Raw genomic sequence first — 144179 nt, 5'->3', positions numbered from 1 at the left:
AAAGGGACAGAGAGAGGCAGAGAGGGAAAGAGAAAGGCAGAAAGAGACATAGAGAGGCAGAGAGAGACAGAGAGAGCAACAGAGCGGGACAGAGGGGGACGGAGAAGGACAGATCGGGACAGATATAGACAGAGGGAGACAGATCAGGGCATCTTAGTGTGTGAACAACAATCCTTTCTAGGAATTTCTGCCTTTGAGTCTGACCTGAGCACCCATAGATTTACCCCTACTGGCCAGCTGGCTTCAGCATACAGTACTTTACAGGAATAATTTTCTTTAAGCTGTGAAGGTCTCCACATGGACTGAGTACAGACCCTCTCTGTCCTTTCCCTTTTATTAGTCACACTCCTTCTTTGTTCCCTACTGGACTGGATTTAATGGCATATTCATCATGATCAGATCAATCAGTTTTATCATGGTTTTCACAGTGCATGATTTCTTCTGGCCTACAGATGCATACATTTTTTTTAGGTTTTTAAGTTACTGAGATTTTATAATAAAAAGGCTGCAGACAATGACTCAACATTTTTCTATCCTCTCTCTGTCATGGAAATAGATTTGGATCGTGTGTGTGCAGGATGCTCCTCCCCATCTCCCCTCCTGCCCTTCTCTCTCTCCATCTCTCCATCTCTCTCTCTCTCTCTCTCTCTCTCTCTCTCTCTCTCTCTCTCTCTCTCTCTCTCTCTCTCTCTCTCTCTCTCTCTCTCTCTCTCTCTCTCTCTCTCCTCTCTCTCTCTCTCTCCATCTCTCTATCTCCCTGTCTCTCCTTCTGCCCCCCTTCTCTATCCATCTCTTCCTCTCTGTCTCTCCCTCTTCCCCCCTCTATCTATCTCTTCCTCTCTGTCTCTCCCTCTGCCCCCTCTCTATCCATTTCTTCCTCTCACACCTTCCCTCTCTCTCTCCCCCCTCTCTCTACCCCTCTCTCTCACTGTCTCTCCCCCTGCCCCCTCTCTATCTATCTCTTCCTCTCCCACCTTCCTTGTCTCTCTCTCTCTCTCTCTCTCTCTCTCTCTCTCTCTCTCTCTCTCTCTCTCTCTCTCTCTCTCTCTCTCTCTCTCTCTCTCTCTCTCTCTCTCTCTCTCTCTCTCTCTCTCTCTCTCTCTCTCTCTCTCTCTCAGAGATGGACATGTAAGGTTAAGTCAGAGTGAGTTACCATGACCTTCCAATTGGTCTCCGCTGATAGTGATGTCACAGGCACACTGATCAATACCACATTAATGCATTCCCCTTGTGCTCCCTCTTTTTCTTTCTCTCTCCCCAGCACCCCCCCCCCCCCCCCCCCCCCCCACACACACACACACACCTCCAAGGGTACTTGTGTTTTTCCATCTCTCTCCGTCCTGCTCAGCAAAATCATTGCATTTCTTTTGTCACTGCAGTCATAAACCATTAAACACTTGACTGGTTCTTTGCTTGATCTACTTTAAGAGAACTAAAAAGTAGGAACTTCCTCTAACACAGTTATTGAAAAGATATAATTAATAGTTAAAGGCATGACAACTTGAATGTCAAACAACTAACTCTAATAAAACAATGTTTTACATTAGGGGTATTCAACTCTTACCCTACGAAGTCCGGAGCCTACTGGTTTTCTGTTCTACCTGATAATTAATTGCACCCACTTGGTGTTTCAGGTCTAAATCAGTCTGGGATTTTGAGTCCCAGAGTTAAGTTTGAGGGTTCTACAGATCAACATGTGCCCTTTCCTCTAAAGATAGTGACTAAAATGTAGTCTGGAAAATCTACATTCTTTCATCAGATTTCTCCCCTGTTTGGCTCTGCTTTTGTTCCCATCTGGGATGGGTACAGCTATAACTCGCTCACTACATGTAGTTCATTATCATGGTAATAACTGAGCATTGCTCTGGCAGTGAGCTCCCCTGAAGGAGCAGAGCCTAATACAAAGACCAAATGCATTCTCATCTATTTTATAAATGGTGAACGAATATTTGGGTTTCCTGTCTGAAATAATACTGAAGAAAATACCTATTTTACTAGCGTTGTACTGTATTTGTACAATCATGTTAAATATGTTAGGCATTTTCCGTTTATTTTTGCTGTTCTCAATCTTCTGGTTTGAGAGAAGATACCTTTCTCCATTGTGTGATCTTCATTCCGCTCCCCATATCTTCAATCACAGACGTGATAAAGGGAACCATGATAAATGTCGTTTTTCCCCGCGTGAATACCCATTCCAGAGCGTCCTCCTCCCGTCTTCCCCTGATGAAACACATTTGTTTCTTCGGCTTTTTCTCGTCCTCACACATCCTCTCAAGGAAATGGTATTTTCTCAACCTGGCCTCCGCGTGTCAGGGTGGCAAAAATCTATTTTGTGTCCCAAATGGCACCATATTCCCTGTATAGTGTACTACTTTTGATCAGGGTCAAAAGTAGTACACTAAATAGGGAATTGGGTGCCATTTGGGACGCATATCCATTCTGCGAAATCTCATTATCACGATGGAGAGGATGGCAGAGAGAGACAGGCATCCACAGGGCCTGTATGGACATGACCACACTGTCTTACCCAGGCAGTCACCTAGGCAGATTTCCCTCTCTGAGTACAGAAAACAAATATAGATGTTATACTAAACCGCTGCAACATTAGGCTAGAACAGTGGTATTCAAAGTTGTGGGGTCACCAATAAAAAAAATAAGAGTAAATATTATTTTAGGGGACAATATACAAACGTTATTGAGAAAGATCATTTGAGAGAAATTGAATGAGTTATTTGTTTATTAGATTATCATTTTTTTTAACCGATGTCAAGTTTGTGTCATTAGATTTAGGGTGCAGTGGGATCACCCAAAATGGGGTCCTCAGAATTTCTGGCCCAAAAAACAGGGTCCCACTGATAAAGTTTGAATACCACTGGGCTAAAACACAGCACTCAACCTACAGTCCACGCGAGGAAATACTCTGTGCCCTTCTGTAAATAAACAGGGGCATTGGTTGCGCCTCTATGAGCCCTGGTCAAAAGTAAAGCACTACATAGGGAATAGGATGCCTTTTGGGACGAAGACATGGATTTCGGTTATTAATTGAGTGGCGTTGGAGGTAATGAGCGATGAAATGAGAACCCCCCTCCCCCGCCCCACAAGCCGTGATGAACTGTGAAATATGTAGTTAGGATAAAGATGGGACTCTCATTACTGTTTAATATCTATAGGATGAGGGAGGGAGAGAGAGTGGGAGAAAAGGCTAGAGGGAGAGAGGGAGAGAAGGCTAGAGGGAGAGATGGAGAGAGGGAGAGAAGGCTAGAGGGATAGATGGAGAGAAGGCTAGAGGGAGAGAAGGCTAGAGGGAGAGAGGGAGAGAGGATGTTATGTATCATGTGCATGCTGAGGATGTTTTCTCTCTATAACGCAAATCCAGTTTAATCTCTGTAATTGTAATGCCCGGGGTGTAGTGGAGGAAAGAGCCACACGCAGGAGACAGAGAGTTCAGAGTAGCGTTCTAATTTAATACCACAAACAGGTGAACACGACGCCACTCTAAAAATGAATGCTCCACCACATAAACGAGAACACGAAATACCATGAGACAACGTACACGAACCGTGACACACAAGCATGTACAACCTGTACAACAAACAATCCCGCACACCCAGCAGGCCGGGCTGCTGGGTAATAAAGCCCCACAAATCACCCTAACCACAAACAGGTGTCCCTAATCACCAAAAGGGAGGAGGAGGAAAAGTCAGTAGCAGCTAGTAGGCCGGTGACGACGACCGCCGAGCACCACCCGAACAGGAAGGGGAGCCACCTTCGGTGGGAGTCGTTACAGTACCCCCCCCCCTGACGCGCGGCTCCCGCAGCGCGCCGACACCGGCCTCGAGGACGACCCGGAGGGCGAGGCGCAGGGCGATCCGGATGGAGGCGATGGAAATCCCTCAACATCGATGGATCCAGAATGTCCCCCACCGGGACCCAGCACCGCTCCTCCGGACCGTACCCCTCCCAGTCCACGAGGTACTGCAGGCCCCTCACCCGGCGTCTTGAGTCCAGAATGGCTCGTATCCTATACGCCGGGGACCCCTCGATGTCGAGAGGGGGAGGAGGGACCTCTGGTACCTCACCGTCCTGCAGGGGACCAGCTACCACCGGCCTGAGGAGAGACACATGAAACGAGGGGTTAATACGATAATAGGAAGGGAGTTGTAATCGATAACACACCTCGTTTATTCTCCTCAGGACTTTGAAGGGCCCTACACACTGCGGACCCAGCTTCCGGCAGGGCAAGCGGAGGGGCAGGTTTCGGGTCGAGAGCCAGACCCTGTCCCCGGCACAAACACGGGGGCCTCACTGCGGTGGCGGTCAGCACTCCTCTTCTGCCGTCCACTAGCTTGTTGAAGTGATTCCTGGACGGCCCTCCATGTCTCCTTGGAGCGCTGCACCCATTCCTCCACTGCAGGAGCCTCGGTCTGGCTCGGATGCCATGGTGCCAGGACCGGCTGGTACCCCAATACACACTGAAAGGGGGACATGTTAGTAGAGGAGTGGCGTAGAGAGTTCTGGGCCATTTCGGCCCAAGGGATATATCTCGCCCACTCCCCTGGCCGGTCCTGGCAATACGACCGCAGAAACCTACCCACCTCCTGGTTCACTCTCTCCACCTGCCCATTACTCTCAGGGTGATAACCGGAGGTAAGGCTGACCGAGACCCCCAAACGCTCCATAAACGCCCTCCATACTCTGGACGTGAACTGGGGGCCCCGATCAGAAACGATGTCCTCCGGCACGCCGTAGTGCCGGAAGACGTGGGTGAATAATGCCTCCGCAGTCTGCAGGGCTGTAGGGATACCGGGCAACGGGAGGAGACGGCAGGACTTAGAAAACCGATCCACAATCACCAGCACCGTAGTATTCCCTTGAGACGGGGGAAGGTCGGTCAGGAAATCTACAGATAGATGTGACCAAGGCCGTTGTGGAACGGGAAGGGGTTGTAACTTCCCTCTAGGAAGGTGCCTAGGAGCCTTACTCTGAGCGCATACCGAACAGGAGGAGACATAAAACCCAACATCCTTAGCCAAAGTAGGCCACCAATACCTCCCCCGAAGGCTCCCCACTGTCCTCTTCACCCCAGGGTGACCCGAGGAGGGTAGGACGTGAGCCCACCGAATCAATTTGTCCCGAACACCAAGCGGCACGTACTTCCGCCCCGCCGGACACTGAGGAGGAGCGGGTTCCGCCCTTAATGCCCACTCGATGTCCGAGTCCACTTCCCACACCACTGGTGCTATAAGCCTTGAGGCGGGAAGGATGTGAGTATGTTCGGTGGGCCGATCCTCCGTGTCAAAACAACGGGATAGTGCATCCGCCTTTATGTTTTGGGAGCCCGGTCTGTATGACAGAGTAAACTGGAATCGGGTGAAGAACATGGCCCACCTTGCCTGACGTGGGTTCAGTCTCCTAGCTGCCCGAATATACTTCAGATTCTGGTGGTCGGTCCAGATGAGAAAAGGGTGCTTAGCCCCCTCAAGCCAGTGTCTCCACACCTTCAGAGCACTGACCACCGCTAACAACTCCCGGTCCCCCACATCATAGTTACGCTCCGCTGGGCTGAGCTTTTTAGAGAAAAAAGCGCAGGGGTGGAGTTTTGGTGGCGTACCCGAGAGCTGTGATAGCACGGCACCTACCCCAGCCTCGGACGCGTCCACCTCCACTATGAATGCTAGAGAGGGATCCGGATGCGCCAACACGGGCGCATCCGTGAACAGCGCCTTCAACCTGTTGAAAGCTCCGTTCGCTTTTGCTGACCACTGCAAACGCACCGGACCCCCCTTCAGCAGTGAGGTAATGGGAGCTGCTACCTGGCCAAAACCCCGGATAAACCTCCGGTAGTAGTTGGCAAAACCCAAAAACCGCTGCACCTCTTTTACCGTGGTCGGAGTCGGCCAATTACGCACGGCCTTAATGCGTTCATCCTCCATCACCACCCCCGAGGTGGAAATGCGATAACCCAGAAAGGAGACGGCTCGTTTGGAGAACACACACTTCTCAGCCTTGACATATAGGTCATGCTCCAGCAGTCTACCAAGCACTTTGCGTACTAGAGACACATGCGCGGCGTGAGTGGCTGAGTAGATCAGAATGTCATCGATATAAACAACCACTCCCTGCCCGTGCAGGTCCCTGAGAATATCATCTACAAAGGATTGGAAAACGGCGGGAGCATTCTTTAACCCATATGGCATGACGCAGTACTCATAATGGCCCGATGTGGTACTAAATGCGGTTTTCCACTCGTCTCCCTTCCGAATACGCACCAGACTGTACGAGCTCCTGAGATCCAGTTTTGTGAAAAACTGCGCTCTGTGAAATGATTCCATTGCCGTAGCAATTAGAGGTAGTGGGTAACTAAACCCCACTGTGACGGCATTTAGACCTCTATAATCAATACACGGACGCAAACCTCCCTCCTTTTTCTTCACAAAAAAGAAACTCGAGGAGACGGGTGAGATGGAGGACCGAATGTACCCCTGTCCCAGAGACTCAGTGACATATGTCTCCATAGCCACCGTTTCCTCTTGGGACAAAGGGTACACATGACTCTTGGGAAGCGCAGCGTCCACCTGGAGATCTATCGCACAATCCCTACCCGGTCGATAAGGTGGTAATTTAGTCGCTTTCTTTTTACTAAAAGCGATTGCCAAATCGGCATACTCGGGGGGAATGCGAACCGTGGACACCTGGTCTGAACTCTCCACCGACGTGGCACCGATGGAAACTCCCAGACACCTTCCAGAACACTCCTCTGACCACCCCTGGAGAACCCCCTGTTTCCACGAAATAGTAGGATTGTGACTAGCCAGCCAGGGAATCCCCAGTACCACTGGAAACGCAGGCGAATCGATAATGAAAAAACTTAGACGTTCCTTATGATCCCCCTGCGTCACCATGTCCAGTGGAACCGTGGCCTCCCGGACCAAACCTGACCCTAATGGCCGGCTATCTAGGGAGTGCACGGGAAAAGGAGAATCTATCGGCACAAGCGGAACACCTAGCTTGATGGCGAGTCCGCGATCCATAAAGTTCCCAGCTGCACCTGAATCGACTAGTGCCTTATGCTGGGAAGAGGGGAAAAACTTAAGGAAAAAAATTAAGACAAACATATGACAAACAGGGGGTTCTGGGTGAGTCTGGTGCTTACTCACCTGAGGTGACCGAGAAATGTTCCGCCTGCCATCTCGACCCCCAGATGGACCCCCCCAGCACCGATCGGCCGTGTGTCCTCTCCGACCACAGCTGGTGTAGGGGGAGCCTCCTCCTCCGGTACCCCTCGGCACGGCTCCTCCCAACTCCATGGGAATGGGTGCAGGGGTGCTGGGTGGTGGAACGCACAGGACCCTCTCCGAACGGCCGCGGGAAGCCAGCAGATTGTCCAGCCGGATGGACATATCAATAAGCTCATCCAGGGAGAGAGCTTCGTCACGGCACGCTAGCTCCCTGCGGACATCCTCCCGGAGACTACATCTGTAATGATCTATAAGGGCCCTGTCGTTCCACCCAGACCCCGCGGCCAAGGTCCGAAACTCCAACGCGTAATCCTGGGCGCTCCTCTTCTCCTGCCTGAGATGAACCAGTCGCTCTCCCGCCGCTCGGCCCTCAGGTGGATGGTCGAACACCGCACGAAAGCGGCGGGAAAATTCGGGGTAGTGCTCCTTTGCTGAATCTGGGCCATTCCAGACAGCGTTAGCCCACTCCAGAGCACGACCCGTTAGGCAGGAGATGAGGACACTCACTTTCTCCGCTCCCGAGGGAGTGGGTCTCACAGTTGCCAGGTACAGTTCTATTTGTAATAAGAACCCCTGACATCCCACTGCCGCTCCATCATACTCCCTCGGGAGCGCAAGACGGAGAGCGCTGGAGCCGGAGGATGGTGAGAGAGGAGAGGAGGAATCCTGAGCTGGAGAGACTGCAGGTGGAGAGAGGAGACCACTCCTCTCCCATCGGTCCATTCTCTCCATCATTTGATCCATGGCGGAACCGATGCGATGGAGGACGGTAGTGTGGTGGAGAACCCGTTCCTCCATAGATGGGAGGGGGTTGGCCGCTGCTCCTGCTGACTCCATACTTGAGATAGGTGCGGGATTCTGTAATGCCCGGGGTGTAGTGGAGGAAAGAGTCACACGCAGGAGACAGAGAGTTCAGAGTAGCGTTCTAATTTAATACCACAAACAGGTGAACACGACGCCACTCTAAAAATGAATGCTCCACCACATAAACGAGAACACGAAATACCATGAGACAACGTACACGAACCGTGACACACAAGCATGTACAACCTGTACAACAAACAATCCCGCACACCCAGCAGGCCAGGCTGCTGGGTAATAAAGCCCCACAAATCACCCTAACCACAAACAGGTGTCCCTAATCACCAAAAGGGAGGGGGAGGAAAAGTCAGTAGCAGCTAGTAGGCCGGTGACGACGACCGCCGAGCACCACCCGAACAGGAAGGGGAGCCACCTTCGGTGGGAGTCGTTACAGTAACGATGCCATATGAAGGGAATATTTTTTTGTAAAACATATTGGGGACAGTCGTGGCCAAAAGTTTTGAGAATGACACAAATATTAATTTCCACAAAGTTTGCTGCTTCAGTGTCTTTAGATATTTTTGTCAGATGTTACTATGGAATACTGAAGTATAATTACAAGCATTTCATAAGTGTCAAAGGCTTTTATTGACAATTACATGAAGTTGATGCAACGAGTCAATATTTGCAGTGTTGACCATTCTTTTTCAAGACCTCTGCAATCTGCCCTGGCATGCTGTCAATTAACTTCTGGGCCACATCTTGTCTAATGGCAGCCCATTATTGCGTAATCAATGCTTGGAGTTTGTCAGAATTTGTGGGTTTTTGTTTGTCCACCCGCCTCTTGAGGATTGACCACAAGTTCTCAATGGGATTAAGGTCTGGGGAGTTTCTTGGCCATGGACCCAAAATATTGATGTTTAGGTCCCCGAGCCACTTAGTTATCACTTTTGCCTTATGGAAAGGTGCTCCATCAGGCTGGAAAAGGCATTGTTCGTCACCAAACTGTTCCTGGATGGTTGGGAGAAGTTGCTCTCGGAGGATGTGTTGGTACCATTCTTTATTCATGGCTGTGTTCTTAGGCAAAATTGTGAGTGAGCCCAGTCCCTTGGCTGAGAAGCAACCCCACACATGAATGGTCTCAGGATGCTTTACTGTTGGCATGACACAGGACTGATGGTAGCGCTCACCTTGTCTTCTCCGGACAAGCTTTTTTCCGGATGCCCCAAACAATCGGAAAGAGGATTCAACAGAGAAAATGACTTTACCTCAGTCCTCAGCAGTCCAATCCCTGTACCTTTTGCAGAATATTAGTCTGTCCTTGATGTTTTTCCTGGAGAGAAGTGACTTCTTTGCTGCCCTTCTTGACACCAGGCCATCCTCCAAAAGTCTTCGCCACACTGTGCGTGCAGAAGCACTCACACCTGCCTGCTGCCATTCCTGAGCAAGCTCTGTACTGGTGGTGCCCCGATCCCGCAGCTGAATCAACTTTAGGAGATGGTCCTGGCGCTTGCTAGACTTTCTTGGGCGCCCTGAAGCCTTCTTCACAACAATTGAACCGCTTTCCTTGAAGTTCTTGATGATCCGATAAATGGTTGATTTAGGTGCAATCTTACTGGCAGCAATATCCTTGCCTGTGAAGCCCTTTTTGTGAAAAGCAATGGTGACGGCACGTGTTTCCTTGAAGGTAACCATGGTTGACAGAGGAAGAACAATGATTCCAAGCACCACCCTCCTTCTGAAGCTTCCAGTCTGTTATTCGAACTCAATCAGCATGACAGAGTGATCTCCAGCCCTGTCCTCGTCAACACTCACACCTGTGTTAATGAGAGAATCACTGACATGATGTCAGCTGGTCCTTTTTGTGGCAGGGCTGAAATGCATTGGAAATGTTTTTGGGGGATTCAGTTCATTTGCATGGCAAAGAGGGACTTTGCAATTAATTGCAATTCATCTGATCACTCTTCATAACATTCGGGAGTATATGCAAAGTGCCATCATACAAACTGAGGCAGCAGACTTTGTGAAAATTAATATTTGTGTCATTCTCAAAACTTTTGGCCATGACTGTATATATGACTGTTGTATGAACAGACTGTGGGTGTGTCTATGCAGAGTGTATGATGACTGTCTCATTCTCTGTGTGTGTGTGTGCGTGTGCGTGTGCGTGTGCGTTTGCGCGCGTGTGTGTGTGTGTGTGTGTGTATGTGTATGTGTGTGTGTGTGTGTGTGTGTGTGTGTGTGTGTGTGCGTGCGTGTGTGCGTGCTTTTGTCAGTGGGGATACCGGTAATAGAGTGTGCATTCCCAATGGCACCCTATTCATTGTATATTCATTGTGTATTCATTGTATAGTCAATTTTATATTCATTGTATATTCATTATATATTCATTGTATAGTCATTGTATATTCATTGTATAGTCATTGTATATTCATTGTATAGTCATTGTATCTTCATTGTATATTCATTGTATATTCATTAAATATTTGTGTATAGTCATTGTACATTCATTGTATAGTCATTGCATATTCATTGTATATTCATTGTATATTCGTTGTATAGTCATTGTATATTCATTGAATATTTGTGTATAGTCATTGTACATTCATTGTATATTCATTGTATATTTATTGTATATTCATTGTACCTGGGCTCTAGTCAAAAGAAGAGGACTATATAGCGAAGAAGGTATCATTTCAGACACAGAAAGAGTTTGTGTACCCGTCAGAGGTTGACGCAGAGCCTACTGTATACTCATAGATATTCTTCACATCAGTCGTTTTATAACCTATGATGACTCAGGACCTCTAGTTCCTGTATGAAATTTAATTAAAGACTATTCTCTCACTGTTTAAGTGGTGCTGGCAGTCAGAGCCTGTTTGCTGGTTTGTTCCACGTCCTGTTTTTTTGTTGGGTATAGAGTGTCATTAAAAATCCATTGGATTGGATAATGAGATGGTTACTGCTATCCGGGATCCTTGGGACACCCATACCCTAAACCCTAACCTTAACCTTAACCCCTACCCTAATCCCCAACGATAACTCAGTAACTTAAAAACCTAAAAACAATGTATGCATCTCCAACGATAACCTACACGAAACACAGCCCTTATTTTATGTGTTTATAAAATTCCGCTATGGAATAATGAATGAAGGAAAAAAGATTGGAACCATTTCCATGTTTGACCGCTAGGTTTTATGGATATTATGACTGTGGTGCTCTGGTTGCAGTCCAAACCCATAGCGAGTGAAGAACTTTCAACACTTGTGGCGTTGATATTACCCACAATTAAATACAAACTGTAGTCACGTGTCAAATACACAAGGCTGCATTTTCGGCATGTGAAACAAAATTATGACGCTAGCTTGCAAAAAAATATATACAGTACCAGTCAAAAGTTTGTACACACCTACTCTGTCAAGGATTTTTCTTTATTTTTTACTATTTTCTACTTTGTAGAATAATAATGAAGACATCAAAACTATGAAATAACACATATGGAATCATGTAGTAACCAAAAAAGTGTTAGACAAATAAAAGTAGCCACCCTTTGCCTTGATGACAGCTTTGCACACTGTTGGCATTCTCTCAACCCGCTTCATGAGGTAGTCACCTGGAATGCATTTCAATTACAGTACCCCTGTATATAGTCTCGCTATTGTTATTTTACTTGCGCTTTCAATTACTTGTAAAATGTATTTCTTATTTTTATCTGTATGTTTTTTAAACTGCATTGTTGGTTAGGGGCTCGTAAGTAAGCATTTCCCTGTAGGGTGTTGTATTTGACACATGTGACTAATACCATTTGATTTGATTTGATTTGAATGAACAGGTTTGCCTTGTTAAAAGTTATTTTGTGGAATTTCTTTCCTTCTTAATGCATTTGAGCCAATCAGTTGTGTTGTGACAAGGTAGGAGTGGTATCCAGAAGACAGCCCTATTTGGTAAAAGACCAAGTCCATATTATGGCAAGAACAGCTCAAAAAAGCAAAAAAAAAAAAAAAGAAAAAAGCAAAAGTCAGTCAATGCGGAAAATGTCAAGAACTTTGAAAGTTTCTTCAAGTGCAGTCGCAAAAACCATCAAGAGCTATGATGAAACTAGGTTTCATGAGGACTGCCACAGGAAAGGAAGACCCAGAGTTACCTCTGCTGCAGAGGATAAGTTCAGTAGAGTTAACTGCACCTCAGATTGCAGCCCAAAAAACGCTTCACTGAGTTCAAGTAACAGACACATCTCAACATCAACTGTTCTGAGGAGACTGCGTGAATCAGGCCTTTATGGTCAAATTGCTGCAAAGAAACCACTAATAAAGGACACCAATAAGAAGAAGAGACTTGCTTGGGCTAAGAAACACGAGCAATGGTCATTAGAACGGTGGAAATCTGTCCTTTGGTCTGATGAGTCCAAATTTGAGATTTGTGGTTCCAACAGCTGTCTTTGTGAGACACGGAGTAGGTGAATGGATGATCTCCGCACGTCCCAACATGAAGCATGGAGGAGGAGGTGTGATGGTGTGGGGGTGCTTTGCTGGTGACACTGTCAGTGATTTATTTAGAATTCAAGGCACACGTAACCACAAGTCCATCAGCATGTCTCAGCTCATGCTTTTCCCCAGCCTCTCTTTTTCTCACTCTCCTGGTTTTGACCTTTGCCTGTCCTGACTCTGAGCCCACCTGTCTGACCACTCAGTCTGCCCCTGACCCTGAGCCTGCCTTCCGTCCTGTGCCTTTGCCCCTACTCTGGATTGCCGACCTCTGCCTGACCCTGAGCCTTCCTGCCATTCTGTGCCTTTGCCACTACTCTGGATTATCGACCCCTGCCTGCCTTGACCTGTCATTTGCCTGCCCCTGTTGCTGTAATAAACATTGTTACTTCAACACAGTCTGCATTTGGGTCTTTATGGAAACATGATAGCAACAGCATTCTGCAGCGATATGTCATCCCATCTGGTTTGCACTTAGTGGGACTGTCATTTGTTTTTCAACAGGACAATGACCCAACACACCTCCAGACTGTGGGGCTATTTGACCAAGAAGAAGAGTGATGGTGCTGCATCAGATGACCTGGCCTCCACAATCACCCAACCTCAACCCAATTGAGATTGTTTGGGATGAGTCGGGCCACAGAGTGAAGGAAAATCAGCCAACAAGTGCTCAGCATATGTGGGAACTCCTTCAAGACTGTTGGAGAACCATTCTAGGTGAAGCTGGTTGAGAGACTGCCAAGAGTGTGCAAAGCTGTCATCAAGGCAAAGGGTGGCTACTTTGAAGAATCTAAAATATTAAATATATTTTTATTTGTTTAACACTTTTTTGGTTACTACATGATTCCATATGTGTTATTTCATAGTTTTGATGTCTTCACTATTATACTACAATGTAGAAAATAGTAAAAATCAACAAAAACCCTTGAATGAGTCGGTGTGTCCAAACCTTTGACTGGTACTGTACATTAATAGATTTAGGTTGGCTGTTTTTAAGCTGAACTTCAATATTTCCACCAAGGACGTCGCCTCTCCAATTTTCACTTTCTCTCGCTTGTGCAAGGGACATTTAAGGTACACTTGGATGTGACAATATAAAATGTCATTCAAGGGTTGAGGGTTTAGGGAAAAGGCCTGTCTACTTTGCGTTTGGACTGTAGCCTCTCTTGCAAGCGTGTTGTGAGTTTCACAGGCACAGGAAATCATTCCTTTGTCTGGATAGGTCAGAAAATGTGACTTGTCGCTCCCTATGCAAATAACCAATTTCCTGTGTTTGTGAAACTCACAGCTGTGCTTGCAATAGCGCATATGAATCGGGACAACCAGAACCTTTAGGAAATATAAGGAAGTTGATGTTGTGCCATTCACAGAGTGCGCTGTACACAGAAATATTGGTCGGAACTGTTCTAGAACCACTCAAAGTTCCTAAAAGCCACAACAGGGGTCAATTTAGATCCTTCTGAAATTCAGTGGTGTGTATTCATGGATGCCAAGGGAAGCCAGGCTTCCCCAAAAAATTGACAAAGAAAAAAAATATATCAAACAATGGATTTTTCATTTAATAATTGTCCTTCAATTTGCAAGAGGCTGAATGTATCTCACCGGAAAAAGCACTGAGTGAGCTCAACTGTGAATGGTCCTGTTTCACCAAAAAGTATTGTGAAGGGAAGCCAGTTTCGATTTGACTTCACACCAATCACATCACATCAAAGCCCAACGTTATTGATAGAAAAAACTTGAATTGTTGTGTTGCTGTCCTCTGGTGGCGAGCTAAATGTGTCCCTTTCCTAAATTAGCCATGGATGGAGATAGGGATTTGGACTTGTGGTTTTACTTAATTCTCCGTACTGGCCAATGATTATAATGCCGATTCTGATCCAACCATTAATTCAACATTGTGCCCCTGGCCTGAGAGGATGGAAGTTCATGTTGTACATGGAAGCTAGATGGAGTAGGCTAATGTTAACTTGATGGCTCATCATTGCCCATGAAAGGAAGTTAGGCTAGCGAGCAAGCATTTTAGCCAGGTAGCCTAGGGCAACAAAAACTAAAAGCATGTACTGGTTGACAGAGTCATAGACCGTTTCTTCAACATGAAAGAGGAGGATCGCATTGGCGTTTCTCTACAAGTAGTGTGAGTCAACATGTTTTTTGTACTTGCAAGCAAGCACACACACTATTAGAGAAATTACAAGATTATGTTATAATACTGTTATTAGATCAAATGGTTGTTTTGTGCAACATAATAGAGGGTTCTTATAACTCTATTGTGTCTGTGTGAACTGAAAGTGGGCCTCTGGGGGCTTAATGCTGACAGAAGATTTACAATGCTTTGGGTGAAAAACCAAACAAGACCGCATTCCATAGCATGAGTTAATGTTTCTGTTCTATACGGTACCATGGAGAGATGGCTCGGGCCAGACCCTGGTTTCTACACAACGAGAACAGATACTGTCTGATGTGAATAATTAGTATCTTTCATACAAACCCAAGACCTTTGTACCTTTATCTTGGGGCTCTCAACGAATCATCTGAGGGTGATTCGTCGACCAGCCATTATTATCGCAGAGCACTCAATCGTTTCACTTTGTATGTTTGTATTGTATTGACCTGCTCCCTTATTAACAAGTCAATAACGATTTAGTTTAAGTATAACTCTGACTTCTGTGATAAGTTTGTCTCTCCTCATTTGATAGTAAATAAATTAACCACCAAAGCACAATGCTCCTAGCTAGCTACTTTACACACACACACACACACACACACACACACACACACACACACACACACACACACACACACACACACACACACACACACACACACACACACACACACACACACACACACACACACACACACACACACACAGTACATTGTACATTTTACGGACACAGTATATTTTACATGAGTATTCTTATTTTATTTTTATTTTTCAGTCCCACCCTTCAGCTCCCCTCTACCCCTTCCACCTATCTCTGTACACCATACAGTTTTCTATTTGCCATACATTTTTCAACAGTCCTGACTTAACTATTCCTTAGATAATAATGTACTAGAAACAATTTGAATATCAAACTCACAAAAATTCTAATTAATAATTACACACATTTCTTTTCAAAATTGTAACAAATGTGCAAATTTTGACGGCAGCCATCTTTTAAGAACTAGTACGATTAAGTTGTCAATGTCACATCTCCACATACAGTCATGTGAAAAAGTAAGTACACCCTTTGGAGAGAGGTTTCTTTTTTTTTTTTTTTTTTTTTTTTTACAGATTTGGACACATGAATATTTGAGCTAAACTCCAACCACATTCATTGATAAACATCATCCAATTCAACAAATCATCCCAAAAAATGTTTTACTTTGAAAATGTTATGCATTTGAAATAAACAAACATGCAATTTCCTATTAAAAACATGCAATATCTATTGTTTACAGGAAACCCATTCAACAGTTTTAGTTTAAGTTTTGTGGAAAAAGAACTGGGGGGGCGAAATATATTTCTCCCATGGGCAAAGAAATTCAAAAGGGTTGATGGTTTTAATTAACAATAATTTTGATCCAAATGTGCAAATTGTCCAAACAGATCCTCAAGGTAGATCGATTATTTTAAATATGTTATTGGACAATAAACAGATATGGCTTATTAATCTATACGGTCCGAATAATGATGATCCAAGCTTCTTTGAAAATATATATAAGAATTTATCAACTCTACAAGCAACACTAGACTCTATTATTATGGTGGGAGATTTTAATACGGTCTTAAATACCTCTATGGACCGGAAAGGAAATCACACTACAAACTATCACCCTCAGGCACTTAATGAAATCATGAATGTCATGGATATATTGTAATTACTGGATATATGGAGACTTAAATACCCTGAACTAGTGAGATATACATGGCGGAGGCTTAATCAAGCTAGTCGTCTTGATTACTTTCTTATGCCATTCTCTCTGGCACCAAAAGTTTAAAAAGTGTTGATAGGGGACAGAATGCGGTCGGATCATCACATAATTGGCATATATATTACTCTTACAGAATTCCACGTGGGCGAGGATATTGGAAATTTAATCAAAGCCTACTAGTTGATAAATTGTTTAGAACTAGGACAGATGAATTTATAACTGACTTTTTCAGACCTAACATAGGTACAGCAGATCCCCGTATTGTATGGGACACTTTTAAGTGTGCCTTTAGAGGCCATGCAATTCAGTACTCATCTATAAAACAAAAGCAATTTAGATCAAAAGAGTCCATATTAACAAAGGTAATTGAAGAACTAACAGTACAGTTAGATAGCAATAAAAACGGTACCATAGATGCACAGAATAAGTTAGTGGAAAAACAAAAATAATTGATTGACGCATGATTCACCAAATTATATTTTGAAAGAGGAAGTAAAGTACTTTAAGAATATGTTTTCGTTTCAGGCTCCTCCATCTCCACTAACTGAAACTAATTGTATGGATTTTTTCCCTAATAATAATGTAAAATTAATATCTGTACAGAAAGACTCATGTGAAGGCCAAATTACAGAGGAGGAACTGCTTGATGCAATTGGGGCCTTTAACCCTGGGAAAACTCCAGGGCTGGATGGCATACCAGTGGAAGTATCCAAAACTTTTTTTGATATACTCAAAGGACCATTATTAGCATGTTTTAACCACTCCTTTATAAATGGTAGATTATCAGACACGCAACAAGAAGGTCTGATATCATTATTACTGAAACAGGACCCAAGTGGTATATATAAAGATCCAGTCCGTTAAAAAAATTGGAGACCTCTTACACTTCAGTGTTGTGATGCAAAAATCCTAGCAAAATGCTTGGCGCATAGAATTTTAAAAGTACTGTCAGATATTATTCATCCTAATCAGACAGGTTTTTTACATGGACGATACATTGGAGATAATATAAGACAAGTACTGGAAACAATATAATACTATGAAATATCGGGGACACCAGAACTGGTTTTCATAGCTGATTTTGAAAAGGCTTTTGATAAAGTATGACTGGAGTTTATATATAAATGCCTAGAATATTTCAATTTTGGGGAATCTCTTATAAAATGGGTTAAAGTTATGTATAGTAACCCTAGGTGTAAAATAGTAAATAATGGCTACATCTCAGAAAGTTTTAACTATCTAGAGGAGTAAAACAAGGTTGTCCACTATCGGCATATCTATTTATTATTGCCATCGAAATGTTAGCTGTTAAGATTAGATCAAACAATAATATTAAGGGATTAGAAATCCGTGGCTTAAAACCTAAGGTGCCATTGTACGCTGATGATTCATGTTTTCTTTTAAAACCACAATTAGAGTCTCTCCACAGCCTCATAGAGGATCTAGATACTTTTGCTATCCTCTCTGGATTAAAACCAAATGATGATAAGTGTACTATATTACGTATTGGATCACTAAAAAATGCCAATTTTACATTACCATGTAGTTTACCAATTAAATGGTCCGACGGAGATGTGGACGTACTCGGTATACAAATCTCAAAAGAAAGAAATGATCTCACTCCAATACATTTTTATAGAAAGTTAGCAAAAATAGATAAGATCTTGCTCCCATGGAATGGAAAATACCTGTCTATTTGTGGAAAAATCACCCTGATTAAATCTTTAGTTATATCACAGTTTAACTATTTGCTTATGGTTTAGCCTACAACTAGTGATCTGCTTTTTAAATTATATGAACAAAAAATATTCCATTTTATTTGGAACGGCAAGCCAGATGAAATTAAAAGGGCCTATTTATATAACGAATATGAATTCGGAGGGCAGAAATTATTAAATATTAAAGCATTAGACCTAAAGTTATCAGTCATACAAAAGTTATACTTAAATCCAAACTGGTTCTCTAGTAAATTGGTACGAATGTCTCGTACGAATGTCTCATCCTATGTTCAAGAAGTGCCTTTTTCCCTTTATTCAGATTACACCTGCTCACTTTCGGTTGTTTGAAAAGGAAATAATCTCCAAAATATCTTTATTTTTTAAACAAGCCTTTGTTGGTTGCAATTTCAGTTTAATCCACCTGAAAAGACAGAACAAATAATACAACAAATATTGTGGTTAAATTCAAATATACTAATTGATTAAAAAAACTGTATTTTTCGAAGAAATGTTTATAAAAGGTATAATTTTAGTGAATGATATCCTAAATAGGACTGGTGGAGTTATGTCACACATGCAGCTAACACAGACATATGGATACACAGACATATGGATATGTCTGCTCTACCCAAAATTACAACCAATTAATTGCAGCATTACCACAAAAATGGAAGAGGCAAGTAGAAGGGGAAAAAAGTAAGAAACTTGTATGTCGGCCCTGTATTAAAGAACATAAATGGTTAAAGAAAAGTGTGATAAATAAAAACATATACTGTCACGTTCCTGACCTGTTTTCTCTTGTTTTGTATGTGTTTATTGGTCAGGGCGTGAGTTTTGGGTGGGCAGTCTATGTTTTCTGTTTCTATGTTGGTTTTGGGTTGCCTGGTATGGCTCTCAATCAGAGGCAGGTGTTTGACGTTTCCTCTGATTGAGAGTCATATTAAGGTAGGTTGTTCTCACTGTTTGTTTGTGGGTGGTTGTCTCCTGTGTCTGTATGTATGTTCGTGCCACACGGGACTGTAGCGTTGGTTTGTAGTCTGTACCTGTTTCGTGCGTTCTTCGTGTATTTGTAGTTCTCATGTTTTAGGTCAGTCTACGTCGTTTTGTTGTTTTGTATTTACCAAGTGTTTTTTCGTGTTCGTCTTCGTCTTTAAATAAATCTATTATGTCATCATACCTCGCTGCACATTGGTCTTCCGATCCCTCTCTCCTCTCCTCGTCCGAGGAGGAGGAGGAATTAGAGTTCCGTTACAGAACCACCCACCAAATTACCAGGATCAAGCAGCGGGGAAAAGGGCAGCGACAGCAACCGCAGAGATCCCAGGATTCATGGACATGGGAGGAGATCCTGGACGGCAAAGGACCCTGGGCTCAGCCAGGGGAATATCGCCGTCCCAAGGCGGAGCTGGAGGCAGCGAAGGCAGAGAGGCGCTGGTATGAGGAGGCAGCGCGGCGACGCGGTTGGGAGCCCGAGAGTCAGACCCAAAAATTTCTTGGGGGGGGGGCACACGGGGAGTGTGGCAAAGCCGGGTAGGATACCTGAGCCAACTCCCCGTGCTTACCGTGGAGTGAGAGGGCGTCGTACTGGTCAGACACCGTGTTATGCGGTAAAGCGCACGGTGTCCCCAGTACGCGTGCTTAGCCCAGTGCGGGCTATTCCACCTTGCCGCACTGGGAGGGCAAGGTTGGGCATCGAGCCGGATGTCATGAAGCCGGCCCAACGTATCTGGCCTCCAGTACGTCTCCTCGGGCCGGCGTACATGGCACCAGCCTTACAGGTGGTGTCCCCGGTTCGCCTGCATAGCCCAGTGCGGATTATTCCACCTCGCCGCACTGGCAGGGCTACGGGGACCATTCAACCTGGTAAGGTTGGGGAGGCTCGGTGCTCAAGAGCACGTGTCCTCCTTCACGGTCCGGTATACCCGGTACCACCTCCAAGTACCAGTCCACCGGTGGCAGCCCCCCGCACCAGGCTGTCTCTCCGGGTTCTCTCTCCAGCTGCTCCCACCTGTCCAGCGCTGTCAGAGCTTTCCTCCTCTCCAGCGCAGCCAGTGCCTATACCACGCACCAGGCTGTCTCTCCGTCTCCTCCCTACAGAACTGCCCGTCTGTCCCGAGCTGTCAGAGCTGGCCGTCTGCCCAGCGGCGCCTGAACTGCCCGTCTGCCCAACGCCGCATGAACTGCTCGTCTGGACTGAGCCGTCGTCCAGCCAGGACCAGCCAGAGCCGTCCAGCCAGGACCAGCCAGAGCCGTCCAGCCAGGACCAGCCAGAGCCGTCCAGCCAGGACCAGCCAGAGCCGTCCAGCCAGGACCAGCCAGAGCCGTCCAGCCAGGACCAGCCAGAGCCGTCCAGCCAGGACCTGCCAGAGCCGTCCAGCCAGGACCTGCCAGAGCCGTCCAGCCAGGACCTGCCAGAGCCGTCCAGCCAGGACCTGCCAGAGTCCCTCAGCCCGGAGCTGCCGTCCCTCAGCCCGGAGCTGCCGTCCCTCAGCCCGGAGCTGCCGTCCCTCAGCCCGGAGCTGCCGTCCCTCAGCCCGGTGCTGCCCCTTATCCCAGTGCTGCCCCTTATCCCGATGCTGCCCCTTCATTTAGGTGGGTTTAGTTGGAGGGTGGTCATTGGGAGGGGGATACAGAAGCGGGGAGTGACTATGGTGGTGTGGGGACAGCGTCCGGAGCCTGAGCCACCACCGTGGTCAGATGCCCACCCAGACCCTCCCCTAGACTTTGTGCTGGTGCGCCCGGAGTTCGCACCTTAAGGGGGGGGTTATGTCACGTTCCTGACCTGTTTTCTCTTGTTTTGTATGTGTTTATTGGTCAGGGCGTGAGTTTTGGGTGGGCAGTCTATGTTTTCTGTTTCTATGTTGGTTTTGGGTTGCCTGGTATGGCTCTCAATCAGAGGCAGGTGTTTGACGTTTCCTCTGATTGAGAGTCATATTAAGGTAGGTTGTTCTCACTGTTTGTTTGTGGGTGGTTGTCTCCTGTGTCTGTATGTATGTTCGTGCCACACGGGACTGTAGCGTTGGTTTGTAGTCTGTACCTGTTTCGTGCGTTCTTCGTGTATTTGTAGTTCTCATGTTTTAGGTCAGTCTACGTCGTTTTGTATTTACCAAGTGTTTTTTCGTGTTCGTCTTCGTCTTTAAATAAATCTATTATGTCATCATACCTCGCTGCACATTGGTCTTCCGATCCCTCTCTCCTCTCCTCGTCCGAGGAGGAGGAGGAATTAGAGTTCCGTTACATATACCAATTTCATTTAAGGACCAAAAAACTGACAGCTGTGCCATATAAATGGCAAAATAGTTGGGAAGAGATTTTCGATGTACCCATTCCATGGCACATGGTTTATGAATTGATATGCAAAGCAACGGCGGATTCAAAACTTCGAATTTTTCAATTTAGATTACTATACAAAATTCTTGCAACTAATAGAATGTTATATATATGGGGGATACAATCTTCCCAGCTCTGCAGATTCTGCTGTGAGGAGGCAGAGTCATTAGATCATTTATTTTGGTATCGTCCATATGTAGCTAATTTTTGGTCACAGGTCCAGGAATGGCTGAAGAATTGCAACATTTGCCTAGAACTAACGCTACAGATAGCAATACTGGGTGGTTTGAAAAGCCATAGTCAATCAATCAATAATATAATAATTATTTTAGCAAAAATGTTTATTTTTTAATTTACAATCTGTAGAAGCTATGAGAATAGAAAGGTTAAATTCTTTTGTGAAGTATCACAGCACAGTTGAAAAATATATGGCAAATAGAAATCCGAAATGGATGATGTTGAGAGATAGATGGGAGGAGTTAAATGGAGCTGAAGGGTGGGACTAATAACAAGATAAACAATGTAAAACATACGGGATCTGTAAAATGTATATAGGTTCGGAACTTTTGTGAAATAGCACAGTTACAAATAGAAATCAAACTGGATGGACATCAGAAATAGAGGAAGGACTAAGACTTAACAAGAGAGAACTATTGTAAAGTAGACTGTGTCTGTAAAATGTGTATAAGATGTACAGTGGGGCAAAAAAGTATTTAGTCAGCCACCAATTGTGCAAGTTCTCCCACTTAAAGATGAGAGAGGCCTGTAATTTTCATCATAGGTACACTTCAACTATGACAGACAAAATGAGAAAAAAAAAATCCAGAAAATTACATTGTAGGATTTTTAATGAATTTATTTGCAAATTATGGTGGAAAATAAGTATTTGGCCACCTACAAACAAGCAAGATTTCTGGCTCTCACAGACCTGTAACTTCTTCTTTAAGAGGCTCCTCTGTCCTCCACTCGTTACCTGTATTAATGGCACCTGTTTGAACTTGTTATCAGTATAAAAGACACCTGTCCACAACCTCAAACAGTCACACTCCAAACTCCACTATGGCCAAGAACAAAATTGTAGACCTGCACCAGGCTGGGAAGACTGAATCTGCAATAGGTAAGCAGCTTGGTTTGAAGAAATCAACTGTGGGAGCAATTATTAGGAAATGGAAGTCATACAAGACCACTGATAATCTCCCTCGATCTGGGGCTCCACGCAAGATCTCACCCGTGGGGTCAAAATGATCACAAGAGCGGTGAGCAAAAATCCCAGAACCACACGGGGGGACCTAGTGAATGACCTCCAGAGAGCTGGGACCAAAGTAACAAAGCCTACCATCAGTAACACACTACGGCGCCAGGGACTCAAATCCTGCAGTGCCAGACGTGTCCCCCTGCTTAAGCCAGTACATGTCCAGGCCCGTCTGAAGTTTGCTAGAGAGCATTTGGATGATCCAGAAGAAGATTGGGAGAATGTCATATGGTCAGATGAAACCAAAATAGAACTTTTTGGTAAAAACTCAACTCGTCGTGTTTGGAGGACAAAGAATGCTGAGTTGCATCCAAAGAACACCATACCTACTGTGAAGCATTGGGGTGGAAACATCATGCTTTGGGGCGGTTTTTCTGCAGAGGGACCAGGAAAGAATGAATGGGGCCATGTATCGTGAGATTTTGAGTGAAAACCTCCTTCCATCAGCAAGGGCATTGAAGATGAAACGTGGCTGGGTCTTTCAGCATGACAATGATCCCAAACACACCGCCCGGGCAACGAAGGAGTGGCTTCGTAAGAAGCATTTCAAGGTCCTGGAGTGGCCTAGCCAGTCTCCAGATCTCAACCCCATAGAAAATCTTTGGAGGGAGTTGAAAGTCCGTGTTGCCCAGCAACAGCCCCAAAACATCACTGCTCTAGAGGAGATCTGCATGGAGGAATGGGCCAAAATACCAGCAACAGTGTGTGAAAACCTTGTGAAGACTTACAGAAAACGTTTGACCTCTGTCATTGCCAACAAAGGGTATATAACAAAGTATTGAGATAAACTTTTGTTATTGACCAAATACTTATTTTCCACCATAATTTGCAAATAAATTCATTAAAAATCCTACAATGTGATTTTCTGGATTTTTTTCCTCATTTTATCTGTCATAGTTGAAGTGTACCTATGATGAAAATTACAGGCCTCTCTCATCTTTTTAAGTGGGAGAACTTGCACAATTGGTGGCTGACTAAATACTTTTTTGCCCCACTGTATAATTTGAAGGTAAAAGCCGAAGTGTTTATTAGTTTACTCCAATTGGGGGATCGGTGGTAGGGTTTGTGGGGAATAGTAATAAAGGTATATTCTTTAAAAAAGTATGTAGGTCTATATAGGTATGTGTATGTATATATGTGTATATGTATGCATGCGTGTATGGATATATATATTTACAAAAAAAATATATGGGGGATTGGAAATGATGCAGACAATTACATTGATGGAAGCAACATTCTTTCCGCAATATTAAGCTGATCCACCCCTTAAAAAACAAACAAACAACAACAAAAAAACCATGCAATTTCCTTATGCAGAATTTTTTTTAAAACCTCTACCTTTACCATCACCTAAGCAGGCTAAAATTAGGATCTGGTTCACTAAAACAGGTACAAATGATTAGGAAATCATTAGAGAGTACCTTGGAAGGGTCCAGCCTTCCATAAAGATTAGAAACTTGGTCTGGTTTGGTCCTAACCATATGGGTGTGTGGTAACACATCATGCCAAGATCAAAAGACCTATCCGAGAAAGATTATTGATGCCTGTGAGTCTGGGAGGGGTTACAAATCCATTTCCAAGAAATTAGAAGTACATCGTTCCACTGTCCGACGGATCATCTACAAATGGAGAAAATTCCAGACCACTGGCAATCTACATCGGACATGTCGTCCCACCAAATTTAGCCCAAATTCAGCTCAAGACCTTCATAGAAGTCTCTAAGATCCCCAGGGTAACATCAAGGGATCTACAGGCCTCTCTTGCCACAATCAATATTGAAGTGCATGAGTAAACTGTCAGAAAGAGACTGCACAAATTTGGCGTACATGGGAGGTCAGGAAGGAAGAAGCCTCTGCTCTTAAGAAATTATATCAAGACAAGGCTGACGTTTGCCAGATAACACCTAGGTAAAGACTAAAACTACTGGAACAATGTGCTCTGGACCGATGAGTCAAAGGTGGAGTTGTTTGGCCACAATGCCAGGCGCCAAAGAAAACAAAACACTGCCTTTGAACAGAAGAACCTCATACCAACCGTAAAGCATGGAGGCGATGGCGTTATGGTTTGGGGTTGGCCAACTTACCATCATTTAGTCAACCATGAATTCCATATCGTACCAGAGAATTCTTGAGGAGAATGTGAGGCCATCTGTCAAAAAGCTGAAGCTGAACCAAACATGGATCTTGCAACAGGACAATGATCCAAAACACACAAGCGAAGCTACAACAGAATGGCTCAAAAATAAGAAATTGAGGGTTATGGAATGGCCGAGTCAAAGCCAAAATCTCAATCCTGTCGAAATGCTGTGAGGGGACTTGAAGCGGGCCGTACATGCAAGAAATCCCTCGAACATGACACAGTTGAAGAAGTACTGTAAAGAAGAAATCTTCCCAGTCGATATAAGAGACTGATAGACAGTTACAAGAAACGGCGGCATGAAGTTATTTCAGACAAAGGGGGCAATATCAGCTATTGAAGTTCGGGGTGTACTTATTTTTTCACCACTATGGAATTGCATTTCTGTAGATTTTTGATGAATAAATGATTGCAAAGTATAATCTTCCAGATTCATTTGTTAAATTAGGTTACCTTTATTTGTCAGTGTTGAAGTGAGGATTACATATCCATCTGTCCAAATATTTACAAAAATGTTAACTTTCCAGGGGCGTGTACTTACTTTTTCACGACCGTATGTGACAAAATCGAAAGCCCAGAATGTACTCTCAAAGGAACAACATGACTTAATATGGTGGCTTGTATGGCCTCAGAGATACGGACCAAGAACTGATGTCCACTGGAGAAAAGAAAAATGAATTGCTGGGTGAAAGGAGGATAAGGGGCATATCTCCTGGGTTATTTATGAGTATGTAAAGAAAATACTGTACACACCTCTACCACTCACCACCCACCCACCGCACGCACACACACACCCCTTGGCACTTTGAGCAGTACACTCGGAGTCAAGACAGGACAGGACAGGGCACTCAATTATCCCAAACTTAGGAGGACCCTACCAAGCCTGAGTCTGGATTTATGACTTTCAATTTCCATACTAAATGAGGTGGCGGGCCCACCACAGGTACAATCATTTCCCCAGATTAGTTCTTATTCAATATTTCCTGTTTAACCTTCTCTACTCCCTGTGTTTGCATCAAGTCAGAGGTAATCTGATTGGGGTATACACCACATACACACACAATTGTAGGTGGGGTATTGTGCGTGGGTGTGTGTGTGCGAGTGCGTGTGCATGTGCAAGTGTGTGTGCAAGGGGAAGGCATTAATGTGGTATTGATCAGTGTGACTGTGACATCACTATTAGCTGAGACCAACTCAATGTGTGTGTCCAGGGACAGAGCATGGACAGATAGAAGGGAGAATGATGGAGTATGATGGAGGGCCTCATGGAGAATAGTGGTGATCAGTTTGATCGAGTGCCTCATGGAGGATAGTGAAGTGATCAGTTTGATGGAGGGCCTCATGGAGAATAGAGAAGTGTATCAGACCAATTCCATTTAATTGGAGAAAAAAATCAATACGGCTGAAGCGTCTTATTTACTTCCTCCAAAATACCTGGGGTACTGTATTTCCCAAATGGCACCCTATTTATTTGTGTTTATTTTATTCAGATCCCCTTTAGCTATTGTTGGAGCAGCAGATACTCTTCATTGTCCCGTAGGGCTCTGGTCAAAAATAGTGCACTATACAGGGAGTAGGTTGCCATTTCGGCCACAGACAGATATCTCCTGTCTTGGTGCTCTAGTCTAAACATTGTCTAGAGTGGCCAAGGTGTCTAGAGGGTAAACTGTCTAGAGATAGAGATAGCAGTGTAATGTGATTCACATTTCACAGCTTAGAAAAATACTTTTAACTTAACATACTCCAAAGTAACATTTCTCAGATGTTTTCAAACTGTTAAAAAATCCTCTTTCGAGATGTCCATGTGTTAAGCATGTGTAGCGGAGGCGAAGTCAGGTGCAGGAGAGCAGAGTGTAGCAAACAGGTGCACCTTAATTCCGTTCCAAATTGACAGCACAATAAAACATACAAGTGCCAAAACCACGGAAATAACAAAAGTAATGCGCCTGACAAACAACATAACAATAAACAATTACAGACAAAGACATGATGGGAAACAGAGGGCTAAATACATGTAGATTGATTGGGGAATGAAAATCAGGTGTGTATGGGACAAGACAAAACAAATGGACATATGAAAAATGGAGGGGCAATGACTAGAAAGCTGGTGACGTCGATCGCCGAACACCGCCCGAACAAGGAGAGGAGCCGACTTCGGCGGAAGTCATGACACCATGTCCCATGCCATTGGTTTTGTACATCCAGCTCACAGGAGGCTGCTGAGGGGAGGACGGCTCATAATAATGATTAGAATGGATAAAAAATGGAATGGCATCAAACAGCGATAATGTTGTATAAAACATTTGAAAGGCCTATAATACCGAAGACAATTAAATACTTTCAATTACTCACTTATAGGCATGACCAATTTAGACATATTTTTTAACAATGTGATATTCTGCTTGAAATAACATGAAATAATTGATTTAAAAAAAAAAAAAAATTAGGCTAGTGGTTATAAGTATTTAGGCATACAGTGTATCATGTGAATTAGGCCTCGTGAAATCATTGTCAAAAGTGCAACAGATACTGTTGCATGTAGGTCTAGATTATTTATGGTTGATTATATAGAAATATTCTTTCAACTCCAAAGCAATTGCCTTTCTGTGGTGCAGGAACCACTGACTCACTGCCTTGTTCTATTATCAAGACACCTGCTGGTAACTCTTAACTGGTTAGGACAGCTTCTGAGGTGTCCTAAATATCTGTCCACTAGGTGTGACTCTGATGACTAAAGAGGCTTCACGCATAGATTTTATTTTTACCCAGGAGTAAAATGGCTCTGTGCTCAGCACTAAAGACCAATTGTCTGCTCTGAGACCGTTTGTGGATATGGGAAAACCTTTATAGAGCATGGGTGGAAAAGGCCTTGTGGTGCTCATGTGACTTTCCTTTCTTTTCAGCTACAGACCAATGCCTATTCTCACTTAAAACTTCGTTTTTTGTTTTTAATTATTTAGCTATGAAGGTGTCTGAAGTCCTGACCTGACCTTCATCCAGCACCATACTAGTGGTTGTGCCACACACCTACTCAACAGGATAACTAGCAACACTAGTATTAGTGTTGTTTTGACATACCGTACTTGCTGTTTAAAAACTGATACAGTATTTCTCATACTTTGCTGTTGTTCAAAGAAAAGTATTTATCATCACTTCCTCACAAAGTTCTGTGATGAATGTCTATAGGAGCTTCCAATTGGCTAATTCATCCCCCTTCCTCTCCCCTGTAGCTATTCCCCAGGTTGTTGCTGAAAATGAGAATGTGTTCTTAGTCAACTTACCTGGTAAAATAAGGGTTAAATAAATAAAATTTAAAAAATGAGGAGATTCCCTGCGCTCCTTTCTGACTGGTCAGGAATTTACCTGTCACATAACCTTGGTGAGGATGAACAGCCAATGAAATGTGTCAGAGCCACACAACACAGTGTCCATAAATCCACATAGAGAACCAGAGGGGATGATAATTTATGATAATGGTCTTCATAGATAGTGTGTGTGTGCTTGCAAAAGGCGAGCGTGCTCGCGGGTGTGTGAAATATGTGTGATAAAAGCACATGACTGAACAAAAACAGCAGACGGCAGCTTGTTATCAGGTGGGCTGGAGCTGCATTATGATTCAGCCAGATTACCAGGCACTTTTCATTTGGGTTTTAATCCATCCCATAGTTAGTTTGGGGTTTTACAGGTTAGTCTGGTGTGCATCCCAAATGCCACCCTATTCCCTACATAGTGCACTGGGCCCTGGTCAAAAGTATTGCACTATATAGGGAATAGGGTGCTATTTGTGATGCAACCCTTTTCCTAGCCTGGTATGTCAGGTGATCTGTCAGGTGATCTATGGGTGATCTGATTGGAACAGAGGAGGAAGCATCATTAGTGTCATGCGTTCTAATTGGTCTGTAGTGATCATGGGCTCAGATAGCTTTAGGATTAATTGACCTGGTTTAGACATAGAGGATGGAGACAGCTGGGATTTCATTCACTCTCATCTTAATGTAACTGGTCAAAAACAAGAACCACAGTGAATGTAGGAATATACTGTACCTCCTGATTGTGTTGCCTTGCTGTGGGGACAGAAAGGCAGACAGTTGACTAACAATGCTACTGATTTTAATTAAAAGGTGGCGATGATTCCCTGATTCTGTAGAAAGTCTAAATCTGCACTGTTTATGACAGATGAAGAAAATACTTTTTGAGTGTTTGTTTCATCTAGATGGAAATCAGGGATGTCTAGACGCAAATCATTAAATTACTGTGTTTCAAATGATAACATATACACAATTGTAACAGACTGAATTGCACTGAAACAGTAGGCCTGACTCCAACATCCTTTCTATTTTCTGGGTCAGCCTTGAACAAGGCAGCGAGGGTATTTCTTGATAAAGATCTGCGATGGCTGCTATTGAAAGTGAATCCACTCTCAGGGCCTGAGGACTACAGAGGATTACAATCAGACACAAGAGAGAGACTGCTTCCTCAGTGGTCATAGCCACAGAAAATGACTTTCTCTCCCTTCAGCCTAGTGTATGAAACAAGAGAATGAGGGATGGGTGACACGATGGAGAGCTTAATTCAGAGAGGAGGGGAGAGGAGAGGAGAGAAGGAAGAGAATTGAATGAGGGACAGAGGGAAACAAGTGGATGAGTAGAGAGGTGGAATCAAGTGTTTGTCTGGCTGCATGGTCATATCTGATTAAAGTACATGAGGATAGAGGATGGAAGGCTTATTTTAATCTGGAAAGCCACACACAAACACAAACACAGAACAGGAGGCTGCTGAGGGAAAACGGCTCATAATAATGTCTTGAATGGAGTGAATTGAATGGTATCAAACACATGAATTCGATACCATTTAATTCATTCCGTTCCAGACAATACTATGAGCCCGTCCTCCCCAAATAAGGTGCCACCAGCCTCCTGCTCTTTCTGCTGCCTTCTGAATCCAAGCTGAATAGCTGTGATGGTGCTCTCCCTCCCTCCCTCCCTCCCTCCCTCCCTCCCTCCCTCCCTCCCTCCCTCCCTCCCTCCCTCTTTGTCTGTCTTTCTCCCCCCTTCTTTCTCTCCCTCTTTCTCTTTCTCTCCCTCTCTCTCCTCTCTCTCTTTCTCACATACTTTGTCACTGTTGTTTTTGAAAACCATGATTAAATGCATAGTTCACTTACACTGAATCTAAAAGTCCTATCCTGGGAAATATGGGGATGGCATTCTTTAATATATCAGATCAAATGTGCCTCAGTGCATCATGACATGTTGCTGTAAACATGACAAGAATATCAGTTTTCTACTGGTGCACTTGTCACTTACTCTCACCATCAAATCCAACCATAGTACCTCTGATCCAGTAGCTCTGTTGTGTTAGTTCAAGGTGTGTTATCTTATCTCAGTCATGCACCTGAGCACAGCGCTCTCTGAGGAGAGCAAAGCCTGGGGGACAAATTAGCTGCACACTTTTTAGAGGATTTATATTTAATTTTTGCATAAACCCTCTCCATCTCCCCATCTCTCTTTCTTGCATATTTCCCGCATATTAGCATCCCAAAATAACTCCCCTTGGCGGAAATATCTTTTAAGTAATTGTTGCTTTGATAAGAAAGTGAGAAGCTTTAATCTGACCCTGTAATAGTCACATACACTGTGACTGTATGACTGTATGATTAAGCTGGCTGCAGCACTGTGACTGTATGACTGTATGATTAAGCTGGCTGCAGCACTGTGACTGTATGACTGTATGATTAAGCTAGCTGCAGCACTGTGACTGTATGACTGTATGATTAGGCTAGCTGCAGCACTGTGACTGTATGACTGTATGATTAGGCTAGCTGCAGCACTGTGACTGTATGACTGTATGATTAGGCTAGCTGCAGCACTGTGACTGTATGCCTGTATGATTAGGCTAGCTGCAGCACTGTGACTGTATGACTGTATGATTAGGCTAGCTGCAGCACTGTGACTGTATGACTGTATGATTAAGCTAGCTGCAGCACTGTGACTGTATGACTGTATGATTAGGCTAGCTGCAGCACTGTGACTGTATGACTGTATGATTAGGCTAGCTGCAGCACTGTGACTGTATGACTGTATGATTAGGCTAGCTGCAGCACTGTGACTGTATGACTGTATGATTAGGCTGGCTGCAGCAACTGTATGACTGGGTTCAGATAGTATTTGGTTCGTATGACTGATGATGCTGGTGGTAGGGTTTGGGTTTTACGCATAGCTAGAGATATACAGTACAGGAATAATCCTGTTTCGTGTTTATTTTGTAAATATCTCTGCCCCATCTGTCATATCTGGGATGCCTTATTTGGTCAAATATCGGTGTGAAAGTTTTGTATCTTCTCGGCTTTACCAAGTACTGTCTTAACAAACAAAACAAATCAGAATTCAAAATGAGACTGAAATAGGAATGGAATAAGGGGTCTATCAAAGACCACCTTTCTCTTTAAGTCTCTAGAACAGATAACCCATCAAATACAAGTCATTCATCTTTCATTTGAAGAGGATCACCACAGGAGTGCTTGTCTGTCTCTGTGGTAACACTAAGGTCAACATATGTATTTTTGCCTCTAAAAGAGGTCCTCCAGTGTGCAGAATAACTGGAACATACAGTAGATCAGGATGTCACTCTATCCAAAACACATTTAGGATATTGCAGCTTGCGTTTGTATAATATGCATATGTCATCCAGAATCTCCTTCCTTCCTTCTCTCTATCTTGTGCACGCCCCTCTCTCTCTCTCTCTCTCTCTCTCTCTCTCTCTCTCTCTCTCTCTCTCTCTCTCTCTCTCTCTCTCTCTCTCTCTCTCTCTCTCTCTCTCTCTCTCTCTCTCTCTCTCTCTCTCTCTCTCTCTCTCTCTCTCTCTCTCTCTCTCTCTCTCTCTCTCTCTCTCTCTCTCTCTCTCTCTCTCTCTCTCTCTCTCTCTCTCTCTCTCTCTCTCTCTCTCTCTCTCTCTCTCTCTCTCTCTCTCTCTCTCTCCAAACCTCTTTGGAACAGTTGGCTGTAACTCTATTCAATAATGTGATGACACAGAGAATGACTCAATCTGCCCTATTCTGTTCCATGATGTGTTTAGGGATCAGCGACTCCAATGGGTTCTCCTGGAGTGACAGGAGCCACTCTTTGAAAGCACTGATGTGATCTTAATTGAGTCTAGTTCATCTTCCCTAGGGGTGAGTGTGTGTGTGTGTGTGTGTGTGTGTGCTTGCATGTGTGTGCTTATGTGTGTGTGTGTGTGTGTGTGGCGGAATAGAGGATCCAGGGTCATCCCAGTCACAGAGGTACGCCTAAACTAAATATCACCAAAGATAATTGACAAGCCAGAGATGGTCAATGGCTCAATGACCTGTGGGGATAAAAGGAAATTAAAAAGATGGGACTATGAGCTACAACGTCTGAGGTCATAAACATGGTCAGGGTTTGTGTGTGTGTGTGCATGCGTGATTATCTATCTATCTATCTATCTATCTATCTATCTATCTATCTATCTATCTATCTATCTATCTATCTATCTATCTATCTATCTATCTATCTATCTATCTATCTATCTATCTATCTATCTATCTATCTATCTATCTATCTATCTATCTATCTATCTATCTATCTATCTATCTATCTATCTATCATGTCTCTCTTTCTCTCACTGTGTGTGTGTGTGTGTGTGTGTGTGTGTGTGTGTGTGTGTGTGTGTGTGTGTGTGTGTGTGTGTGTGTGTGTGTGTGTGTGTGTGCATGCGTGATTATCTATCTATCTATCTATCTATCTATCTATCTATCTATCTATCTATCTATCTATCTATCTATCTATCTATCTATCTATCTATCTATCTATCTATCTATCTATCTATCTATCTATCTATCTATCTATCTATCTATCATGTCTCTCTTTCTCTCACTGTGTGTGTGTGTGTGTGTGTGTGTGTGTGTGTGTGTGTGTGTGTGTGTGTGTGTGTGTGTGTGTGCGTGTGCATGTGTGTGTGTAGGGAAGCTGAGATAAACAGTAGAAAGGTAATTTTCAGCCCAAGCCTCCATTTTGTGACAGGCATTTAACTGCTGTTCTTCCCTGGTAGGGAGGAACAAAGGCTGATGTGTTTGCTCCATTGTTTTCCAACACAGTGCGTCATTCAATCAGTAATTAAACTTATTAAAAATATATAAAATAAACTTGGTTCTCTCACTCTCAGTCATCCGATCAAGGCTATTCACTGATCTTAACATACTTTATATGCTGTTGGTCTGGAGCTAAGGCGCAATAAAATATATTCCTAACATCATTAGTTTATTTTATCTGTTGGGCAAGATCAATAGTAGAGAAATGTATGGTTAGGAGTTGTTTTCAGAGCTCATCCATATTGGGCTGAACCATATAATCATCTCAGCGTTTTAGTTTTTTTCTAATGAGAAACCTAAATAAGTGTGTGTGTGTGTGTGTGTGTGTGTGTGTGTGTGTGTGTGTGTGTGTGTGTGTGTGTATGTGTGTGTGTACCCTGTCCCCTCTCACCTTATCTACTAGCCAGAGGCTATTTCATCTCAGTACTTGATCAGAGCACACCGCCCGTGCGAGAGAGAAAGTGTTGCTTCATCATTGTGTTTGCTCGGTAGTTGGTTACGCATTTAGGACAGAATGAGCAGGACAGAGCGACGGTCACTAATCACTCACTGAGATGTCACACGCATAATGTTTTAGGGAATATTGAACAGATTGCTCGATGGCATTTCCACATTTCCACCATCACCCTTCATATGCTACAACTCTGCCCTTCAAAATACCCACACAGGCTCTGTGTAAAGGCCTATTAAAAAGTGATTAACCCCCCAAAAAGTAGAGGCAACATGACCAAATCAACATATTATCATATTGGTAATTCCACGCCTTTTGAGAAGTGTAACTTGGTCAAAACCAACTTTTGGCTTCATCTAATTTTAACATTCTGTCATAAGGATCTCAACTCCATAAAAACATATTTTACCACCTCAAAAGGTTCCCCAAAAATATATACTATAGTAAGTGCCTATGAGTGCCAAATGAAGTAAGTGTTGACTATAACAGGGTTGACGATTTCATCTTAAGTCAGCCATAAATACCCTTGTGACAGGGGGAATAGAACCTTGTTGTGTGCAACAGGGAGTGACAATTGAATGCAAGCTTCACCCAAAAATATTATATCCTCAAACATTTCTAGTCTGTCTATTTATGGGTAACAGGGTTGACGTCTTATACTCGACCCACTCAGTTTTCACCACAAAACACCAGAAAATGGCCAAAAAGAGTAGAACCAGCTCACCTGCTTTTACACTATGATTTGACTATTAGATGTTCAATGTTTCTTTTGAAAAATGGGGTTTAATTATCATTATTATTCACCATATTAAAATGAGAGTTCAGACGTAAATGAATCACTAATCAGATGAAATAAATAATAATCTTCAGAAATGACTTTGTCAAAGCAACTAAATAAATAGGGCAGTGCAATGATGGTGAAAACTTGGAGATTTTTTTGGGTTAAGTGGGTTAAAATCTTCCTAGAAGTCACAGAGGGTGAATGGAGGGACATGTCAAAATGCTGAATTTCTGTGCTTTAGCAGGTCTATTAATATAAAAAATATGATTTATTGAATTATCCATGTGGTCTATATCAAAGGGAACTTCATTTACTATAACATACTTTTGAAAATCGATATTTGTGCACAATTTCTTCTTAAAATATCAAAGGCACACTTTTCGTTGAACGACCCACCCCTTTGTACAGCTGTGGGTGCGTTGTGTTAGGACATGGAGTCATGAACACATCGAGAGAGAGCAAACCAGAAGATTCTGCAACATTGCTCTCTCACTTCTGCACTTCAGCGCTGGACAGCGCTCAGCCGCGTCTCTCCAGATGGAAACGGGATATGAAGTCATGGCAGGCAATAATGCAACCCTGCCAGCCTAACACCACGGCATGACTTACCTTGTCATGTACCGGTGACTGACCACCTTGGTGGAAGAGCAGGAGGTACGAGGCTATCGCATACATGTCACCGTGACTTTTTCCAGATCGAATATTTTTCAGTGTTCAAAACATGACCGTAGTTTGACGCGCGAAACGGAGATTCCGCACTGCAGTCACACAGTAGCTATATCACGTACTTTCAGTCGCTCTTGCATACACATTTTATTTCATGCGTGTTTGGTTGATGTCGTGAGGAAAATTCAAAAAAAGGTTTCTCTGCATGGAAATGAAAGTAATATACCTGATGATGACACCGCATCTTTCCTAACAGTCAGTCAGTCAAGGGAGTTATTATGGAATTAACTGCAAACGACCGAAAACATTTGACATATGTAAGGAAATAAAATTAATAATTTACCACATTTTTGTAATTCGCCTTTTCACCAATGCGTGCTAAATTAATACGTTTATAATGCATCTGAAAAAACTGGATCTGAAAACTTTAACAATCGCTTTTATGGGCTAGATGTAGAATATAAGGCTATTTTATTGTATATCGGTTCTCTTTAATAATTCCAGTCGACTCCTCTGACTGTGACAGTCGTGACCAATGTTGGACCCTCGAGCTCAACGTGCCTCTCGTGACTGACACATCAGAAGGAAATCTATTGGATTTATTACAAAACAACCACATCTATCTTTACTAAAGATAGCAAGAAGTTTGGTCAGTTGAGTGGATTTTATTTCGTGAATGACACTTTTTTATTTTTACGCATTAGATTTTTGTGTCTTGGTGACCTGGCTGTCATTACGCGGTATTGATGGACACACACACAGGTTGTTGTTGCTGCCGGACCTCGCGCAGTGATATTTAGTAGACATCATGTTTCTATGCAACACAAGTGCAATCAAAGACTGGAGCTATTTCCTCTCTCAGATCCTGCCTCTGATCAACAAGACGTCTGGCTTGGTCAATCAGGGCATCATCGACGAAGCGGAGGTGGCGACCACCACCATGGTGACTGCTCTAGAGCCGGACCTAAGCGGGATAAGCGCCAGTCACCCCCCACTGAACTCGAATCACACCTCCGGGATGGAACATGTCTTTCAGTACTCGGAGAGTGACCTTCTGTATACGGACAACAGGACACCAGCCCGGGACTCCATCCCGCTGCCCAAGGCCGTGCTCTACCTTGTTTGCGCGGCGCTAGTGGTGGTCGCGGTGGTATATGCTATAGTGGGACACCTGGTCAAGGATCTGGTTACTGAGTTTGTAGGTATGTGTCAACAGTTAGTGCTCTGACAAGATGTGTGTGTGTGTGTGTGTGTGTGTGTGTGTTTGTGTGTGTGTGTGTGTGTGTGTGTGTGTGTGTGTGTGTGTGTGTGTGTGTGTGTGTGTGTGTGTGTGTGTGTGTGTGTGTGTGTGTGTGTGTGTGTGTGTGTGTGTGTGTGAGTGAGTGAGTCAGCATATAAGGTGTGACTATCATTAGTTTGCAACTTTTGGACCTCAGCTTCAGAGCTTTGAGAATGAAAAAGTTGGAACTGAAACACACATTAGTTCAAATTGTGATAGTGTTAGTTTATGATGCAGTATTGCACTGTTTGTAAAGGTAATTCTCTTTTCAATTGGTCAATGCGCAGATATACAGTACATGCCCTTTTTAGTCTGCAAATTCCACATCATTAAATAAGATAATAATGCTTTCTCTACCAGGGATAGACTGTTGTTTATTATAATGAATAGGCCAACAGTATACAGCACAGCCTTTACCGACTCAGCCTTACTTTAGATACTGTGGATTTTGACCTTGGTGAAAAACTGAGTTTACCCTCAGATTAATTGTTCAATTCAGAAAAGGATTTTGAAGAGGAAAACAACATAATGTTTGACCTTTATGGGAGAAATATAGACAGACCAATGGACAGATGGACTGACATCTTATCCTTACTGTCCCTTGTGTCAACAATATGTGTGTTTTCCTTTGGGGGGGGGGGGGGGGGGGCTGTTTGAAAGCACATTGACATCATGGTGATTAGTTCTTGTGATCAACCAGTTTACCTTTCACTCATTAAAACATAGACCTTGCCACCCAATCCCCCCCAGACCCCCGAACCCAAATAACAGAACCCAAATAACATATCATGCCATCATTTATTGCAAGATTTATTTAAAATATATTTTGAAGGTCTTTTTCTGACTTTATGGAACCGATAGATAGAGGATGACAGTGGGGGAAAGACAGAGGTTGTGTTGAAGGGCAGTAGGCCGGATACGAACCTGAAGCTGCCTTATTACTGCTAGGCCAGCTAGGCCACTATACACACACACACACGTTCTCCGTAAGCAGTGAACCAGGTAGAAATGGCGACGTGGAACAGTGAGTGTCTTACTGAAGCACTTACTATGCCCCAGAGCTTAACCTCTCTCTCTCTCTCTCTCTCTCTCTCTCTCTCTCTCTCTCTCTCTCTCTCTCTCTCTCTCTCTCTCTCTCTCTCTCTCTCTCTCTCTCTCTCTCTCTCTCTCTCTCTCTCTCTCTCACCCATCTACCCCCTTCCTTTATCCTTCCCTTTCCTCTGCTTCCTCTTGGTGTGTTTGGGTTATGTTCCTAAGGTGTACGTGTGAAAATTGTGCAGTGGTGAGGCTGTTGTGATAGCTGTTTCTAACATCCCTGGAGCAGCATGAACAGGTTCTTTGTCCCTGGGATCTGGAATGCTATGAGGATATTCCAAAGCAATGCCTCACATATTGGGCAAGAAGACATAAGGCTTTCAGTCTTTCAAACATACAGATCTAGATAAAATTGTCAACATATTATTTGATTTGGACAATAATCTTTCAACTTAAATATGGAATAGCAATAGGACAATAGGAGAGTAGGTTTATTGTCTTTTCAGGATATCCCTGTTTCTATGGTCATTTCCATCCTAGTCCTTTATTGCCAGACACCAGACCTAAGGCTCACGAGGTACAGTATATGTAGGTGAGATAAACACATACGGTAGCTAACCACAAGTATTTGCAAAATAGACTGTTGATGATATTGTTTGACTAATGACAATTAGCTAGATCATTCAATATAGAAGGCAAACTCAGCAGCAACTTATAGTCTGCTGTGATTACTTATAAAACACCACACAGCCCTAAACAATATCTCAACAGAACTTACCAATGAGTTGAGCTTTGTCTTTTATTTTGTAATAAAATATCCCCTCCCATGAAAACCAAAATTGGTTCTGTCAAAGTTCCCAGAACGTCCATTAGGTCAAGCAAATGTTCTCATAACACAAAAACTGTCCAAATCAAATCAAAGTTTATTTGTCACGTGCGCCGAATTCAACAGGTGTAGATCTTTCAGTGAAATGCTTACTTACAGGCTCTAACCAATAGTGCAAAAAAGGTATTAGGTGAACAATAGGTAAGTAAAGAAATAAAACAACAGTAAAAAGACAGTTGAAAATAAAAGTAGCAAGGCTACATACAGACACCGGTTAGTCAGGCTGATTGAGGTAGTATGTGCATGTAGATATTGTTAAAGTGACTATGCATATATGATGAACAGAGAGTAGCGTAAAAGAGGGGTTGGAAGGTGGTGGGTGGCGGGACACAATGCAGATAGCCCGGTTAGCCAATGTGCGGGAGCACTGGTTGGTCGGCCCAATTGAGGTAGTATGTACATGAATGTATAGTTAAAGTGACTATGCATATATGATAAACAGAGAGTAGCAGCAGCGTAAAAGAGGGGTTGGGGGGGGGGTCACACAATGCAATCGGGTAGCCATTTGATGACCTGTTCAGGAGTCTTATGGCTTGGGGGTAAAAACTGTTGGGAAGCCTTTTTGTCCTAGACTTTGCACTCCGGTACCGCTTGCCATGTGGTAGTAGAGAGAACAGTCTATGGCTGGGGTGGCTGGGGTCTTGGACAATTTCTAGGGCCTTCCTCTGACACCGCCTGGTGTAGAGGTCCTGGATGGCAGGCAGCTTAGCCCCAGTGATGTACTGGGCCGTACGCACTACCCTCTGTAGTGCCTTGCGGTCGGAGTCCGAGCAATTGCCGTACCAGGCAGTGATGCAACCGGTCAGGATGCTCTCGATGTTGCAGCTGTAGAACCTTTTGAGGATCTCAGGACCCATGCCAAATCTTTTTAGTTTCCTGAGGGGGAATAGGTTTTGTCGTGCCCTCTTTACAACTGTCTTAGTGTGTTTGGACCATTCTAGTTTGTTGTTGATGAGGACACCAAGGAACTTGAAGCTCTCAACCTGTTCCACTACAGCCCCGTCGATGAGAATGGGGTGTGCTCGGTCCTCCTTTACCTGTAGTCCACAATCGTCTCCTTAGTCTTGGTTACGTTGAGGGATAGGTCGTTATTCTGGAACCACCCGGCCAGGTCTCTGACCTCCCTATAGGCTGTCTCGTCGTTGTCGGTGATCAGTCGTGCTGATGACGATAGAATGTTTGTTTAAAACATTTGCCTGATTTTGCAATAACGTTCATAGAACACATTTAATCTGTTCCCCAAATGGTTCCCCAAATGTTTCATTAGGTTGTGGAAAAACAGAAGGCTGGTTGGAACATTATGGGGACATCACAAAAGATATGTTCTCAATACACAAAACCTGTTCAATTGTGCAGAATATTCTACAATGTTTATTTTAGGGTGCAAAACACATTAACCTGATGTTACAAGAAAGTTCCTAGAAAACATTTTGCTTTTTCTTTAAAGGTTCCCATAATGTTTCTTTAGGTTGTGGGAACATTGTGGGGTATCCCAAAACACAGTGCTGATTTTCAGATAATGTTTGTATCAGGGTACACAAAACAATCCTTTTGTCACGCCCTGACCTTAGAGTTCCTTTTTATGTCTCTATTTTGGTTTGGTCAGGGCGTGAGTTGGGGTGTTTATTCTATGTTCTATGTTTTGTAGTTTTATGTTTTGGCCGGGTAGGGTTCTCAATCAGGGACAGCTGTCTATCGTTGTCTCTGATTGAGAACCATACTTAGGCTGCCCTTTTTCCCACCTGTGTTTGTGGGAAGTTGACTTTGTTTATGGCACATAGCCTTTAGCTTCACGGTTTGTTTTGTAGTGTTTATTGTTTTGTCGGCGTATTCACCTAAATAAAAGACAATGTACGCCCACCACGCTGCACCTTGGTCCAGTTCTTTCAACGGCCGTGACAGAACTTCCCACCAACAACGGACCAAGCAGTGTGGTAAGGAGGAGCAGCGTGTCCAGGATTCATGGACTTGGGAGGAGATCCTGGACGGTAAGGGACCCTGGAGGCAGGCTGGGGAGTATCGCCGTCCACGGGAGGATCTGGAGGCAGCAAGAGCAGAGCGGCAGCGTTACGAAGGGACACGGCTAGCAAGGAAGCCCGAGAGGCAGCTCCAAAAAAAATGGGGGTGGCACACGGCGAGTGTGGCTGAGTCAGGTTGGAGACCTGAGCCAACTGCCCGTGCTTACCGTGGCGAGCGTCGTACTGGTCAGGCACCGTGTTATGCGGTGGAGCGCACGGTGTCTCCAGTGCGCGTGCACAGCCCGGTGCGCTACCTTCCAGCTCCCCGAATCGGCAGGGCTAGAGTGGGCATCCAGCCAGGTCGGAGGGTGCCGGCTCAGCGCATCTGGCCGCCAGTACGTCTCTACGGCCCAGGATATCCTGCGCCGGCTCTGTGCACTGTGTCTCCGGTGTGTCTGCACAGCCCAGTGCATCCTGTGCCAGCGCCTCGCATCTGCAGGGAGAAAATAACCATCCAGCCAGGACGGGTTGTGCAGGCTCTACGCTCAAGACCTCCAGTGCGCCTCCACGGCCCAGTGTATCCTGTGCCTGTTCCCAGAAGGACAGGGCCTCCTATATGTCTCTCCAGCCTGGTGAGTCCTGTGCCTGCGCCTAGAACTAATCCTCCTGTATGTCTTCCCGGCCTGGTGAGCCCTGTGGCAGCTCAACGTACCAGACTGCCCATACGTCCCCTCTGTCACGCCCTGACCTTAGAGATCCTTTTCATGTCTCTATTTTAGTTTGGTCAGGGCGTGAGTTGTGGTGGGTGTTCTATGTTTTGTAGTGTTTAAACCGGGTAGGGTTCTCAATCAGGGACAGCTGTCTATCGTTGTCTCTGATTGAGAACCATACTTAGGCTGCCCTTTTTCCCACCTGTGTTTGTGGGAAGTTGACTTTGTTTATGGCACATAGCCTTTAGCTTCACGGTTTGTTTTGTAGTGTTTATTGTTTCGTCGGCGTATTCACCTAAATTAAAGAAAATGTACGCTGACAACGCTGCACCTTGGTCCAGTTCTTTCAACGGCCGTGACACCTTTGATGTTGCAAGAATGTTGACAGAACAGCCTTTCTGAGTTCTTTAAAGGTTCGGATTACATGTAATTAGGTTGAGGGAACAGTGTGGGTACAGTACAAGAGATTGGTTCCCAAAACACAAAATACGCTCAGTTGTAATGACATTGATGCAATGTTTAAGTTAGGTTGCACAGGACATTCCTATAATGTTGTAAGAATGTTGATAGAACACCTGGTCTAAGTTATTTAAAGGTTCCCAGAACATTTAATTAAGTTATGGGAGTTGTCTGGGATGTTGCGAACATTCTTATGATATTCACATAGGTTGCACAGAACATTCCCACGTTGCACAATTTTCCAAAATTTCCAAATAAGTCAGTTTTTATGACGTTCATAGCATATTTGTTTTAGATGTAACATAATATTCCATTGATGTTCGCGGAATATACACTGCTCAAAAAAATAAAGGGAACACTTAAACAACACAATGTAACTCCAAGTCAATCACACTTCTGTGAAATCAAACTGTCCACTTAGGAAGCAACACTGATTGACAATAAATTTAACATGCTGTTGTGCAAATGGAATAGACAAAAGGTGGAAATTATAGGCAATTAGTAAGACACCCCCAAAAAAGGAATGGTTCTGCAGGTGGTGACCACAGACCACTTCTCAGTTCCTATGCTTCCTGGCTGATGTTTTGGTCACTTTTGAATGCTGGCGGTGCTTTCACTCTAGTGGTAGCATGAGACGGAGTCTACAACCCACACAAGTGGCTCAGGTAGTGCAGTTCATCCAGGATGGCACATCAATGCGAGCTGTGGCAAAAAGGTTTGCTGTGTCTGTCAGCGTAGTGTCCAGAGCATGGAGGCGCTACCAGGACACAGGCCAGTACATCAGGAGACGTGGAGGAGGCCGTAGGAGGTCAACAACCCAGCAGCAGGACCGCTACCTCTGCCTTTGTGCAAGGAGGTGCACTGCCAGAGCCCTGCAAAATGACCTCCAGCAGGCCACAAATGTGCATGTGTCTGCTCAAACGGTCAGAAACAGACTCCATGAGGGTGGTATGAGGGCCCGACGTCCACAGGTGGGGGTTGTGCTTACAGCCCAACACCGTGCAGGACGTTTGGCATTTGCCAGAGAACACCAAGATTGGCAAATTCGCCACTGGCGCCCTGTGCTCTTCACAGATGAAAGCAGGTTCACACTGAGCACATGAGCACATGTGACAGACGTGACAGAGTCTGGAGACGCCGTGGAGAACGTTCTGCTGCCTGCAACATCCTTCAGCATGACCGGTTTGGCGGTGGGTCAGTCATGGTGTGGGGTGGCATTTCTTTGTGGGGCCGCACAGCCCTCCATGTGCTCGCCAGAGGTAGCCTGACTGCCATTAGGTACCGAGATGAGATCCTCAGACCCCTTGTGAGACCATATGCTGACACATGCACATTTGTGGCCTGCTGGAGGTCATTTTGCATGGCTCTGGCAGTGCACCTCCTTGCACAAAGGCGGAGGTAGCGGTCCTGCTGCTGGGTTGTTGACCTCCTACGGCCTCCTCCACGTCTCCTGATGTACTGGCCTGTCTCCTGGTAGCGCCTCCATGCTCTGGACACTACGCTGACAGACACAGCAAACCTTTTTGCCACAGCTCGCATTGATGTGCCATCCTGGATGAACTGCACTACCTGAGCCACTTGTGTGGGTTGTAGACTCCGTCTCATGCTACCACTAGAGTGAAAGCACCGCCAGCATTCAAAAGTGACCAAAACATCAGCCAGGAAGCATAGGAACTGAGAAGTGGTCTGTGGTCACCACCTGCAGAACCATTCCTTTTTTGGGGGTGTCTTACTAATTGCCTATAATTTCCACCTTTTGTCTATTCCATTTGCACAACAGCATGTTAAATTTATTGTCAATCAGTGTTGCTTCCTAAGTGGACAGTTTGATTTCACAGAAGTGTGATTGACTTGGAGTTACATTGTGTTGTTTAAGTGTTCCCTTTATTTTTTTGAGCAGTGTACATTTTTACCTCGTCTTGGAGGTCCTCAGAACATTAAAAAAAGTAATACTTAAGTTTTACCTAACATTACGACAACATTCTCAGCATGCAAATTCATAGCTTCTTAAAGCAGATTGGAATACATTCCTCTTATGTTTCTCTCCAGATTTAATGGTAATTTTCATTAGAGGACTGTATTGTAGATGATATCAAGACACTGGGCATTTTTATTTAGTTCATAGCATTTAATCACACAAACCAATATGTTTTACACTGCATATGTTGACAAACTGAACATTAATTAATAGGACATTTGAACAGCATTTAATCAAAGAAAGAGAACCATATCTTTAACACTTTATGTTGTCAATTTGCACATGTGGGATTTAATCCTGCAATGCTTAGTCCCCAAGCCAGGTCTTTATCCTCTGCACCACCAGAGAAGCACTCTTGTATCTTTTTCTGTCAGTATATAGCCATCACAGTATAGTCAATAAGGTTGCATTTTTAGCTTTCTTAAACATACAGTAACTAACCCAGGGAAATGGTAACTGGGTTATTCACCCTCACTTCACCCATCCTCTTTATATGCTGCGTACATCTGGGCCCATATTTACAAGATATCCAAGAATATGTGTGTTGATCTAGGATCACTTTTGTTTTTCAGATCATGAAAAATACGACAGGTGCGTTCTTGAAAGTTGAACAATCCATTTTTACACAATGTTGTATTTTTTACAGTAAGTCTGAATTCTGCATTTCAGACTTGATTTATAAATCTGGACGAAATAAAGACATCCTTTATTTTAGTAAATTATATCTGAGCCTCAATTTCACAGTTGTTTTCAAAAGAAACATGGATTGAACCTGCACTCTTCAGCTTTGCAGCCCCACCATTAACCCACTGCACCACTATGGGATAACTACAGCAGTGTAGGGTGTTCTTCCGTCTAATTATGGTCAGTCAGGACACAGAACACAATTTCAGAGTTATTAAAATGTTCCCAACCTCTTCATATGCTGTGTACTTGTAACACAGTATTTTATAATTTTCTTTCTTCATCACATGTTGAAAGTCTTATGAAAAGTTATTTAGTTGGATAGAGCTTCCTTTAAAAGATAACTCTCAACCCTAATTTCAGCCTTTCCCCAACCCCAACAAAAAAATGCATTTAGGTAAGAAGTTGTTGGTGGGCGGAATTGCTCATAAATATTAATCTTGGGGGTGGGTAAATGTAGTTGTACCTGATCCCAACACTTTCTCACTAAAACGTACTTACCAGAAGGCCACTGACACGCTCTGATAATAAAATGATGTGCATCATGAGCAAAAACGGTTCTGGACAGTTAGCTCACAGTGGTAAGGTGAAGAGCTCCTTACATCTATTGACACTTGCGGTGTATGTTTAATCACCTGTGGGGCGCAAATTCTTTGTTGTTGAAATGTGGACTTACATTTATTGCGGTATTGTGTTGGGAAGAAAAGTGCAATCATCACCTTGAAAATGAAGATTAGGGGCTCAATTCAATCCAACCTGCACTGCAGTAATTATTGAAGTAGCTATTTTTCAAACTCATTTTTAACTCACAGATTGGTCTTGGGTACTGTATAAAAACCTACAACTACTACCAGTGTGACCCTTCTCACAGGTAGGCTTTCACTTTTCACAATTACAAGTGTGTGGGCATAGGATGAATATTGTAAATAAAGGATTTGGAAGTAAAAAAAGATATGTCACAAATATTGAACTATAAGCCAACTGTCCTAGCGGACTGTGCCACCAGTCCGCTAGGACAGTTGGCTTATAGTTCAGTTGGGAAAAAATACAACGAGTTGACATCACCACAATTGCAATCTATTTTTTGCTACGATGGATGTCGCTACGAATATAAACATATAATCCTAATAGCCTACATGCTTTTTTTCCTTCGTAAAAGCCCATAGATGTGTATGAAACGGGAAGCAAAAATGTACAATTTGGCCATATGCAGAAATGTGCCTTACTGCCTTTTGAATTTTGTGTAACGTCAGTAGTCTGAAATAAAAGATCCCAGAAAATGCACAAATTTGTTTACATCCCTGTTAGTCAGCATTTCTCCATTTCCAAGATAATCCCTCCACCTGACAGGCGTGGCATATCAATAAGCTGATTAAAAAGCATGATAATTTCACAGGTGCACATTGTGCTGGGAACACTAAAAGGCCACTCAAAAATGTGCAGTTTCGTCAGACAACACAATGCCACAGATGTCTCAAGTTTTTAGGGAGCATGCAACTGGCATGGTGACTGCAGGAATGTCCACACACACACACGCACGCACGCACGCACGCACGCACGCACGCACGCACGCACGCACGCACGCACGCACGCATGCACGCACACACACACAGAAATCAGTACCATAGACAGTCACATGATTTTTAGCTTACGTTGATTGGACTAAATTGTTTTTGGAATCTTTTAGTTATCACTGTATTAGACTAAGCACAAGTGATTTGATTATGTTGAAATGTTGAAGTTGAAATGGTTCTGGAATAGTGGAGGCAGCTCCTGTTTTCTTTGTGACTTGCAGTAACTCTCCTGTGTTTATTTGGTAGTCTGAAATTGTCCGAAACATTAACTTGATCGACCATCCTGTAGGTCATGTAACATGTAATATGCTTGGTCGACTCCACCGGACAGATGTTGGTCTCCGGTTTTGTGATAAAACAAAGGTGTGGTTGAATTTGTCTTGGCCTTAGGCCTATATATCACGGTGGGAAGGCATATGAACTAACATGTTATAGAGCAAACAATGCAATTATCACAACACATAGGTTGTAATATGGCTTTTTTTCCTGGCTTGCCTTCCCCAGGGATTTTACCCATGTATCGCTACTGATTAGATTTACTCTACTTGTCCTAAATATTTTTGTAGTCTTATATTATTACTTGGAATGAAATGAAAGCTAAAACGCTCTTTGTCCCAGAATGACATGCTAGCTAGTGATAAATCTATCTGCACCTGTTAGCTAGCAATTGTTGCACTTGTTGTAACCAACTAGCTAACTAGCAAGCTAGCTACATTACTAAGGTTGCTGTGTTCTAAGTTGGGATTCATTTTACAGTTTGCATTGATGGCATCACGTTTCTATAACTAAATAGTTATATTCAAAATAAATGTAAAATAATTTACCAGATAGTAATTTGCCAAATGGAGATCTTGCTCAAGATGATATCAGCTGTCTGTCTACTACTGTATCTTAGATACGGATAAATGGATTGGCAGACGTGATCAGCAGAGATAGTACCATGGATAGTACACACGTTTTGATTGGTTTAGAGTTTAGTACTCAGCAGTGTTTGCCTGTCCAGCTAGCAAACATAAGTATTACATTTCTTTGAGCAAGAATTGACATTGCCAACAAACAGAAATGTGTTCAAAATAAATAAATAAACACAATATGTAAAAACCTGCTCCTCCCTTGGCAGAGATCAATAGTCTCAAAAACTAAAGCAGATAGCTTGCTATGGCCCACCACCTACTTCCTCTGGGGACCGCTTTGGAAAAAAATGATTGACAATTGCTTTTTCTTTATAAAATATTTTACTTTACACTAAGTTAATAAAGTATGTATTCATATTCACTTAGCTGCCATCGCGGTTTGTCTGTATATCTGTCTGTCTGTCTGTCTGTCTGTCTGTCTGTCTGTCTGTCTGTCTGTCTGTCTGTCTGTCTGTCTGTCTGTGTTGTACTCATGGGCAGTGTCTCTCTCTGTGCTTTCTACATGGGCTGTCTTCAGGGTCTGTCTTTGTTTGTCTGTTGTACTCATGGGCTGTCTGTCTGTATGTGCTGTCTTCATGAGCAGTGTCTCTGTGCTTTCTTCATGGGCTGTCTGTTGGTCTGTCTGTATGGACTGTCTTCGGGGGCTTTCTGTTTGTAAATGACAGAACAGGTCAAACCTTGGAGATAAGGAGAAGGACACTGTCAAGGTGTTTTCAACAGACAGTCTGCTGCGATATTTAGATTTTGTTGCATCAAGAGAGGAGAAGCTGGTCTCACATAAGTAGGTAGAATGAAAGGAGATTGACGCCTTCATTGCCATCTCGCTGAGTCGCGGGTATTCTCCGCTGCTGAACAGACAGAATGTGGAAAGACACATCTCATTAAAACGAGCGTGCAGGCCTTGGTCACAGGACAGCTCCAGTAGTTTATCCTCAAGCTGTGATAAACTGTGTCTCTTCAGTGCTGGTGAATGGATTACGCATCTACTGCCTTCCCTGGCGTGGATCAGATTGTGAGAAGAAGTAAGCCTTATGAGAGACACAGCTTGTCTGTGAAATTATTGTGCAGCATTTTTGTTTGGTTGGTCATGTCATCTCGTTTAAACAAAGTCTGGTTAATCCTTGAGATGTGGATGCTTTGTTTCTAAATGTTTACGCAATTTTGATGGCTTCATAGCGTCGTTGCGGTTGTCACTAGTTACCACAGCCACAAAGTAAGAAGGCCCGCCTACTCAACCAATCAGATGAGGAAGTGTGATAAAGCGTATGCCGGCTCAGAAGGCATCCAGATTTTTTTTGAAACAAAGTTATTTTTGTCCTCTGAAGAGGGATGTGGATGGGCCAATAACATGAATGTAAATATAAAGTATGTAAATTGGGTTTGGGTGGTGAGTTTTCCTATACACTGGGTTGGCAGGTAGCCTAGTGGTTAGAGTGTTGGGCCAGTAACCAAAATGGTTGCTAGATCAAATCCCTGAGCTGACACGGTAAAAATCTGTTGTTCTACCCCTGAACAAGGCAGTTAACCCACTGTTCCTAGGTTGTTATTGTAAATAAGAATTTGTTCTTAACTGACTTGCATGGTTAAATAAAATACCCGACTAAGAGCTTTCGGTATCTAGAACTGTGCCAAGTCCATTCAGTTATTATTAAATGTTTTGCCATCTTCCATAGCTTGAAGACCATGCCTTTGTACAGAGACAGAAACTGGTACAACATACCAAAAAGGTGCCTTCCGAAAGTATTCACACCCCTTGTCATTTTCAACATTTTGCTGTGTTACAGCAATGGATAAAATTGTGATTATTTTTGTCGTACAATACACCTTAATGTCAAAGTGGAATTATGTTTTTCATATTTTTGGACAAATTAGTTGAAAATGAAAAGCTGAAATGTCTTGAGTCAATAAGTTTTCAACCCCTTTGTTATGGCAATCATAAATAAGTTCAGGAGTAAACATTTGCTGAACAAGTTACATAATAAGTTGCATGGACTCACTGTAATAACAGTGTTTAACATGTTTTTTGAATGACTACCTCATCTCTGTACCCCACACATACAATTATCTGTAAGGTCCCTCAGTTGAGCAGTACATTTCAAACACCGATTCAACCATAAAGACCAGCGATGTTTTCCAACAGTGGTGGTAGGTCCCGTTTAAGACGAGGAAGGACCATTTTTTTTGAATGAGCATGGCCTTATTTCTATTACAGCATATTGGATGACTGTCATTCATATTCAATTCACCCAGTTCATTGTAACATCGATAGGGTTAGGCTACTACATGATACTTGAATGTCCCCTATACCCATCATGAGGTTGCTTCAACCTAGCCTATGAATGAAAGTTTACAACATAGGTGCACAGGTCTAGAGAAACATCCAAGTAGGTGATGGACAGTGAGTCATTCAATACCAACTTGCACATTCTTGCCTGCATCTAGCTGATCTAGGGTCTAGGGTGCATTTTTCAACAGAATTGGCAGAATAAATACACCCCTAATCACACACAAACACAGTTAACTTTCATAACAGCCACATACTAATTATTTCTCGCATCTACGCGCTGTCCTCCTCTCACCCTTTCCCTTTACTTGTGGACTCCAGTGCACAACACATCAGCTGTCTGTGACCAGGCCCAAAAAAACGTATCAAAACCTCTGCTACACACAGCCTACTTTGTTGTCACCATAGTAGCTAACGTCATAGTCAACATAGCTACTAGAACGAATGCATTAGTAAACCCGCTACAATCATTCAGTACAGTGTACAGTCAGCAAGCAGTTTAGCAGTTACACTGGCGCGCCCCAGTGGCAATAAAGTAATAAAACCTTAAGATTACCCTGACTTGGAAGTGTTCCAGTGTTGGATAGCCATAGCGAGCTAGCTAAGATAGAATCCCTCTCTGTTTGAGCCAGGTGTTTGAGTAGGCTAAACTAGCTAGCTGCATTTGCTAGCTAAGTGAAAGTGAAAAAGATACAATGAAACATGGTCTCTCTCTCTCTCTCTTGCCTCTCCTTCACTTTTAAGGACATTCATTGGTTGAAAACTGTTAAACTATTCTGTTTCTCTCTCTTTGAGTGAACTACTCACCCCATTGTATGCACTACAGTGCTGGTTAGCTGTAGCTTATACTTTCAGTACCAGTGGAGGCTGGTGGGATGAGCTATAGGAGGACGGGCTCATTGTAATGGCTGGAATGGAATAAATGGAATGATGTCATACATGTGGTTTCCATATGTTTGATGTGTTTGATACAGTTTCATTTATTCCATTCAAGCCATTACAATGAGCTCATCCTCCTATAGCTCCTCCCACCAGCCTCAACTGTTCAGCACTGGATTCATTCTCTGATCATTTGATTGGGTGGACAACATGTCAGTTCATGCTGCAAGAGCTCTGATAGGTTGGAGGACGTCCTCCGGAAGTTGTCATAATTCATGTGTAAGTCTATGATAGGGGGTAAGAACCATGAGAACCATTAGGGTTCAAATTTAAGTCAATGTACTCAGAGGAGGACGGAAATGTAGCTGTCCTCTGGCTACACCATGGTGCTACCCTACAGAGTGCTGTTTAGGCTACTGTAAACCTTTATTGCAAAACAGTGTGTTTTTATCAATTATTTAGTGATGTGAATATATTTGGTAAAGTTTTATCTCAAAACATTTAAATAAAATCAACTTTATTTATATAGCCCTTCTTACATCAGTTGATGTCACAAAGTGCTGTACAGAAACCCAGCCTAAAACCCCAAACAGCAAGCAATGCAGGTGTAGAAGCACAGTGGCTAGGAAAAACTCCCTAGCAGTGGCCAGTCCTCTTCTGGATGTGCCGGGTGGAGATTATAACAGAACATGGCCAAGATGTTCAAATGTTCATAAATGACCAACATTGTCAAATAATAATAATCACAGTAGTTGTCGAGGGTGCAACAGGTCAGCACCTCAGGAGTAAATGTCAGTTGGCTTTTCATAGCTGATCATTGAGAGTATCTCTACCGCTCCTGCTGTCTCTAGAGAGTTGAAAACAGCAGGTCTGGGACAGGTAGCACATCCGGTGAACAGGTCAGGGTTCCATAGCCACAGGCAGAACAGTTGAAACTGGAGCAGCAGCACGGCCAGGTGGACTGGGGACAGCAAGGAGTCATCATGCCAGGTAGTCTTGAGGCATGGTCAAAGGGCTCAGGTCCTCTGAGAGAGAGAAAGAAAGAGAGAGAGAATTAGAGAGAGCATACTTAAATTCACACAGGACACCGGATAAGACAGGAGAAATACTCCAGATATAACTAAATGTTTCACTATTTTATTTTTATGAAATTCACTGAGGAGGATGGTCCTCCCCTTCCTCCTCTGAGGAGCCTTCACTGTTTTCAAAGGCCACGCAAAGAAGGGCACCTATTGGTAGAGGGGTAAAAAAACTAAAAAGCAGAAAATCCATTTGAGCATGCTGTTATTAATGACACTTTTGGATGGTGTATCAATACACCCAGTCACTTCAAAAATACAGGTGTCTTTCCTAATGCAGTTGCCAGAGAGGAAGGAAACCTCTCAGGGATTTCACCATGAGGCCAATGGTAACTTTAAAACAGTTACAGAGTTTAATGGCTGTGATACGAGAAGAGGGAGCAACAATATTTTAGTTACTCCACAATACTAACCCAAATGACAAAGTGAAAAGAAGGAAGCCTGTACAGAATACAAATATTCCAAAACATGTATCCTGTTTGCAACAAGGCAATAAAGTAATACTGCAACAAACGTTAGCAAAGCAATTACCTTTTTGTCCTGAATACAAAATGTTATGTTTGGGACCAATCCAATACAACACATTACTGAGTACCACTCTCATATTTTCAAGCATAGTGGTGGCTGCATCATGTTATGGGTATTCATGTAATCCTTAAGGACTGGGGAGTTTTTCAAGATAAAAAATTAATGGAATGAAGCTGAGCACAGGCAAGATCCTAGAGGAAAACCTGGTTCAGTCTGTTTTCCACAAGACACTGGGAGATGAATGCACATTTCATCAGGACAAAAACCTAAAACACAAGGCCAAATCTACACTAGAGTTGCTAACCAAGAAGACAGTGAATGTTCCTGAGTGGCCGAGTTACAGTTTTGACTTAAATCTACTAGAAAATCTAGGACAAGATCTGAAAATAATTGTGTAGCAATGATCAACAACCAATTTGACAGAGCTTGAAGAATTTTGAAGAGAGTAATGAGCAAATGTTGCACAATCCCAGTGTGGAAATCTTAGCTGTAATCGCTGCCAAACGTGCTTTTACAAAGTATTGACTTAGGAGTGTGAATACTTATGTAAATGAAATATTTCTGTATTTCATTTTTAATAAATTTGCAAAAATTTCTAAAAACATGTTTTCCACTTTGTGATTATGGGGTATGGTGTGTAAATCGGTGAGAAAAACATATTTAATCAATTTTGAATTCAGGCTGTGACAACAAAATGTGGAATAAGTATGATTAATTTCTGATGGCACTGTATGTTAAGTTAAACAAATACATGACTATAGTAAGTGCCTAGGCGTCAAATAATGTATTTATTTTAACTAGGCAAGTCAGTTAAGAACAAATTCTTATTTACAATGACGGCCTACCCCAGCCGAACCCTCCCCTAACCCAGATGACGCTGGGCCACTCAGGATCCTAAATGTAAAATAATATTAATAAAGTAACAGGGGTGAAGTTTTCATCTTAAATCAGCCAAAAATCAGCAAATTTTTGTGAAACTGTGTACGTTTTACTTGTGGATTACTTGAGGATTTTGTCAATTAAAAAATAAACTCAAGATGTGTCAATTTGTTTGTGTACATGCCATTTTAAAAACAATGCAGATATTGGAGTAAAACTATTTTGGGTTAAGAGAAGTAAGAATCAGTAATAATCATAATAATCTTGCAAGCTGAGTTTGAATAACACTTTGCATTTATAACGGTTGGTTTTGCTATATCTAATAAATAACCAAGTCATTGATGGAGCACTAGATAAAATAAATACATGTCTCTTCTCTGCCCCTGGAAGCCAGTTGGCATACGGGTCATCCCACTCCCTCATCTGATTGGTCGAGTAGGCAGCCTTTTGACTTTGTGGCGTTGTTATCTAGTGATGACCAATCGTTGCTGAGGCAAGTCTGAAATATCACACAGACACATTTTGGAGGGCAGCTGTTATTTGAAACAAATCCAAACTTGATGCAGCATGGATTGTACTTACAAGTGAATGGACAATACTGTTTTGTTTTAACTAGGCAAGTCAGTTAAGAACAAATTCTTATTTACAATGACGACCTACCCCGGCCAAACCTTAACCCGGAAAACACTAGGCCAATTGTGCGCCAACCTATGGGACTCCCAATCACGGCCGGATGTGATACAGCCTGGAATCAAACCAGGGTCTGTAGTGACACCTCTAGCACTAAGATGCAGTGCCTTAGTCCGCTGTGCCTCTCGGGAGCCCTAGGCTTGTTTGTTAATTTTACCTCAGATGAATTTGTTTGGTCCACTTCTTTCACATTAAAATACGAATCTAGTCGCTTGTGTTTAGCTATCATACTCCAATTCCACTGATTTCAAAACTTGATCCCCAGAAAGTGGAGAGCAACACTTATGCAGTTCCACTACACAATTAAAAAAAAAGATGACAGGATTACCAACACAGACTGACGAGCTCAAATAAACAGAAGCCTTATATATGGCAGACCAATCCGGAACTTCTCTCTCGGCATGTCCAGCCCACTCATTATCTCTCTTTTTCTGTGGCTTAACCAACAAGGCTCGTAATTTAACATTTTTATTTGTATTTACAGATGTCATACAAGTTTGTTATTAAGGCACATGAAAGTTCACATGTTCGAGAAGGCATTTCTCGCAAAAAAACGCATTTTGGTTAAAAATATATTTTTACGTTCAAATGGCTCTCCTGTAAAGTTGTGACTTGCGACATACGACTAGTTTCTTGAATCAGGTCACAATTTTGGTTTGCTGGGAAAACATTACTGGTACATTGTGATATTACATTACCTGGAAACTTAATGAGAACTTTTGGGGAATGTTCTGTAGTGTTTGTTACAAATGTTGTGCACATTTTTTTGAATGTTAGGAGAACATTCAAAGGATATTTCTTTTAAAATCTTAAAAAAAAATGTTTTTGCGATGTTATCATCCCAATGTTAGATAAAACCCTATCTAGAACTTAATGGGAATCGTAACTAATGTTCTGGGAATGTTCCCGGTTTGCTGGGTCTGCTAAAGCAAGGGCAAATACCCTACAGCACATCCTAACAGTATGTCAGACGTGTGTGTGTGTGTGTGTGTGTGTGTGTGTGTGTGTGTGTGTGTGTGTGTGTGTGTGTGTGTGTGTGTGTGTGTGTGTGTGTGTGTGTGTGTGTGTGTGTGTGTGTGTGTGTGTGTGTGTGTGTGTGGTGTGTGTGTGTGTGTGGTGCGTGTGCATGTGTACATGCATGTTCGAGTGTGTGGGACCGAGTTGAAGAACACAATTTCACAATACACTCATCCTTCTGTCTGCTCTTTCCATTGTCTGTCTGCCTTAATTCCAGCTCCCTATCTGACACCCCAATGATTGATGTCTTCCAATCAAGATCTCTCCCCCACATGATGGGGGTGGTGTGTGGTGTGTGCGAATGGCAGGCAGGCAGGCGGGTGAGGCATTTCCCCAGAAACAATTTTTAAAAAATTGTCCCAAATGGCACCCTATTCCCTACATATTTGGGTCATACACAATTTGATGGTGTTTTGCCTCTAATGGAATTACGAATAGTAAAGCAATCATAACTCTGCGTCAAATGAAGTTTGCCTTGTTCTTTTGAATGTCATGAATTTAAGGCTTTCTCACATTCACATTCAGCTGCAGGCATTTCCTATTGTCCTGTCCTCCTCATGTAGTCCACAGCAGCACATCATCTATGAACGATATGTGTGGAGTTTGTGTGTGTTTGTGTGTGTTTGTTTGCTGTGTGTGGTAGTGGTAGCCATTAGCATGCAGTGTGAGCAGTACAGTGACTATCATAACTATTCACCCCCTCAGATCTCTTCTCATTTTGTTGTGTTACAAAGTGGGATTACAAGGGTTTTAATTGTCATTTTTTGTCAATGATCTACACAAAATACTATCTAATGTTGGAATGTTTCTTCAAAGTGGAAGAATATTCCAACATTCTTTAAAAATGAATGAAAAATTAAACACTATTATGTCTTGATTAGATAAGAATTCACCCACCTGAGTCAATACATGTTATGAAACTCCATTGGCAGCAATTACAGCTGTGCGTCCTTTCGGGTATGTCTCTAAGAACTTTGCACACCTGGATTGTGCAATATTTGCCCTTTAAAATTGGGGAGAAAAAAGCGGGTAAAATACAAAAATAAAATACAAATAATATGGAGAGTGATACTCAGTGATGAATAGTGTGACATTTGCCCAAAACATAACACTTTGTATTCAGGACAATTTTTTGTTGTTGCAGTATTAGTCAGTTTGGAAGGACACCTGTATCTTTGTAGGGACTGTGTGTATTGATACACCATCCAAAGCTTACTTAATAACTTCACCATGCTCAAAGGGATTTTTTTTTTACCCATCTACCAACAGGTGACCTTCTTTGGAAAAGCTCCCTGGTCTTTGTGCTTGAATTTGTGCTTGAAAATCACTGCTAGTCTGCAGGACCTTACAGATAATTGTGTGTGGGGGAGAGACAGGGTAGTCATTCAGAAATCATGTTAACCTCTATTATTGCACACAGAGTGAATCTATGCAAGATATTATGTGATTTATTAAGCAATTTTTTACTCCTGAACTAATTAGCATTTTCCATAACAGTTATTTATTGTGTATGAATCTGTGAACATTTATAGAATTTTCTTTTCACTTTGACATTATTGAGTATTTTGTGTAAATCAGTGACAAAAATATCTCTAATTAATTAATTTAAATCCTACAAAAAAATCCATGGTGGATACTTATACATGAATAAACGCATATTATTTTGAAATAATATCTTTCAAATAATTGACATAAAGGAAGGGACCAGGAAATCTGGTCACAATGCAGACACAGTGGATGGATGAGACACTTTTTAATACCATGTGTAGACACGTCGGAAAATGTGGGAACAATCAGAATGTGGATAAGATCAGGACAAAGGATGCATGTTAGTCCCATGTATAAACGAGGCTTGAGAAATGTTCTCTCTCTCTCTGTCTCCTCTAGACTGCAGGTTGTTTGGTGGCTGCAGAGTGACCAACAGGAGTAAGAGTGACATAAACTGTATCACCAACAGCGTGAACGAGATGAGTGAGATGAGCGAAAGGCCACGGTTGGTAGAGATGAACTACATTACTTGTAACCACAGTAACTGCCTGGGGGCGACTGCCCAACCAGAAGAACTCATAGTGACCATAGACGAGACGTTACAGCTGCCCCGGGATACACACACTGGGACCTAAACCTTGGACACAACAGTCATCTGATATCGGATAAGAGGGAAAGGAAACAGCCAGTTTGCTTGGGTTTCCTTCATAAATGGAGCAACCTAGTCTATCACAAACCGATATCCACTGTCCATTACAGTACAGCAGTGAAATCGTCTGATGTTTGTCATGAGGTTGTTAAAATGAGGACAAAAAGTATTGAAAAGTCTTAAAACAAAGGAGATAGACAATTTTACAGCACTGGATGCAAAAGTTTGACATTGAACTGGATTCATCATCACCGTGAGGATGATCTGAAACAGTTAGTTTTTCTCAGAGGAATAACTAACAGTTGGAGTGGACATTCTTTTTCTGAATTTCACCATCCTGTCACCCATCAATGTGGCTTGTTCTTGGTAAGCCTTTACCTGTACACATTGCACTCTCTAAATGTGATCCAAGTATCTGACTGTGACTAATCTCTCGTTCACACACACACACACACACACACACACACACACACACACACACACACACACACACACACACACACACACACACACACACACACACACACACACACACACACACACACACACACACACACACACACACACACACACACACACACACACACACACAGTCTTAAATGTACAGTGTAGTGGTTGAAGTGCAGTGACGATCAATTCAATTTAGCTCCTATCTTCTTCATTGTCCACATACAGTTCTACGTGCTATGAGCAAGATGTGATCTCAACAAAATCATAACGTTCCAGGTACAATATGAGACAATATTTGTTTTTTTTCTCTTGACGTTGTAACATGACTGGTGAAACCAAGGTCATTTCGTTCTATGGAAACGGCAATTTATATTACACAAAAAAACACATGATGAAGATGTGCATGTGCATGCGTATTTCACACCCATTTTTTTATTTTTTTTATTTCACGTGTTACATATTTCTGATTAATAACTTCTATGTGTACCGTGTCTTTCCAAATGCTCCCTGTGACTTCAATCTTCAATCTCAGCAAGAGCTTACAGTTCTGATATATTTTATAATATTATGTATAGCAATGGGAACGTCCCAAATGCACCCAATGATATTTGAAGCCTTTCATTCTTTATTACCTCACTACTAAGGGCTAAGAGCTGCTGCTGTTGTGTGTGTGTGTGTGTGTGTGGTGTGTACCATGCTGCCAAGGTGACCTCAAAGCTAAGGGGGTTCCCTCTCCTATTCTACTGCTTTACTGTACGCTCCCTCTAATGGTTAGATGCATTGGGGGAAATCATGGTGTACTTAACAGTAACTTCTGCAATGCACAGTGATGCTGCATAATGTCACATATAGAAATGTCATGCATAGATTGCATTTCATGAGTAATAGAGCATAATACAGTAGTCCTTTCTATTCATTCTATTTCTACATGTACCATTGTTGCAAGAAAATTATCTGCACATCAAGCACAAGGTCTAGTTTCACCAGGCTTTTGATCAAGTCTTTCCTCACCACTTAGTCCCCTCTCATTGCAGTCTGTGATTTCCAGTGTGTCCAAAAAGCTGAGCACGAATAAAGACCAAAAACAACCTAGAAGTAGTCCTTGTCAGTTTCTTCTTGATTACATTTATATTTCTCCCTTATTTTACATTTCCAGAGTTAAGAGATTTCACAAGTTACAGATGTTAATATTATATTCTGATTGCAAAATATTTTAACTAAATGCAGTCTATTCGCTTCCAGAATGTAAGTAGCTATATCTAGCTGTCCGATAACACATTCTGATTGTGTTAGCCCTCCCAAAAAATGTAATAAATTGTCACGATTTCCGCCGAAGTTGGTCCCTCTCCTTGTTCGGGCTGCGTTTCTAGCCATCGCCGATCCACCTTTCATTTTCCATTGGTTTTGTCTTGTCTTCCCACACACCTGGTTTCAATTCCATCATTACATGTTGTGTATTTAACCCTCTGTTTCCCCCCATGTCCTTGTCCGGAATTGTTTATTGTAGTGCTTGTGCACATTATGCTGGTGTGTACCGGGTTTTGTTTACCCATTGATTTATTGTTTTGTTTATTAAACTGCGCCGTTGTAAATCAGTTTTTGCTCTCCTGCGCCCGACTTCTCTGCCGCCAGTACGCACCCCCTACATAAATATCATATTAACAACTGCAAACATTTCTCATTGCAGGAAATTTGCTGTAAAACTGCTTATTTTCCTCTCCGCCCCATGGCAAAACAAGTCGAATTGCACAAATTACACCAAAACTTAAACATTTGTATTAAAGTTGTCATAAAATTTCAAAATCTTCTGTCCGCTCCATATTAAAATGTGTAGAATTGCAGCAAGCTAGCTTTAAAACAACACAATTTTCTCTACATCCCATTGCAAAATGTGTAGAATTAACTTAAAAATGCTCTCTGCAGTGAGTTCTGATATTTTATGATCCCATCCCCATCAAAGTTGCCCAAAAGCTATTCAAAACAGAATAGTTTTTTATTTCTTAATCAGCTTTAGGTGTAAAGGCTTTTTTTGAAATGGTTCGGGAATTGGTAATGTCAATTTTTAAAAATGATAATATTCACTCACAGCATCTTTACTGTGTTGCACTTTGACATTGAGAACGGACAATTATTTATCCAAACTCATGATGTAACGTTTTTTGTCGTCTGAAGAAGAGTAGTCGGACCAAAGCGCAGCGTGGTAAGTGTTCATGCTTTTTTATTAGAACAGAACACTATAACAAAATAACAAGAGAAATAAATGAAACCGAAACAGTCCTGTAAGGTGCAAAACACTAAACAGAAAATAACTACCCACAAAAACCATGTGCGAAAAAGCTACCTAAGTATGGTTCCCAATCAGAGACAACGATAGACAGCTGTCCCTGATTGAGAACCATACCCGGCCAAAACAAAGAAATACAAAACATAGAAAAAATAACATAGAATGCCCACCCAAATCACACCCTGACCAAACCAAAATAGAGACATAAAAAGCTCTCTACGGTCAGGGCGTGACACATGAAAATATATGAAGTGTGGTCTAACACTAATTAGGGATATCCAATTAACAGTACCTTGTAAGCCTTAAATTCAATCAAGCTTGAAGGCAGCAGGGAGGAGACCACAATTAGCCCACATTAACATTGCAGACTTTTATCCAACCTGCCTCGGATTCTGATTAGTGTATTTAAACTCATAACACCCCCCCCCCCCACACACACACACACACACCTTTCTCGGAAAACAAGAGATATTTTCCTGCAATTCTGCACATTTTGCCATAGGGCGTAGAGAACATTTTGCCATTTTAAAGCAAGTTTGCTGAGAATTTTTAGCAATTTTATAGCTAATTTCATGCAATTATACACATTTTGCCATAAGGTGGAGGCAAATGTTTGCAGCTTATAATATGGTAACTGATGATCAATGGGCCCCACCCCAGTCGGTAATTCGACCATGCTTACTACAAGTTAAGATAGCTGTCCGCTAGACTAACTTACCAATCTTAAAAACTTTAGCTGACATTGGCAAATTGTGAGTGCTGATGCAGAACCAAATTTCAAAATTGCACCTTGTGTATTCTATTATTCTAACTCTCAACAGTAAGTTGAGACACTGACTGAGTTCCACAAAAAAATAAAATAATATACTGCATATACATGTATATTTTTTTTTATTCGTCCGCTGGCCTACAAAATGGGGGTCACTGCCTGTTGCCCATCCCTGTTGTAAATGAAGTACATGATTTACGTTGAAAGTCTAAAACACACTACTGCATTATCAATCTAATCTTCCCTTCTTCATCAAGTTCAAGCTAGGACTACAAAATATGGTTTGAGACCTTGATATGTCGGCTATTAGTGGTATATGCATTGTCATTACATAATTGTATTAGTACTACTATCATTACATAAGTGTGTTTTCTCCATCTGTAGCCCTTTCAGTTTTTTGGTGTGATGAAAGAATTACACTTTGGTTTTTGCTATTTCCTTTCAATTTGTGTCAGACAACCAGATGAAGGGAGTTTCTAATAATCAATGACTTTAGTTGATCAATCAAGTACAAGGGAGGGGAGAGAACCTGCAGACACTTGGCCCTCCGGGAATTGAGTTTTCACCCCTGCAAAATGCTGTGGGGGCCTCATCGAAGTGTTGCACACAGCTGGTAGGGCTTGGGACTGTGTGTAGATCCCATCTTAAAGTCCAGGCTGGGTTCCACCCCTGGGGGAGAGGAGAAGGTGAAACTCTGCAGCAGGGAGGTGAAGAACAGGAACAGTTCCATCTTAGCTAGCTGCTCCCCAGGACACACCCTCTTAGCTGATGGGAGAATCAATCACAGAACACCTTCTCTAACTCTCAGTGTAAAGTATAAAACAGTAACTATGCTAGCACTAACATACTCTAGCTATAGAGACAAGTCAATGATTCAACTTCAGTTAAACCGAGTCAACTATTACCATGTAAGGAGGATGAGTTGTACATGTGCTATTTCCTGTAGGGCAGCATCATTTGGCACCAATCTGGGGTCAAATGACATGGAAGAGATGTAGTACCATATTACATAAAGAGAACGGTAGGATAAATGTAGCACAGTATTACCTAAAGAGAATGGAAGGAATGCGTCTCTCTTCCTGAACTTGCCCTCCTGATCCAGGAAGTGTGCAGGGTTGAAGGTGTGAGGGGTCTCCTACTCTGACTCATCAAACAGGACAGACTGGAGGGTACCTAACACCATGGTGTTCTGAGGGGACAACAAAACAGACATGATCTCATCAACTCACTGTATTATTTATTAGATACAACTAGTACACAGTGTACACAGTGTTATGGCAACAAAGCTTTATGTATAGTTGAAATTAGTAAGGGATAAACGCAGACATTCTGTACATTATCTAGGAAATTCTGGGCAACGCTCCCGAGTCCATTTGCGATGTTAATTTTTCAAAGGTAATGTACATTACGGATGTGTTTATCCAACTTATACCACAGTTGTCAAAGAAAACAATACTCAAGCACAAATTTACTGGTATGTTTAGGCGCATATTGTGTCATGATTTCAAAGTGTCCTGATATCTTTTCCAACTGTCCTGATATCTTTCCCAACTGTCCTGATATGCCCATTCTAGAATGCCCTTTTAGCCAATCAGAAACGAGTATTCAACAACGCTGTGGTATCTAACTCTTTTTCGAATGTTGTTATGGACACAGTCAAACAACGGAAGTGATGGATTTGACGGATGGATTCGCTAAACTGCAGCACTCCATTGGCAAACTTGCCAGAGTAAATTATTTGAAAGAGTCAATTTATAAAGTCATGTAAACAAGTGTAAGTGTATATGTGTAATTTTATTTTTTATTTAATTCAAGTTCGCTAACGTTAGCTAGACCTACTAGTAGGCTAGTTCTGTTGTGCTAATAATGTTAGTTGTGTTGTGGTGGAGTTAATTAAGGCCCAGGCCATCCACCAAGCCAATAACTATAGCCTAATGATACATGTAATAATAAAATATAGGCTACATAACTATAAAACTTTGCTGAGCATCCACACTAGAGGAAAGTTGATAGTTTATTGTTTTACAGTTCTACATTCCTACAGTCCTACACCTGTCAATCAACTGATCAATGCATCCTACTTCTGCCTATGAATAATGTTGTAACACAAGACCAGGTTTCTAACACACAGATATTGATTCAAACCATTCAGTGCTTTCAGGATGTGTTCATTGTCATAGTGACAACTGAAAATAATACTTTAATGTAAATGTAGGTCTAATGAAAAATTATGTAGTAACTTGTATTTAAATGTAGCAATTCAGCAACAAACACTGTTTGGCCTGCACATATTTTACAGCATGTAATGGCCTCATTGCTCAAATGGTTTGCAAGTGATTGCCATTGGTCTAATGGTTGTTAATTCCTTTGGGTCTTCTTTTTCACTGTGATCATCTCTGTATGTCTTGTGCACCTATTTGCAATGCATCCGTGTAACATGCATTTTCTAAGCTGTAGGCCTGTTCCACCTTCAGCAATTAGCAAGAGCAAGCCAACTTCTTTCCCGGGATAGACTAGTAGGCCTAGTATAAATACATGTTCTTTAGCTTTGTAGCCTATAGATTTTCCTGGGATTTCACGAGAAGTGGAATGGCCTATAGCCTGTTGCGCAAGGGAACCGATGAGAGAGGCTAGTGATCTGTTGCCAAAGTAAGAAGCTAAATATTAGCTAGATATTAGGCCATTCGTTAGCTAAATATTAGCGATATAAGCTAAATATTTACCTGTCAAAGTTCAAGAAAAATAAGATAACAGATGATCAAATGACAGATCTGTAGTGCGTTTCTCTAGGCTACGCTCTGTGGTCCCCAGTCACGCAAAGCTCCACAGTATGGATTAGGCCTATGTTTTTAGACAAGAAAATGATTAAACAATGGGCTACAACAACAGAGTGCAATGAGGAGTGAGTTATTGTTGTCAAGAGAATACGCAATTATTGTCCATGGGCTGTACACTTCAGTGATGCAGGCTAATTTGAATAACCACTCACATGTCCTGTTTTGTTTCATGCTGAAATAACTGCATGCCAACAGCCTAGGCCTGACTATGCAACCATTTGGACCAGTTTAGGTCTATTCTAGACCGTTTAGAAGGTCCAGAAAGTTACATTAGCAGGACACTCACTATTTTGTCAGAATGTAATCCGGTATTAAGATACAGTAGGCCTACTATTGAAAATAGGGGCTTCACCTTTCCTACACTATTTCACATTCAGCAAGCAAGAGCAAGCGTGCACCTCTCTTCCAATAGGCTATTAGTAAGTTGCTTCCACTCGTTCTGTGGCCCTTGTTAAGTTCTGTGGCCCTTGTTAAGGTCAACGGCATCTGTCAAAGGCATCATGAACCTTATCAAGTACCAGGACATTTCAGCCACAAAACTGGTTGCCACTGCCATGACATTGACACTTGTCCACAAGCAGATCTTCCAGCAATACAATAACCTCAAGCACACATCAAAATCCACAAAGAAATGGTTAGATGACCACAAAATCAACATTTTGCAATGGCATCTCAGTCTCCGAACTTGAACCCCATTGAAAACCTGTGGTTTGAATTGAAAAGGGCAGTCCATAAGCGCAGACAAAGGATATCAAGTATCTGGAAAGATTCTATATGGAGGAATGGTTTAGGATCTCTTCCAATTTCTCATAAAGCATTTTAGAAAAAGGCTCAGTGGCATTATCCTCACAAGGGAAGGGTGCTGGAGTATTGAAAACTGGGTATCCAATCATTTTGATCCTTATCTTAAAAAAGGTATTACTTGTTAAACCAAATCTCTTTCTCTGAGAAATTTAATTAGTATAAAATAATAACATTTGTCACTTTTTTTGCATGCAATACTACAGCTCAGTTCTGATGTGATTAATAAGGAGCATCCAGATGCTGCACTTGATGAATTTATGAAATTGCTTCTTCCAATTATTGATAAACATGCACCTGTTAAGAAACTGACTGTTAGAACTGGTGAGGCTCCATGGATTGATGAGAAATTGAAAAACTGCATGGTTGAAAGAAATGGGGAAAAAGGAGTGGCTAATAAGTCTGACTTCACATCTGACTGGCTGACTTACAGCAAGTTGAGAAATGATGTGACTAAACTCAAACAAAAAGAAGAAGAATCTGTTTTATGAAGCCAAGATCAAAAAACTGTGGAGTACTTTAAATGAAATTATGGGCAGAAAGACAAATTCAACTCCACCTTTCATCGAATCAGATGGCTTATTCATCACAAAACCATTTGATGTTGCCAGTTATTTTTATGATTACTTAATTGGCAAAGTGGGCAAAATTAGGCAGGAAATGCCAACAATAAACAGTGAGCCATTGTACTCATGCAGAAAAAAAAAATATGAAAGAAAAGCATTGTAAGTTAGAATTTTGTGAAGTTAGTGTGCGAGAGGTGGGGAAATTATTGTTATTAATCAATTATGAGAAACCTCCTGGCATTGACAACTTAGATGGAGAGCTACTGAGGATGGTAGCTGACTCTATAGCCACTCCGATATGTCATACAGTAACTTTAATCTGAGTCCAGAGGAAAGTCTTTGTCCTCCGGCCTGGAGGGAAGCCAAAGTCATTCCGTTACCCAAGAGGGGTAAAGCGGCCTTTACTGGTTCTCACAGCAGACCTATCAGATTGCTGCCAGCTCATAGCAAACTGTTGGAAAAAAATGCATTTGACCAAATACAGTGATATTTCACTGTAAACAAATTAACAACAGACTTTCAGCATGCTTATAGAAAAGGGCACTCAACATGTACTGCACTGACAGAAATGACTGATGATTGGTTGAAATACATTGATAATAAGAAGATTGTGGGAGCTGTACTAATAGATTTCAGTGCAGCCTTTGATATTATTGACTATAATCTGTTGTTGAGAAAACGTACGCCACCGGTCAAAAGCTTTAGTACACCGACTCATTCAATTGATTTTTCTTTATTTTTACTATTTTCTACATTGTAGAATAATAGTGAAGACATCAAAACTATGGAATAACACTATTAAATAACACTAAAACTATTATAAAACCCTTTTGCAATTATGTTAGCACAGCTGAAGACTGATGTCCTGATTAAAGAAGCAATAAAACTGTCCTTCTTTAGACTAGTTGAGAATCTGGAGCATCAGCATGTGTGGGTTTGATTACAGGCTCAAAATGGCCAGAAACAAAGAACTTTCTTCTCAAACTCGTCAGTCTATTCTCGTTCTGAGAAATGAAGGCTATTCCAGGCGTGAAATTGCCAAGAAACTGAAGATCTCGTACAACGCTGTGTACTACTCCCTTCTCACATGGAATTGCCTTCATTTCTCAGAACAAGAACAGACTGACGAGTTTCAGAAGAAAGTTATTTGTTTCTGGCCATTTTGAGCCTTGGATTAGCTAACACAACGCTCCATTGGAACATAGGAGTGATGGTTGCTGATAATGCGCCTCTGTACGCCTATGTAGATATCCCATTAAAAATCCGCCGTTTCCAGCTACAATAGTCATTTACAACATTAACAATGTCTACACTGTATTTCTGATCAATTTGATGTTATTTTAATGGACAAAATTGTGCATTTCTTTCAGAAACAAGGACATTTCTAAGTGACCCCAAACTTTTGAACAGCAGTGTAACTCAGAGGGTTTTCTTTAATGGAAGCTTCTCTAATGTCAAACATGTAAAGTGTGGTGCACCGCAAGGCAGTTCTCTAGGCGCTTTACTCTTTTCTATTTTTACCAATGACCGGCCACTGGTTTTAAAGAAAGCATGTGTGTCCATGTATGCTGATGATTCAACCATATACACATCAGCAACCGCAGCTAATGAAGTCACTGAAATCCTTAACAAAGAGTTGCAGTCTGTTTTGGAATGGTTGGCCAGTAATATACTGGTCCTGAACATATCTAAAACTAAGAGGATTGTATGTGGTACGAATCATTCCTTAAGTTCTAGACCTCAGCTGAATCTGGTAATGAGTGGTGTGGCTATTGAACAAGTTGAGGCGACTCAATTACTTGTGGTTACCTTAGATTGTAAACTGTCATGGTGAAAAAATATAGATTCAATGGTTGTAAAGATGGGGAGTAGTCTGTCCGTAATAAAGAGATGCTCTGCTTTTTTGACACTACATTCCACAAAGTAAGTCCTGCAGACTCTAGTTTTATCTTATCTTGATTATTGTCCAGTCATAGGGTCAAGTGCTGCAAAGAAATATCTAGTTAAGCTGCACGTCTTGCTCGTCAATGTAATGAGAATGCTAATGTTAATATTATGCATGCCAGTCTCTCTTGTTAAAGAGTTGAGGAAAGACTGAATACATCACTTCTTGTTTTTATAAGAAACATTAATGTGTTTGAAATTCAAAATTGTTTGCATAGTCAACTTACACACAGCACTGACACACACACATATCCCACCAGACATGCCCCCAGGGGACATTTCACAGTCCCCAGGTCCAGATGAAATTCAAGGAAAAGTACAGTATTATGTTGAGCCAAGAGTGCATGGAAGTCCATTCCAACTTATATAGCACAAGTGAACAGCAAACCTGGTTTAAAAAACAAATAAAGCAACACCTCACTGCACAACTCCTCTCCCCCATGTGACCTACTTGTTGTGTGCATGCACTGACATTTATGTGTAACTGATAGATGCGCATGCACACACACACACACACACACACACACACACACACACACACACACACACACACACACACACACACACACACACACACTACATGTTCATGTTTTTAAATGGATGTAAATAGTAAAGTCTTCAGTTTGTAATGTATTTTTCGTTATGTGTTGGACCCCAGTAAGACTAACTCTCGCCATTGTGTCGGCTAATGGGGATCCTAATAAATCAAATAGATTTTTCCTTTGCCATCCTCAGTGGCAACGTTCTTATCTCTTGCTTGCTGCTAGTTAGTTTACTAGCTACGGCTACATAGTCACAACCTCTGCAAACAGAATAAAAGCAAAGTTTATTACGTCAGTTTGTTTAAGCTTTTTATCCTGCTTATACCAGTTGCCAAAGAAAACAAGACTAAGCACATTTCCGTTGATAGTTTCATTTATATAGGCAAATTCATACTTTCTCAACTTTTGGTTTGCCATAGACCGGCGATCCAGTCGTTCATTCGAATAGTTCTATATTTATGGACGCGACCCAGTTGTTCGTTCTTTATGTTCCATTGCCATGCTCACTGGCAATGTTCTTATCTAGCTAGCTACAGATAACACAGTCACAATCTCTGCAGCCAAAATAAGAGCACAGTAGCCATTTTCTATTGACATTCATTTGGATACATCCATAACAATGAGCTGATAAGGCCGATTTTGCCTGGCATACAGTGGCTTGCAAAAGTCTTCACCCTCCTTGGCATTTTTTTCCTATTTTGTTGCCTTACAACCTGGATTTAAAATATATTTCTGGGGGGTTTGTATCAATTGATTTACACAACATGCCTACCACTTTGAAGATGCAATTTCTTCTGCAATTTTAGTCTCATCTGATCAGAGTACCTTCTTCCATATCTTTGGCGAGTCTCCCACATGCCTTTTAGCAAACACCAAACATGTTTTCTTTAAGCAATGGCTTTTTTTGTCCACTCTTCCGTAAAGCCCAGCTCTGGGGAGAGTACAGCTTAAGGTGGTCCTATGGACAGTGTTACAGATACAAGTATTATGTGTGTATCCTGTGTTTCTTTTCTCTCCTTCTCCCCTACTCACAGGTGACAATCATCATTCTCCAATCAGTCATCAATCAGTCGCTAATCGGAAGACACCTGCTCCTTTTCTCCTACCCAATCACATTCCCTTTCCCTTGGTTTAAAAACCCTGTCAGTTGTTTTCTCTTGAGCTTAATTCTCTTTGTCAATGCCATCTGTCTGTAGAACTCTTGTGTGGTTTAGCATCTACATGTCACTTTGTCCCCACCTGTGAGTATTGTGTTTGTTATGGTGTTTGTTTGATAGTGGGAAAAGGGGGTAACCAGACAGGTCGCCCATGGGCATACACTACCCGTAGGTAAACTTTGTTAAATACACTAGTTAGAACTGGGCGGACCACCCCCTGTATTTTTGGTTAGTTAGTTAGCTGTTGGTGAAGTAGGTTAGTCTAGCTTAGGGGTGTTTGTGGATACTTATTATTTCTTTCCTTGGGTCCAGCTCAGCCCCTTTTCCTGCTCCCCCCCCATTACCGTGTGTTTGTAAATAAACCCTGAGTGTTTGACGGTAGATATTAGTTGTCGTGGTTATTTCGTTCTCACTCTTACTTTGTCACTACTATAATTTGCATGAGTTATGTTACGGGTCCCATTACCATCCACCCTAGACTGTCGGGCCAAAGGGATTCGTAACAGACAGATACTCCAATCTTCGCTGTGGTCCTTGCAGCTCCTTCAGGGTTATCTTTGGTCTCTTTGTTCCCTTTCTAATGCCCTCCTTGCCTGGTCCATGAGTTTTGGCAGGTTTGTTGTGGTGCTATATTCTTTAAATTTTTTAATAATGGATTTAATGGTGCTCTGTGGGATGTTCAAAGTTTTGATTTTTTTTTATTACCCAACCCTGATCTGTACTTCTCCACGACTTTGTCCCTGACCTGTTTTGAGCGCTCCTTGGTCTTCATGGTGCTGCTTGCTTGGTGGTGCCCCTTGCTTAGTGGTGTTTCAGACTCTGGGGCCTTTCAGAACAGGTGTATATATACTGAGATCATGTGACAGACCATGTGACACTTAGATTGCATACAGGTGGACTTTATTTAACTTATTATGTGACTTCTGAAGGTAATTGGTTGCCCCAGATCTTATTTAGGGGCTTCATATCAAAGGGGGTGAATACATATGCACGTACCACTTTTCTGTTTAATTTTTTTGAAATAAGTAATTTTTTTTAAAATTTCACTTCACCAATTTGGACTATTTTGTGTATGTTCATTATATGGAATCCAAATAAAATCCATTTAAATTACAGGTTGTAACACAACAAAGTAGGAAAAAATGCCAAGGGGGATGAATACTTTTGCAAGGCACTGTAGCTAGAAAAGTGTGCCTTCTCGTCAGGACACTGACTGTTAATTACGAGGAGATAGGATTGCATATCAAACACTAGGCTAGACACTAGCTAAATAGTTTGTTGATAGCAAACCTGCCAATATGACAACCAAATAAAAAAATATCAGTTGCTGAAAACAGCTTGTCAAACTAGAAACATGTTGAAGGATTTGACAGATTTAGTGACTGAGGTGATGGGAGAAATTCATGTACAACATTTACCACTTTAGGTCATCAGACGCTCCCCCTAAAAATATGTCTCGGCAAAAACAAATCAATCAATGTTTTTCCTCGTTGCATCTGCGTTTACAATGTATCCAATTTCAGTTTTTGTAGTTTTAACTTTCTGTAACTTTGTAGCAAGTATGGTCTGCATGTGTAGGTGCATATTGCGTGATGATTGCAAGGTGTCTCGATATCTTTTCCAACTGTCCTGTTATCAGGTTTTAATCTCCATTCTATAAACTAGTTTTCAACAATGCTGTGGTATAATAATGAATAAACCCTATACTTTTAAGTCCCTATGATAAATGACCCTATCAGTTTGTGTCCCTACCACATTTAAGGCTTCTAAATGAACAAACAGAACACAACACTCTGACAACATACAATACATTGAGTTGCATTTGAGTTATGAGGAACAAATTATTGAGTGTTGCAGTAAGTGGTCCCTGAGATGACTGACCTTAGGGATGGTGTACCCTCCAACCTCAGTGTCTTTAGTGGCCTTGCGGAATACATTGAGCGGTATGATATTCCCCATCTTCTGTGTCTCATGGATGACTACATCTGTGTAGGGCATGCTGTCCCTGTCTTCCATGGAGGGCTGCCGTGATGACCCAACAACTGCATCCATCTCTGCCTGCACCTTGGCTACATCAGGGATAAAAGACAATGCAAAGAAAGTCATCATGCTAATTAATTGTGTGTGCAAATGCTCGCACACATCTTTCTGCATGACCTTTTAATCAATCAAGATCAGAAAAGGCCCCAATAGAGGGTTGTAGAGGTGGTCTATGTCCCAGCTACAAATAGATTCAGAGTGCAGAAGGACAAGTTCTCCAAGTTAAACTCAGCCCTTGTGTCATCTTCCCACTGTGCAACAAAACACAACAAACTAGATACTTTATAAAAAATATTTAACTTATTGACGATGCTGAAGCCAATTTACCAATGTGATACAGAAATATGGACATGTACTGCAATACAAATAATAGCTTTGAATCCCCATTATTTGGATAGTGAGTGTGCCCGGCCTGCAGCCTAAAATATTCTAATAGTACAACTACTTGCTTACCTAAAAGTACTCCCTAATACAATTTTAAGTAACTCTTCTCCAGTCCCACATCATCATCAACATCATCAGCCGTGTAGTGGAGGGTAAACATACAAAAACACTGTTTACCCACCTAGTGTGGAAAAAAGCATTGAAAATATAGGGAGAAAATATGGGTTGGACCATACTTTTGTCATCAATCATTAAAAAAAAGATCTACTTGAGAACTGGAAATCAAATGATCCTCCATTGTTAAGACATTGGATGTGTCACGCCCTGACCTTAGTTATCTTTGTTTTCTTTATTATTTTGGTTAGGTCAGGGTGTGACGAGGGTGGTATGTGTGTTTTTGTCTGGTCTAGGTTTTTTTTATGTCTAGGTTGTGTGTGTAGTCTAGGCATACGTAGGTCTATGGTGGCCTTGATTGGTTCCCAATCAGAGGCAGCTGTTTATCATTGTCTCTGATTGGGGATCCTATTTAGGTTTCCATTTTCCAGTTTAGTTTGTGGGTGATTGTCTATGTTGAATGTCTGCACTCGTTATTATTAGCGTCACGTTATTTTGTATAGTTTGTTTCGGTGTTCTTTCGTTGTCATTAAATAAGATGTATTCACATCACGCTGCGCTTTGGTCTCCTCAATACGACAATCGTGACAGGATGAATCAAATGCATTAGTATTTAAATATTAAACAAATGTTGGCTAGAGAGAAACAAAATCGTGCAATTTGAAGCCATATGGTATAAAGTGTTACAAGTACTGGAGATATCCACAATATTAGAAATGGGAAAGGATGTTATTGTGAGATGGACAGGATGGGTGTGAATACAGTGGGAGCATGTGGGTCTGAGCAAGTGTGATGTCATTAATGTTTGTTGAAGGTCATGTACTTCCGAGTTGGTGTTTTTTGTCTTTATTTGTCTTTTTTCTCTATGTTGAAGGTTGGGCATTAAGTCCCTGCCAACGTCATGTTTAGTTTACTGGACCTATGTTTGTCAAATGTTAAATGTCTATTATCTTTGTATATGTATATTTGTTTATTTTCTAAACACTAAAATACAATTATAAAAAATAAATAATAACATCGGGAGAATTACTATATTCACTGCGAACGGCATCAGTGTTTACCCGACTACTTTATTTTACCAATACATCAGTGAGTCATCATCATCATCATCATCATCCCCATCATCTTCGCTATCTCGTTGAGGAAGCAGTCAATGAAGTCTCTTGGGGACGAGGGGTCGTTGTCCTTCTTGTGCTCCTGAATCCTGATCTTGATGAAGGAGATGACCTCCTCCCAGCCAGAGAAGATCCTTCTGTGAGGACCAGGAACCCGATGCATGACCCACGGCATCATGTTATACATCTGAGGACAGACAATCAATCACTCAATTCCATTTATTTATATAGCCATTTTTACATCAGCAGTTGTGACAAAGTGCTTTACAGATATCCAGCCTTAACCCCAAAGAGCAAGCAATGCAGAAGCAGAAACACAGTTGCCAGGAAAACTCTAGAAGGAAGGAATCTATAAAGAAACTTAGAGGAACCCAGCTCAGAGGGGTTGCCAGTCCTCTTCTAGGGTCAATGCTAATATGAACGCCTGTCTAGTTCAGTCATATTTAATGATTATTCTAAATATAATATAATATAAATTAATTAAACAAAAAAGGAGAGAGAGAGAGACTTACTTCAGCCCAAATGCCTCCTTCCAAATACATAATCTCATTGATAGTGTTCATGAGGGTTTGGAATTGGTCGTTGCTGTATTCAAAGCGGTCACCAAACACAAGACAGCAGATAACATTGGAGACATCGTTGTTAGTCAGCATCGGGGGTTGAAGGGTTTTCCTGCATGGGACAAAAGCAACATGGCTCAGCACAAACATCAGTTTTTTTGCGTGTGAGCCATATCCTTACACTGAACTTCAGTCTGAAATCATTTTTCTGGGTAAGCACCATAGCTTATACAGTTTTGTCCCAAAAATATTTATTTGTGCGAGGACTCCTGATCTCAACTGAATCTGTCACCATAAAAATCAATACATTATTTATCGCTGCGTGTCTTTTACATCCAAAACAGAGGCCTCTCAAGTATAAACTTAACAATAACAATGTCATTGTAGTGTATACTCAAATCTGTTTTGAAAAGTATACAAATTTCCTTGTGGGGACAATAACATTTGAATTGAACTGTAAGCATATCAAGTACCTTGTTCACTCTAAAAGGCTTCATTCAGACACTGTGCTTCGATCTGGATGGACGGCTCCAAACTCTTCTTGCCCAGTCCAAAGTTCCTCAGTGGATACCCATGGATACCCATTCGTCATAATCACACTTAAGTGTACGAAAAGTTTTCAGTGATCAGTGAAGAAGCAAAAACTTGTACCATACACTCAAATGTAACTAAGAAAGCCTTGGACAAATATCCTTGTCTGAGTTAGAACGGCCCATTCCCTGTTACTGTAGTGTGAGGGAGCTTGATGTTCAAGTAGGTACACCCCCTGGATAGGATGCTATTTGTTGCAGGTTCCTTACCACCCCAATCCAAGAAAATAGGCACCAGGTCAAATGTTTTGCCTTTGGTATGAGTAGACTGGGGATCGAACCCCTAAATGTCCAATTTAAGACTCTAATACACTCAAAGGTACAAGGATGTAATATTTCCACAATATTATATTATTACCAATATGGTCAGTTATCAATTATCAGTCAATAGACATACTGTAAGGTAAGGACAATGTCCTGCCTTTCCAATAAAAACAAGTCATCCAGCACCATAATTGAATCATCATAGTATGCAGTATTGGCAGTGTAAAACGCCTTCACCTAGTTACCTTTACTTCCCGATGCTTGACTTCCAATATATATATATATATCTTCAAATAAGGGAAGGGAGGCCGATCCGCAAAACTGTCACCATTGTTGACCAAGGCCTCTTTCACCATCTCGTATCCACTCAGGACAACCCACTTTGGCCCTTGGTTTGCCGAAGGAATTCGAAGGCTGAAAATCTTTCAATATTTTTTTGCACACTACAAGAATAATGATAAGAAAACAGTTTGTCACATTGTTTACTCAAAAAGAGCATTTAGTTAGCCTGGTCCCAGATCTGATTATGCTCTTACCAACTCCATTGCTCATTGACAAGCCAAACAATTGTTTGGCATGACAATGTGTGACAAGGAGTTGGGATGATAGTACTAACAGACTGGCACTCGAGCTAGCGTTTAGTAAACCCACCTCTTCCAACTGAAGGTGTATCTTATCAGGATCAAACTGAAACATGTTGCCAACGAAGACTATGACCAAGGTCCAGGAGGAAAATGCTTTGGAGTTTTGTTTTTCAGGAGGTCGACAAATACCCCAAAAAACACAAAGGAAAATCTAAATAGTCTTAATGTCCAGCCATTCCAAGATAGAAGAGTGCAGTAATTTGCTCATCTTACTGCAAATGACACTGACTCAAAAAAGCACACAGAAACTTAACATAGGAATGAATTTGCTAGTGGTTTCTCTGTAACCTGCTCCCTATCTCTCTACTTCCAAGGTAATGTCATGATAACCACAGTTGTGAGTGTTCATGCTTGCCCATGTAACTAGGTGTGACCTACTAACATAACCCATAACAACCCAACCTACACAGCGTTTCTTCCATAGCATCTGTGGCAACATCTCAAAATTGATGTAGATTAAATCTGTTTTCGCTTTAATTCCTTAAGTGTTTAGCAATCTTACTTTACCTTTACCCTGACCCTTATATAAACTTTCTTCTTTTACTATATTTCCTTAACTTTTCCTAGGTGGTGTGTGTGTGTGGGGGGGGGGGGGGGGGGGGGTGAGTGTGTGTGTGTGTGAGTGAGTGTGTGTGTGTGGGGGGATGGGGGGGGTTAGGCCATGGTGAAGAGGTGGGTCTTTAGGCGTGCCTGAGAGATGGTTGATTGAACTCCAGGATATTACTGTAATAACATACTGCTCTCTAGTGGTGTTGAAGTATCATGCTTGTTACGCGTCTTTTCTACACCCGGTCTGTACACATCAGATATTTTCAGATAAACATGTCTTGCTGCTCCTTACACTATATATGTTTTAAAGATTTAATATAATTGAGGACCATGGTCTCAGTTTCATGCAAAGATGAGGTGCTGTGAACTGATTTGGGCATTGAACTGTGTGCACTCACCGTTAGAGGTCACTAGAGACTCATTCTATTACGCATCTTATAAAATAATGCAGGATATTCAACCTAACGGAAATCAGGAAACAATCAATTCTAGAAATCAAGAAACAATCAATTCTACTAAAAACAAAAAATAAGTGAGAAGTAGGCATTGGTCTGAAGCTGAAAAGTAAAGTCAATTCACATGCACCACAATGCCCACTCTAAGGTTTTCCAGCAAACAGCTTTGACCTACTACAGCAGTAATGTTGGTATATTGTACTTTAAACAATGTGTATGCAGGTTGCTTAGTATTCAAACCTTCTCAAAACAGCCTAATTCATACTCTTAGAGCAGGTGCCCCCACAACAATGTTGTAACGGTCGTCATCTGAAGATGAGGAATCATTGGACCAAAGCGCAGCACGTGTTCATGTTAATTTATTAAAACCAGAACACTAAACAAAATAACAAAGAGAATAAAACGAAACAGTCCTGTCTGGTACAGACACAAAGACAGAAAACAACTACCCACAAAACCAACATGGAGAATGGCAACCTAAATAGGCTCCCCAATCAGAGACAACGAGAAACAGCTGTCTCTGATTGGGAACCAACTCAGGCCACCATAAACCTACATACCCCTAGACCATACAAAATCCCCATAGATAAACAAAAACCCTAGATAAGACAAAAACCCCTAGACAATACAAAAACTAAACAAACCACCCTTGTCACACCCTGACCTAACCAAAAAATAAAGAAAACAAAATATAACTAAAGTCAGGGTGTGACAAATGTGATTTGTATTACATACAAGTTAAAGTATTGTATTCTTCACACACCACACTAAGCCCATGTCACTACCTTTTAAGGCTTTAAAAAAATTATATGAAAGCAAGCTTTGTGTAAATAACACATACACATGCTTTTGGCATAATTAAAATATACTGTACATTAAAATTAAGCTGGTAAACGGCACCAGCAGATATAGTTTGCCAAGCCAACTGTACATTTGGTTTGACAGTGGACAGTATAAACTATAATGAACAAAAATATAAATGCAACATGCAACAATTTCAACGATTTTACTGAGTTACAGTTCATATAAGGAAATCAGTCAATTGAAATAAATTCACTAAGCCCGAATCTATTGATTTCACATGACTGGGCAGGGGAGCAGCCATGGGTGGGCCTGGGAGGGCATAGGCCCACCCACTGGGAAGCCAGGCCCAGACAATCAGAATTAATTTTTCCCAAACAAAAAGGCTTCAATACAGACATAAATACTCCTAGGTTTTATCAGCTGTCCAGGTGGCTGGTCTCAGATGAAGAAGATGGATATGGAGGTCCTGGGCTGGCGTGGTTACACGTGGTCTGCGGTTGAAAGGCTGGTTGGACGTCCTGCCAAATTCTCTAAAATGAAGTTGGAGGTGGCTTATGGTAGAGAAATTACCATTAAATTAACTGGCAACAGTCTGGTGGACATTCCTGCAGTCAGCATGCCAGTTGCACGCTCCCTCAGAACTTGTGGCATTGTGTTGTGTGAAAAAACTGCATATTTTAGAGTGGCCTTTTATTGTTCCCAGCACAAGGTGCAGCTGTGTAATGATTATGCTGTTTAATCAGCTTCTTGATATACTACACGTGTCAGGTGGATGGATTATCTTGGCAAAGGAGAAAGGATCTTTTATTTCAGCTCATGAAGCATGGGACCAACACTTTACATGTTGCGTTTATATTTTTGTTCAGTATATATACAGTGCCTTCGGAAAGTTTTCAGACCCATTGACTTTTTCTCACATTTTGTTACATTACAGCCTTCTCCTGAAATGGATTAAATAAATAAAAATCTCAGCAATCTACACACAATAACACATAATGACAAAGCATTAACACTTTTTTTGTTACTACATGATTCCATATGTATTATTTCATAGTTTTGATGTCTTCACTATTATTCTACAATGTAGAAAATAGTAAAAATGGAGAAAACCTCTTGAATGAGTAGGTGTTCTAAAATTTTTGACCGGTAGTGTATTTCTGTTTTTTATTTATAATAAATTTGCTACAATTTCTAAAAACCAGTTACCTTCTTCAGGATCGGTGTTCCTTCCACTGGACGGTTGAGCTAATGTAGGCTAATGCGATTAGCATTAGGTTCATTAGGTTCATTAGATCAGTCTAAAACGTTACACAATTACTGCTGCCATCTAGTGGCCAAAATCTAAATTGCACCTGGGCTGGAATAATACATTATGGCCTTTCTCTTGGATTTCAAAGACGATGGTACAAACAAAATACAAAAGAACAGTTGTTTTTTTCTTTGTATTATCTTTTACCAGATCTATTGTTTTATATTCTCCTACATTCCTTTCAAATTTCCACAAACTTCAAAGTGTTTCCTTTCAAATGGTAACAAGAATATGCATATCCTTGCTTCAGGGCCTGAGCTACAGGCAAGTTAGATTTGGGTATGTCATTTTAGGCGAAATTTGAAAAAAAGGGATGTATCCTTAAGAGGTTTTTAAACAAATCTAAATATATTTGAGATTCTTCAAATAGCCACCTTTTGCCTTGATGACAGCTTTGCACACTCTTGGCATTCTCTCAAACAGCTACATTAGGTAGTCACCTGGAATGCATTTCAAGATGTGCAGATGTGCCTTCTTAAAAGACACATTTTGGAATTTCTTTCTTTCTTAATGCGTTTGAGCCAATCATTTATGTTGTGACAGGGGGGTGCACAGAAAATAGCCCTATTTGGTAAAAGACCAAGTCCATATTATGGCAAGAACAGCTCAAATAAGCAAAGAGAAAAAACAGTCCATCATTACTTTAAGATATGAAGATCAGTCAATACGGAACATTTCAAGAACTTTGCACTCGCAAAAACCATCAAGCGCTATGAAAACTGGCTCTCATGAGGACCGCCACAGGAAAGGAAGACCCAGAGATACTTCTGCTGCAGAGGATAAGTTCATTAGAATTACCAGCCTCAGAAATTGCAGCCCAAATAAATGCTTCACAGAGTTCAAGTAACTGACACACCTCAACATTAAATCTTCAGAGGACACTATGTAAATCAAGCCCTCGTGGTCGAATTGCTGCAAAGAAATCACTACTAAAGGACACCAATAAGCAGAAGAGACTTGCTTGGGCCAAGAAATAAGAGCAATGGACATTATACCGTTGGAAATTTGTCCTTTGGTCTGGAGTCCAAATTGGAGATTTTTGGTTCCAACCGCTGTGTCTTTGTGAGACGCGGTGAGGGTGAACGGATGATTTCCACATGTGTATTTCCCACTGAAAAGCATGGAGCAGGAGGTGTTATGGTGTGCGGGTGCTTTGCTGGTGATGCTGTCTGTGATTTATTTACTTAACCAGTATGGCTACCACAGCATTCTTCAGCGATACGCCATCCCATCTGGTTGGGCTTAGTGGGACTATCATTTGTTTTTCAACAGGACAATGACCCAAAACACACCTCCAGGCTGTGTAAGGGCTATTTAAACAAGAAGGAGAGTGATGGAGTGCTGCATCAGATGACCTGGCCTCCAAAATCCCCCGACCTCAACCAAATTGAGATGGTTTGGGATGAGTCGGACCACAGAGTGAAGGAAAAGCAGCCAACAAGTGCCCAGCGTATGTGGGAACTCCTTCAAGACCGTTGGAAAAGCATTCCAGGTGAAGCTGGTTGAGAGAATGCTAAGCGTGTGCAAAGCTTTCGTCAAGGAAAAGGCTGGCTATTTGAAGAATCTCAAATATAAAATATATTTTGATTTGTTTAACACTTTTTTGGTTACTACATGATTCCATATGTGTTATTTCATATTTTTGATGTCTTCACTATTATTCTACATTGTTGAAAATAGTAAAAATAAAGTAAAACCCTTGAATGAGTCGGTGTTCTAAAACTTTTGACCGGTAGTGTACCTTATTTACTTAAGTATTCAGACCCTTTGCTATGAGACTCGAAATTGAGCTCAGGTGCATCCTGTTTCCGTTGATCGTCCTTGAGATGTTTCTCCAACTCATTTGGAGTCCACCTGTGGTAAATTCAAATGATTGGACATTATTTGGAAAGGCACACACCTGTCTATATAAGGTCCCACAGTTGACAGTGCACGTTAGAGCAAAAACCAAGCCATGAGGTTGAAGGAATTTTACTGCTCACCAACATGAGGCTCATCCTGACTCTCTCACCTATGCACTGCTGCATACAGGTAACACAGTCTAATTACTCTCATTCTATCGAAAGGCCTTTGGGGACAAAATGTTAGTGATGTTTCAACTAAAAGTATGTTTGTTTGACATTAATCATTTGGGCACATCTATCTTTTTCACTTTACCTTTGTTTAAATGTTTTATTTGTGTGCTTTAATTATTTGATATGTTTTACAGCGGATATGCTGATACTGTGAGGATGATCCAGAATCAGACTCAAAATGTACAAACCCGACCTTGCAGAATAGTAGTGCAGGATATACAAACATTAAGAACAATGTCAGGGCATGGACTACAAGGTGTTGAAAACATTCCATGTGGCCCATGTTGACTCCAATGCTTCCCACAGTTGGCTGGATGTCCTTAGGCTGGTGGACCATTCTTGATACACATGGGAAACTGTTGAGCATGAAACCAAGCAAAGTTGCAGTTCTTGACAAAAAATGGTGTGCCTGGTATCTACTACCATACCCTGTTCAAAGGCATTTAAATATTTTGTCTTGCCCTATTACCCTCTGAATGGCACACAGGTTGTGTATATGTTAAAATTTTCTCAAGGTTTAAAAATCCTACTTTAACCGGTCTCTTCCCCTTCATCTACACTGAGTGAAGTGAGATTATCAAGTGACATCAATAAGGGATCATAGCATTCACCTGGTCAGTCCATTGTGGTGGTTAATTTTTTTACTCTCAAATGAGAAGAGACAAACTTGTCAGAGTTATACTTTTTTTTTTAAACTAAATCTTTAATCACTTATAAGGGAGCAGGTCAATACAACGCACACATATAAAGTGAATCGATTGAGTGCTCTACGATAATGATGGCTGGTCGACGATTCACACTCAGATGACTCGTTGAGAGTCCCGAGACAAAAGTACAAAGGTCTTTTATAGCCAGGATACACCCCTTTCAACCTACATGGAATAGTGGAACATGTTCCAGGATTCTTCCTATGGCATTGAGTGCACCACATCCGTCACTGGCTTTCTCAATAAGTGCCTTCGAGGACGTCATCCCCACAGTGACTGTACGTACATTCCCCAACCAGAAGCCATGGATTACAGGCAACACTCACACTGAGCTAAAGGGTAGAGCTGCCACTTTCAAGGTGCGGGACTCTAACCCGGGATCTTACAAGAAATCCTGCTATGCTCTGCGACGAACCATCAAACAGGCAAAGCATCAATACAGGGCTAAGATTGAATCATACTACACCGGCTCCGATGCTCGTCTTGTGGCAGGGCTTGCAAATTATTACAGGCTACAAAGGGAAGCACAGCTGTGAGCTGCCCAGTGACATGAGCCTACCAGACGAGCTAAATCACTTCTATGCTCGCTTCGAGGCAAGCAACACTGAGGCATGCATGAGAGCATCAGCTGTTCCGGACGACTGTGTGATCACGCTCTCCGTATCCGACGTGAGTAAGACTTTTAAACAGGTCAACATACACAAGGCTGCGGGGACAGACGGGTTAGCAGGACGTGTGCTCCGGGCATGTTGCTACCAACTGGCAGGTGTCTTCACTGACATTTTCACCATGTCCCTGATTGAGTATGTAATACCAACATGTTTCAAGCAAACCACCTTAGTCCCTGTGCCCAAGAACACAAAGGCAACCTGCCTAAATGACTACAGACCCGTAGCACTCACGTCCGTAGCCATGAAGCGCTTTGAAAGGTTGGTAATGGCTCACATCAACACCATTATCCCATCATTAGGTTTGCAGATGACACAACAGTGGTAGGCCTGATCACCGACAACGACGAGACAGCCTATAGGGAGGAGGTCAGAGACCTGGCCGGGTGGTGCCAGAATAACAACCTATCCCTCAACGTAACCAAGACTAAGGAGATGATTGTGGACTACAGGAAAAGGAGGACCGAGCACGCCCCCATTCTCATCGACGGGGCTGTAGTGGAGCAGGTTGAGAGCTTCAAGTTCCTTGTTGTCCACATCAACAACACACTAGAATGGTCCAAACACACCAAGACAGTCGTGAAGAGGGCACAACAAAGCCTATTCCCCCTCAGGAAACTAAAAAGATTTGGCATGGGTCCTGAGATCCTCAAAAAGGTTCTACAGCTGCAACATCGAGAGCATCCTGACTGGTTGCATCATTGCCTGGTACGGCAATTGCTCGGCCTCTGACCGCAAGCCACTACAGAGGGTAGTGTGTACGGCCCAGTACATCACCGGGGCTAAGCTGCCTGCCATCCAGGACCTCTACACCAGGCGGTGTCAGAGGAAGGCCCTAAAAATTGTCAAAGACCCCAGCCACCCCAGTCATAGACTGTTCTCTCTACTATCGCATGGCAAGCGGTACCGGAGTGCAAAGTCTAGGACAAAAAGGCTTCTCAACAGTTTTTACCCCCAAGCCATAAGACTCCTGAACAGGTAATCAAATGGCTACCCGGACTATTTGCGTTGTGTGACCCCCCCCCCCCCCCCAACCTCCCCAACCCCTCTTTTTTTACACTGCTGCTACTCTCTGTTTATCACATATGCATAGTCACTTTAACTATACATTCATGTACATACTACCTCAATTTCTGCCGACCAACCCGTGCTCCCGCACATTGGCTAACCGGGCTGTCATTCAGTGGCTATCCACACTACATACATAATTTTACCAGGTTCCCGTGAAATTATTGTAATGGCAGTCCACCAAAACATACCTGAGAGTTTACTGATTACCAAGTGGTAGTCTGTTAAATTTCATTGTGTATTAAAAACACAATTGAGATCATTGTGAGGGGATTTTACCCGTGGTTAGTAGAGGGCATTGGTCTTCTTGGAAAATGTTGTCAGAGAATTATTGTCTGTCATCCTTCTGTGTGCCCACAACACTATATTCTGTGGGGCAATATGGTGCATATGTTGCTGTGTACATAAGAGCATACGAGCGAATTCACTATTCATTTGGGGAAAATGATTATTTTACATAGGTTCTGTTTCATATGAACTTCCTCCAAAACCACATTCAATTTATTTCTTGCTGAAGATGTTTTTGTACTTCTAGGTAATTATTTTCAGAAAATTCAACCTTTGTCTGGCTGGTTGGTTAGCCTCAGTCTGTCATACTACTCTGTCCAAGCTCACTGACACGAGACGCACACCCAAAGTCCAGAATTGGGATAGCTCTAACCTATGTGTCTAACCTGCTGTGTCTGAGGTATGTAAAAATGTAGCTGAGAATGACCAAAATACCCAGAACATTATTAATCATTCCAAACAAGGTGTAATGAAATGGTTATGTTGCAGCTGAAACTAACTGAAGGAGCATGGTTAATGTATTATTTATTTATATGGTTGTTGTACTGTATACATCTGTTTCAATCCTAAAGTGACATATTAGACTTGAAAATAAAACATTATCCAGAAACTAAACACTGTGCTCCCAAGTTTCAACTTGTATAAACAGTTCTAGACAATTGAGGGTTTGGAATATAGACAGTGCTACTTGAGTCCTTGGAGGTCAACACTGACAGTTGTAGACTAGTTGAGGGTTTTTTGGTGTACATAGACAGAAAAAAATGTTGTCTACGTAGAAAGTGCTAGTTGAGGGTTTGGTGATCTATAGACTGTGCTAGTTGGGGGTTTCTGGTCTATAGACGGTGCTAGTTGAGGGTTTGGAGGTCCTGTCTGGTGAGGGATGTATTCCCTGAGAGAGGTGAACCCCATGGTGAGAGGGATCAGAATCTCACCACAGAGGGCGCTACAGAAACGTTCAGAACAGATCACTGCACTACTCCAACAGGTGAGTCACTAACCATGTTTCCATCCAACCATTTAATGAAGAAGAATTACTTGACGCATGAAGAAAGTCACGACCAGGCTGAAACAGGAAATGTTGGTAAAATTGTATACATTTTGGTGGAATATTTTGTCTGTAAAATGTATTATGCAATAAATGGTCGGTGGAAATGCCTTTATGAGCAAATATTGATATAATAACCATCATATTGAATTAAACTTGGAGTCACGTGATATGTTGTGTGGTCCTCCCACTACGACTCAGGAAAGCATGCAGTTTATTAGGCTAGAGATTAAATAAGTTATGATGAACTTCACAGGGTGGTGAAAGTGCAAGGTGATGAGCTTAATGTTCCTTTACAATAAATATCAAGGGTCTTATTCTGGTGATGCTTTGTTGTAGTTTGACAAATGAAAAGAATCTTGCTCTTATCCATACAAAATCTCATGTAGACTAGCCAACCCGCACTGTATCTGCGAGCTGTTGGCTAGAGCACACATGCCAAGAAGAGTGGGCACACACTATTTAAAAACTTAGGGCTAGGCCCCTTTTTTTCCCAATTTCCGCCTGAATCACGTGCCTGAAGTAAACTGCCTGTTGCTCAGGCCCTGAAGCCAGGATATGCATATAATTGGTACCATTGGAAAGAAAACACTTTGAAGTTTGTATTAATGTTAAAATAACTTCACAACATAGATGGCGTTATGAGGAAGGACAATTATGTGGATATATTGAAGCAACATCTCAAGACATCAGTCAGGAAGTTAAAGCTTGGTCACAAATGGGTCTTCCACATGGACATTGACCCCAAACATACTTCCAAAGTTGTGGCAAAATGGCTTAAGGACAACAAAGTCAAGGTATTGGAGTGGCCATCACAAAGCCCTGACCTGAATCCTATAGGTAATTTGTGGGCAGAACTGAAAAAGCGTGTGCGAGCAAGGAGGCCTACAAACCGGACTCAGTTACACCAGCTCTGTCAGGATGAATGGGCCACAATTCACCCAACTTATTGTGGGAAGCTTGTGGAAGGCTAGCTGAAATGTTTGACCCAAGTTAAACAATTTTAAAGCCATCGCGCGCCATCGTGCATACATTTATTTTGTCCACCACACCAAACGCGATTGTGACACGCAGGTCAAAATATCAAAACAAACTCTGAACCAATTACATTAATTTGGGGACAGGTCGAAAAGCATTAAACATTTATGGCAATTTAGCTAACTAGCTTGCTTTTGCTAGCTAATTTGTCCTGGGATATAAACATTGAGTTATTTTACGTGAAATGCACAAGGTCCTCTACTCCGACAATTAATCCACACAAAACGGTCAACCGAATCGTTTCTAGTCATCTCTTCCTTCCAGGCTTTTTCTTCTCTTGACTTTATATTGCAATTGGCAACTTTCATAAATTAGGTGCATTACAGCCACTGACCTTGTTCGTCTTTCAGTCACCCATGTGGGTATAACCAATGAGGAGATGTCACGTGGGTACCTGCTTCTATAAACCAATGAGGAGATGGGAGAGGCAGGACTTGCAACGCAATCTGCGTCACATAGAACTGACTTCTATTTTAGCCCTTGGCAACGCAGACACGCGTGAGCAGTGTGGGTGCAATAATTGAATAATATAGATTCCAACATTTATTTTTCAACGCTCGCACACGCGACGCGAGCAGTGTAGTCAGACTGTAACTGACTTAAGACAGGGAATTTTTCCTAGGATTAAATGTCAGGAATTGTGAAACTGAGCTTAAATGTATTTGGCTAAGGCGTATGTAAACTTTCAACTTCATATGTGTGTGTTTTAATATCCACCATTTTTATGATTGATTATTTGATTTGCGCGCCCTCCAGTTCCACTAGAAGTTTCCCGCTAGCAGTTTTTGTGACAACCATCAGAGTTGAAATGTGATTGAAACCCATTAACACTTTTTTTCATTACATGGGAATTTAACAACAATTTTTTTTTTTGTGCACTGTCATCACGCGCATATTTATTTTCTTGAGGAATATTTGTTTTAGGCATGTTTTCTGCAATTCACATTTTGCCATGGTGAGGAGAGAAAATGTTGCTATTGTACTGTATAACACATCATGCAATTCATTTTGTCATAGGGAAGAGAACCAACTTGCAGTTTTCTAACCATTTTGAAATGACTTATGTCATATTAATGACATCTGCATGAGAGAGAATATTAAGTCAAACTCAACAGTAAGTTGAGACCCCAACTGAGTTTTGTTGGGGGCTCCCTAGCAGCCAGGGGCCCTAGGCGATTGCCTATGTTGCTTATGCCTGGGTCCGGCCCTGCGCACACAATTTTATTCAGGTTATCAAACCAGGATGTGGGTTTTAATTTCTGTTAAATGTTAGCTTTCTCCAAAATGATTAAACTGCATATAACGTGTTGAAGGATAGATTTAGTCATGTCATACTGATGCACCAATGTAATGATCACGCTGTTTAATCTACTTCTTGATATGCCACGTGTCAAATGGATGGATTATCTTGGCAAAGGAAAAATGCTCACAAACAGGGATGTAAAGAAATTTGTGCCCAATTTGAGAAGCTTTTTGTGCGTATGGACATTTCAGCCCATGAAACATGGGATCAACCCATTACATGTTGCGTTTATTTTTGTTCCATGTAGATAAGTCCCCTTTCTGTCTTCTCTACAGGGAGAGCAGAAACCATTCAAGGAAGTTATTGACATTAGCTCAGGTGATTCACACAGGACCGGGATAAAACCAATCTCCTTTGTGCGACAGGTGTGGTCTCTATCTTTCTGTCTCACTCACTCCCTCACGCACACTCGCTCTTCTGCCCTCTCTTTCGCTCACTCACGCTCACTCTTTTCTGCTCTCGCTGTGGATCTGTCTATGACCAAGTATCTTGCAGTCTGTCTTCAGCTCTGTGTCTGTGTGCTGTTTGTCAGGTCCTGTCGGTCTGTCTGTACCCTGAACTCCTGCATGATGACACACTTCCTGGGGACGTCAGGCAGAGAGCCCAGAGGCTGCTGGGGGAGTGTGATGGGGGCAGTGTGGGTAAGTTGGTTGTTTATGCGTCATACTCTCATCTCATCACTTAGGCAGTGAATAGAGCAGTAGGCCTACTTATGGTATATTTGGTTTAAATTATGTTAAAGGGTATATTTGTTTTAGTGATTGATCTGGTTGGTTGATTGATTCATTAATTGTCTGTTTTGTAATAGGTTCATACACAGACTCCTGTGGGCTGCCTCATGTTCAGCGCAGCGTTGCAGAGTTCATCACTGGTCGAGACGGAGGAGTGCCTTCATATCCCCGCAACATCTTCATCTCTGCTGGCTCACAGACAGCTCTGAAAGTAAGAATATAACAACCCCAGATCTTCACACTAAACTGTACGACCATACCAACCAGATGTCTACTGTAGACTTCTATTTTCAATAGATATATTGTTAAGATTGTACAGCCTGCAGGTATAATGCACTATGATGCATAGTAAGATTTGTGATGAGCATTTATGACGCCCTTATAATTCCCCCTCCTCCACACGACCCTTCTACAGGTGATGGTAAAGCTGTTGGTGAGAGGGGAGGGTGTGTCCCAAACGGGTGTGTTGATCCCCCAGCCCTGCCCCCACACCCTGCCCATGCTGCTTGAGGAGGTAGGGGTTGTCCTGGTGCCCTACCAGCTGAGAGAGGAGCAGGGCTGGGCCCTGGAGCCGGGGGAGCTGCACCGAGCCCTCACCGCCTCTAGAGGGCACTGCAGGCCCAGAGCGCTCTACATCAGCAACCCTGGTAACCCCACTGGTCTGTAGTCAAGTTCGGATGTCATTGTGTGTAATGCTTTGAAATTGATTTTATTAAATTATAAGCTATTAAATTGACTTAGCCAAATAGTTTGAAGTTTAACAAAGTCTTGAGTCCATAGGTCTTTCTATAGATCACATTTTAATCGTAGCATGCAGGGCTCTAGCCTTTTGGGGGCCTTAAGTGAGATTTGGTTGACATCGGAGGGAAAATTTAAGTTAATTTCCTGTAGTTCACACATTTTGCTATGAGGCGGGGATAGGTTTTTGCAACTTTATAACTAATTTCATGCAATTCTACTCATTTTGCAATGGGGCAGAAATAATTTTTTTGTCGTTCTAAAGCTAATTTCCTGCAATTCTACACGTTTTGACATGACTTGACATGACTCTCATTCAGATATCATGGTTTAACAAAATAAATGGGGGTGAGTGTAAGTGGCCAGAGTCCCTAAGCAACCACTTATGCCACTTATGCCTCGAGCCGGCCCTGGTATTGTGTGATAGCTAGGTGTTTTCTTTGGCAACATGCCCATCAAAGTTTCCTGTGACATTTTATCTTTAAGATGATATTACCCGCTCACCAAACTGTCATTTTCCCTCCCTAACAGGTCATGTACAGAGCAGGAAATCTATAGAATGGGTGATTCAGTTTGCTGCAGAAGAGAGGCTCTTCCTATTGGTCAATGAGGTGATATTGATAATTATTGGAGATCAGGGGGTCATTTATAACCGTTGCGTAAATTGCACACTAAGTATCTGCATGCGCCATTTCTGAAAGGACTGCACAAGTACAAAAATATTGAATTATTAACTTGGTGCAGACCATACATATGCATTTTCCCCCGTTTTTAATCAGACCTGTCCTGAAACTGTGGCTCGTTAACGAGCACTAAAATGCTGATCATTCACCTTTCATGGTAACAATAACGCCATTATTTGTTGTATACTTTGGAAGTATTCGAATTAGGCCGGTGTAGTTTTCTAAAGGCAATAGCAAACTTGATCAAATAGCCTACATTTATTTGGCGGTGATGGAAGAATGTTCAACTTTTTCAGTGACGCTTGCTGCAGGCCTAGGCTAACAGACAAAAAGTTTATGAAAGACAACCACAATTGCTGTTGACCTGTAAACAGACCATTTGCATTTAATAGGGCCTAATGTTATGCGTTTACTTTTTATCCAACTTATGCTGCAGTGGGCAAATCCTAAAACATTGTCTACTTATAGTGGCAGCCTACACACAGATCAACTGTCTGTTCACCTGTTAAATTCTACTGTATGTTATAAACCATGCTTCCTTTCTGATGCATAGAGCAACATACTTGAAATAATAGCGTATCTAATAGGCCCAATTAAATCAGAGATGTGCATGGTAATTTGTTGTAGGCTAAGGCTACTTCGGGAATATGAACCCATCATTGCCAGAAAAGGTGAATCATTTATTCTGCAATGGTTATGAAAATATGTATTATGTCTATAAATGCAATATTGTTTACTGGAGAAATTTGAAATGACAGTATTCAGACGTGATCTACCTTTAATAAAGCGCACTCCGGATCAGATGGCATAGAGAAAAGTACTTGAAATAGCTTATCTATTTGCTACTGTGAAGGGGGTCCAATTAAAGAGAGATGGGACAAATATTATCCTTGTTGTAGGCCTGTGCTACCTCGTGAATTTGAAACCATCACAGAAAGGGTGATGAATTTATTATGCAATGATCATGGAAATGAAATAAATAATAGCCTGGGAAATACAGTAGATGCCTTTTTTCTAATTATTTTAAAATGCAAATATAAACAAAATAGATTTTCTCTTCTCACTAACGGCAAATGATTGCATCTTGTTATTAACCTGTATATTGTTATGAATAAGTGTGTCCATCATAGGCTATCCCCCATTTTCACAAAATACCAATCTACTTGCCTGCTTTCAATGCGTTACTTCAACCACTAGAAACTGTGTGTATGCATGGTATAAAGTTTGCGGGATGGTGAGCACATTGTCACATCAAGTTTCAAGTTTTATAAATGCCAGCTTTTGTGTGAACTGGCATAAACATGTTTCGGGGTCTTTTTTGTATTTACACAGTTTATAAATGAGGTCCTGGGGGTTAGGCTGTGGGTGCAGGTTACACAGGGTGTCCAAATATCAGAACTACACTTTTGGTTTGGTAGTGCATGAAAATAACACCTGGTAGGTCTACTTTAGTTGCCTGAACACCTGTTACACATTAGGATGAGCAGTGGGAGAGAATTGGCTTTTCTCTATTTCACTGTCTCTCACTTTTCCAGCCTTCATCTCTTTACTTGTCCTTCCTGCTCTGTCTAGGTGTATCAGGACTGTGTGTATGGGGAGGGCAGGGAGTTTGTGTCCTATAAGAGGGTCCTGTTTGAAATGGGTCAGCAGTACTCTGAGATGGTAGAGCTGGCCTCCTTTCACTCCATATCCAATGGCATCATGGGAGAGTGAGTCTTGCAGTAGATCCACTTCATCCACATACTATAGTTGGCAATGTCAAAAAGTCACCAATGTCTGGAGATGATTTATTAAATGAAATACCAAAATGTCTACAAATTAAAGCAAAAGGCAAATGCTTAGCCTTAACTCTTCTGATGATTTATAATCATTGTAGCTTTTCTGCCCTGTTAAACTACTGTATGCCCTTTGCCTCCTGATCCCCCTGGCTGTGTATAGGTGTGGGCTGCGTGGGGGGTACATGGAGCTGGTGAATGTGGACCCAGCAGTGATGGTGTTTGCTGAGATCCTCCTGTGTACTGACATCAGTACCCCTGTCACAGGACAGATCGCCCTAGAAATAATGGTTAACCCTCCCAGACCTGGAGACCCCTCCCATAGCAAGTATACACAGGTACTTATGAGTAAGGAATTCCTGCATTAGTTACAGTAGTCTCCTATAATTCTTAGTCTCATTAACTCAAATGTTAAAAAGGAGGTAATCATTACACAGGTTCAGTATTGTATATTAGCTGTGTTAAGGTGTGATGTGTTAGTTACTGCTCTCTTTGTCTCCACCAAAGGAGATTCTGACCAATCGGATCACCCTGGCCCAGAATGCTCAGCGGGCTTGGGAGTTTCTGATTGGTCTTCCGGGGGTGAGCTGTCAGCCAGTGATGGGAGGTATTTTTATCTACCCCCGTCTGAGCCTTCCCCCTGAGGCAGTGGAACAGGCCAAGGTGGGCACACAGACTTCCACTATACCCCTCTGTAGCACCAATACACTGCCGACCTACACATAACAGTAAAACTAATATTGCAGTATTAACCTGCAGGTTGTCAAATTATGTTAGGTTAGCTGTCTTTTATCAAGTGTCACATTCGTCTTACAGTGATTGGTTACAGGTAGTAGTCTTCATCTACCTTTTTTCTTTTTTTTTCTCTCCGCTCCCTCTCTGTAGTCTGACGGACTGGAGGCAGACGTGCTATACAGTCAGAGCCTACTCGATGAGGAGGGTGTGTGTGTGGGAGCAGGGTGTGAGCATGGGCGGAGAGAGGACAAATACCACATCAGGTAATTGTGAGTGTGTGCAGAGGCACCATGCCCACAGGGGCACATGCCCTCTCAGATTTGTTTTGTTAAACAATAGTGCTCAGCATAAGCAGCATGGCCACCACAGCATTCTATAGCAATACGCCGTCCCATCTGGTTTGAACTTAGTGGGACTATCATTTGTTTTTCAATGGGACAATGACCCAACATACCTCCAGGTTGTGTAAGCCATAAAATGGACTTGGTCTTTTACCAAATAGGGCTATCTTCTGTATACCACCCCTACTTCGTCACAACACAACTGATTGGCTCAGCATATATATTCAAGCATGTTTATCCCATCTCAATTGGGTTGAGGCCAGATCATCTGACGCAGCATTCCATCACTCTCCTTGGTCAAATAGCCTTTACACAGCCTGGTGTGTTGGGTCATTGTCCTGTTGAAAAATAAATGATAGTCCCACTAAGGTCAAACCAGATGGGATGGCGTATCGCTGCAGAATTCTGTGATAGCCATGCTGCTTAAGTGTGCCTTGAATTATAAATAAATCACTGAAAGTGTCACAAGCAAAGCACCATCACACCTCCATGCTTTACAGTAGAAAACATACATGCAGAGATCATCCGTTCACCTACTCTGCATCTCACAACACAGCGGTTGGATCCAAAAATACCAAATTTGGACTCAGATTTTCACTGGTCTAATGTCCATTGCTGATGTTTCTTGGCCCAAGCAAGTCTCGTCTTATTGGTGTCCTTTAGTAGTGGTTTCTTTGCAGCAATTCAACCATGAAGGCCTGAGTCAAGCAGTGTCCTCTGAACACTGTAGCATTTATTTGGGCTGAAATTTGAGGTGCAGTTAATACTAATGAACTTATCCTCTGCAGCAGAGATAACTCTGTGTCTTCCTTTCCTGTGGCAGTCCTCATGAGAGACAGTTTCATAATAGCGCTTGATGGTTTTTGTGACTGCACTTGAAGAAACTTTCAAAGTTCTTAAATGTCCAGATTGACTGACCTTCATGTCTTAAAGTAATGATTGACTCATTTCTCTTTGCTTATTTGAGCAGATCTTGCCATAATATGGACTTGGTCTTTGACCAAATAGGGCTAGCTTCTGTATACCACCCCTACCTTGTCACAACACAAATGATTGGCTCAATCTGTAATGAACACGAGAGGAGACAGAGCTGGTTTCAAGCGCAGGGCTCAGCAGGTGTTAATTGCAAAGGACCACAGGAGGAGGCAGGTAGCTGGGTCCAGGGGCAGGCAGAAGGTCATACACAGGGGATCCAAAAGGGCAACAGTACAGGCAGGGAAAAGGCTAGTAACGTAGTCCGGGAGATCAGGCAATAGGTAGATAACGGGAAATCCAATAAAGTACAGGCAAAAGGCACCATTAGTTTTGCCTGGCTGCCTCACTATCATACACGGGAGGAGTAAACACAGGAAAAAAATAGCACTCCAAAAAGTGTCACATAACAAACAATACCTCAGTGATGCAGTGCAAAAAAACGGAACTAAATAGTGTGTGATAATGACATACAGGTGTGTGAACGGGTGATTAGAATTCAAGTGATTGGGATCTGGAGAGTGAGCTGCGTTCAGGGGATCTATGTGTTTGAGAATGAGTTAGAAGGAGACGTTACACAATCAGTGTAGAAAATAGCAAAAATAAAGAAACCCTTGAATGAGTAGGTTTGTCCAAACTTTTGACTGGTACTGCATATTTCTCTCTCTAATACTACTTGCCACCTAGTAATTGTATGAAGTTGTCTTTAGCTAGCCCAAATAGGTTCCCAACCTCATAATTAGCTACAAAGACACTTGAGGCTATCAATAAAGTTAGGCAGCTTGTATAACTATCTTAATTGGCATTCCTGCTGGCAAGGTTGGTAGACTTTAGAAAAGCAAGCAATTTCAAAATGTACTGAATAAGACTCAGTCCTTTTATTCTTTACCCAGATTTTATGTTTTTAGTTTCTTTAAAACAAAATAATCACCAGTCAGGACAATACAGAGAGCTCAAGAGCTATGCTTAGATAATAAATAAATAAACCTATTTTTTACATATAATGATTGGCTCTAGATTGAAGGAAAAAAAACTGTTTCAGGTGTTTGTTTGAAAAACGCAAAAAAAGGTATGGACATGGGGGGCCTACAATTTGCCCTCAGATTTTTGTGGTGCATGACACCCCTGAGTGTGTGAGATATTAGTAAATTAAAATGTTTGTTTGTGCGTCCTCCCTCCCAGACTGTGCGTGCTGACCCCCTCTGCCACTCTAGAGAAGGTCCTGGCACGCCTTGGCTCGTTCCACCTGCACTTCCTGGACGAGTTCTCCCAGCATGCTTAGGGACCGAGAGCTACAGTCTGCCACAGACATCTCCAGGACAGGGAACTGGATGTTCTGAACACATACTACTGGACATCTACCAAAGAGAGAAACGAAGGCCCTATAAATTATTGATCATGGGGAGCCTCTGAGTAAACATATGTAGTAGGTCTGGACTCTATTTTGCATAAAGTAAAAAATTGTCACACAGCTTAGTTCATTTTTTGATTTATGTTATTTTCACTGCATCAGGGATATCATACACAGATGTTTCTGCTTTACAGCCTTCAGTTTGTTGGTAGGTGCCTCTGAGTAGCAAAACGCAGGTTGGCGATTATTGTCATGAGTCTTGCCCTGAAGGTAGAACTGAGCGGTTTCCGCTAGCTGGGCCAGCTGCAAAGTCAAAATTGTCTATCACAAAATTATCTTTTTAATCTTAATTTAAGGATAGGGTTACGCATTAGTTAGCAGTGTGGGTAAGGTTAGGTTTAACATCTGATTTTAGGACTTTGTGGCTGTGCCAGCTAGTGACTGCTGTGCCAGCCAGTGACCACTCCACAGAGCTGATTCCAGGGCAAAACTCATGACAATAAATATTAACCTGCTAACAAAACAGTAACTGTAAGAACTAAATTCCTTGACATTTTGTGTTTGAGGTTCACATGCATGATATGATGTATGGAAAATGGAAACACAGCAATAAATTTCCAAAACAAAAGTGATGATTGTGTTCATATTAACAGTGTTGAATATTAAATTCCGACTCTCCTGGCTTGATAGCGTTAGTCTGACACTGAGCTACAGACAATTAGCTCATATAAGTTCAGTCGCTGGTGTAGAAGCAGGTGGGGTCACACTTCCCAGGTTAGAAGGGCTGCCCCAAAGGGCTGTGTGTGGAGGCAGCGCGTATGAGTTGATGGGAGCGTTAAAATACAACTTTTTATTACTAGTCAAGTCAGTTAAGAACAAATTCTTATTTACGATGACAGCCTACCCCAGCCAAACACAGACGATGCTGGGGCAATTGTGCGCAGCCCTATGGGACTCCCAATCGCAGCCAGATGTATCCTGGATTTGAACCAGGTACTGCAGTGACAGCTCTTGTATAGAGATGCAGTGTCTTAGACCACTGCACCACTCGGGATCCCACTTGAGTAAAAGTATCTGGTTTTAAATGTACTTAAGTACAGTGGTGGAAAAAGCAAAAGAATTGTCATACTAGAGTAAAAGTACAATTTAAATGCTATACATCAAATTCATTATATAAGGGCAAACCAGACAGCACCATTTTTGTATTGTTTATTTTAGACACGGACAGACGGGGTCACACTCCAACAGTCAGATATCATTTACAAATGCAGTATTTGCGTTTAGTGAGTCCACCAGATCATAGGCAGTAGGGATGACGAGGCGTAATGTTCCTAGGTGTGTGAATTGGACCATTCTGTCCTGCCTGAGCATGACAAATGGAACTAGTACTTTTTGGTGTCAGGGAACATGTATGGGAGTAAAGTACAGCTTTTCTAGAATTGTAATGGTGTAAAAGCTGTCTATAAATACAAATAGTAAAGTATAGATACTCCCAAAAATGACTTAGGTAGTTCTTTAAAGTATTTTTACTTAATAACCTGTTATGGCTGCAGCCCGACACCGGTACACTTATGACAACATCCAGCTCAAGTGCAGGGTGCGAAATTCAAAAGATATTTTTTAAAAATATTTAACTTTCACACATTAACAAGTCCAATACAGCATATGAAAGGTATACATCTTGTGAATCAAGCCAACATGTCCGATTTTTAAAATGTTTTACAGGGAAGACAAAATATGTAAATCTATTAGCTAACCACGTTAGCAAAAGACACCACTTTTCTAACTCCATCAGTTTCTTACTCCATCACTAGCTATCACAAATTCGACCAAATAAAGAAATAAATAGCCACTAACCAAGAAAAAACTTCATCAGATGACAGTCTGATAACATATTTATGTATAGCATATGTTTTGTTCGAAAAATGTGCATATTTCAGGTATAAATCATAGTTTACATTTCAGCTACAATCAGAAATTGCACCGAAAGCAGCCATAATATTTACAGACACCAACGTCAAATACCTAATTACTCATCATAAAACATTTCTGAAAAATACATAGTGTACAGTAAATGAAAGACAGGCATCTTGTGATGCCAGACAATATTTCCGATTTATTAAGTGTTTTACAGCGAAAACAAAATGTAGCGTTATATTAGCTTAGCTTAGCACAATAGAAACACTTGGGCGCCGGCGACTACGACAGATATATGAAATAACATCATAAATTGGATCTTACTTTTGCTGATCTTTCATCAGAATGTTGAACAAGGTGTCCTTTGTCCAGATGAGTCGTTGTTTGGATTCAGAACGGCAAATTTCCCTCTTCATTTAGCATGGGCACTAGCCGAGTGGCACAGATCTCTCCAACGTAAACACAGTCAGAGAACGCAACACGGCAAAACTCCCGAAAAAATTTCAATAATCTGATTAAACTATATTGAAAAAACATACATTACGATGATATGGTCACATGTATCAAATAAAATCTGAGCCGGAGATGTTAGTCATCCATTACGGCAGCAAAACAGAAGGCAATCGCACTTCCAAGTCGCGCGCTTCAGAGTACCGGAAGTGGACGGTCACGTCAAAGAAATAGCTTTTATTCCACCCAAGACCAAGATAAACACAACATTTCTTCTCTCACATCATCTTGACACCCAGAGGAAGGCGTATGGAGTGTACGTAGACTCCTACGTGTCATGACCATGTATAGGCAGGAAGTTGAAGAGAGCATATATTTCTGACATTCTACTTCCTGGTCAGGGAAAGTGCTGCCAAAGGAGTTCTGTTTCACTCAGAGAAATAATTCCAACGGTTTTAGAAACTAGAGAGTGTTTTCTATCCAATAATAATAATAATATCCATATTGTACGAGCAAGAATTGAGTACGAGGCCGTTTGAAATGGGCACGATTTCACTGGCTACTCAATACTATCCCTTGCAGCCATAAGAAGTTTTAAGTACTTTACACCACTGCTACATTGAGTAGCCTACCTACTACCTTCAGCCCCTCACATATCCACACTATGGTGAGTAGCCTACCTACTACCTTCAGCCCCTCACATGTCCACACTATGGTGAGTAGCCTACCTACTACCTTCAGCCCCTCACATATCCACACTATGGTGAGTAGCCTACCTACTACCTTCAGCCCCTCACATGTCCACACTATGGTGAGTAGCCTACCTACTACCTTCAGCCCCTCACATATCCACACTATGGTGAGTAGCCTACCTACCACCTTCAGCCCCTCACATATCCACACTATGGTGAGTAGCCTACCTACTACCTTCAGCCCCTCACATATCCACACTATGGTGAGTAGCCTACCTACTACCTTCAGCCCCTCACATGTCCACACTATGGTGAGTAGCCTACCTACTACCTTCAGCCCCTCACATATCCACACTATGGTGAGTAGCCTACCTACTACCTTCAGCCCCTCACATATCCACACTATGGTGAATAGCCTACCTACTACCTTCAGCCCCTCACATATCCACACTATGGTGAGTAGCCTACCTACTACCTTCAGCCCCTCACATGTCCACACTATGGTGAGTAGCCTACCTACTACCTTCAGCCCCTCACATATCCACACTATGGTGAATAGCCTACCTACTACCTTCAACCCCTCACATATCCACACTATGGTGAATAGCCTACCTACTACCTTCAGCCCCTCACATGTCCACACTATGGTGAGTAGCCTACCTACTACCTTCAGCCCCTCACATGTCCACACTATGGTGAGTAGCCTACCTACTACCTTCAGCCCCTCACATGTCCACACTATGGTGAGTAGCCTACCTACTACTTTCAGCCCCTCACATATCCACACTATGGTGAGTAGCCTACCTACTATCTTCAGCCCCTCACATATCCACCCTATGGTGAGTAGCCTACCTACTACCTTCAGCCCCTCACATATCCACACTATGGTGAGTAGCCTACCTACTACCTTCAGCCCCTCACATATCCACCCTATGGTGAGTAGCCTACCTACTACCTTCAGCCCCTCACATATCCACACGATAGTGAGTAGCCTACCTACTACCTTCAGCCCCTCACATATCCACACGATGGTGAGTAGCCTACCTACTACCTTCAGCCCCTCACATATCCACACGATGGTGAATAGCCTACCTACTACCTTCAGCCCCTCACATATCCACACGATGGTGAGTAGCCTACCTACTACCTTCAACCCCTCACAAATCCACACTATGATGAGTAGCCTACCTACTACCTTCAGCCCCTCACATATCCACACGATGGTGAGTAGCCTACCTACTACCTTCAACCCCTCACATACAGTGAATACATATGATACGGTGGTGGTTAGTGCAGATCAAGATTAGCGAGGACATTAAAAAAAAAAAAAAAAAAAAGATCATATTGGATAACTGTTATCCATATTCCATTCACCCAGCTCAATGTAACATCGATAGGTTTAGGCTACTACATGATTAGTGCCAGGCGTTTTGGTCGTTTTTTGGGGGTATTTTCTTTGAATGGTATTTCCAGCATTATCCACTGGGTTTACTGCAAGCAGAAATGTTCTTTAACAAGCTGTCTCCAATCAATCATTCAATGTATGTGGTGCGTTCAGTTCGCTTGAAGGTTTGCTACGGTGCAGAACGATTTGTACTGAACAACACGTTTCCCAAAGATGTTGTTGTACGTTCTTGTACAGACTTTGGTACTGTACGTATGCTCTTGTTTGGGTGTGGCTTAAAGCAATGAGGGACTTATTTAAAGAGCTGTGTGGGGGGGTGCCTAAACCTGGGCATACAAATCTTAATTGCACAAAACCTAATATTTGAAAAAGAGCCCCCAACACCGCACTGGAATGCTCTTTTCAGACAAGAATTCATCAACACCTTAAATTTAACATTAGATTATGAACGACAGGATAGACAGCCATTGGAAATAAGAAAACACATTATGCTGTCTCAGAAAAATGCTTCCACCTTAGAAGGTTGTAGAGAATATAGCTAATCAGAAGAGAACCAGTGCGCTCTCCCAGAAGCTTGGCTGGTGCGTAAAATCTGCAAATTCAGACAAACAAAAATGTGGAATGGGTCCTCACTCTAAAATATGTTGCTTAAAGCTTACTTCATTATTCAATGATAATTATTTTCACTGCATCAGGGATAGCGCACACATACGTTTCGGCTTTACAGCCATCTTCAGTGTGTAGGTATAATAAGACCACATCAATCAACACATAGTTATGTGAGTATGATTGCCATTTTATATCAGAAAATGTAGAGGGGGAAATGTTTACTATTTTCAGAACATAAATGGCTAGCATATTTTTATTCACTGTAGAAATTACAACCAGACAACTTCTCCAACTAGGTTAAGGCACAGAATTTGGAGAGATACTGGAGGGATACACTTCTCTGCCTCCACAAAGCAAGCGTGAAAGTGCAGGTCTTCTGAATTATATTCTGACACTTGAATAGTTCACTGCCTGTAACTACAGTGTATCAGCCAGAACAACTTGAATGTCTTCAGCCAGCTCTCCTACAAAATATGAAGAACATATTGGTCTTATGTGTCAGTGCATTCATCCGACGCTTTCGTTTTTTTTGATCAGACTGCGCCTTCGTTTTAACATGTGTGTAATTAATGAATTTGCACATTTTGGGATTGTCAACTTTTTCGAGAAGGATGCTGGCGCTTGCAAAAGCCATATCCTCTGCGTTTACATTTTCCCATGTATTTCTAGAGAGAATTAAAATGGCTACATTGTTCTGAAATAGGCTACATTTTCTTTAAATTTCTATTCCCATATATAGTTTAACTTATTCATTGTCTGTTAAATATTAATGCCTATGTTAATTTGGTGCACTAGGCTAAAATATAGGCTGCTGATGAGAATTCTTCTTCTTCTTCGGGATTTGGTTGGCAGATCGCATCAAACTTTTTGGTGCATACACCGCCATCTACTGTACTGGTGTGTGAGGCCATTCACGGCCTACCTACATAAAATATGATAATACAAAATTGTATTATGGGAATACAAAATTGGGGAAAAGGAAAATTGTACTGTCAACTATTAGCCCTCTAAAAAAACTAAACTAAATAAACACCACCCAATTCCACTATTTAACCCTATCTAACCCTACTCCAGACCAACATAACACTACCACTCAACACCCCCTCAGCTGTTCTGCAGTAAATCCTCACAATCCCAAGTACTTGTCTGCCGCTGCCACCACAGCCTTTTATTTTCTGTGACTTTCCATCCATTTCTGCAGTACAATGAACAACCATAGCTATAAATGCTAAAACGGCCACTTCACCGAAACACATTCTTCCCATCACTCTCTGTTGGTCTCTGCCTACTCACAGGAATCCTCTCAGGATCCCTCACCCTGTACCCATCTTTCTCTACCACTCTCTTTACTGCTTTGGCATATGACACTTTCTCTTCTAATCTAACCCTGGCAACCTCAATCTGCCTTTCTCTCAATGGACCCCTCCGATCTCCAGCCCGATGGGCACCCCCATAACTAACACACACAGCTTTCTCCACCGATACCACACATTCCCTCATCTCATGCTCTCCTGCATACTTCTCACATCTAGGCATCTCCCTCCTACACTCTGCTGCAACATATCCATAAACTTGTCATCTAAAATGCCATAGTATTTTCAGAACAAAAGCTCTCACGGGATAACTGACACTTCCTACCTTGACCTTATCTGGCAAAGACTCTGCATCAAAACTCAGCATGACAGACAGTCTTCTCTGTTTCCCTACGCTCTCCACTGGATCTACGTCTCACCAAACGGCGAGCATCACATACACCAGGAATCTTCCATTTCAACTGCTCCTCCTCAACACTTAATCACTTATCACTCCTTTCATCGGGGCCCTGCTCCAGAGAGCAAAGCAAGTCACAATTTTTATCCCTAATCGTGTAATCCGGAGCTCCCGCTCCCTCTGGGTGGAGGAAACACAATAAATCATCACGAGTCCACTCCGAGTTATCTTCACCAATTCACCAGTCCCCAGCCTCTCCTCCAGTCAACCTATCCTCCACCCAACCTCTCCTCCGGTCAGCCTGACATCACATATGGATCACCCAAAATTCAAGGATCCATTCTCTCTAGAAATCCCACTCCCACTGGGCCAGAATCACCCTTATCATCCTCGGTACAAGGCCCGATCTCGGTGGTCCTCAGCACAGGTACTTCATCCTCACTCTCACCAGGTTCCGTCTCTGAACTACTGGAGCACGTATCCCTCTTTCTGCACTTCACGCCCACATTCTTCACCTCACTTTCTCGCTCTACACTCAACTTCTTCTCAGCAGTCATCACTGAACCTGCCACCACAGTTAATTCATCCTCACTCATCACATTCAATTTCCTCCTCAAGCTCTTCCAAAAGTTCTGTGAGATCCTCCATTCCATATTCACTCAAAACATATTCCACTTTTCTCCTTTTTTCCTTGTCCTTCACCAGATCTCCCAGAAGGCTGGTGCAACGCCCAATACAAATTTATTCCGAATTGGTTCCACTTTCTTCTTTTTTTTCTTGTCTGCCACCTTGTGTGTGTGTTTATAACGTCACCGTGTTACAACTGTGTTATACTATGCCCGTCTTATGACTGTGTGTTTTGACCATGTCTTCTCCCCTGTAGCTGGCGGTCCCATTGCCAAATAGCTGCAGCAGGCCCTGCTGCCCGTGGGGGCCCATGAGACCTGCAGCCAGAGTGACTGGTCGAGAGGCTCCGTCAAGCCCTCCATGATCTGTGGTGGTGGAGACAGAAAGGCTGGCGGCAATGTGAGTTTCCTCCCTTACTGTAGATTTCTACTACATATCGCGACATTATAAGGTAATATGTTGTCATATAGTAAGGAGCTTGGTAATAACCAGTACTTCCTCTTTTATCCCACCATCTCACCATCTCTCCCTCTGTATCTCTCTCTCTCTCTGTTTCTCTCTGTATCTCTCTCTCTGTTTCTCGGTATCTCTCTCTCTCTCTCTCTTGGTATCTCTCTCGGTATCTCTCTCTGTTTCTCTCGGTATCTCTCTCTCTCTCTCTCTCTTGGTATCTCTCTCAGTATCTCTCTCTCGGTATCTCTCTCTCCAGCTGTTTCTCTCTGTCTCTCTCGCTCTACCTCTGTTTCTCTCTGTCTCTCTCGCTCTTCCTCTGTATCTCGCTCTCCCTCTGTTTCTCTCTGTAGCTCTCTCTCTCTCCCTCTGTTTCGCTCTGTCTCTCTCTCTCTCTCTCTCTCTCTTTCTCTCTAGCTCTCTCCCTCTCCCTTTGTTTCTCTCTGTAGCTCTCTCTCTCCCTCTGTTTCTCTCTGTATCTCTCGCTCTTCCTCTTTCTCTCTCAATTCAATTCAATTCAATTCAATTTAAGGTGCTTTATTGTCATGGGAAACATATGTTAACATTGCCAAAGCAAGTAAAGTAGATAATATACAAAAGTGTAATAAACAATAAAAATTAACAGTGAACATTACACTCACAGAAGTTCCAAAAGAATAAAGACATTTCAAATGTCATATTATGTACAGTGGGGAGAACAAGTATTGGATACACTGCCGATTTTGCAGGTTTTCCTACTTACAAAGCATGTAGAGGTCTGTAATTTTTATCATAGGTACACTTCAACTGTGAGAGACGGAATCTAAAACAAAAATCCAGAAAATCACATTGTATGATTTTTAACCTGTTTGGGCTGCAAGCCCGACACCGGTACACTTATGACAACAGCCAGCTCAAAGTGCAGGGCGCGAAATTCAAAATATATATTTTTTAAATATTTAACTTCACACATTAACAAGTCCAATACAGCATATGAAAGGTACACATCTTGTGAATCAAGCCAACATGTCCGATTTTTAAAATGTTTTACAGGGAAGACAAAATATGTAAATCTATTAGCTAACCACGTTAGCAAAAGACACCACTTTTCTTACTCCATCAGTTTCTTACTCCATCAGTAGCTATCACAAATTCGACCAAATAAAGAAATAAATAGCCACTAACCAAGAAAAAACTTCATCAGATGACAGTCTGATAACATATTTATTGTATAGCATATGTTTTGTTCGAAAAATTTGCATATTTCAGGTATAAATCATAGTTTACATTTCAGCTACAATCAGAAATTGCACCGAAAGCAGCCATAATATTTACAGACACCAACGTCAAATACCTAATTACTCATCATAAAACATTTCTGAAAAATACATAGTGTACAGCAATTGAAAGACAGGCATCTTGTGATTCCAGACAATATTTCCGATTTATTAAATGTTTTACAGCGAAAACAAAATGTAGCGCTATATTAGCGTAGCCACAATAGCCAGAAACACTTGGGCGCCCACGACCAGTTCACATGCACGACAGATATTAGAAATAGCATCATAAAATGTTTCTTACTTTTGGTGATCTTCCGTCAGAATGTTGGACAAGGTGTCCTTTGTCCAGAACAGTCGTTGTTTTGATCTGGAACGGCAAATATCCCTCTTCATTTAGCATGGGCACTTGCCAAGTGGTACGGATCTCTCCAACGTAAACAAAGTCAGAGAACGTAACACGGCAAAACTCCCGAAAAAATTTCAATAATCTGATTAAACTATATTGAAAAAACATACGTTACGATGATATGGTCACATGTATCAAATAAAATCTAAGACGGAGATGTTAGTCGTTCATAACGACAGCTAAACAGAAAGCATATCCATGTCCTCTTTCGCGCGCTCCAGAAACAGGAAGTGGACGGTCACGTCAAAGAAATAGCTTTTATTCCACCTCAGACCAAGATAAACACAAAATTTCTTCTCTCACAGCCTCTTGACACCCAGAGGAAGGCGTATGAAGTGTACGTAGACTCTTACGTATCATGACCATGTATAGGCAGGAAGTTGAACAGAGCATATATTTCTGACATTCCACTTCCTGGTCAGGAAAAGTGCTGCAGAATGAGTTCTGTTTCACTCAGAGAAATAATTCAAACGGTTTTAGAAACTAGAGAGTGTTTTCTATCCAATAGTAATAATAATATGCATATTGTACGAGCAAGAATTGAGTACGAGGCCGTTTGAAATGGGCATCTTTTATCTGGCTACTCAATACTGTCCCTTGCAGCCATAAGAAGTTTTAAGTAATTAATTTGCATTTTATTGCATGACATAAGTATTTGATACATCAGAAAAGCAGAACTTAATATTTGGTACAGAAACCTTTGTTTGCAATTACAGAGATCATACGTTTCCTGTAGTTCTTGACCAGGTTTGCACACACTGCAGCAGGGATTTTGGCCCACTCCTCCATACAGACCTTTTCCAGATCCTTCAGGTTTCGGGGCTGTCGCTGGGCAATACGGACTTTCAGCTCCCTCCAAAGATTTTCTAGTGGGTTCAGGTCTGGAGACTGGTTAGGCCACTCCAGGACCTTGAGATGCTTCTTACTGAGCCACTCCTTAGTTGCCCTGGCTGTGTGTTTCGGGTCGTTGTCATGCTGGAAGACCCAGCCACGACCCATCTTCAATGCTCTTACTGAGGGAAGGAGGTTGTTGGCCAAGATCTCGCGATACATGGCCCCATCCATCTTCCCCTCAATACGGTGCAGTCGTCCTGTCCCCTTTGCAGAAAAGCATACCCAAAGAATAATGTTTCCACCTCCATGCTTCACAGTTGGGATGGTGTTATTGGGGTTGTACTCATCCTTCTTCTTCCTCCAAACACGGCGAGTGGAGTTTAGACCAAAAAGCTCTATTTTTGTCTCATCAGACCACATGACCTTCTCCCATTCCTCCTCTGGATCATCCAGATGGTCATTGGCAAACTTCAGACGGGCCTGGACATGTGCTGGCTTGAGCAGGGGGACCTTGCGTGCGCTGCAGGATTTTAATCCATGACGGCGTAGTGTGTTACTAATGGTTTTCTTTGAGACTGTGGTCCCAGCTCTCTTCAGGTCATTGACCAGGTCCTGCCGTGTAGTTCTGGGCTGATCCCTCACCTTCCTCATGATCATTGATGCCCCACGAGGTGAGATCTTGCATGCAGCCCCAGACCGAGGGTGATTGACTGTCATCTTGAACTTCTTCCATTTTCGAATAATTGCGCCAACAGTTGTTGCCTTCTCACCAAGCTGCTTGCCTATTGTCCTGTAGCCCATCCCAGCCTTGTGCAGGTCTACAATTTTATCCCGGGATGTCCTTACACAGCTCACTGGTCTTGGCCATTGTGGAGAGGTTGGAGTCTGTTTGATTGAGTGTGTGGACAGGTGTCTTTTATACAGGTAACGAGTTCAAACAGGTGCAGTTAATACAGGTAATGAGTGGAGAACAGGAGGGCTTCTTAAAGAAACTAACAGGTCTGTGAGAGCCGGAATTCTTACTGGTTGGTATGTGATCAAATACTTATGTCATGCAATAAAATGCAAATTAATTACTTAAAAATCATATAATGTGATTTTCTGGATTTTTTATTTTAGATTCCGTCTCTCACAGTTGAAGTGTACCTATGATACAAATTACAGACCTCTACATGCTTTGTAAGTAGGAAAACCTGCAAAATCGGCAGTGTATCAAATACTTGTTCTCCCCACTGTATATATACAGTGTTGTAACGATGTACAAAAGGGAAAATAAATAAGCATAAATATGGGTTGTATTTACAATGGTGTTTGTTCTTCAATGGTTGATCTTTTCTTGTGGCAACAGGTTATAAATCTTGCTGCTGTGATGGCACACTGTGGTATTTCACCCAGTAGATACAGGAGTTTATCAAAATCGGGTTTGTTTTTGAATTCTTTATCTCTCTCTCTCCCTCTGTTTCTCTCTGTAGATCTCTCTCAAACTCACTTTTTTTCTCTCTGTATCAATCTCTCTCTCTCTCCCTCTACCTCTCCTTCCCCCTCTCGATTTCTCCCTCCCTCCCTTCCCCTCACTCTCTCTCTCTCTCTCTCTCTCTCTCTCTCTCTCTCTCTCTCTCTCTCTCTCTCTCTCTCCCACAGGGGGACTTTGGGGGTCCATGGAATTGTAAGGGTGCTGGTGGTAAATGGTTTGTCCATAGTGTGACCAGCTTTGTGTCGTCCCATGGCTGTGACACCCTGAAGAGGCACCAACAGTCTTTACTCGTACCTCCTCTTTCACTGATTGGATCACCAACGTGAGTCTCCTTCCACCTTTCAAACACAGGATCTTTGTACAAAATTATATTTATTTAGCTAATAATGTTTGGGGGGCTCAAGAAAGGAAATGGGTCAGTGTGGGCGCCTTGAGGAAAAATAATGGGCTGTTGTGTTAGTAATGTCAGGGCTGATTTCTGGTCCCAGTCCACCACTGCACACCATTGTTCAAGTATATCATTCAAAGACACAATTCTGGTATTAATGGTATTTTTAAATTGGCAGTTGGTGTAGTTGACATGACAGTTCTTTTTTGCAAATGAGCCAAGCACATTCTTTTCAAAGTCTTGTTCTCTAATGGTTCACTCTCCCTTGTTTTTAGACAATCATGCTGATTGTGGACTACAGGAAAAGGAGAACCGAGTGCGCCCCCGTTCTCATCAACGGGGCTGTTAGTGGAGCAGGTTGAGAGCTTCAAGTTCCTTGGTGTCCACATCACCAACAAACTAACATGGTCCAAGCACACCAAGACAGTCGAGAAAAGGGCACGACAAAACCTATTCCCCCTCAGGATACTGAAAAGATTTGGCATGGGTCCTCAGATCCTCAAAAGGTTTTACAGCTGCACCATCGAGAGCAACCTGACTGGTTGCATCACTGCCTGGTATGGCAACTGCTCAGCTTCTGACCGCAAGGCACTACAGAGGGTAGTGCGTACTGCCCAGTACATCACTGGGGCCAAGCTTCCTGCCATCCAGAGCCAGGCGGTGTCAGAGGAAGACCCTAAAAATTGTCAAAGACTCAGCCATCCTAGTCATAGACTGTTCTCTCTGCTACCGCATGGCAAGCGGTACTGGAGTGCCATGTCTAGGTCCAAGAGGCTTCTAAACAGCTTCTACCCCCAAGCCATAAGACTCCTGAACATCAAATCAAATTTTTACCCAGACTATTTGCATTGCCCCCCCTTCCTCCCTATTTTACACTGCTGCTACTCTCTGTTATTGTCTATGCATAGTCACTTTAATAACTCTACCGACATGTACATATTACCTAAATTACCTCGACTAACCAGTGCCCCCGCACATTGACTCTGTACCTGTACCCCCTGTATATAGCCTCGCTATTGTTATTTTACTGCTGCTCTTTAATTAATTGTTACTTTTATTTCTTATTCTTATTTTTTTATTCGTATTATTTTTAACTACATTGTTGGTTAGGGTTTGTAAGTAAGCATTTCACTGTAAGGTCTACCTACACCTGTTGAATTCGGCGCATGTGACCAATAAAATTTGATTTGATTTGAAAGAGTTAGTTGATTTACTTGCATGTGACAGAACACTAAATTATTGCTGGTGCCATCAGATAACATGGTAGAAGTGGCATTGATTATATCCTGGCAAAGTGCATCAGCCAATTAAAATCATTGAGGTAGTTGGACGTGTTCCAACACTTTTTTATGCATGAAAGTGTCCTTAAATTACATAAGTCCAACAACATGTTCTGACGATCAAAGCAACTATCACGTGTATTTGAGTGACTGGTGAAATTACTTGACAGATTTTTTGCTATGCTTTGAAAATCGCATGAGTTTCCCCCCCGCTTTGAAATGTTGATTTATACGGAACAACAATACAAATGCAACTTGCAACAATTTCAAGATTTTACTGAGTTACAGTTCATATAAGGAAATCAGTCAATTGAAATAAATTCATAAGGCCCTAATGTCACGATCGTTATAAGGAGTGGACCAAGATGCAGCGTGATATGTTTCCATCCTTTTATTTGGAAGAGAAAACTTAAAGCACAACAACAAAACAATAAAGCGAATAAACAAAACGTGAAGCTACATGCAGTGCAGAAAAAGCAACTACACACAAACATAGTCAAGATCCCACAAATACAATGGGGAAATGGTTACCTAAATATGATCCCCAATCAGAGACAACGATAAACAGCTGCCTCTGATTGGGAACCATATCAGGCCAACATAGATATACAATTCCCCTAGATAACCCACCCTAAATCACACCCCGACCTAACCAACATAGAGAATAAAAGCTCTCTATGGTCAGGGCGTGACACCTAATCTATGGATTTCACATGACTGGGAATACAGATATGCATCTGTTGGTCACAGACACCTTAAAAAAAAGTATAGGTGTGGATCAGAAAACCAGATAGTATCTGGTGTAACCACCATTTGCCTCATGCAGCGTGACACATCTCCTTCGTATAGAGTTGATCAGGCTGTTGATTGTGGCCTGTGGAATGTTGTCCCACTCCTTTTCAATGGCTGTGCGAAGTTACTGGATATTGGCGGGAACTGGAACACGCTGTTGTACACGTTGATCCAGAGCATCCCAAACATGCTCAATGGGTGACATGTCTGGTGAGTATGCAGGCCATGGAAGAACTGGGACATTTTCAGCTTCCGGGAATTGTGTACAGATCCTTGTGACATGGGGCCATGCATTATCATACTGAAATATGAGGTGATGGCGGCGGATGAATGGCACGACAATGGGCCTCAGAATCTCATCACGGTATCTCTGTGCATTTAAATTGTCATTGATAAAATGCTATTGTTTTCATTGTCCGTAGCTTATGCCTGCCCATACCATAACCCCACCACCACCAAGGGGCACTCTGTTTAATAACATTGACATCAGCAAACCACTCACCCACACAATGCCATACACGTGGGCTGCGGTTGTGAGGCCGGTTGGACGTACTACCAAATTCTTTAAAACAAGGGTAGGCAAATGACATTCAATTCTCTGGCAACAGTCTGGTGGACATTCCTGCAATCAGCATGCCTATTGCACGCTCCCTCAAAACTTGAGCCATCTGTGGCATTGTGTTGTGTGACAAAACTGCACATTTTAGAGTGGCCTTTTTGTTGTACCCAACACAAGGTGCACCTATGTAATGATCATGCTGTTTAATCAGCTTCTTGATATGCCACACATGTTAGGTGGATGGATGAATTTGGCAAAGGAGAAATGCTTACTAAGAGGGATGTAAACAAATTTGTGCACAAAATTTGAGAGAAATACGTTTTTTGTATATATGGAACATTTCTTGGATCTTTTATTTCAGCTCATGAAACAAGGGACCAACACTTTACACATTGTGTTTATATTTGTTCAGTGTACATGTATTGTGTTAGTATGCAGTCTTGACTTGGGACTAAAATAGATGCTGGCACTCATTTTTGGTGCCGGTATTGTTTCTGTTTAGGTACAGGAACTGTACAATACTTTAGATATAATATATTTTTTTAAAGGTGCAGGAATTCAAGCAGTAGAACATTTGAGGTGCCGGTACTCAGTTCTGGTGAGCTCCTGCCCAAGTAAAGCACTGTAATTGTGTTGAAAAGGCCTACAGCCAACACCGTGAAAATGTATTTAATTTAATAAGGAACTACCTCTTCAGCCTTGCACACAAACAAACTGCTATTGCCTAATAATCATATTGCATAGGCTATATTACATGGACGTGTACACCTAAATGTAGGGCTACAACATTTTATAAGCTATGCATTATTATAATCATCCACTTCTTCACATGTTTTTAATCGAGCATCAAGGACCGGCAATGAACTGTTCTTTCCTCAACAAAAAAATCTTGCTGCGAGGGGGACTCGAACCTACAGTAAAAGTGCACTAAAAATTGCAAGTCAATCGCTTTGGCAGTGTGTGCCACTGAGAAGCAATGAAGACAGTGACAGCCTACCTAACTGCTATTTGACAAACCCATACATTTTTTAAAATTCATGATGTACGATAAACTTACATGTTGAAAGGACTTAATTTATATTTTTCCCATTAAAGCACATGGATGTGTGTGAAAATGATGAACACAAATGTATTACAAAACGTGAAAATGTTGTCTGACATTAGTAGTAGCTAGTAGCCTTGTCCAGGGTTTCCCAAACTCGGTCCTGCCCCCCCGGGTGCACTACACAGCTGATTCAAATAATCACAGTTTGACAATGAATTGGTTATTTGAATCAGCTATGTAGTGCCAGGCAAAAATAAAAAAAACATGCATGGGGGTTTGGGAAATCTTGGGTCAAGGATGCATCAGTGCAATATTGGCACAAAACATATTGTTACAGACCAAAGGATCAAGTAAAACAGGGGTGTCAAACTCATTCCATGGCCTAGTGTCTGCGGGTTTTTCTTTTTTCTTTTCAATTAAGACATAGACAACCAGGTGAGGGGAGTGAGGGGAGTTCTTAACAAATAAGTGACCTTAATTCAAGGGAGGAGCGAAAACCCACAGACACTCGACCCTCCATTGAGTTCGACACGTGAAGAACACCTTGAATTTGTAGGTTTAAAGTATCCCTCTAGTGGCCAGGGTTAACTTATTTTAAGAAATGCCATTGATTGGTGGATATAAAGTTTAACATCTTTCACAGGCTGACAAAGAAGTTGTACCAGCAAGAAGCAGTAATGACTGACACAAATTGTCAGATGCACAGCCTTTGAAAGCCGAAAAAAGTGTCCCAGGTGCCCCCACGACCTGCATTTGCAAAATGGCAGTGCACTGAGAAGCTCTGAAGTAGCTCTCCAGCGCCTAGCTTCATCAGCGATCATAACACAGTATATAGTGACAAGATATTGTAGGCTCCGGTCTAACACTTATAGATTCCTCTGGTTCTACGGTTTTTAACATAGCAGTCAAACAATTTCCTGTAGGCCTAGTCATTAACAAAGTTTATTAAACATTTTGTTTCATTAACTTCTTGACGTTCTCAAGGTAAACTGACTATTTCTCAGGCCCAGATCATAGAATATGCATATAATTTACAGATTAGGATAGAAAACACTCCAAAGTTTCCAAAACTGTCAAAATATTGTCTGTGCGTATAACAAAACTGATTTTGCAGGCGAAAACCTGAGGAAATCCAACCCGGAAGTGCATTTTTCTTTTTTAATCCCTGTTTCATTGCCTACCCCTCTTCCATTTAATGGGGTATCAACCAGATTCATTTTCCAATGGCTTCCTCAGGCTGTGACCAGGCTTTAGACATAGTTTCAGGCTTTTATTTTGAAAAATGAGCGAGATCTTTCAAAACGAGTCAGGTGTCCTTTGATTAATTCCTGCGCGCGAGAGGGGTAGCTCGACATTTTCTTTCTCTCTTTTAATGAGTAGGTTACCGTCCGGTTGAAATATTATCGATTATGTATGTTAAAAACAACCTGAGGATTTTCTAAGAACATTACGGATACTTTTTGGAATTTTCGTCTGCCTTTCAGGAACGGAACGAGAATGTGGTTTTCTGAACATAACGCGCAACCCAAATGGCGTTTTTTTGTTATAAAACTAATATTTATCGAACAAAAAGAACATTTATTGTGTAACTGGGAGTCTCGTGAGTACAAACATCCGAAGAATATCAAAGGTAAGCGATTAATTTTATTGCTTTTCTGACTTTCGTGACCAAGCTAATTTAAGGCTAGATGTTCTAGCATTGATTGATACACTCACAAACGCTTGGATTGCTTTCGCTGTAAAGCATATTTTCAAAATCTGACACGATAGGTGGATTAACAACAAGCTAAGCTGTGTTTTGGTATATTTCACTTGTGATTGCATGATTATAAATATTTTTAGTATTATTTTTTAATTTGGCGCTCTGCAATTCAGCAGTTGTTTAGGAAAATGATCCCGTAATCGGGATTTGTGCACCAAGAAGTTAACAAAGTGTAGGCTATTTTTCCATTTATACTTCACATGGTGTACGCTTCACTGGTAAAATCATATATTAAATCATATGAAACAAATGTAATTCAAATAAGTTGACTCACCCATATACAGCACATACACCTGGCTCATGTACAGTGGTTCCTCCTTTAAAAGTTGCGTCCTACTGTGGCACACCCTGCGTGCTGCTGCAGCATTCTGTGGCACGTCATTTCATTCTCAGACATTTCTTATGTTACTGCAAGTTATTGCTAGTTTGACCACCAGAGGGAATCCTTGAGATGCATTTGATAGTATTCCGTATTGGCATTACCAGAGAATTTAAAACCTTTTTTGTAATAACATAGTATATGGGATTGATTTTAAGAAATTTGGCTTAATTAATTTGATTAATATTATGGTGTTTCCATTCAGAGAAAAATTGTCCGTTTGTAAATTCAGACCGTTTCGCTCTCGGAGCGCACACTGGACGTTCGGGCCGAGGAGTAGGGTTGATTTGAACGTTCTGGCCTTGCAACGGCAGTCAAGCTTGCCGTCGTTTTGAAGTAATCGCGAAAAAACAGGCCTTATTTTAGTGCATTTTTCACCCTGCCAGCTCCTATTAGTTCTATTGAGCACAGTGGCACCAACTCGCCTTCCGAACGTTCTATTCCCAGCTTATTGTTCAACGTCACAATGCCTGCTTCACTATTGTTGGCAATGAGTCCTGCTCACGTTGTTTTATAGTTAAAATGTAAACAACAAAATGTAAACAACAAAAATAATATTGGAACTCTGCGGTCTTCCCATTGTTTCCTATTGGGGAAATATAGGCATGTCTGTTTATTTCGCCAAATATCTCGCAATGTGTATATTTAGATTTTTTTCAAGTCGGGTTTAACCGGTGTGAAATGGTTAGCTAGTTAGCAGGGTGCACACTGATAGCGTTTCAATCGGTGATGTCACTCGTTCTGAGTCCTTGAAGTAATTGTTCCCCTTGCTCTGCAAGGGCTGTGGCTTTTGTGGAGCGATGGGTAACGATGCGTTGAGGGTGGATGTTGTCTATGTGTGCAGAGGGTCCCTGGTTCGAGCCCAGATAAGGTCGAGGAGAGGGAAGGAAGCAAAACTGTTCCACGGTGACCATTTTAATCAGGAGAATCTCCTCTTTGTAATTATGTAAGTCTGGGCAACATAAAATAAATGCTTCTCTTTGTTTGGGCAAATGGCTAATGACTTCTACCTAGCTAGCACCAGCCACATTCACGGTGAAGAAAACATCGAAGTCTACACTGTCCCCTGGTGGTTCCAAACTGTAAGTGCAGGCAGGCAAACTAAAAGAGCATAAGTATTACTTTGACCCCTTTTTCGTGATGTCCAATTGGTAGTTACAGTATTGTCCCATCGCTGCAACTTCCCTACGGACTCGGGAGAGTCGAAGGTCGAGAGCCATGCATCCTCCGAAACACGACCCTGCCAAGTCACACTTCTCGCTTAACCTGGAAGCCAGCCGCAACAATGTGTCGGAGGAACCACTGTCCAACTGGCGACTGAAGTCAGCTTGCAGGCGCCCAGCCCACCACAAGGAGTCGCTAGAGCAAGATGGTATAAGGAAATCCCAGCCGCTCAATCCCTCTCCTAACCCGGACGAAGCTGGACCATTTGTGCACTGCACAGCTGTCTGTGACACAGCTTGGGATCAAACCCAGGTCTGTATTGGTGCCTCAAGCACTGCAGTGCAGTGCCTTAGACCGCTGCAACACTCAGGAGGCCCGCAGATGTAGTACTTGCTGTAATAGAGAAGAGTCTGACACCAACAGGCTCCTGAACAGCTTCTATCGCCATGCCATAAGACTGCTAAATAGCTAACTAAATAGCTACAAGGACTAGCTGAGTTGAACTTTGTATTTATTCGTATTTTTGCACTGTCTCTATGCACACGCACATGGTCCTACACACTACGCACACTGATGCTCTAACACATACAAACACACACACAATATGCACATACAGTTGAAGTCGGAGGTTAACATACACTTAGGTTGGAGTCATTAAAACTCGTTTTCCAACCTCTCCACAAATGTCTTGTTAATAAACTATAGTTTTGGCAAGTCGGTTAGGACATCTACTTTGTGCATGACACAAGTAATTTTTCCAACAATTGTTTACAGACAGATTATTTCACTCATCATTCACTGTATCACAATTCCAGTGTGTCAGAAGTATACATACACTAAGTTGACTGTGCCTTTAAACAGCTTAGAAAATTCCAGAAAATGATGTCATGGCTTTAGAAGCTTCTGATAGGATAATTGACATCATTTGAGTCAATTGGAGGTGTACCTGTGGATGTATTTCAAGGCCTACCTTCAAACTTACTGCCTCTTTCCTTGACATCATGGGAAAATCAAAAGAAATCAGCCCAGACCTCAGAAAAAAATTGTAGACCACAAGTCTGGTTCATCCTTGGGAGCAATTTCCAAACGCCTGAAGGTACCACCTTCATCTGTACAAACAATGGTACGCAAGTATAAACACCATGGGACCACGCAGCCGTCATACCGCTCAGGAAGGATACGCGTTCTGTCTCCTAGAGCTGAACGTACTGTGGTGCGAAAATGCAAATCAATCCCATAACAACAGCAACGGACTTTATCTTTACATTTATCTTAACTCGACATACACTCTCACACAAAAAATGATCAAGTACGCTGCTGCTACTCTGTTTATCATATATCCTGATGTCTAGTCACCTTACCCCTACACATATCTACCTCTATCATTCCAGTATGTCTGCACATTGTAAATATGGTACTGGAACTTGCTCTGTATATACAGTTGAAGTCGGAAGTTTAAATACACCTCACAGTTGGGATGGTGTTCTTCGGCTTGCAAGCATCCCCCTTTTTCCTCCAAACATAACAATGGTCATTATGGCCAAACAGTAATATTTTTGTTTCATCAGACCAGAGGACATTTCTCCAAAAAGTATGATCTTTTTCCCCATGTGCAGTTGCAAACCATAGTCTGGCTTTTTTATGGCGGTTTTGGAGCAGTGGCTTCTTCCTTTCAGGTTATGTCGATATAGGACAAGGACCTTTTGGAGTGCCATCAGAAGAAAATCTTCAAAGGTAAGGCATTTATTTTATCGCTATTTCTGACTTTCGTGACGCACCTGCCTGGTTGGAAAATGTTTTTAATGCTTTTGTGTGTTTTTAATGCGCTGTCCTCAGATAATCGCATGGTGTGCTTTCGCCGTAAAGCCATTTTGAAATCTGACACAGCGGCTGGATTAACAAGAAGTTAAGCTTTATTTTGATGTATGACACTTGTATTTTCATGAATGTTAAATATGACTATTTCTGTAATTTGAAATTTGCGCTCTGCAATTTCACCGGATGATGTCGAGGTGGGTCGCTAGCGGAACGCCTGCGCCAGAAAGGTTTCATGCTCGAGATCCTGGGTCTCGACCCCGCCCTGTGGAACTGGGTCCTGGACTTTCTGACAGGCCGCCACCCAGGTGGTGAGGGAAACAACACCTCCACCCCGCTGATCCTCAACACTGGGGCCCACAAAGGTGCGTTATCAGCCCTCTCCTGTACTCCCTGTTCAACCATGACTGCGTGGCCATGCACGCCTCGAACTCAATCATCAAGTTTGCAGACGACACTACAGTGGTAGGCTTGATTACCAGTAATGACGAGACGGCCTACAGGGAGGATGTGAGGGCCCTCAGAGTGTGGTGTCAGGAAAATAACCTCTCCCTCAACGTCAACAAAACAAAGGAGATGATTGAGGACTTCAGGAAACAGCAGACGGAGCACCCCCTATCCGCATTGACGCGACAGTAGTGGAGAAGGTGGAAAGTTTTAAGTTCCTTGGCGTACACATCACGGACAAACTGAAATGGTCCACCCACACAGACAGCGTGGTGAAGAAGGCGAAACAGCGCCTCTTCAACCTCAGGAAGCTGAAGAAATTTGGCTTGTCACCAAAAACTCTCAGAAGCTTTTACAGATGCACAATCGAGAGCATCCTGTCGGGCTGTATCACCGCCTGGTACGGCAACTGCTCCGCCCACAACCGTAAGGCTCTCCAGAGGGTAGTGAGGTCTGCACAACGCATCACAGGGGGCAAACTACCTGCCCTCCAGGACACCTACACCACCCGATGTCACAGGAAGGCAAAAAAGATCAAGGACAACAACTAACCGAGCCACTGCTGTTCACCCCTCTATCATCCAGAAGGCGAGGTCAGTACAGGTGCATCAAAGCAGGGACCGAGAGACTGAAAAACAGCTTCTATCTCAAGGCCATCAGACTGTTAAACAGCCATCACTAACATTGAGTGGCTGCTGCCAACATACTGACTCAAATCTCTATCCACTTTAATAAAAAAAAAATTGGATGTAATAAATGTATCACTAGTCACTTTAAACAATGACATTTTATATAATGTTTACATACCCTAGATTACTCATCTCATATATATATACACTTACTCTATACCATCTACTGCCTATGCCGCACAGCCATCGCTCAACCATATATTTATATGTACATATTCTTATTCATTCCTTTACACTTGTGTGTATAAAGTAGTTGTGAAATTGTTAGATTACTTGTTAGATATTACTGCACGGTCGAAACTAGAAGCACAAGCATTTTGCTACACTCGCATTAACATCTGCTAACCATGTGTTTGTGATAAATAAAATTTGATTTTAGTAATTTAGCAGACACTGTTATCCAGAGCGACTTACAGGAGCACACACACACACACACACACACACACACACACACACACACACACACACACACACACACACACACACACACACACACACACACACACACACACACACACACACACACACACACACACAGCGTTACTGTAGATTCTGCCCCAGCTGCTGATGTAGCAGGGGTAGTTGTGGGTCAAGATCTCTCAACTGGGAGGCAGACAGCAGGTGTGGACCTTATCATTCAGAGTTGCAGGGGAGGCCAGCTTGATCAGGGCAACGTCATCACTGAGCAGGGAGACAGTAGTAGAAGCCATCAGGAAGGTGTTTGTGTGTGTGTAACCCTCACCCGCAGGACACACAGTTGTCGTTCCAGCCGGGATGCACAACGATTGTCTCCACCTCTTTGATCTGTTTGTTGTTCTCCGTCTGGGTCAGGTCATACTTTCCCAGCACCACACGGTAGGTACGATGATCCCTGACACACACACACACACACACATCAAAGATCCCAGTCAGCCCAACGTAACACTGTTAGAGAGATGATAATGATAGTCTCTGATAGGTTGGTTGACTCATGAGATGCAGTGTCCAGCAGTCAGGACCCAGTTGTTAGCAATCAGGGTGCCTCTTCAAGTGTGGTAGTAGTTAGAGCCTCTACGGTACAGCAGAGAGATCTGTAAACACACACACACACACACACACACACATTACACATGTATCTACAGTTCGATTCGGTCCTTCTTTCTTGATTAAACTTCAAAAGGCACTGTGAAGGGTAAAGTTTTAGAACTGAATAGTTTATGTTTGTAAATGTATATGTTTGTATATGTCCCAGGGTCCTCAGCTATGGTTAGATCTGAGCAATATGTGGATGGTCAGTGTACCAAATCAAATCACATTTTATTAGTCACATGCGCCGAATACAACAGGTGTAGACCTTACAGTGAAATGCTTACTTACGAGCCCCTAACCGACAGTGCAGTTTAAAAAAATATGGATAAGAATATAAGAGATAAAAGTAACAAGTAATTAAAGAGCAGCAGTAAAAAAAAAAAATATATATACAACCACTAGGATATATACAACCATTAGGATATATACAACCACTAGAATAGACTAGTATCGGAATCTGACCTGCCAGGGCCAAGCTAGAGTCCTCTCCATTCACCACACGGCCGACAACGGGCTCGTAAGTGGGCATGCCACATCCGTAGGCTGTATGGGCCACACAGACAACACAGGGTTAACACACAGCTCAGAGGGCGCTTCCTGAAAAGCAATCAGGTTTGACCTGAGTTACACATGTCCCTATACAATCAGATCACTAATATTCTTCACTAATATTCTAGGTATCTAGCTAGCTAGCTAGCTACATGTCTAAACAAAAGACTCAACTATCCAAGTAACCATTTCACTGTATCATTTACACCTTCTGTATCCTGTGCATGTGACAAATATAAATTGATTTTATTTTATATAGCGTGTGTTTACCAGAGACGGTAATATGAAGAACAACATGATCTCCACCAAAGTCAGATTAGGATATAGGCTTAGTACTAAATAAAGTGGATTTTTACTGCTACTTTTTGCTACTACTTTCACCACTTTCAGTCTTGAAGCATTTGGTTGTAATTACACTACCTTATTTACTCTGTTTAGCACATGGCCTCACATGTGAATCCTTAAAGAGATGGGTGGGGCTAAGGCTTAAGAGGGTGTGAACAATGTTGAATGAGTGTAGACAAAGAAGAGAACTCCAGTTGGTGTACCATAACATTCACGGGGCATTTTTTGCAAAGGTGGGGTTACAAGTTGATCAACTTTCAAAGCAGAATTACTTTCACATTGCTTCTCAACTGCAGTATATGATATACCTGTAACGGTATTCGGATGAAGAGTAGTCATCGGACCAAAGCGCAGCGTGGCAAGTGTTCAAGTTATTTTTATTAGAACAGAAACACGGACCGAAAACAAAACAGTCCTGTAAGGTGCAACAACACAAAACAGAAAACAACTACCCACAAAACCAACATGGAGAATGGCAACCTAAATAGGCTCCCCAATCAGAGACAACGAGAAACAGCTGTCTCTGATTGGGAACCAACTCAGGCCACCATAAACCTACATACCCCTAGACCATACAAAATCCCCATAGATAAACAAAAACCCTAGACAGGACGAAACCCCTAGACAATACAAAAACTAAACAAACCACCCTTGTCACACCCTGACCTAACCAAAAAATAAAGAAAACAAAATATAACTAAAGTCAGGGCGTGACAATACCGTTTTCTAGCTCTAAGTCTCTAATTCTATCCAATATAAAAAACAACATTTCAAATGTAGCTACATAGGACCGTAGTATGGATATGTGAGGGGCTAAAGGTAGTAGGTAGGTTACTCACCGTAGGCAGCCAGCAGAAAGACTCATCAGTTTCATCATCTTCCTTCCAGAGTGGGGAGCCGGGTCTGGCCCTGGGGTTTTATACCCTCAACTAACCTTGTCCACACACCAGACCTGGGCTCAAATACTATAAGAAATATTTAAAATACTTTGAGTGTTTGCTTTGGCCTCCCTGTAGTGTGAAGTGGGTGGGCTTTGCACTTTTGGGGACTTGTCTATTTGTTCCATTGCAACAGGCAAGCTCAATCAAGTACAGCTAAAGTATTTAAAATTATTATAAATAGTATTTGAACCCAGGTCTGCCCCATACCCCTATGATATGTCCACATATGTCCACTCCCTTTGCGACAGCCCCTCTAACCTGGGAATCCACGCACAGTGCCCCACCTGTCAACAGCAGCCACAACCTTATAAAGCTCAGTGTCTGTAGCCCAAAGACAGATCACCACACTGTCACGCAGGTGGTTTAGACAATTCAATATTCAACACTACTAGTATTAAAGCATAGACTAACACACCTATATATATATATATATATATATATATATATATATATATATATATATATATAAATACAGTACAGATGTAGGATCTTAATTTGAGCAAATTTACTACAGTAGGAAAATAATCCTGCAGCATCAGGAAATGTGAATTATTATGTGGATTATAAGTAATTTTACATTTTTTGTAGGGGTTGATACATTTTTCGTTAGGGCAAATCAAGTTTGACATTTTATAGTGGTAATTACAAACTTTAAAAGCCTTTAAAACCTTGAATACACTACAAGTTTGCATTTTCTTCCAATTCTCATCTATAAAATAGTGATCAAATTAAGATCCTACATCTTCAGTATCAATACCCTGACTCATCAATCAATCGATTCCATTCATGAATTGTACATGAGAAGTAAAACAAACTGTATTGCCGTGTGTCCATTTTCCAAACACATCTCATGTATGTGCATGTAAATCTTAAACAATATAAATATCAGGGCATTTCGTTCATAAACATTTACTGTTTTTGTTTACTCAGAGATTCACCATAATTAATCATTTATATGGCCTTCGTCTCTCTCTTTGGTAGATGTCCAGTAGTATGTGTTCAGAAAATTATGTTCATTCCAGTTCCCTGTCCTGGAGATATCTGTGGCAGACTTTGACTTTCGCTCCCTAAGCATGCTGGGAGAACTAGTCCAGGAAGTGCAGTTGGAGCAATCTGAGACGTGCCAGGACCTTCTCTATAGTGTCAGAGGAGGTCAGCAGGCACAGTCTGGTAGAGAACACACACGCATGCTTGTACATACACACCATGTGCCACTCCTGCAGGACCAGTTAGTTGTACTTTTTCAAAGTCTTGTTGTAAAGAACTCCCTCTCTTACTTTTCTTTTAGACTATGGTGGCCTACTAAAGACCTGGATCGGAGTTGGCTGAAAATCAGGTTGAATAAAGGGCCATGTGTCAATAAATCCATATGATGGCATTTCATGTGTTCACAATGTATACTTTCTCTTACTGTAAGGTTCCTTATGGTTGCCCCTTTCTCCATCTCATTTTCTCTATTACAGCAAGTACTGCACGCTCTTTTATTATCTGCTCTGCCCTTATAGTATATAACCACAAAGGGGCAGTGTTTCCTGCGCTGTTAATGTCTGGTGTTTGTGCTACTTGCTTCATATAGAGACAGACAAATGTATTGCTGAATGGAGGAGAGGAGTGCGGTGAGTCATGGCAGTTATATATCTAGGTGTTTGTGTTTGGAGTCAGAAACTACATTCACATTAATAAGGGCTTTACTTCTCGCTCTGCCACCCCCCCCCCCCCCCCCCCCCCCCCCCACACACACACACGCCTCCCCCACACACACACATGATCACCAGAACCGATCAGAGCGTTGAAAATACAGAGAAAGTAGAAAGTGATTGCTTTGTTTCTGAAACGACAGACTGGCCTTGCTGTGCTGCCTGTTGTTTAATGCAGTGAGTGAATGAGTGGGCTTCAGAGTACAGGCCATTGGCTCCCTGCTCATTACTGGCTGATACATTCTGTGTGTTCCAAAAGGCACCATATTCGCTATATAGTGCACTACCTTTGACAAGAGCCCCATGAGCCCTGGTCATAAGTAGTGCACTACAAAGGGAATAGGGTGCCATTTGGGACGTACACAATAAGTCCTTGGCTGAAAATAACGTGATAGCTGTTGCTGCACACGGCTGAGCATTACACATTACTCAGGCAGGGCTGGGCCGAGGAAACCAGCGACTGCCATCTTTCATTTCTCTCTCTCTCTCTCAATTCAATTCAATTCAATTCAAGGGGCTTTATTGGCATGGGAAACATGTGTTAACATTGCCAAAGCAAGTGAGGTAATAATAATATACAAAAGTTAAATGAACAATAAAAATTAACAGTAAACATTACACATACAGAAGTTTCAAAACAATAAAGACATCACAAATGTCATATTGTATATATACAGTGTTGTAACAATGTACAAATGGTTAAAGTACACAAGGGAAAATAAATAAGCATAAATATGGGTTGTATTTACAATGGTGTTTGTTCTTCACTGGTTGCCCTTTTCTTGTGGCAACAGGTCACAAATCTTGCTGCTGTGATGGCACACTGTGGAATTTCACCCAGTAGATATGGGAGTTTATCAAAATTGGATTTGTTTTCGAATTCTTTGTGGGTCTGTGTGATCTGAGGGAAATATGTGTCTCTAATATGGTCATACATTTGGCAGGAGGTTAGGAAGTGCAGCTCAGTTTCCACCTCATTTTGTGAGCAGTGAGCACATAGCCTGTCTTCTCTTGAGAGCAGTGTCTGCCTACGGCGGCCTTTCTCAATAGCAAGGCTATGCTCACTGAGTCTGTACATAGTCAAAGCTTTCCTTAAGTTTGGGTCAGTCACAGTGGTCAGGTATTCTGCCACTGTGTACTCTCTGTTTAGGGCCAAATAGCATTCTAGTTTGCTCTGTTTTTTTGTTAATTCTTTCCAATGTGTCAAGTAATTATCTTTTTGTTTTCTCATGATTTGGTTGGGTCTAATTGTGCTGTTGTCCTGGGGCTCTGTGGGGTGTGTTTGTGTTTGTGAACAGAGCCCTAGGACCAGCTTGCTTAGGGGACTCTTCTCCAGGTTCATCTCTCTGTAGGTGATGGCTTTGTTATGGAAGGTTTGGGAATCGCTTCCTTTTAGGTGGTTGTAGAATTTAACGGCTCTTTTCTGGATTTTGATCATTAGTGGGTATCGGCCTAATTCTGCTCTGCATGCATTATTTGGTGTTCTACGTTGTACACGGAGGATATTTTTGCAGAATTCTGCATGCAGAGTCTCAATTTGGTGTTTGTCCCATTTTGTGAAGTCTTGGTTGGTGAGCGGACCCCAGACCTCACAACCATAAAGGGCAATGGGCTCTATGACTGATTCAAGTATTTTTAGCCAGATCCTAATTGGTATGTTGAATTTTATGTTCCTTTTGATGGCATAGAATGCCCTTCTTGCCTTGTCTCTCAGATCGTTCACAGCTTTGTGGAAGTTACCTGTGGCGCTGATGTTTAGGCCGAGGTATGTATAGTTTTTTGTGTGCTCTAGGGCAACAGTGTCTAGATGGAATTTGTGGTCCTGGCGACTGGACCTTTTTTGGAACACCATTATTTTGGTCTTACTGGGATTTACTGTCAGGGCCCAGGTCTGGCAGAATCTGTGCAGAAGATCTAGGTGCTGCTGTAGGCCCTCCTTGGTTGGTGACAGAAGCACCAGATCATCAGCAAACAGTAGACATTTGACTTCGGATTCTAGTAGGGTGAGGCCGGGTGCTGCAGACTGTTCTAGTGCCCGCGGCAATTTGTTGATATATATGTTGAAGAGGGTGGGGCTTAAGCTGCATCCCTGTCTCACCCCACGACCCTTTTTTGTAATCAAAAAAGCATGAGAAGACTTTGCCTTTGTTTTGGTATGTTTGGTTGTCAATTAGGGTGTGTCCTCTCTCTCTCTCTCTCTCTCTCTCTCTCTCTCTCTCTCTCTCTCTCTCTCTCTCTCCCCCCCCCCCCACAGTGAGTGGAGCTCAATGTTGTGGGGCGGTTTAATTATTACTGCCAGGAAGCCCATGAGTGGGGCTCAATACTCAAAAGCACGCTACACACACATATATGCAGTGTTTACTGTGAATGCAGTCTCACACACTAAGGCAAATCTTGAGGACACACTATGCAGAGAAGGACGGCACTGAACTGTAACACAAGAGCCGGGAGAGTCTGCCTTGGACTTCCTAGTCCGAGTCTTCAACCTGAGACAGAAGGTGTTATAAACCTCTGCTCATGCTCAATCAGGACTGAAATATGGCACAGAGTTAGTTAAGAGCCAATGCCTGCAGGCCATTGTTACAGGATTAACAAATGATAAAGTCAGGGCAGAGATGAGAGTGCATCTCCAGAATACTAACACGAGTGATGAACTGTTGATTGAGAAAATGCAAAAGGCCAGGGTTTCACGTAAATTCACACCCACACGAGTGAACGCAGTACAGTGAGGATAACTGGGATGGCAGAGAGGAATGTGCACAGGCAGAGCCCCCACAGACCACAGTCCAAAAACTAAATAAATACAAATCCCTTCCTGAGTAAAATTGATGCGATCAATTAAGCAATCAAAGAAGTGCAGTCATTAGTACAGTCAGTGCAGGGCCAGAGTGACAGTTCAGTTAGGAATCAAGCAACAGAAAACCAAGTACAGCCAATAGAGGGAAAAGAAAATGCAAAAGTTGTTGTGAGACTGGTCATCAGACTGGTCATCAGACTGGTCAACAGACTGGGCATCAGACTGGTCATCAGACCTGGTCATCAGACTTGCCAGCATTGCTACAAATGTGGCAGTGATAGCCATAGCCTAGTTAAATAAAGGTTAAATAAAAAATAAATAAAATTGGGTAGTAGGATGTTGAATCAGGGGCAACGCACAGCCATCGGGAAACACCTGGGGGTCACAACCATGGAACAGGGAGTGACCTCAGATACATCTAGTTCCATCCAGTGTTACTGCAGTGCAAAGGGAGAGAGAACCTCAGAGTTGAAGTTGTATTCATTGTGTCCTAAAGATGCCTATTGTTCCAAAGTGTGCCAACAGGATCATTGGAAACAAGACTCACCTTGCCCGTAAAATGAAAGAACACAACTCACCTTGTCCCATGACACAGAGAGAGTGGGGGCCAACTACTCCAGCTACCCCAGGACATTGTAATGTAGCACAAAACATGTAAAGTGTGGTGTTATATGTAGGGCGTAAAGACACATGCACTATGGGACACAGAGGTTCAGGTATCCATCATAACTGAGGAATGTAGAAGACAAGCACTATGGGACACAGGGGCTCAGGTATCCATCATAACTGAGGAATGGAGAAGACAAGCACTATGGGACACAGGGGCTCAGGTATCCATCATAACTGAGGAATGGAGAAGACAAGCACTATGGGACACAGGGGCTCAGGTATCCATCATAACTGAGGAATGGAGAAGACAAGCACTATGGGACACAGGGGCTCAGGTATCCATCATAACTGAGGAATGGAGAAGACAAGCATTATGGGACACAGGGGCTCAGGTATCCATCATAACTGAGGAATGGAGAAGACAAGCACTATGGGACACAGGGGCTCAGGTATCCATCATAACTAAGGAATGGAGAAGACAAGCACTAAGGGACACAGGGAATCAAGGATCCATCATAACTGAGGAAAGGAGAAGACAAGCACTATGGGACACAGGGAATCAGGTATCCATCATAACTGAGGAATGGAGAAGACAAGCACTATGGGACACAGGGAATCAGGTATCCATCATAACTAAGGAATGGAGAAGACAAGCACTAAGGGACACAGGGAATCAAGGATCCATCATAACTGAGGAAAGGAGAAGACAAGCACTATGGGACACAGGGAATCAGGTATCCATCATAACTGAGGAATGGAGAAGACAAGCACTAAGGGACACAGGGAATCAAGGATCCATCATAACTGAGGAAAGGAGAAGACAAGCACTATGGGACACAGGGAATCAAGGATCCATCATAACTGAGGAAAGGAGAAGACAAGCACTATGGGTGTCACGACTTCTGCCAAAGTCTGTCCCTCTCCTTGTTCCGGCGGCGTTCGGCGGTCGACGTCACCGACCTTCTAGCCATCGCCGATCCACTTTTCATTTTCCATTGGTTTTGTCTTGTCTTCCATCACACCTGGTTCCAATTCCATCAATAACATGTTGTGTATTTAACCCTCTGTTCCGCCCCATGTCCTTGTCCATAATTATTTGTTATCAGTGCTTGTGCACGTTATGTTCTGGTGTGCGTCGGGTTATGTACCCATGTATTTTATTGTTCTGTATCCGGTGGATTTTGATAATTAAACTTAGCCGTTGGAAACACAGTTTGCTCTCCTGTGTCTGACTTCTCTGCCGCCAGTACGCACCCCTGACAATGGGACACAGGGAATCAAGGATGTATCATAATTTAGGAATGAAGAAGACGGCCTTTGCCACACACACAAATTAGACCACTGACAGAAATTATGAGCAATACAGAGAAACTGGATCTGAGGGCAGCCAATGATACAGAAATTCCTTTTCTGGGTTCGATGGACATTTTGTTTTGGTTTGCTTGATCCAAAGCTGGGATGTCATTGCAGGGAAAAAATTGAGGGTCCTGTATTAGTCACAAATGAAAGACTGGAGAAATCAATACTTGGGTTTAATGTTGTTGAAGAAATAGTAAAAACAAAAAGTAACAATGAGCCCTCAGAGCTGATGTAAAGATGCTAAGTGTCACGTTCCTGACCGGTTTTCCTTGTTTTTGTATGTGTTTAGTTGGTCAGGGCGTGAGTTGGGGTGGGCATTCTATGTTATGTGTTTCTATGTTGGGTTAAATGTGTTGCCTGATATGGTTCTCAATTAGGGGCAGGTGTTTGACGTTTCCTCTGATTGAGAACCATATTAAGGTAGGCTGTTCTCACTGTTTGTTTGTGGGTGATTGTTCTTGTGTCTGTCGCACCACACGGGACTGTTTCGTTTTCGTTCATTTGGTTAGTCTGTTCCTGTTCGTGGGTTCTTCGTGTTATATTCTGCGCTGCGTTTTGGTCCTCTCCTTCACCAATGGAAGAAAACCATTACAGAATCACCCACCAAACTAGGACCAAGCAGCGTGGCAACGGGCAGCAGCGACAGCAGCAGCAGCAGCGGGACCAGGAGAAATGGACTTGGGAGGACGTTTTGGACGGCAAGGGTTGCTACACATGGGAGGAGATCCTGGCTGGAAAGGATCGCCTCCCATGGGAACAGCTGGAGGCAGCTAGGAGAGCAGAGGCAACCGGAGAGAGGAACCGGCGTTATGAAGGTACGGAAACACGGAAACCCGAGAAGAAATCCCAAGAATTTCTTGGGGGGGGGGGGCTAAAGGGTAGTGTGGCGAAGTCAGGTAGGAGACCTGCGCCCACTTCTCATGCTTACCGTGAAGAGCGGGAGTACGGGCAGACACCGTGTTATGCGGAAGAGTGCACGGTGTCTCCTGTACGTGTGCATAGCCCGGTGCGGGTTATTCCACCTCCCCGCACTGGCCGGGCTAGATTGAGCGTTGAGCCAAGTGCCATGAAGCCGGCTCAACATATCTGGCCTCCAGTACGTCTCCTCGGGCCGGTGTACATGGCACCAGCCTTACGCATGGTGTCCCCGGTTCGCCTACACAGCCCATTGCGGGTTATTCCACCTCCCCGCATTGGTCGGACTACGGGGAGCATGCAACCAGGTAAGGTTGGGCAGGCTCAGTGCTCAAGGGAGCCAGTACGCCTGCACGGTCCGGTATATCCGGCGCCACCTTCCCGCCCCAGCCAAGTACCACCAGTGCCTACACCACGCACCAGGCTTCCAGTGCGTCTCCAGAGCCCTGTTCCTCCTCCACGTACTCTCCCTGTGGTGCGTGTCTCCAGCCCAGTACCTCCAGTTCCGGCACCACGCACCAAGCCTCCTGTGCGTCTCCAGAGCCCTGTACGCACTGTTCCTTCTCCCCGCACTCGCCCTGAGGTGCGTGCCCTCAGCCCGGTACCACCAGTGCCGGTACCACGCACCAGGCCTATAGTGCGCTTTGAGAGTCCAGTGTGCCCTGTTCCTGCTCCACGCACTCTTCCTATGGTGCGTGTCTCCAGCCCAGTACCTCCAGTTCTGGTACCACGCACCAAGCCTCCTGTGCACCTCCAGAGTCCTGTGCGTCCTGTTGCTGCTCCCCGCACTAGCCTGAAGGTGCGTGTCCTTAGCCCGGTACCTCCAGTTCCGGCACCACGCACCAGGCCTACAGTGCGCCTCAGCCGGCCAGAGTCTGCCGTCTGCCCAGCGGCGCCTGAACTGCCCGTCTGCCCAACGCCGTCTGAGCTGTCCGTCTGCCAAGCGCCGCCTGACCGGCCGTCTGTACTGAGCACCCAGAGCCGCCAGCCAGCCATGAGCAGCCAGAGCCGCCAGCCAGCCATGAGCAGCCAGAGCCGCCAGCCAGCCATGAGCAGCCAGAACCGCCAGCCAGCCATGAGCAGCCAGAGCCGCCAGCCAGCCATGAGCAGCCAGAGCCGCCAGCCAGCCATGAGCAGCCAGAGCCGCCAGCCAGCCATGAGCAGCCAGAGCCGCCAGCCAGCCATGAGCAGCCCCTCAGTCCAGAGCTGCCCCTCAGTCCGGAGCTGCCCCTCAGTCCGGAGCTGCCCCTCATTTCGGTGTTGCCCCTCATTTCGGTGTTGCCCCTCATTCCGGTGTTGCCCCTTAGTCCGGTGCTGCCTCTTAATCCAGTGGGGTTAATTTGGAGGGTGGCCATTTGGAGGAGGCTACGGAAGCGGGGTTTGACTATGGTGGGATGGGGACCACGTCCGGAGCCGGAGCCGCCACCGTGGACAGATGCCCACCCAGACCCTCCCCTAGACTTTAGGTGGTGCGCCCGGATTTCGCACCTTGAGGGGGGGGGGGGGTTCTGTCACGTTCCTGACCGGTTTTCCTTGTTTTTGTATGTGTTTAGTTGGTCAGGGGGTGAGTTGGGGTGGGCATTCTATGTTATGTGTTTCTATGTTGGGTTAAATGTGTTGCCTGATATGGTTCTCAATTAGGGGCAGGTGTTTGACGTTTCCTCTGATTGAGAACCATATTAAGGTAGGCTGTTCTCACTGTTTGTTTGTGGGTGATTGTTCCTGTGTCTGTGTCTGTCGCACCACACGGGACTGTTTCGTTTCGTTTCGTTTGGTTAGTCTGTTCCTGTTCGTGGGTTCTTCGTGTTATATTCTGCGCTGCGTTTTGGTCCTCTCCTTCACCAATGGAAGAAAACCATTACACTAAGAAATGCACTTAACCTCTCTTGGGTATGTGGGACGTTAACGTCCCACCTCTTCAACAGCCAGTGAAACTGCTGGGCGCCAAATTCAAATACAGAAATACTCATTATAAAAATTCAGAAAACAAAACATATTTTACATAGGTTTAAAGATGAACATCTTGTGAATCCAACCACGGTGTCAGATTTAAAAAATGCTTTACGGCGAAAGCATACCTTATGATTATTTGAGAACATAGCCCACTAGACAATTCATTACAAACAGTAACCAGCCAAGTAGAACAGAGTCAGAGTCAGAAGTAGAGATAAAATTAATCCCTTACCTTTGATGATCTTCATATGGTTGACTCAGCAGACATTAATTTACTCAATAAGTGTTTATTTTGTTCGATAAAGTCTCTTTATATACAAAAACCTCCGTTTTGTTCGCGCGTTTTCTTCAGTAATCCACAGGCTCAAACGCAGTCAAAACAGGAAGACAAAAAAATCCAAATTGTATCCGTAAAGTTTCATAGAAACATGGCAAACCGGACAATAACGTTGTCAATATAAAAGGTAAACAAGAAAGGCACTCTCTCGGTTGCGCGCATGAAAAAGCTCTGTGACACTTTAGGGTCCACTCATTCAGACTGCTCTTACTTCCTCATTTTTCAGAATACAAGCCTGAAACAATTTCTAAAGACTGTTGACATCTAGCGGAAGGCATAGGAACTGCAATTTGAGTCCTAAGTCAATGGATACTGTAATGGCATTGAATAGAAAACTACAAAAAAACAAAAAAAACTACTTCCCGAATGGATTTTTCTCAGGTTTTCGCCTGCCAAATCAGTTATGTTATACTCAAAGACACAATTTTAACAGTTTTGGAAACTTTAGAGTGTTTTCTATCCAAATCCACCAGTTATATGCATATCATATCTTCTGGGCCCGAGAAGCAGGCAGTTTAATTTGGGCATGCTTTTCATCCAAAATTCCGAATGCTGCCCCCTACCCTAGTGAAGTTAAGCTAGGACAGGGCAAGGCAAAGACTCAATACTCAATCTGCTTCAGCACTCAGAGTACACGGAGGAATGCAGCAGGCATATGTAACATTGTCATTCCAGGTGGAAAAACAAAATGAAGAGAGGCCCCCTTCAATTATGACATTTTGTTATTTGAACCGGACGTGAGCGTGATCTGGGGCCTGGATCTACAAAGTCAGGTCGTGAAAACATTGAAACGCCCGTCTCGAAAAGTTTACATTGCAACAGTGAATACTACCTAACATGACATTACCTTACCAAGACAAACAGTGATAGGGACTTTACAGAGAGTGGTAGCGTGTCACCCGGTTCCTGTGCCAAGTGGAGAAAGGGTTACTGTAGCACAGGTTCAGGACAGATCCCCACCGGAGCCTGACCCAGACACAGGTCACATAGAGTGGTCAGACCCACCTGTAGAGGTTCAGCACTTGAATCAAGAACAACAATAATTAGTCAAACACATGCTCAAGAGGAATCAGCCATTTTTGCCAAAGATCATATAGGGTGCATTGAAAATCTCCAAATGGAGAAAAAATGTACTGATAACATACCAGTGACAAAGGTATACAATGGTGTGCCACATCCCTTGAATGCTGAGGTGAAAAGCCACCTCCAGGGGCTCCTGAACAAAAACTTAATCAGTAAAATTCATCATACGCATCACCTTTGGTCTGCATACGGAAACAGGACAGCAGTTTAAGACTTTGTGTTGATTACAGGGGATTGAACAAGAAGACTGTTCTGGACAGGCCTCCCATACCCCGTTTTCCAGGAAATACTTGATGGTTTGGGAGTAAACTTCTGGTTTACAGTTTTAGATCAAGGAAAGGCAGACCACCAAGGCTTTGTGGGAGAGGAGTCCAGAAAGTACAGTGCCTTCAGCACTCCTTGGACCTTATGTGTATGGAACAGAATTCCCTTTGGCTTATCTAACAGTCGCTCTGCCTTCCAACAAAGCATGGAGGAAAGTTTAGAGGGTATAAGATATAGAATCTGTATACCATATATGGATGATGTGCTTATTTTTAGTCAGTCATTTGAACAACATGTGGAAGATGTCCGTCAGGTACTCAGGCAGCAAAATAAATGGGGTATTAAACTCAGGGATGATACGTGTGACTTATTCAAGAATGAGGTCCGTTATTTAGGGGAAATTATTTCTGCTGAGGGTTACAGAATGGATGTTGAAGAAATTGTAGCAGTGCAAGAACTGGTAAACAGGTCACCAACAAATGTGAGTGAGCTGAGGAAACTACTGGGGTTTCTCGGGTACTATACGGGTTATGTACAGAACTTCTCACAACATGGTAAATGTCTCTATGACTTACTAGCAGTGAAGTCGGAGACCCCAGCATTCGGGAAACGAAGGACCAAGAAAACTATGCAATCGGGACAGGCTCTGCCCCACCAGAAAGTTCTATGGGAGGATGCTCACCAGAGAGCATTAGAACACTTGGTGAGTGTGTTGACTAATCCACCTGTGCTTGCTGACCCAAATTTCAAGGAGCCTTTTATCCTGCATGTTGATGCCTCTGAAGAGGGATTGGGAGGTGTGTTATACCAACGACAAAGTGGCAAACTGAGGGTCATTGGATATGTCTCCCGCACCCTGACACAAGCAGAGAGAAACTATCACCTTCACTCTGGGGAACTGGAATTCTTGGCCCTCAAATGGGAAGTGACTGAGTTGTTCCGAGATTACCTATTTTATGCTCCCTCTGTGACAGTGTAGTGACAATAACCCCTTGGCATATGTACTAACTACAGCGAGACTGAATGTCACCGGTCATCGCTGGGTGGCGGAGCTGTCTGACTTCAATCTTACACTGAACACTGATGCAGACTTTTGTCCAAAACCAATAGAATGTCCACAAGAGTCATGCCAAGTCAAACAGTTACTGCAAGAGTGGAACAAACTCCATGTCTCACCAGAGGGATTATTACAAAGGAAAACAGCAAAAAAGACACAAGTTGTGGTACCAAGTCAGTACAGAACACTAAATTACAAGTACTTACAGACTGAAATGGCCCATCTAGGAGTGTTGAAATGCTTTTATTGGCCACACACGCAACATGACATTGAACACTTTATGACTAAAGTGTGTAAGTGTATCAAACAAAACAAACCCAGTGTAATAACTAGGGCCCCAATGCAAAATGTACGGGCTACAGCCCCTTTTGAGATTATTTCAATTGACTATGTGCATTTGGAGAAAAGCAGAGGGGGCATACGAGTACATTTGAGTTATTTTAGATACATTACCACAAGCCTAAACCACCAGAAATAAGTCAGGGAAAACTGCAGCAAAAGAGCTTTGAGGACTTTTTCCCAAAGTTTCTCTTTGTGTCAAAAATCCATCACGATCAGGTAAGAGAGTTTGAAAATCAGTTATTCAGCGCCTTTCAGAACTGTACGGGACATCAACCACCCGAGCTACTGCCTGTTCACCCTTCTATCATCCAGAAGGCGAGGTCAGTACAGGTTCATCAAAGCTGGGACTGAGAAACTGAAAAACAGCTTCTATCTCAAGGCCATCAGACTGCTAAACAGCCATCACTAGCACACCAGAGGCGTCTGCCTATAGACATAGAATAGGAATCACTGGCACCTTTTAGAAATGGATCCCTAGCCACTTTAGAAATGATTCAGTATCTAGCATTACTCATCTCATATGTATAAACTGCACTCCACACTATTCTACTGTATCGTAGTCACTTTTAAATTGTGTTTACGTATTGCATCACCCATCTCATATGTATATACTATATTGTATTCAATACTACATCACTGACTGTTAAACAGCCATCTCCAGCACATCAGCACATCAGCACTTCTTTCCAAGATGGCGTAGCAGTCGGACGTCTGTTTGTCTTGTCCCGTCACGTCCCATGTATATACAGTTGAAGTCGGAAGTTAACATACACTTAGGTTGGAGTCATTAAAACTTGTTTTTTCAACAACTCTGCAAATTTCTTGTTAACAAACTATAGTTTTTGCAAGTCGGTTAGGACATCTACTTCGTGCATGACACAAGTCATTTTTCCAACAATTGTTTACAGAAAGATTATTTCACGTATAATTCATTGAATCACAATTCCAGTGGGTCAGAAGTTTACATACACTAAGTTGACTGTGCCTTTAAACAGCTTGGAAAATTCCAGAAAGTTATGTCATGGCTTTAGAAGCTTCTGATAGGCTAATTGACATCATTTGAGTCAATTGGAGGTGTACCTGTGGATGTATTTCAAGGCCTACCTTCAAACTCAGTGCCTCTTTGCTTGACATCATGGAAAAATCAAAAGAAATCAGACCTCAGAAAATAATTGTAGACCTCCACAAGTCTGGTTCATTCTTGGGAGCAATTTCCCAATGCCTGAAGGTACCACGTTCATCTGTACAAACAATAGTACGCAAGTATAAACACCATGGGACCTCGCAGCCATCATAGGAAGAAGACGCGTTCTGTCTCCTAGAGATGAACGTACTTTGGTGCGAAAAGTGCAAATCAATCCCAGTACAACAGCAAAGGACCTTGTGAAGATGCTGGAGGAAACAAGTGAACAAAAGTTTCTATATCCAATGTAAAATTTGTCCTATATCGAAATAACCTGAAAGGCCGCTCAGCAAGGAAGAAGCCACTACTCCAAAACCGCCATAAAAAAGCCCAACTACGGTTTGCAACTGCACATGGGGACAAAGGTCATACTTTTTGGAGAAATGTCCTCTGGTCTGATGAAACAACAATAGAACTGTTTGGTCATAATGACTATCGCTATGTTTGGAGGAAAAGGGGGGAAGCTTGCAAGCCGAACAACACCATCCCAACCGTGAAGCACGGGGGTGGCAGCATCATGTTGTGGGGTTGCTTTGCTTCACAAAATAGATGGCGTCATGAGGAAGGAAAATTATGTGGATATATTGAAACAACATCTCAAGACATCAGTCAGGAAGTTAAAGCTTGGTCGCAAATGGGTCTTCCTAATGGACAATGACCCCAAGCATACTTGTTGTGGCAAAATGGCTTAAGGCCAAAAAAAGTCAAGGTATTAGAGTGGCCATCACAAAGCCCTGACCTCAATCCCATAGAACATTTTTGGGCAGAACTGAAAAAGTGTGTGCGAGCAAGGTGGCCTACAAACCTGACTATGTTACACCAGCTCTGTCAGGAGGAATGGGCCAAAATTCACCTAACTTATTGTGGGAAGCTTGTGGAAGGCTACCCAAAATGTTTGACACAAGTTAAACAATTTAAAGGCAATGCTACCAAATACTAATTGTGTATGTCAACTTCTGACCCACTGGGAATGTGATGAAAGAATAAAAGCTGAAATAAATCATTCTCTCAACTATTATTCTGACATTTCACATTCTTCAAATAAAGTGGTGATCCTAACTGACCTAAGACAAGGACATTTTTACGAGGATTAAATGTCAGGAAATGTGAAAAACGGAGTTTAAATGTATTTGGCTAAAGTGTATGTAAACTTACAACTTCAACTGTATCTTTTTCTTAGTATATATTTCGTATATATTTTTAATATATTTTTTTAATCTCAATTTCCATCTACGGACTGAACATACTCTCATGCAACCCGCCTCACCCAATGTGGTACGGATCTGCTATTTTTCTACTTTTGATCCAGAACCCCCATCAGAAGCTACCCAGCTAACTAGCTACTAGCTAGTAGTCAGTTAGCCACTGCTAGCGGTAATCCCCGTTAACTCAGACATCAGCCAGCCTCAGCCCGATCATTTCCTACCAGTCTGCGCAGCGCGAAATCAACCCAGAGCATATTGGACGGATTTTTCTCTACCACATCTCCGGATTCCAACCGCAAGCTCCGAACCTTTACACCGGATCATCGCAGCTAGCTAGCTGCCATCCAAGTGGCTACTCCTGGCTAACGTCTCTGTCCCGAATCAAGCACCAGTTAGCCTGGAGCTAGCCTGGAGCTAGGCCCATCTCCCGGCTAGCTGAAGAGGTCCATCAGCCAATTCTATTTACTGCCGACACGGAGCCCCGCATATTCATCATGACTGGTCTGCCAACGTAACCATCCGAGGGAGTTTCAACAGGCTCTTCCATTGCGACATCCCCTGAAGGCCCATCTGCTAGCCTGCTAGCCCTGGCCCGCTAGCTGTCTGAATCGCCGTGTCTCCAGCTTAATTAGCTATTCACTGGACCCTATGATCACTCATGCCTCTCCCTAATGTCAATATGCCTTGTCTATTGCTGTTTTGGTTAGTGATTATTGTCTTATTTCACTGTAGGGCCTCCAGCCCTGCTCAATATGCCTTAGCAAGCCCTTTTGTTCCACCCCCTACACATGCGGTGACCTCACCTGGTCTAAATGGTGCCTCTAGAGACAAAACCTCTCTCATCATCACTCAATGCCTCGGTTTACCTCCACTGTATTCACATCCTACCATACCCTTGTCTGTACATTATGCCTTGATTCTATTCTTCAGCGCCCAGAAATCTGCTCCTTTTACTCTCTGTTCCGAACGCACTAGACGACCTGTTCTTATAGCCTTTAGCCGTACCCTTATCCTACTCCTCCTCTGTTCCTCTGGTGATGTAGAGGTTAACCCAGGCCCTGCAGCCCCTAACTCCACTCCCATTCCCCAGGTGCTCTCATTTGTTGACTTCTGTAACCGTAAAAGCCTTGGTTTCATGCATGTTAACATTAGAAGCCTCCTCCCTAAGTTTGTTTTATTCACTGCTTTAGCACACTCGGCCAACCCGGATGTCCTAGCCGTGTCTGAATCCTGGCTTAGGATGGCCAACAAAACCCCTGAAATTTCCGTCACTAACTATAACATTTTCCGACAAGATAGAACTGCCAAAGGGGGCAGAGTTGCAATCTACTGTAGAGATAGCCTGCAGAGTTCAGTCATACTATCCAGGTCTGTGCCCAAACAATTTGAATTTCTACTTTAAAAAATCCACCTTCCCAGAAACAAGTCTCTCACAGTTGTCGCTTGTTATAGACCCCCTTCAGCCCCTAGCTGTGCCCTGGACACCATATGTGAATTGATTGCCCCCCATCTACCTTCAGAGTTCATGCTGTTAGGTGACCTAAACTGGGACATGCTTAACACCCCGGACGTCGTACAATCTAAGCTAGATGCCATCAATCTTACACAAATTATCAAGGAACTTACCAGGTACAACCCTAAATCCGAAACCATGGGCACTCTCTTAGATATCATCCTGACCAACTTGCCCTCTAAATACACCTCTGCTGTCTTCAACCAGGATCTCAGCGATCATTGCCTCATTGCCTGCGTGCGTAATGGGTCCGCGGTCAAACGACCACCCCTCATCACTGTCAAACGCTCCCTAAAACACCTCAGCGAGCAGGCCTTTCTAATTGACCTGGCCCGGGTATCCTGGAAGGATATTGTCCTCATCCCGTCAGTAGAGGATGTCTGGTTGCTCTTTAAAAGTGCTTTCCTCACCATCTTAAATAAGCATGCTCCATTCAAAAAATGTAGAACTAAAAACAAATATAGCCCTTGGTTCACCCCAGACTTGACTGCCCTTGACCAGCACAAACACATCCTTTGGCGTTCTGCATGAGCATCGAATAGCCCCCGCGATATGCAACTTTTCAGGGAAGTCAGGAACCAATATACTGAGTCAGTTAGGAAAGCTAAGGATAGCTCTTTCAAACAGAAATGTGCATCCTGTAGCACTAATTCCAAAAAGTTTTGGGAAACTGCAAAGTCCATGGAGAATAAGAGCACCTCCTCCCAGCTGCCCTCTGCACTGAGGCTAGGAAACATTGTCACCACCAATAAATCTACGATAATCGATCATTTCAAATAGCATTTTTCTACGGCTGGCCATAATTCCACCTGGCTACCCCTACCCCGGCCAACGTCTCAGCACCCCCTGCAGCAACTTGCCCAAGCCCCCCCCCCCCGCTTCTCCTTCACCCAAATCCAGACATATGATGTTCTGAAAGAGCTGCAAAATCTGTATCCCTACAAATCAGCTGGGCTAAACAATCTGGACCCAATCTGGACAATCTGGACATTGTTGCAACCCCTATTACTAGCCTATTCAACCTCTCTTTCGTATTGTCTGAGATCCCCAAAGATTGGAAAGCTGTCGCGGTCATCCTCCTCTTCAAAGAGGGAGACACTCTAGACCCAAACTTTTACAGACCTATATCTATCCTGCCCTGCCTTTCTAAAATCTTTGAAAGCCAAGTTAACAAAAAGATCACAGACCATTTCGAACCCCACCGTACCTTCTCCACTATGCAATCTGGTTTCTGAGCTGGTCATGGGTGCACCTCAGCCACGCTCATGGTCCTAAACGATATCATAACCGCCATCAATAAAAGACAGTACTGTGCAGCCGTCTTCTTTGACCTGGCCAAGGCTTTCGACTTTGTCAATCACCTTATTCTTATCGGCAGACTCAATAGCCTTGGGTTCTCAAATGACTGATTCTAGATTCTAGCCTGGTTCACCAACTACTTCTCAGATAGAGTTCAGTGTGTCGAATTGGAGTGCCTGTTGTCCGGACCTCTGGCAGTCTCTATGGGTGTGCCACAGGGTTCAATTCTCGGGCTGACTTTTTTCTCTATATATATTAATGATGTCGCTCTTGCTGCTGGTGATTCGCTGATCCACCTCTACGAAGACGACACCATTCTGTACACATCTGGCCCTTCTTTGGACACTGTGCTAACAAACCTCCAAACGAGCTTCAATGCCATACAACACTCCTTCCGAGGCCTCCAACTGCTTTTAAATGCAAGTAAAACTAAATGCATGCTCTTCAACCGATTGCTGCCCGCACCTGCCCGCCCGACTAGCATCACTATTCTGGACGGTTCTGACTATGTGAATATGTGGACAACTACAAATACCTAGGTGTCTGGCTAGACTGTAAACTCTCCTTCCAGACTCACATTAAGCTTCTCAAATCCAAAATGACATCTAGAATCGGCTTCCTATTTCGCAACAAAGCCTCCTTCACTCATGCTGCCAAACATACCCTCGTAAACTGCCTATCCTACCGATCCAGGACTTCGGCGATGTCATTTACAAAATAGCCTCCAACACTCTTTTCAGCAAACTGGATGTAGTCTATCACAGTGCCATCTGGATGTAGTCTACCAAAGCCCCATTACTACCCACCACTGCGACCTGTATGCTCTCGTTGGCTGGCCCTCACTACATATTCGTCGCCAAACCCACTGGTTCCAGGTCATCTATAAGTTTATGCTAGGTAAAGCCACACCTTATCTCAGCTCACTGGTCACCATAGAAACACCCAACCGTAGCACGCGCTCCAGCAGGTATATTTCACTGGTCATCCCCAAAGCCAACACTTCCTTTGGCTGCCTTTCCTTCCAGTTCTCTGCTGCCATTGACTGGAACGAATTGCAAAAATCACTGAAGCTGGTGTATTATACAGTGGGGCAAAAAAGTATTTAGTCAGCCACCAATTGTGCAGGTTCTCCCACTTAAAAAGATGAGAGAGGCCTGTAATTTTCATCATAGGTACACTTCAACTATGACAGACAAAATGAGAAAAAAAATCCCAGAAAATTACATTGTAGGATTTTTAATGAATTTATTTGCAAATTATGGTGGAAAATAAGTATTTGGTCACCTACAAACAAGCAAGATCTCTGGCTCTCACAGACCTGTAACTTCTTCTTTAAGAGGCTCCTCTGTCCTCCACTCGTTACCTGTATTAATGGCACCTGTTTGAACTTGTTATCAGTATAAAAGACACCTGTCCACAACCTCAAACAGTCACACTCCAAACTCCACTATGGCCAAGACCAAAGAGCTGTCAAAGGACATCAGAAACAAAATTGTAGACCTGCACCAGGCTGGGAAGACTGAATATGCAATAGGTAAGCAGCTTGGTTTGAAGAAATCAACTGTGGGAGCAATTATTAGGAAATGGAAGACATACAAGACCACTGATAATCTCCCTCGATCTGGGGCTCCACGCAAGATCTCACCCCGTGGGGTCAAAATGATCACAAGAACCGTGAGCAAAAATCCCAGAACCACACGGGGGGACCTAGTGAATGACCTGCAGAGAGCTGGGACCAAAGTAACAAAGCCTACCATCAGTAACACACTACGCCGCCAGGGACTCAAATCCTGCAGTGCCAGACGTGTCCCCCTGCTTTAGCCAGTACATGTCCAGGCCCGTCTGAAGTTTGCTAGAGAGCGTTTGGATGATCCAGAAGAAGATTGGGAGAATGTCATATGGTCAGATGAAACCAAAATATAACCTTTTGGTAAAAACTCAACTCATCGTGTTTGGAGGACAAAGAATGCTGAGTTGCATCCAAAGAACACCATACCTACTGTGAAGCATGGGGGTGGAAACATAATGCTTTGGGGCTGTTTTTCTGCAAAGGGACCAGGACGACTGATCCGTGTAAAGGAAAGAATGAATGGGGCCATGTATCGTGAGATTTTGAGTGAAAACCTCCTTCCATCAGCAAGGGCATTGAAGATGAAACGTGGCCGGGTCTTTCAGCATGACAATGATCCCAAACACACCGCCCGGGCAACGAAGGAGTGGCTTCGTAAGAAGCATTTCAAGGTCCTGGAGTGGCCTAGCCAGTCTCCAGATCTCAACCCCATAGAAAATCTTTGGAGGGAGTTGAAAGTCCGTGTTGCCCAGCAACAGCCCCAAAACATCACTGCTCTAGAGGAGATCTGCATGGAGGAATGGGCCAAAATACCAGCAACAGTGTGTGAAAACCTTGTGAAGACTTACAGAAAACGTTTGACCTCTGTCATTGCCAACAAAGGGTATATAACAAAGTATTGAGATAAACTTTTGATATTGACCAAATACTTATTTTCCACCATAATTTGCAAATAAATTCATAAAAAATCCTACAATGTGATTTTCTGGATTTTTTTCCCTCATTTTGTCTGTCATAGTTGATTACAGATTACAAATTACAGGCCTCTCTCATCTGTTTAAGTGGGAGAACTTGCACAATTGGTGGCTGACTAAATACGTTTTTGCCCCACTGTATATACCTCTCTAACTTTAAGTATCAGCTGTCAGAGCAGCTTACCGATCACTGTACCTGTACACAGCCAATCTGTAAATAGCACCCAACTACCTCATCCCCATATTGTTACTTATCCTTTTGCTCTTTTGCACCCCAGTATCTCTACTTGCACATCGTCTTCTGCACATCTATCACTCCAGTGTTAATGCTAAATTGTAATTATTTCGCATCCATGGCCTATTTATTGCCTTACCTCCCTAATCTTCTACATTTGCACACACTGTACATAGATTTTTCTATTGTGTTATCGACTGTACATTTGTTTATGTGTAACTCTGTGTTGTTGTTTTTGTTGCACTGCTTTGCCTTATCTTGTTCAGGTCACAGTTGTAAATGAGAACTTGTTCTCAACTGGCCGACCTGGTTAAATAAATCTGAAATAAAAAATAAAATAAATAAAATCAGAGGCTGCTGCCTATAGACATAGATTAGGAATCACTGGCCACTTTATGGAAATGAAACACTAGCCACATTAATAAGGTCTCCGTATCTTGCATTACTCATCTCATATGCATAAACTGTACTCTGTACTGTTCTACGGTATCTTAGTCACTTTAATTGTGTGTAGATATTGCATCACCCATCTCATATGCATATACTGTACTCTATACTATTCCACTGTATCTTAGTCCAATGCCACTCTGACATATTCTTAGTCCATTCCTTACTTAGAATTCCGTGTATTTTGGGTATATGTTGTGAAATTGTTAGATATCACTTGATAGATATTACTGCACTGAACGGAGCTAGAAGCACAAGCATTTCGCTACACCCACAATAACATCTGCTAAACATGTTTATGTGACCAATACATTTGATTTGATTTGAATAGCCAATTCCAGAACCTCTCCATATCATCCACATGCGAATCCGGTGGAGAGATTTAACCGTACACTATCGTAAATATTGCACACACTAGATGAAGAGAAAAAGGCAAACTGGGGTGATTATCTAAACAAGGACATTCATGCATGTACAGTACCAAGAAAAAAGAATGTGAACCCTTTGGAATTACCTGGACTTCTGTATAAATTGGTCATAAAATTTGATCTGATCTTCATCTAAGTCACAACAATAGACAAACACAGTCTGCTTAAACTAATAACACACAAACAATTATACGTTTTCATGTCTTTATTGAACAGACTGTGTAAACATTCACAGTGCAGGGTGGAAAAGTATGTGAACCTCTGGATTTAATAACTGGTTGACTCTCCTTTGGCAGCAACAACCTCAACCAAATGTTTTCTGTAGTTGCGGATCAGACCTGTACAACGGTCAGGAGGAATTTTGGACCATTCCTCTTTACCAAGCTGTTTCAGTTCAGCAATATTCTCGGGATGTCTGGTGTGAACTGCTCGCATGCCACAGCATCTCAATCGTGTTGAGGTCAGGACTCTGACTGGGCCACTCCAGAATGCGTATTTTCTTCTGTTGAAGCCATTTTGTTGTTGATTTACTTCTGTGTTTTGGGTTGTTGTCCTGTTGCATCACCCAACTTCTATAGAGCTTCATTTGGAGGACAGATAGCCTTACATTTTTTTGCAAAATGTCTTGATAAACTTGAGGCAGCAAAGCAGCTTCAAACCACGATGCTCCCTTCACCATACTTTACAGTTGGCATGAGGTTTTGATGTTGGTATGCTGTGGAACATGTCAGAACGTGGGGGACCGGGAAAGCTAAGATCACACTGCAAGGACCAAATACACATGGTGGTAAACAGGAAAGGTGATGGAAGCCCTGTCTATGAGGTCAAACCCGAGAGGGGTACTGCATCGCAATATGTTCATGGCGTGTAATTCCCTACCATTTGAGGAACGAGTTTAAGCACCGAGTAGAGGTCTGTGGAGAAAGGAACCACCCCAGCAAAAGCAGCAAAATGCTGAGAGAGCTGAGTCAGAGAGCTCAGATGAGGATTCTTATCCAGTATTCATCAACAAACCATGTAGGGATGAAGAGAGCAGACAGAGTAGAACACAGCTAGTATCAGATAATTGTGAGGAACAGGGTCCGACTGATGGAAACTTAGCTGTGAAGGAATGCCAGCTTGTCCTCAGGGAGACCCCGGAGAAGACAGGGGTAAATATGGAGACAGCTGAGGGCTCAGAGATTCAATCATTACATGATGAAGTGGACACTGATTCTTTGGGGTCACCCATGACGGCAGAGGAGGCCCAGACACATCCTAACCCATAACACTTTAGGGCTGCCAAGCTCTTATCAGAATACAAACTAGAGTTGCTGACATTTTTAAATTAATTTGTTTAACCGTTACTAATCACAGTGTGATAATGTTTAGTGGGGGTTTGCCCATATAGGTAGACTGGGTATGTCTATATAGTTATATGGGTGTTAGTCCAGTTTTCTCAGGTGTTCTCTTGATCAGTACTTACGTCATCTGTTTTGAGGTCAGTGAAACGTTTGGGAAAACATTCCATTTTTGCAGGGGGGTGTTGTAAGGGGCTTAATACAGTTGTATTCTAGCCACTAGGGGGTACTCGTGTGAAGCCCATGGGAAATGAGGAAGAAAACTTAAGGTCAACTGGGGGAGAGGAAGAAAAACGAACAAAAAATGCTGTAAATTACTGTTACATCGTGCTGACATGATTAAAAACTCAAGTTAACAGTACCTTTCGCGTTGGAGTTTATATTATAAGCTCATAGAACAGGTAACACATGTCAGAGAAAAAACCAAGCCGAAGGAATTCTCCGTAGAGCTCCGAGACAGGATTGTGTCGAGGCACAGATCTGTGGAAGAGTACCAAAACATGTCTGCAGCTATGAAGGTCCCCAAGAACACAGTGGCCTACATCATTCTTAATTGGAAGAAGTTTGGAACCACCAAGACTCTTCCTAGAATTGGCTTCCTGGCAAAAGTGAGCAATAGGAGGAGAAGGGCCTTGGTCAGGGAAGTGAACCCGACGTGAACCACATGGTGACAGACCTCCAGAGTTCCTCTGTGGAGATGGGAGAACCTTCCAGAACGACAACCATCTCTGCAGCACTCCACCAATCAGGCCTTAATGTCAGACGGAAGCCACTGCTCAGTAAAAAGCACATGAAAGCCCGCTTGGAGTTTGCCAAAAGGCACCTAAAGGACTAAGACCATGAGAAACAAGATTCTCTGGTCTGATGAAACCAAGATTGAACTCTTTGGCCTGAATGCCAACCGTCACGTCTGGTGGAAACCTGGCACCACCCCAACGGTGAAGCATGGTGGTGGCAGCATCATGCTGTGGGGATGTTTTTCAGAAGCAGGGACTGGGAGACTAGTCAGGATCAAGAGATCATTGATGGAAACCTGCTCCAGAGCGCTCAGGACCTCAGACTGGGGTGAAGGTTCACCTTCCAACAGGACAAAGACCCTAAGCACACAGCCAAGACAACGCAGGAGTGGCTTCAGGACACTTCTCTGAATGTTCTTGAGTGGCCCAGCTAGAGCCTGGGTTTGAACCCGAGAGGATCTGCATAAAAGAACGGGAGAATCTCCCCAAATGCAGGTTAGACAAATTTGTTATGTCATACCCAAGAAGATTCAAGGCTGTAATCAGTGCCAAAGGTACTTCAACAAAGTACTGAGTAAAGGGTCTGAATACTTATGTCAATGTAATATTTAAAAAAAATATATATATAAAAATGTGTAAACATTTCTAAAAATAAGGCTGTAACGTAACAAAATGTGGAAAAAGTCAAGGGGTCTGAATACTTTCTGAATGTACTGTATATAGACAAAACCCCGCTATTTTGCTTCCGCTGGTTTTGTGACCCTTGCTAAGGTCAATGGCATCAGTCAGCTTCATTATGAACTTTACCAAGTACCAGGACATTTTAGCCACAAACCTGGTTGCCTCTGCCATGAGGTTGACACTTGGCCACAAGTGGATCTTCAAGCAATACAATAACCCCAAGCACACATCAGAATCCACAAAGAAACGGTTAGTTGACCACAAAATCAACATTTTGCAATGGCCATCTCAGTCTCCAAACTTGAACCCCATTAAAAACCTGTGGTTTGAATTGAAGAGGGCAGTCCATAAGCGCAGACAAAGGATATCAAGGATCTGGAAATATTATGTTTGGAGGAATGGTCTAAGATCCCTCCCAGTGGGTTCTCCAATCATATACAACATTGTAGAAAAAGGCTCAGTGTCATTATCCTCATGAGGGTGCTGGAGTTTTGAAAACAGGGGATGCAATAACTTAGACCTTATCTTTTTATATGTTTTTTTATTACTTATTCAACCATCTCTTTCTCTGAGCAACTTAATTAGTAAAAAAATACTTTTTTAAAAGTCCCCTTTTCTGCATACAATATTCAGTACCAATCAAAAGTTTGGACACACCTACTCATTCAAGGGTTTTTCGTAATTTGTATTATTTTCTACACTGTAGAATAATAGTGAAGACATAAAAAATCATGAAATAACACATTTGGGATCATGTGGTACCCCAAAAACTGTTAAACAAATCAAAATATATTTTATATTTGAGATTCTTCAAAGTAGCCACCCTTTGCCATGAAGACAGCTTTGCACACTGTTGGCATTCTCTCAGCCAGCTTAATGAGGTCATCACCTGGAATGCATTTCAATTAACAGGTTCGCCTTGTTAAAAGTTCATTTGTGGAATTTCTTTGAGCCAATCAGTTGTGTTGTGACAAGGTAGGGGTGGTATACAGAAGATAGTCCTATTTTGTAAAACACCAAGTCCATATTATGGCAAGAACAGCTATAATAACCAAAGAGAAATGACAGTCCATCTTTACTTTATGACATGAAGGTCAGTCAATACGGAAAATGTCAAGAATTTTTTACGTTTCTTCAAGTGCAGTCGCAAAAACCATCAAGCGCTATGATGAAACTGGCTCTCATGAGGACCGCCACAGGAAAGGAAGACCCAGAGTTACCTCTGCTGCAGAGGATAAGTTCATTAGAGTTACCAGCACAAGAAATTGCAGCCCAAATAAATGCTTCACAGAGTTCAAGTAACAGACACATCTCAACATCAACTGTTCCAGGGAGACTACGTGAATCAGGCAATCATGGTCCAATTGCTGCAAACAAACCACTTTTAAAGGACACCAATAATAAGAAGAGACTTGCTTGGGCCAAGAAACATGAGCAATGGACATTAGATCGATGGAAATATGTCCTTTGGTCTGATGAGTCCAAATTTGAGATTTTTGGTTCCAACAGCCGTGTCTGACTTGCCTAGTTAAATAAAGGTTAAATAAAATAAAAGTATTTGTGAGACACAGAGTAGGTGAACAGATGATTTCCGCATGTGTGGTTCCCACCGTGAAGCATGGAAGAGGAGGTGTGATGGTGCTTTGCTGGTGACACTGTCTGATTTATTTATTCATTTGTTTTTCAACAGGAAATTGACCTCCAGCCTGGAGGGCTATTTGACCAAGAAATAGAGTGATGGAGTGCTGCATCAGATGACCTGGCCTCCACAGTCACCATACCTCAACCCAATTGAGATGGTTTGGGATGAGTTGGACGGCAGAGTAAAGGAAAAGCAGCCAACAAGTGCTCAGCATATGTGGGAACTCCTTCAAGACTGTTGGATAAGCATTCCAGGTGAAACTGGTTGAGAGAATGCCAAGAGTGTGCAAAGCTGTCATCAAGGCATAGGGTGGCTACTTTGAAGAAAAATATAAAATACATTTTGATTGGTATAACCCTTTTTTGGCTACTACATGATTCCATATGTGTTATGTCAGTGTTTTGATGTCTTCACTATTATTCTACAATGTATAAAATAGTAAAAATAAAGAAAAACTCTGTAATGAGTAAGTGTGTCCAAACGTTTGACTGGTACTGTAGCTCAGTTCAGATGTGATTAATAAGGAGCATCCAGATGCTGCACTTGAGGAATTTATGAAATTGCTTTTTCCAATTATTGATAAACATGTGCCTGTTAAGAAACTGACTGTTAGAACTGGTGAGGCTACATTGATGATGAGGAATTGAAAAACTGTATGGTTGAAAGAAAGGGGGCGAAAGGAGTGACTAATAAGTCTGTGTGACATGGTGAGGTTGGACCCAGTTGCAGAGAAGAGACCAGACAAGGAATCAGCGGTTAAGGATAAACATAATACTTTAATGAGAAACGGTAGTGGAAGGATCACAGTAACACTGGGAAAACAATAAACACTCAAGAGACAAACGCACACGGCACATAATTCAAGCTTCAGCAACGGACAACAGAAAACACACCTATTTTAACAGGGAAATCATAATGAGTAAATAGGACACACCTGAGTGTCATTAATGTCTCTAGGACGGTCTCTGCTGCCCTATGGTGACAGGTGGAACCATGACAGTCTGCTGCACATTTAGCTGGCACACTTACTGCAAATTGAGAAATTATGTGACTAAACTTAACAAAAACAAGAACAAACTGTATTATGAAGCCAAGATGATATACAGAATGATGGAAACAAACTCTGGAATACTTTAAATTAAATTATAGGCAGATAGACAAATTCAACTTATTGTTATCGATCAATAATGACAATAATAACCTCCTGGCATTGACAACTTGGATGGAAAGCTACTGAGGATGGTAGCTGACTCTATAGCCCCTCCTATCTGTCATATATTTCATCTGAGCCTAGGGGAAAGTATTTGTCTTTAGGCCTGGAGGGAAGTCAAAGTCATTCCGCTACCCAAGAGTGGTAAAGCGGCCTTTACTGGTTCTAACAGCAGACCTATCAGCTTGCTGCCAGGTCTTGGCAAACTGTTGGAAAAATGGTGTTTGGCCAGATAGACTGCACTGACACAAATGACTGATGATTGGTTGTAAGAAATTGATAATAATAAGATTATGGGAGCTGTACTTAGATTCCAGTTCAGCCTTTGATATTAGTGACCATAACCTGTTGTTGAAAATGTATGCGTTATGGCTTTTCAACTTCTGCCATATTGTTTATTCAGAGCTTTCTATCTAATATAACTCAGAGGGTTTTCTTTAATGGAAGCTTTTCTAAATTCAAACATGTAAAGTGTGGTGTACCGCAGGGCAGCTCTCTAGGCCCTCTATTCTTTTCTATTTTTACCAATGACCTGCCACTGGTAGTAAACAAAGCATGTGTGTCCATGTATGCTGACGATTCAACCATATAGGCATCAGCAACCACAACTATTGAAGTCACTGAAACCCTTAACAAAGAGTTGCAGTCCGTTTAGGAATGGATGGCCAGTAATAAACTGGTCCTGAACATCTCTAAAACT

At 42.5% G+C, this 144179-nt stretch overlaps 2 protein-coding genes and 2 pseudogenes across 3 annotated transcripts; 2 read left to right on the top strand and 2 right to left on the bottom strand.

Annotated features, from left to right (window-relative positions):
* Positions 1-34717: 34717 nt before the first annotated feature.
* On the top strand, positions 34718-56301 carry LOC120054974. Of its 2 annotated transcripts, XM_039002776.1 has the most exons (3): positions 34718-34868; positions 35743-36082; positions 55601-56301. In XM_039002776.1, exons 2-3 carry the CDS (start codon positions 35821-35823, stop codon positions 55834-55836), a joined length of 498 nt encoding a protein of 165 aa, XP_038858704.1. In that variant the 5' UTR covers positions 34718-34868; positions 35743-35820; the 3' UTR covers positions 55837-56301. The 2 variants fall into 2 exon arrangements, with proteins under 2 accessions (XP_038858704.1, XP_038858703.1); XM_039002775.1 differs by having other exon boundaries at positions 34718-36082.
* A 3641-nt stretch (positions 56302-59942) lies between these two features.
* Positions 59943-71998, bottom strand: LOC120054323 (annotated as a pseudogene).
* Positions 71999-81714: 9716 nt separating this feature from the next.
* On the top strand, positions 81715-91477 carry LOC120054322 (alanine aminotransferase 2-like). The gene is made up of 11 exons (XM_039001735.1): positions 81715-81819; positions 84496-84585; positions 84753-84861; positions 85029-85162; positions 85367-85610; positions 86221-86300; positions 87945-88081; positions 88311-88485; positions 88655-88810; positions 89033-89145; positions 91378-91477. Exons 1-11 carry the CDS (start codon positions 81715-81717, stop codon positions 91475-91477), a joined length of 1443 nt encoding a protein of 480 aa, XP_038857663.1.
* A 7181-nt stretch (positions 91478-98658) lies between these two features.
* On the bottom strand, positions 98659-121684 carry LOC120054321 (annotated as a pseudogene).
* Between the last annotated feature and the right edge of the window lie 22495 nt (positions 121685-144179).

This window comes from Salvelinus namaycush, chromosome 10, assembly GCF_016432855.1.
Source record: "Salvelinus namaycush isolate Seneca chromosome 10, SaNama_1.0, whole genome shotgun sequence".
NCBI classification, from domain to species: domain Eukaryota; kingdom Metazoa; phylum Chordata; class Actinopteri; order Salmoniformes; family Salmonidae; genus Salvelinus; species Salvelinus namaycush.
Note: the sequence above shows the minus strand (reverse complement) of the source record. Positions and strands in the feature narration are given on the sequence as shown.

Excerpts from the sequence above, each read along its gene's own strand:
- LOC120054974 (XM_039002775.1), top strand. The coding sequence starts at position 35,689 with ATGTTTCTATGCAACACAAGTGCAATCAAAGACTGGAGCTATTTCCTC. Across the intron at positions 36,083-55,600 it reads TCTGGTTACTGAGTTTGTAG|ACTGCAGGTTGTTTGGTGGC; the intron begins GTATGTGTCAAC and ends TGTCTCCTCTAG.
- LOC120054322 (XM_039001735.1), top strand. The coding sequence starts at position 81,715 with ATGTATTCCCTGAGAGAGGTGAACCCCATGGTGAGAGGGATCAGAATC. Across the intron at positions 88,811-89,032 it reads AGGCAGTGGAACAGGCCAAG|TCTGACGGACTGGAGGCAGA; the intron begins GTGGGCACACAG and ends CCCTCTCTGTAG. Across the intron at positions 89,146-91,377 it reads GAGGACAAATACCACATCAG|ACTGTGCGTGCTGACCCCCT; the intron begins GTAATTGTGAGT and ends CCTCCCTCCCAG.